This window comes from Columba livia, chromosome 15 (genome assembly GCF_036013475.1).
Source record: "Columba livia isolate bColLiv1 breed racing homer chromosome 15, bColLiv1.pat.W.v2, whole genome shotgun sequence".
Classification (NCBI taxonomy): Eukaryota; Metazoa; Chordata; class Aves; order Columbiformes; family Columbidae; genus Columba; species Columba livia.
In genome coordinates, this window is record NC_088616.1 from 15,802,543 (window position 1) to 15,928,393 (window position 125,851).

At 48.2% G+C, this 125,851-nt stretch overlaps 1 long non-coding RNA gene across 1 annotated transcript; it reads left to right on the plus strand.

Annotated features, from left to right (window-relative positions):
- Positions 1 to 228: 228 nt before the first annotated feature.
- Positions 229 to 65,859, plus strand: LOC110360212 (uncharacterized). Its single transcript, XR_010466406.1, has 10 exons — positions 229 to 1,907; positions 2,082 to 2,193; positions 9,233 to 9,392; positions 10,377 to 18,021; positions 19,261 to 19,549; positions 19,932 to 25,405; positions 27,075 to 27,297; positions 43,499 to 43,688; positions 45,700 to 45,756; positions 49,073 to 65,859. It is a non-coding gene; the product is annotated as an uncharacterized LOC110360212 (long non-coding RNA).
- Positions 65,860 to 125,851: the final 59,992 nt, after the last annotated feature.

A 125,851-nucleotide genomic window follows, 5' to 3' on the forward strand; every position in this document is an offset into this window, starting at 1 on the left:
GGACACAGTGAGACAGCCCGGGCATGGGACGGGGACACAGCGAGACAGCCCGGGCGCGGGATGGGGACACAGTGAGACAGCCCGGGTGCAGGATGGGGACACAGTGAGACAGCCCGGGTGCAGGATGGGGACACAGTGAGACAGCCCAGGTGCGGGACGGGGACACAGCGAGACAGCCTGTGTGCAGGATGGGGACACAGCGAGACAGCCTGGGCGTGGGACGGGGACACAGCGAGACAGCCCGGGCATGGGACGGGAACTCTCGTTCCTTTACCCAGAGGCACATCAAACTGAAGCCTTTTTGGAAGATGCCCATTTCTGCTCGCTTTGCTGTGCTGAAGTCGGCCGTGCAGGATTTACTGTGCAGGTACGTGAGTCCCAGGCACATTTTGCCAGTGCTGTCCGTCTGTCCACGGTTTCTGGACATCGACAGTTGCAGCAAGGTCACGCAACATCTGCATATCCCTGAAAAATCCCCTTTTTCCACCTAGAAAAATAAAATTCCAGGAAGGTGTGTCGGAAGAGACACGGCACGTGGCGGTGGTAGTTAATGATCCAGTATCCCGGTGGGACTGAGCTGTCACCATCACTGTTAATGCTGGAGGAGCAGCGCTGTGACCCTGCTCACACGCAATGCCCGGCATCAGATGGAAAAGCAAAGCGTCTGTGCTGCCAGCCCCATGATCGCTGCCGGCAGAAGTTAGAGAGGAGGCAGCAGCTTGGGTAAACCCATGGCCCACAAAGCGTTTTTCTGTTTCGCACCCAGTTTTTACCCATTTCCCAGGACTTTTGAGGGTTTTTCTCCATCACTGGGTGAGGAAGCCAACAGATGGCACTGTGCTGTTTCTGGAGGAGCCCAGCCTTGCTGGAGGCCAGACACAGGCTGCCCAAATGCTGGAAAAGCCTTTGCGCTTCAGGGAAGCTTCTCCCCGTGCAAAAGCACAGGCAAAGTCTCCCTGTAGCACGTCATCCACCGTGCTGCTGCTTTGGCCTGATGCGCAGTGGATGTGTTTGTACACAACCTCAGGACATCATCTGTTAACAGGAAAAAGGGTGCAAAACTATCCTGTAGATCAGATCGGTGTTAGGAAAGCTTGAATTCTCATCAAGAAGATTTTTTCCCCAGTATCCTCTGTGGTAGGCGCAAGCAAATCAGACCCCTTTGCACTATGCCAGTACATGGCTGAGGAGATCAATTGTGGGGAGCAGATTATTTGGTCAGGAGGTGCAGGGCTATCTAGGAGAGCAGCTTGGTCAGCCACTGATCCTCATCTGGAGTTTGACTTTAGCAGAGGTGCTCCTGCCCTTCTGGACCAGCAGAGGTGAGGGATGGGGTGACGCTGGGGGTGCTTCCTGGCGGTAAAATCCTGTCCTTTTTATTAAGCTTCTCCTGTGCATGAGTGCCCTTCATTTTATATGTCCTGCAGGTTTGTACTTGCTGCTCAAGGAGCAGAGACACGTTCATGGCTCCAACCATTGATCTGTGCCTCGCAGCAGGGTTGGGTGGGTGATTTGGAGTGAGTTATCCCCACAGCTCAAAATCATTTCCAAGCCGAATCTCTAACTTGTTTCCAGTCCAGTATTGCGAAGTCCTGTGGCACCATTCCCCCGTGTTCCCAGTCCTACTTGGTGGGTATCACCGTCATCATTGATGTGCTGGGCTCTCTTGTATCCAGCTCCATAATGAGCCTGCCTGCCCCGAGACCTCTTCTCCTTCCCGTAACAGTGTCGCATCCTCCATCCAACAGCAAATACCTGTGATGGGGATGGAGAAAACGCAGTGCTGGGAGCTGCTCTTCCCCAATAGCTTCCTCTGCACAGGCTCAGCTGTCAAGGTGGGGGGAACTCAGAAGCATGGCCCGATTTTCTGAAGCCGCAACACCTTCTCCAAGCGAGCGGGGCCAGCGGTGAGTGCGCACCACAGCCATGCGCCCCGCCGTGCCGTCTCTCCTCCTCGCCTTCCGACAATTTGCCATTGCTCTTTTTTCCTCCCTCCCTCTTCTAAAAACTCTCTCAAGGTCCGATCCAGCAGAGCCTCACAGCGCTTGCCGGCAGGTCCTGAGCATCCCCGTCTCCCGCAGGTTCCCCGTGCACCCTCTGAGGACGCGCTCAGCACCGCCGCTGCCCCGGCCGCCCCTGCGCACGCCGGCTTGACCCCACTGCCGCCTTTCAAAGTGCTGATGTCAAATTAGGGTAAGTAGCTATATTAGGCTGACCTATGGCTCGTCAATCTTTACATCATTCAAAGGCAATTTAGCCTATTCATTCATAACAAGAGGCTATTGATTGAATAATCTCTGTTATTAGTGTTCGGGTAGAGCTTGCTGTTTGTTTTATTTTATTATTGTTTTTGTTGGTTAGCTTAAACCTGCTTCTGTTTCGCCCTGCTAAAACTGCCACTGCAATTACAGTAAGGAGTCTGAGCAGATACTTGATTAAGCCTTGCAGAGATTATTACAAAGCAAGGCCTCTTTCTGAATGCACATATTTCAGAAGAAATAGCATAAAGAAGCATGCACGTGTGAATTCCTAGAATCTGCAAGCACAATTTATTCTTGCAGGTCAATAGCTCATATTGTCTGCTCTGCCAAATTGTTCAAACATATATAATGCTCTCAAAACATTGCTTAATTAGATTCTAGAGAACATTGACACACAAACAAAAGATATTAATATCAAGGATTTCAGCATCAAATGTAGTTTACACAGATCAAAGAACATTTTTGGTGCAAAGAGGTTATGAATGTGACAGGTTGTTACTCCACAAGTGCAGAATATGACAAGAGAGGGAAGCGGTGATCAGAGAGCGGAGCACAAAGAGGAACGAGCACAGACGCCCGGGAACACGGGGAAGATAAAGCTGCGGAAAAAGAGGAAAAGGAAGATTACTGGAGAGGCAGGGAAAACATTGTGCAGAAAACAGCGGCACACTCCGTGGTAATACCCCCTAAAATGGGCATGGAGGTTTTTGGGGGTATAGGATTGTGAATCACTTCTGTGCTGTAGGATGAGACTTGTCCTTTTTCACAGCAATGGTGCATTTGGAGCAAGATCCAAAACCTAAAAGTGTGTTTGTAGGCAAAATCTTCCTTGAAATTAATGGCTCGGGTGTGAATGGAGACTTGGTTCTCAGCTGGGAGCCATCTGTGGTTTTGATGTGGTCTGTGTGGCTTGAAACTGGGACGAGGCAGTGAAGAGGTGGAAGGAGGGGATGTGGAGATGAGCTGGACGAGTTGTGAAGTCACAGGTCTATGTTAGAGGTGGTTTGTCAGAAGATGTGCGGTCCCAGCCAGGCCTGGGATCCGGGGAGGCAACGAGATAGGAAAGGAGACAAATATTGCTGGGAATTGTTCTGACTTTCACAATAGCTGCTGAGAACGAGTGACACATCTGCATACGCTTGGTGTGGGGGAGATTGATGGTCTCCTTGGGATGTGCATGTCTGGTCTCCACCACCTTGGAATAGCTACAGGGTCTGGGAGCAGCTTTGTGGAGCCTCAGTGATCCTGGGACAAGCAGGACGGCCCCAAACCTGCAGCTCGAGATGGGAAAAATTGGTCAACAAGATCTTAAATCAGCTTATCCACAGCACCTGGAACAGGGAATTACTCTCTACCTGGAACAGAAGCAAGGAGCTGGAAAGAACACATGGGAAATGGATGTAAGGGAAGGCACAAAGTAACAGGCCGGGAAAACATGCGAACAGCTAAAAGAGCAAGCCAAGGGGAAGTCAATAGAATTTACTTAAAATACATATGAATGAACAAAAATTAATAAGCCAAAGCTGTATTTAATGTCAATATTGTTGTAGTAGTCTGAGAAATCATGAATAAATAAAAGCAGATGGTGGATTGATCATACACCACCAAGAAAGGCACTTGTGAAGAGTATTTTCTTCTCAAGGCGCACAGACTCATACGCGTGTTTCTCATTTGCTTTAATGGGAATCATGTTTGCAAACTCATGTGTATTGAGAAACAGGTAAACCTCAGTGGTTAAGGCTTGTTGTGACACAATTATTTCCTTATTCTCCTGAAAAGTATGAACTTCTGTTTCTAAAGTGCTCCACCTGCATATTATGCTATATATCACAGCAACCTGCCAAATCCCCTGTAAATTATTCAAAAATACGCAGAAAAATCAAGGACTAGTGTTTTAAAGTGTGGGTAATTTGCAGCATTATTGAAAAGCACTCTGTCCCTCCAACTTTTCCCAACGAGCACTAAAAGCAAACTGTGCCCGTCGCTTCTGACCAGGGAAGGATTTACCCTCATTGGAACGCTGGCCGAGCTGCACCTTGGTCCTGCTGAGTGCTCTCAGAGCCAAACGCATTGAAATAGCTCAGCTCCTTGCCCAACTTTGCATCTATTGGTTTTTCTGTGTGGATAGTGCATCATAATACCCCATTTTAAAAGACGGGAAAAGAGGAAACTACAGCATAATGAGCTATATATTCCTGGCACAGAGGGCTTGTTATTAGGCTCTATTCCAAAAGATAGATTAAGCATGCACTTTCTTAAAAATCTTATTTTTATCAGGTCTTTCATTGGGTACATCCTTAGTTATACTGCAGCTGCAGAGACCAAGCAATTTGTCTATCACTAGTTCTCATTGCTGTGGTATGTAGCCTTTAAAGAATGAAATAGCATCCTTAACACCCCTCTGAAAGTGCATTATTTGTCTTAAAATGTAACTCCTATTATTGAAGTCAAAGTGAGAGCAGTAAAGAAGTGGCCAGGTGCAAAATCGTATGTTCAGTGATGTGCCATTTTTATCCCAACTTCAGCTCTTCTCATCAACCGGAAAAACAACAACTTTTGTGCTTCTTCTCAGGGAGGTGAGGGTACAGTCGCGCCAAAGCCTGGTAAGGGTGACGTGTTGCACCATCGCTTCAGAAGGGTGATTGGAAAATAGTGTGAAGGCAGAGCCATGAGAGGAGCAGAAATGTGTCCCTGTTGCATGGAGTTGCTCAGTTTATAGTCACTTTGGGCCACCAAGCAGGAGTGGTGACAGCTGGAGGTGGCTGGTGCAGGGCTGCTTTGAGAGCACATTCTTGCTGTCTGCTCGTACCTTACAACCACATTTCTCTATACTGTAAGCAATTAACGTTCAGAAAACCTCTGTTGTAGCCTTCAAGATGGATTGCTTGGCGGTTTGATCTCTTTCTGAAGCCCTGGAGCTGCCAGAAAAATTTTGTTTACTTGAAATGAGTTGCTGTGGAGCACCCGTACATGGCATGGCCATCGTGTACTGCGAGAGATGCTGATGGTGGTCTGATTCTGTAGCTTTGCTCTTTGGTCCCCAAGCCAGTGCAGAGAAAGCCAAGTCCCTCTTAATTTATCACTGTCACTTTTTGCATCTTGTTTCAAACCCAGTTTTGCAGATCACAGCCCATGTGTTCTTCCATTTGCATAGTACCTGTTACAGTGAGATCTAGTTTATGGCTTGTGTTCTTCAAGTGTTTGACAGACCTGGTTTATCTGCCCCAGGAGTTTTGTTTTTCCCCTGGAAATGATTAGGTGGTTGTGAATTGACATGAGGAGCTATCAGGAGGAATAGGCAAGAAGAACATTAACACAGGAGACCTATACCAAGAGGTGTTTCAGAAAGGCATTTGGGGAGTTATTCTCAGGCCTTGCTAGAGGAAACAACTTGCAAAGTTATCAGCTCGATTGCCACTGGGCTTGAACCCAGCTTACAAAGTCACATATGATCCACGTATGTATGACTGTGACTTAAATCAACACGTAAGAAGATCCATTTTTCCAGTGAAAAAGAAGGACCAGTCCCTTGTGACAAGATGCAGACACATCAAATGGGTAGGGAATGGTGCTGCCTGCCAGGCAGGGGTGGAAAAGGCTGAGGACGTGGTGTCTGAGGTTTAGGAAATCCTGAAGGCAGTGGATAAGCTGGACACAGAACAGTCATTCACCAAATCCTGCAATAGAAGAACGAGGGGCACTTGATTGAAAACAGTGAGAGACTAAGTTTGAGATAGATAAAAGAAAGCACTTCTGGACACAGCAGGTAGGGAACTTTGGAAACCTGTTGCTACAGGAGGAAAAAGGGATTAGACAAACTCATCTTTATAAATAGCAGCTAAAATCCCTGGGCAGGGATGCACCCTCCAGCATCCCTGCCAAGACAGCTTGGGATGTTGGGGAGCATGAGGGGGATGGAAAGTGGCCAGGGTAGGATGCTCTCCTTAAACCCCATCTCCTGCTGTGCCAGGCTGGACATGCCGCTGGCTGGAGTCAGCCGGAGTGTCCCGTTGACCGAGCTTTTTGGCGTGGGCATTTCTGCTGCACTGCGCAAACGCCAACCGGCACGGGGGCTGGCATGATTCCCACGCCGGGCGTGCAAAGGCCGTCGCCCTGCAGCTTATTCTGCATCCCGGGGCAAGCGGCACAGCTGCTGGTGGTGGGGTTCACCCCCTCCTCTGCTGTCCCCGCTCCGTCACAGCCCTGCTCTCCATCCTCCCGTGCTGTTTTGAGCCGCGGCGATGGCAGCTGCCCGGAGAGTACCTCGCCGCTACACCATAAGACACATGGATCAATTAACTTAGTTGCTGGGTTTCGCTTTTGAATCAATTAACTGGAACTGAAATTAACTAAAAATACCCTTTGCTTATTAACAGACCGAACTAATTGCAATAAAAAGGTGGAAAAAAAGAGAGACGCGGAGATGCTATTTGTCACAGTGAATCTCTGCCCTCATCTTTATTGCAAATATCCCTCATTTACTAGGTGGACTAATGACTCCACAACCTGCAAATCAGTACTGTCATCCCATGATGAGGTGGCTGCGTTTCCCACCATCCCCAGCACATCCCGGCTCTGCGGGGCTGGTGGCCGGGACCCGCTCCCTGCTCCGCCGGGCCTGGCAGCAGCCAGCCCTCTTTGTCTCGCCTTCCTTCCCTTTGTTTCTGGCTCCAGTTCTTTGTCTGCCTGTTTTTTCCTTTTAGTTCTTTCTTGTTTGCATCCATCATTCCTCCATTGGCCTTTCACATGTTTACTTCTTCGTGTCTGCTCCCACCCCATCCCAGCGATTCCCACCCGTCCCCTCCAGCCCTTTCTTTCTTCCCATTTCCACCACCGTCTTCCCCTTCCCTCTGTTCACAGCGCTATCCTGCTCCTTTCCTCTGTCTCCCCAGCTGCAATTAGAGCTAATCAGATACCTGAGCAGCTCTGCAAAGCTGTTCGTGGCTTCCCGCTCATCCCCTGGGGAGGTGAGCAGAGCTGGGCAGTTGCAGCCCCCCAGTCTGATGAACACAATAACCAACACGGGGCAATGGGCACGTCTCTGCTGGTGGTGGGACCGCACTGGCCATGGCCCCATGAGCATCCCTGGTTGTCCCATGGTGGGAGCTGGCACAAGGGGTGTCCTGAGGAGCCCACCCACCCACCTTCCCTCTCCTCTCGCTCAGGATCACCCCGTTTTAGGAGCTTGGGGGATGCCTTTGGTGGGGGGCGCAGCCTCTCCTAGTGTCCAATGCACAGTGTTTGTTGCAGAGAATTTCCCCGCTCGCTCCACAGCCTGGCGCACCCCTCCTGCTGCTGGATCTATGAGCTGTGTGTGTGTTTTGTAATTAAGCAGTTAATTGCACTGGAGTTCTTGATTAGCTTTGGGGGATGGTAATGTTCTAGCAGGATGAGATGTTGTGTACAGTTCAGAATCATTTACAGAAATTGGAGCTAATTTTGCTGTCTGTGCTTATTACTGCATTAATTTAATTTGGGTTGCTTTTAGCTCATTAACACATCTAATTAATTCGTTGACATCACTATTAAGATGTCTCTTTGAAATTGGCGTCTCCAGATAATCAGGATGGAAGAGGCTGACAGATCAGGCGCGAAGCTGACTGGGAAAATGGGGAAGAGGAAAAAAAAAGGGACGACTAATGAATTTTCCATCAGAATCGCACGGTTTGTCAGAGTTGGTATCAGAGAGGCAGGGACGGAGCTAGCGAGACAGAGAAAGGGCATGAGAGAGACAGCAATGCGAAAGGGAGACTAGTCCCTTCAAAAATGTTATATTTATTAGGAGAGCAAGCAAGACGCAGGAGAGGACAATAAATATTCTTTAGCAAATTGACATCAAGGCTGAATATTTCTTAGTTAATTTTCCTCTCTCCCTGGTTTTCCATTGTGGCCTTTTGGCTGGTTTTTCCTGCACCACCAATGATTTTGTAACAGCAGCGCGGGGGCTTTGATGGGCCGATGGGACTGGGGGCCGCGCGATGCCCCTCCTGCCGCTGCGGGTCCTGCTCTGCCGGGGATGGGAGATCACCCGAGTTCAGAGGATGGATGGACAATTGCAGGCAATTAAATTACCCTCATTTAATGAGTTAGCACATATCAGCAGAGCCTCGGTGTCTGGCTGTATGCTGGCCTGGCTGCATTTGGGAAATAAAACAGCTTAGCTTAAGCCTGCCTTTATGGTGGTTTAGCCAGCAGAAGAGAAATGTCGTGCGTGTTTGGAGGGGCAGTTGTGGTTCGCTGGTCCAATTGGAAAGTCACAGCAAGAGTGTGGGACGATGCTGGAGATTGGAAAATGGTCTGTGTGGGAGCCAATGTGAGCAAACCCAGCAAAATGTGGCTGGCAGCAAGGAGGCAAATAAAGCCTTCCCCTAGGCGAGGGTGGGTGCCCATGCCGAGGGCACAGACTCGCAGCCCATTTTTGGGTGTAGTGTCCTGGGGCTGGGTGGTGGCAGGGCTTGGGGACTGTCCCTTGGCAGGGGTTGGAGTTAGGTGGGCTGCAGGGAGAGAAGAGGAGCTGACACTGACTTTGCTCCGTGACACAGGTTAATAAGGATACAGCACGTGCTTAAGATGACCCAGAAGAGCTTTTCTGACTCCAGGACCCAAATTTAGAGGGTTGATGTGCAAGGGAAGGGATTGGGGAGCACAGCTGGCTAAAGACAAACAAGGTAGGGGTGAAGGGGTGGTGGAAATCTTGCACAAAGGACAGAAATATCGCAGGTAGAGCAAAAGCAGAAAGGCACAGAGGAGTTCTTGTGTGAGAAGTGAGAACTGGGGGGTTCCTGGTATTAGAAATATCTACTAAAAGATGAGACAACACTCAAGGACACAGCCCCTTTCCTTTCTCTTTAGCCCTTCGATGTCCACCTCTGCAAAGCACTGAGCCCGCAAGCACGTCCCTCAGCACGCAGCTGAACTCTCCAGCCCTTTGGGTTTTCTCTGTTCTCATATTATTTCTCCTTTTCGCCCAGGTTTGCCCAGAAGTGCCTGGTCAGCGCGGTGCAGAGCTGGGGTGCTGGCAGCCTGTGTCCCACGCTGCCGCAGGGGGAAGCTCTCCTGTCCTCCAGCTCCGGATGCCTCTTCCCAAAACCATGGAGGTCCCAGACACGAGGGAGGGGGCACCACACACAGGTATGTTTTGAGGTTGATTATGGTTCTATCCTGTAGATCACCCCCATCCAACTGCAGAAGACACAACCTCTTGCCATTCCAAGTTCTGTGTTACGAGTGGGACAGAAACAGGAGAAACAGCCCCAAAATCCACTTTTCCCATGGTTTTAGCCTTTTTGGATTCACAGAACACCCAGGTTTTCAAGGTGCATGTGCAGACCCCCCCGTAGACTTAAAATTTATGCTGACTGACAACCAACCAGCTTTTCTCAGTTACCTCCCACAACCCCGACGGGTCCCTCTGGAGTCTGTAGGCAACACATTGAAACCACCAATCTAGTTAACTCAGCGCACTCCCAACTGCGTCCTGGATGCATCAACCAGAATGGTTTGTTTCTGGGAACATTTCTGTAGAGTTAATAACATTATCTGGGCTTCAAACATAACCTTCCCTTCCCACCATCCCTCTGCCCCTCTCAAAGGAGGTGCAGCTTGGATGGAGGCAACAGAAGGGGCATTTTCACTGGGAATAGCTATCTCACAGACAAGCTTCTGTAAAGTGATTTCAAATTAATTGATTTTAAAAGAGAAGAAAATCTCAAGTTGCAGTAGGAAGGCCCTTGTGGAGGGAGGGCATGATTTTAGAGAGTCTATGCATTCCACTTGGTTCCATAGGTGGACCTTGGAGATTGTGAGATCAGTGCCATGACCCACTCGCCAAACCCGGGCGCAGCCCAGCACCATGTCCCTCACGCCAGGGACATCCTTGTCCTCATCAGATTCATTGTCCATGTGCCCTCTCAGACTGGAAAAGCCAAACGGAGAAAGCAATTCCTTCCTCACAGCAATTACAAGCCTTGCTGAGAGTGAGAGGCTGCGGAAATGTTAGGCAGGAGGGCTGGACCTTGGGAGAGCAGCCCCCGAGGTCTCTCCAGGCAGGGTCTAGGTGGTAGTGAGGGGTTGCAGAGGTGAAATCTCCATCATTACTTTCTTTGCTTCACTCAGACCTCTCTTGGGAGGAGCTCGTGGTAGTGGATGGAGGTGAAGGAGAGCCAAGACCTTCCCATTACAGAGATAAAGGTAGTTGAGGTTTGTGTTGTACACTGTAGGATGGGTACGGGGAGGCTGTGCGTTCTTACCAGGATTGTCAGTCTTGGAAACACGTGTTGTATGTAGACATCTACCTGGTTTTCAAAGGTACCAAACCAGACCAGGGCCAAATTATAAATGGATAAGCCTGGTTTTAAGTGTTTCTTTTCTGGCTGTCTTGGTTTGTCCCACTGACATCAAACTGAAACACCCAGGCTGACAACACTATTGGATTGTTACCTGTTCTCCTTCCCAGGCTGACCCAAATCCTCCTTTCAGCCCACCCCAAAAGAGAGAAGCACAGTATCATACTGAATGCACAGTCAATCTGACAAGCCACAGATGTGAATTGCGTTGGCTTCCTGGGATTCCTTGTCCAACAGAGGTGCTAAAATGGAGCATTTTTGTAGGTGTCTTCTAATTTCTGTGATACTCAAGAGTACCCCCACATCTTCAATCTACCAACTAACCCCAAACAAATCTTTCTCCTCTGCACCACAAGGTTCTCCATGTGAGGAGCGCGGGACGATTTATTCCAACACTGAGCTGTGGTTTCTACCTGAGGAAGAGAACTTTGCTCAGATTTCTATTCAATTTCATTCAGGGGAAGAATATTAGAAACTCTACTCTTTAGCACTTCATTAAACACTTCAGTTTAATAGCATCCTCCAGGGAATCCCAGTCTGGACCACGTGAGCCAGGAGTAAACAGCTGCATCAATTAACCCCATAATCTCGAGGGTGCTATTAGAAGGTGAGATACCCTTAGAAAGTGCATATGCCTGCAATTAGACTTAAAATACTAACGTGTCAATAGCTTTAGTTATTTGTGCTCTCTGCTATTGATCTTGCTTATGTTTTCCACATTAAACAGTCTTTCTTACTTCATCAATAAATTAAGTGCTGGTTAGATTTATTTGCTTTTTCTATTAAATGGTGGAAACTCCTGAGCTCCTGACCCTGGCCTGGCTGTACCTGAGATGAGGGGCTCCAGCCTCTTTGCTGGCAGCTCCATCTCGCTCTTGTTTGAGGAAGGGGCAGGATCTATGGGACCATGCAGAAGATGAGGGCTTGTCCTGGCTTTTCTGCCCAGGAAAGGGCTTCGAGGAGAGCTTGACGTCTTCTGCAATGGTAACAGAGAGGGCAGGAAGCAGTGCTGCAGGCTCACTGGGAACAAGTGGGGTGGGATCAAGGGCTGGTCCTCTCTTTTTCCTCCTCCTGTCTTCCATCAGATTCATTACTGATTGCAACCTCTTCCTTCAGTTTATTTGGCCCAAAACCAGGTGTGTGCATAGACAGAAATGTGGCGGTGCTCGGTGCTTCTGTTTGGAAGCTGGGACAGCTTTGGGATATAAAGGTGTTCCAGGGCATTGGAAGGATGTGAAATGTTGGAGCCACGTTTGCCTGCAGAGCTGGTTGAGAAGGTACTTGACAAAGGTGGAAAGTTTTATGGTTGTTTCCTTTTAGTAGCCAGACTTTTAAGCTGTAATTCTTAATCATATGGGAGAGGACCAAGGCTGGGGTCCCGCTCCAGGATGAGTGTTGTGCTGAGGGTTGAGCACACTGAGCAAAATAGCATCTCATGTCAAGGGCCGGCGTTGTCTCACACTGAAAATATCTACTGTCCTTTTCATTTTTAAAGTTCTTCAAGAGTCTTTGCTTGTTTTCACCAGCTCCCCTTGAAGATCTGTTGGCTCTCTAGGGAAACTGCACAATTATTTCCAAGGAAAAGAATTCTGGAGGTAATTCTTACCTCTCTTTTTCTCTTGGTCATGCTGGCTTTTCTGTGCTGTGCTTAATGAATGTTGTGGTGTTTTATGAGGAGCACGGGTGAAAAAATAGCAAAACTTAGGGCATTTAAAAGAACAGACTTTGGGGTAGTTTGCATAGTTTAGTTTGCTGCTCCCCTGCCCATCTGCTGTGTATCAGTGCATGCAAAACTTTATTGTTAACCAGGCTCTCCTGCCCAAATGGAGCTCAGCAGGCCCTTGTTGTTACAATTAAACCATGTACTACTTTCCATAACTCATTAGCCCTTTAGTTTCTGGATTAATTCGATGTGCAAATAATGTCACAAATTGAATATTAGTAGACTTCTATTGAGGATTAAGCGGCAGTAAAAGCATATCGCTGTGTCTTCATTTTGCTTTGGACGACTGTGGTTTGTCCAGCGTAGCGAGTGGTTAGTTAACTATCCGATAGCTCACTTTCCCGTGCTGGTTCTTCACATAATAGCCCGCCTATTAGAAGAGAAAAACAACAACTGTGCATGTAAAGTGAGGGTAAGCAAAATGGATCTCCCTGTTAGCACTACACCGTGTCCAAACTCTTATTTAAAGAAGAGCTTTGCATGAGGATGGCCCCAGCTCTTCTACAATTCTCCTGCAAACACCCAGCCGTGCTCTATCCACAGCAGCCTGTGGTCAACTGATGGGCTGGACTTGCTCCAAGTTAAACACTTCACCGGTGTCATCTGCATGGAATTTGCAATGCATTTTGTCACCTCTGCTTCCCTGCAGATACAAAATTTGGGTGGAATTGCTTAGACCAGCCCAGGCATCCCTATTGTTGCTACAGGGATGAAACGGAAAGGCAAGCTTTGGAAAGGGTGCAATGTCCCGTCCCAGGCAAAGACCTCCTTGGGCGTCCCAGCACCTGCCCCTGAGGGTCTGGCTGGGGGTTTGGGACCCAGAGCGGGCACTGAAATGCCAACACGACCCCAAAGCTTTTAACTTGAGACGTGTTGGTGGTGTCGATGTGGGGAGAATGGCTCTGTGCCATGAGAACTTTCAGGGCTTCGCTGAGCAAAATGGGTGCAGCTTTCTTATAATGCACTGAAGTGGAGGCAAATTTCAATCTAATAATGTAAAGCAGCAATAACCATTATAATTAATTTATATAAAAGACGTTATAAAATTACACTTGATGCATTTAAATCCCATCTAGGAGTAGCGCTCGTTTTCCAGTTAAGCTATGGGCTGCACTAAGGCAGACGGGGAAAGAGGTATTTCAATATTTCTTATAATTTTATATTCTTTCTAATATCTCTCATGCTAATTTCATTATGCAACACAGTCAGCACAGTGATGTAATTATTGAAAAGTAATTTTGCAATAAATGGATTTAAATGTGTTCGAGTCCATTGTAAATTCAATCTCTTGGTAAAGGTGGATTGAACAGGCAGGAAAAAGGGAGCAGGGAGGTTGCTGGGTGAAAACTGAGAAGTCCTGGGCATCCCATGTCGAGCATCTGGTTACACCAACTAATAACATCCACTTCAGATGGAAACCGCTCATGGAGCCAGGCTCCCTCCCCTTGGGCTCCCAAAGTCATTGCTTGCAAAGGGAACTTCAGCCTTCATGGTGGGGAAAATTTTGGGTCACTCAAGTCTCCTTGCCATTGCTGCGTGTCTGTGCTGCTCTTCGCAAAGTGGGTCCTGTGTGGGCGTCTTAGTCTGGATTAAGGGCTCAGTTACTGGGCAGGGACATGAAGATATTCTTCTGCATAAGACATGGGAGATGTGATTTCTATTCCTGGCTCTGTCAGAGACTTCCCGTGTGATACTGGGCAAGCGGCATATCATCTCTGTGCTTCCATTTCCTCATCTGCACAATAGGGATAAAGAGTGCTTCCCCAGCTCATCGGTGAAATTAATGTAACATATGTAAAGTGCATGTATATCCCCAGATGAAAGGTGCCATTGTAATAATATTCAAATTATTATGGAAAATAGATAAAGCGACCAACCCCTGCTAAATGATCGTCTAGCTTTTCCCCAGATTCATGAGATCCACGCAAAATGTGATAAGAAAACCTCAGATGTCAAGTGGTTTAGAGTCAGGCTCTGCTCATGAAACGGAGCTGACTGTGCCTTTTAAGCGGAGGATGAGATAGCGAAGAATTTGGGGCTTGGAAAGTTGTTGCCGCGGTTAAGCTGCCCTGGTTTACTGGATGCCACCATTCATCTAGAGGGGAAGCCTGAGGGATGCAACACTTAATGCCCAAATCAGGACCCAGGACCCAGTAACACTGAAGTCGAAGGGGTAAAGCAGGGCTGTATTTTTTATTTCTGTTCCCCATGGCTGTATACAAGTTTGGGATAACCCAGAAGGGTCATGTGCAGATGGAGGTGGCAATGGGGAGATTGGATGCATTGGCTTGGTAGGAATACTCAACCCACAAGGCTTTACCTAGAGGTAAAGAGCTCTGGTGTCACTTGTAGAGCATTAGCAGATACTGCAATGGGAGGATGTTCAGGTCTGAGTATTGAGGTGGTGATATGTCTTCCCTGATGTCCTTTTGCATCTCCTCTTTTCACAGCATCACTACACGGTATGTTTGGACAGGGCAGAGACCTCTGCTATATAAGCAGTATGCGTGTTCTTGGCAAGGGGGTTGTATCTGAGCCAGGCTGGTAGCAGGCAGACATTGGAGGGTTTTCTCTGACATGGATGTAGGACTAGATGATCTTTTGAGGTCCCTTCCAATCCCAAACATACTGTGATACTGTGATATCTCCTGGAGCTTCCTACCATTGTGAAGAAGGTGCTGGCTTGGCCTCCGCAAAGGCCACGTTGAGAATCACTCGAAACCTGAAGTCACTGGAGATTTGACTCCGAAACTGCTGTGCCTGTCTCTTCTGGCATCATTGTAGAGTTGCCCAGCACCAAATGCTCAATTATAGACAAAATTGAATTTACAATTTGCTTTTGGGCAATGTGTAAATTGGCCCTTCATTGATTATTAATGAAGTGCTAATTGCTCTTTGCAACCAATTTTTATGCAAATGCTATTAGTGTTATTTGCACAATCCTGCAATTTACAGTTTTACATTTGCAATGGCCTGGTGAAAAGATGCGAAAAGATGACAGCTTGTCCTAAAAGAAAACAAGAAGGGAAGGGGGGAGGCGATCGCAAAACTTACAAAACTCGGAGTGGCAAAATAACACAATTACAAACACAAAACCATTTTTTTAAAAGGCATGAACAAACAAACCCTCTGTCTTTATTGATTGTTACAGATTCAGTGTTGACAGGGGTTGTTCTGAATGTAACAGGATCCCACGGCAGATGTAAACCAGACTCCAGGCATTTGCTTTGTGTTGCACCAAGGAGGTCAGCGTATGAATTTCCCTGTGAAAACATTGATGCCGAGGCTGCCAGCGTTACCCATTCACCAACCGGGTGCTTTTCTCGGTGACAAGCGACGTGGTGTTAGTTTGCGAGTCACGCGTGTGCAGCTGCTGAGCTGTTTGGGCGCAGAGCTGCTCCCCCGTGTGAATCCCCTCCCTGCGCGGGACCAGGGGCCGAGCGCTCACCATCACCTGCCCACGGCCGGTCAAACCCACCGCCCTCCTGCCCTCCTCTGCCGTCCCACCCGGCTTCAACAGACCTTATTTCGCTTCTGCACGGCAGTGACACCTTGCAGACAGCACAGGGAGTTACATTTCGGCTGTGTCCTGCAAACCAGGAGTGCTATGGGTCTCACTTTGCTAGTGGGGAATGAAGGATTCCAGCAAGGTCTTGTTTGCAGATCTAGTTTTCTTAGAGGCTCTGGGTGTTGCTGCCTGCTCAGAGGCTTCACAGGAAGCCTTTGGTGGAGTAGAACATCAAATTAAGCTCTAAGCTATTCCCTAATTGTGTCCTGTCTATCAGACAGACTTTTCAGTGAACTGCACTGAGGTGTTTGAGGCAGCAGCGTGGCCGCATCTGCTGCCAAGTGACAGACGTTGCTGGTGGAACAGGGCTTGCTGAGTCCTTAACAAGAATATGGTTTTGTTTTAATTTGAGTAGGGGCAAGCTATTGTCATTAGGACCCAAGGAAGCCACAGGTAGCCCCTGTGCAATGGGACGATAAGGAAACAGCTCATATGAGTGACTGCACGGGAAACACTTGCTAGGCAGCTTGAAAATAAATGTGACTTGGGGATCCTCAGGCAGGGTACAAGCAGATGTCAGTTGAACCCACTTGTATTGGTGACAATGAGATGACAGGAAGATTTGTTGCTGATCCACAACCACCCTTCTTTATTTTATTTTATTTTACTAATTTTATCACTTATATCTTTGAGCAGAAATATGCTGGTTTTACATACAGTTCCTCTGAGCCGCGTGTCCCCACGGAGCCGCGTGTCCCCACGGAGCCGCGTGTCCCCACGGAGCCGCGTGTCCCCACAGAGCTGCGTGTCCCCACAGAGCTGCGTGTCCCCACAGAGCTGCGTGCTGTAAGGCCCCACGCAGACGCAGCGTGGCACTCTTTTCCAAAGCACTGTGCCGGGTGTCCGTGTGAGCCTGTCCCCATGCCTGGCCCCGTCCCTGGCCTTACAGGCAGCTGCAGTCCTCCCGGTGCTCCCCCAGCCCCACTCGCCCCCCTGCACACCCCGCTCCAGCCACCCCGGCTGCCAACCCTCCAACCTAAAGCTGGTGCTTTGGCGAGCATCCTGATCCAGACCTGCAAGCGCCAGAGCCATCCCAGGCCTCAGCCTCACAAAAGTGTTCAGAGGATGCTTTACAGCTGCTCAGAGCATGTGTCAGGATGTGTGCGCCTGCACACCACCAATGTTTTGTGGATACACCAACCAGAAAATAGTTTCCAGGGAAGTAAAAATCCTTATTTTTAATCCTAGGAGAACTGTCTATATGTGACTTGAAGGTATGTCGCTTCACCTTGCTTTTAAGGGGATATAATCTGCTCTTTCTGGATGGATGTGGCCCTAAACTGGATGAGGACCCAAATGTGACAGCCGTGGGTCCAGGAGATGGGAATGCAACCAAACTACTGCAGGGGCACGAGCCACCCAGCCACCTTCCCAAGCAGAGCCCTGCCTGGTGCCCGGGGTAAAATCTGCCTTGTGCCCAGGATGAAGAGCTTTCTTAGCCTAGAAAAAAACAAAGGAGCTGAGCTTAGACCTGGCCCAAGGTGGCTGGTGATGTTGGATAAGTCTCCCAGGACTTTAAGGTGGGTGCAACAACACTCACAGCCCCCAAAGAGCAACACCCGGCTGCAAACAGCATTCAGGTAGCCCAGCCGGGACCCCCCCCAAACGCAGCAGACAGTGCTGCTCTCCCTGCTCCCAGAGCAAGAGGGATCCTCAAGCAGCTTCAGTTTAAATAATTGTTGCCAGGGTTTCATTGGTGATTCATTAGTCTCCAAGACAGGATCCCTCGTTAGCAGGGGGCTATCTGGGGAACACCCTCCTCTTGTTGCCAAGGCACCTCGACCGGAGGGACTTTCTGCACCTCCTTCTGCTCCTTCCTCTTGCCTTTTGTTTTCCAAAACACTCATCGTGGGTCGGCAGATCCCCCCTGTGCATCTCAGCTCTGTGGGTGCAGACGGGGTGCGTGTGCATGGGGGTGCGCTGTCTGCACCCCAAAAGGGCTCTGCTCTGCCACGGCATCCGGGCTCGCGTGTCTCTGCTTTGTTTTAACAGAGATGAGGGGAGCGGCTGTTTTGCTGGACCACCGAGCATCTTGTGGGTCAGCCTGTTCTGCTTTGTGACCGGGATGTCATCTGCATCCTGGGGTCCCAGCACAGCAGATCAGTGTGGGGCTCCCTCGGCCAGGTGGGTGCCTGGAGGGATGACAAACACGGGATGGTGAATCTGGAGGGGAATAAACTCACTCCAGCTATTTTAGCTTTTACATTCCCTGCAGTATTAAAGCATGCTTTAATTTTCAGCATTTTCTTCTGTTTTCTTTCCAACACCTGGTTTGCAAGGCTCTTTTACCAATGAAGTAGGAATAAAGTTGTGCTTTTCCCAACTCATTGGCAGTGGCACTTGGGGGTAGACCTGTCCAATTCATCCTTAGTCTCCAGACAGCACAGGGAGGCTCAGAAGATGGAGGAAGAAACCTTTTCTTCCATAAGAGAACACTTCCCTCCATTTGCTGCTGGGTTTTGGTGTCTATAACAAAGTCCCTTCTCCCCATGGCAAACAAAACCCAGGAAATTGTGTGCCTTATTTTTTGAGACCAGCATCCTAGCAGGACCTCATTTTATATGCCCCAAATTTGAGAAATATGTATTTTAAATATGATGTTATAAAAATGTAGTAAAAGTTTAATTTTATTTTTATTAAATACTAAATTGATGATGGCTGACACTTTATTAAAGTGTCAGAGTGAGTGTTCTTACATTCTAATTACTTATTCTAACAAGGAGGCAGCCTCGTCAGGAGCCGCGTGCGCAGGCGAGGGGTGCTCCCGTTAAGTAACACCTATTAAACTATCATTTGCACCTAGAGGCATCTCATTAATATCTCAACTGGTGAGACTGTGCTGCCAGTGCCTACCTGACCCGGGGCGTTGACAGGAGAAATGGCTCCAGGAGGCCTTTCCTCGCTCCAGGCTCTCCTGTACAAATAATTCCTATAAAATTAATAACGACTATTTCACTTAATTGAATTCCTGATAAATGAAGATTCTTCCAGGCTCCTGTTAAATGCATCCAAGAGATGCAGGAGTCCTGCACTGCAGTTAGCGGAAAGTTTTGTTCATCTCTTCTATCCTCTCCCTGCTTCCTCCATTTCTCCCAGCCTCTTCCCACCCTCGTCCATCCCTCCTGCTGTTCCCTCCTCATCTCTCTTTTCCTTTTCCTCCTGACCATATCTTCTCTTTTCTGCAGCAATTTCCCATTTGACTCCCTCCCACTCCTCTGCCTGGATCTACCTTCATGGCTATCTATTTTGACTATTTCTTTTCCTCCTGAAGCCTCCTCCTTCTTATTTCTCTTCCCACTCCATCTTTCTTTGCCTTTCTTCCATTTGGCTCTTCATCGCACCAATAACAGCCATTTTTCTCAGGTTTCCTTTCAGACCCTGAAATCATTGTCTTAGAGGGATCTCCTTGCTGGTGTGAGATCTCTGTTGGATGAGATTGTGACATTGCATCTTCAGAGCTGTCCGGTCACTGAGAAGATGTGTCCTGCACCAAAGCAGAGAGCGACATCCTCAGAAAAACATGTGGAACATGCAAGTCTCTTTTCATCACACCTTCGTCATGGATGGAGCGATACCTGTGTGAGAAGAGGAGCCTGTCCCTGAGACAGTGTCTATATGATCACCACTTGGATGCCAAATCATTTAAAGAGAGGTAATGGGCTTCTGCAAGGGACACTTTTGATTTTGGGGGATTTTGGTTGCACTGCAGGGCTGTGTTTAATGTAATTTGCTCTGCTCCTGGCAGTCAAGGGGCTGCCTTTTTGCCCTTAACCATTATATCTGCACTACTGGCATAGCGATTTGGTCATTGCTTTTGTCATTCCTTTAATAAATATAAAGATACCCACTGAAAAATTCCATTCTATTTTTATTTTGTTCCAATTAGAAAAACAAACTAGAAACTACACTTAATATTAAAAACACCAACTCGAGATTCAAAGCAAGCAACTTAAAAATAAATAAATACATAATGGAAAAAATATCATTAAATAACACATGAATAACAAGTAATGGGATTTTAATCTTCTTGCTAGGAGAGGCTACTTCTTCAGCACTAAAGGTGACTCACAAGCAGCATCACTCCAGGAAAGTTAAGAGTGATAATTCAATGAGACTCAAGGATTGTGTGGGACTGAAAGAGGGATAAAACAGCCTTGCAGGGAGCTCTCCTTCCTCCATCTCTTAGTGATGAAAGAAACCGGAAAATCTCATCAATTCAGAGCTGCTGAAAATTAAAACATGATCATGTCTTCATGAGCACCCAGGTAGGCTGGAAACTACTGCCCCACGGTGCCATGAAGGCTGAAAGCTCAACAGAGTTCGAAAGGATGTTCAGCACTTTTATGGATAACTACACTCAGAGTTGTTAGAATTATTATTATTATTATTAAAAATCAAACAAATGACACTCTTTGAAAGGGTCTGGAGCGCATCTCTGGGTGCCTGCACCAGGGCTCTGCTAACCCTCAACCACTGATGTTAGGAAGAGACTTCATGTGGTGGTAAGTTACACCCAAACCAGGGTTTCTTGCATCAGCTTCTGTTGCCTCCAGTGATGGAGCAGAGGTGGAGCCTGAGGCTGCTGGGGCACCTGGAAATGGGGCTATTATATCTGGAGTTGGCATCTGAGTGATGTATTCCCATTCATATACTTCTGTGGAGACATCCAGAATAGAGTGAAAAGATGGAAGTGAGAAAGGAAGAGAACAGGACAGGGGATGAAAATATTGTTCTTACAATGGCAGTGGGAAAGCCAGAGGGGAGGAAGGAGAAGATCTGAATGGGAGAAGAAATAGATGGAGAAGGAAGAAGGATTTATTTCTACAGGTAGTGGGGGGTCAATGCCAGTAGATGGGAAACTCTCACGGAAATCCAACAGCAGTTACTTGGGGGAAGTCTTTCACAACATATTGAACAAAGCAGAAAAATGGGTTCTTTTGGCTGGAAAAAAAAAATAGTGTTTGGTACTGGGATGGAAAACCAGAAACAGGCAAATATAAGTTGTGAAGCAGTCGTGCAGGAAATTAGTTGGAGAAGAATTTGATGTAAGCAAAGGAGAGCTGTACAGATCACATAGAGGGGCTGATCCGACTATCTGTGTAGGATGTTTTTTGCATTTTGGTATAAAAGTAGTTGCAACTGAAAGTTGTGAAAACTTGAACAGGACGTGCTTACTGGTGTGTTTCCTTCAAGTACAGTGAGGATGGGCAAGTGTGGCAGGAACAGCGACTTCACTGCTCAACAGCAGCCACCATGCTGCCTTACCCATCTCATGGCAAGTCATCGCCGGGGTATAATTTAAGGCAGAATTTGGACTTTCTTACATATTTCACTTTACTCCATTGATTGTAATTCATCCTGTTATGTGCATTTCAACCATTTTGTCTGCCTGTGGTGTCTGCTTTCGCAGGTCAGAGGGAGGTAAGTTCTGCTCCTCTGCTGGAGGGGAAGGGAATGTTGTCTGTCCGTGAGCTTTGGGATAGAGGGCGGGCTGTGAATTGACACTGAGCTTTGGTCCACCCTGTAATATTTCTGTTGCTGCTTTGCCTGCCTCAGTTTACCCTCCCTTTCCCTACACCATCCCTCCTTTTCTCTGCCAAGAGAATCTGTTTCCTTACACTCACGGCCTTTGCGGGAGCCCACCCCACCCTCAATTGGGGGTGGCTTTGCCACCATCACAGCCAGGAGGCCAACGGGGGCTTCGACGAGTCCCTTGCCTGGAGCTCAGGGTGTGCGGTGGCTCAGGATGCTGGGTGTCCCTGTCCCCATCATGGAGTCAGGATCCCCGTGGCTGGCACACACGGCACAGCGGGGCACGGCACGGGGTGCTGCCATCGCGGTGGGGACAGGGGTGCTGTGCCGCCCCTCCGGTGAGCAACGCGGTGCACGTCCCGCTCCTCGCACGGCGGCGGATGGGGCAGGCCAGGCGGAGGTACAGCTGCCCGCCTTCAGATTAGTGTTTATTTTCCAGGCTGAAAGGAAGCTTGTGATCCCAAAGCCCTTCTGTGTTTAGCCAGACCTCTCATTCACTTGCAGAGGAAACCCATGTCAGGCGCTCCCCTTTGTCTCCCCTGAGCTATTGCTTTGAATCTGAAAGGATTGGGTGCAGATTTCAAGGGATGTTCAGACAAAGGCTGTTTGAACAGCACTTGTGTAAATAATCCATGAAAAACTCTTTGAATAACCTCAATGAAATTTTCTCTGAATTTGCTATTCTTTTTCTCCAGCAGCAGAAAGAAGTGGAAGTCGGGAAAGGGAGGAGAGTCGGAGGGAGAGGTGGAGGAAAGGGGTGGGGGAAGGACTGACACTTTTTTCTCTCTGCCAACTTCTCTGAATGCCAAGAAGTAGCTTGGCTTAGAAAAAAATCTCTTTGTTATTTTCACAGCTTTAGGAATAATCTCATACGGGACCTCCGTGTCCTCAAACTTCCCCGTACATTAAATGTAAGGGGACACCCTTGTATTTAATACAGCAAGGGTAATGTCAAGCCGGTTAATTATTAGCCGTATGGTTTAATGTTCACTTGCTGTACATATGTACAAAACAATTCCCCTTCAGCATGTCGTTTAGTTTGCATTAAAATGGAGATAATTATTTTGATGCCAAATGGTCCCGTCCGTGCCCCCTCCCTCTGTTCCTCATCATACAATTCATACAAATTCCGTCCTTAAACAAGAGGGACAAGAAGATTTGGTTTCTTTCGAAGATATCCGAATTGCTAGAGCTGGGGACACCTCAGACCCCCCCGGGTGAAGCAGGTTTAGTCCTGGGCTGTGCAGGGATGGGGGGACCCCCGGTCTCTCCCCTGGAGCACCCCAGGATGGGGAAGGGGCTTTGGGGGCTCTCTGCTTTTTCGAGAGCTGGTTCAGCAGATGTCCAGGAGATGGAGCAGTGTTTCTGTGGCCTCTGCCGCCTGTGTCCCTAACGAGCCAGTCTGTCTGAACTCGGAATGAATTTTGCTCCCTTTTCATCACTCTCTGATGTCCAGCTGCTCCTGTCAACACCTTCTTATAGCATGTAATTCATCGCTCAGACTGACAGCTGGGGCTGTGGGCCTGGGACCAGCTCCTCCTGCCATCGCTGCACCCAGAGAGGGTCCCTGGCCAGAGCAGGGGCTTCCCTCGCCCCCTCCCCGCACCTGGGGCTCACCAACTCTCCAAAGGATTCCCCAGAAAACCCCGAGCAGCCCCGATCGCCCTGTCCTCCTCCTGCTCTCGGTGGGTAACCTGCAGTGGGAGCTTCGCAGGGGGTGTCTCCCATCCAGCCCCCTCCCCAGTGCGTGCTGTGGGGCTGGGAGAAGGGACCGAGGCAGGGCTGTGACGAGGGGAGGATGCGATGCCGTCTGGGACATGACCACCCAATCCTTTTATTCCTGGGTTTGGACTTATTTTAACTTGTAGGTCCAAGTGGGAACAACCTTGTCCACAGATTTATGGGCTTGCACCCCAGTAGCAAATGGTGGCTGTCACCCCACACCATCCCCTAGGGTGTATTGAACAGGGAGATGCTTCGCTAATGCAACTGTGCACAAAATCATGGAGCTTTCTTTGGTACCAATCCCCCTATCCAGATACTCTCTTCAATCTACCAGCCAGTTTCTAATAATTATGCTTTAACTCAGCACTTCTGCCTTCAATTCTCCTCCTGTACCCTCCTATCTTCCCATAATTCATGCTATATTTCACCCATTTCTCGTCCTCATTTATAATTCTTCTTTATTTTATCACTTTGCATAATTTCCTTTTAGGATTTGTCATAAAATAAATTCTGCCACCTCTGCCTTCTCATTTCTGCTCTCGAGCGGCAGCCTGCGCTCTCCTCCAGCGGTTCCCTGAGCCTTCCAAGCCCCTGTGCTGGAGCTGCCCCAGCCTTGGAGGAGCTGGAGAGCTGTTGGAAGTGACCTCTGTTTCAGAAGGGCCTTTCCAAATGACTCAGCACCCTGAGCGACATCTGGAGTATAAATTCAGGGTGAAGCTCCAGCCAGGGCTTTTTTGCTGTGGTGAAATGCTGACACAGGCAGAATCATCATCATGCGATTGCCCAAATCTGAGTTGAAAATGCAAATGCTGATGACTAAGTGAATAAGGAAGCTGAGGAGAAAAACTGCTGATGTACGGGTGTCCAATCTGTCTTGGAAGGTAGGAAAGCACACGGGGAAACTGAGGCACAGAGCTCTAATCCAGATCCTTCAAAGTGCTTGAAGCCAAGATCCTTCAAGGTGCTTGGCTCTCTCTGAAACAAATGGAAAGAAGGCATCTGACATTTTTTTGACAGTTTAGGTCTGATTCACTTGTTCAAGGTCACACAGGGCACTTGTAGGAAGGTGATACGGAAAACTGAATGCAAATTTTCTGTGATTCATCCCAAAACCTGAATCTTTTTGGTGAAATGTGGCCCAGCATGAGGGAGAGCAGAAGACTTTGATAATCTTCTTTGAGTTTCAGTACACCCCATCTCCAAGGAAAACAGGAACTATTGATGGGGAGCTGGAGTCCAAACGCTGTTATCTGCTGGTACATCTCCTGGAGGAGGAGGTAGACCCACCGTAACCATTGAGCAGCCCCACAAGCACAGATTTCTGGTTACCTCCATGGAATGCAAATTTGAAATTTGCTCAACAACTTCTATGCAGGGTGAAAGATTCGGGAAAACTGTAGGAATCTTGATTCACAAATGGTCCTTGCTGCCCAGACAAAGGGAGCTGCCAGAACATGAGCTTGTGATGGGGCTCCCTTACCCTTGGAAAGTCCTTTGCAAGAGAAGAGCATCCAGAAGGACCAGCTCTACAAAAACAGTAGAGCTTTCATACAGGAAGGAGATCTTGAAGAGGAGCAAATTGCATTCAAGAGAGGTGAAAAACAACCAAATCCCGACCCTGGTAATGTGGCCCTCTTCTTGAAAGCACCTTGTCCTCTGCAGACACAAAGAGGTTCCATTGCAGCACGTGCTTAGAGCAAAATTTGGGGCTGTTCCCGGAGGTGGGTGTGCAGGGAACCAGCAATCTGCAGTTCAGTTCATTTTTAAGTGTCAGAGTGCTGATAGGAGAATATAGAAATAAATGAAAGCACCCTCTCTGTGCCCAAAATCTGCAGTGATTTCTCCAGCTGCAGACATCTTACCTGCTTTGAAAATAGGACACAATACGCTACGGTTCCTGAACCCTTTTAAAGGCTCTTTTTGAATGAACCTGGGCCAAAAGATGGCTTTGTGTGTGGGACCCACATGGTCTCGTTTGCCATTCCCTTGATTTTCAAGAGTTGCTTGGATCTGAGGCTCAAACTAAAACCCGTGAGAACAAAACCTCAGGGGGATCAGCTGGAAGACGTCCCCCTGGTTCCCTGTGCTGGAAGAAAACCACCGGCTTCATCTTCCTAACGCGCTTTGTTTTCTTTTTTCCCTAGTACGGAGAAATCCCTGTGCGGTTCGGGTTTGTGAGGAGGATTTTCCCTTCATGCGCTGCCACAACCACTGAGATCAGCAGAGGCGCTCAAGTGGATGGCTCCTGGAGGTGACTGTCTGAGGGCCGGTGGCCAGGTTTACCCAGAACAGGGTCCGACTGGCCGCGTTTCAGTCCCACCTCCGCCTGTCTCCTTTAATCATTAGAGCTCAGTGCACGGCTCGTGCCTGGCACGAGTTGCAATTTCATTTGTGTTGGGGGAAGATTGCTGCTTTTGTTAGTTTAGATCTTTTGGTTCCAGTTGTGTAAACTGGGACAGGCCGGTCCCATTGGCTTCAAGGAGCTGACGGCCAGGAGAAGGCTGGTCTGCTCTTCAGTTTCGGGGTTTGGTTTTCCATCTTTAACGTGCCATCCTTGTGTCTATAGAAACATTCTGGTTTCTGTAATGAGGCACGTTTTACAGACTGAGAACAAAATGAACGTGCGTTTTTCCCAAACTCAAGGCAGTCAACGCAAATCCAGTGCCATAAACTGAGTTTCCTGAGAAAACAGAGTTTTGAATTTATTCAAATGGCAGTGAATGTTGCGTTATTATAGCTTTGCAAAACTCCAGTTAATTTATGGTGGTATAAAATCCATTTTTTAATGACTGTGACACTGCCAAAATCTTTGCAGATGCAGAAACAGCTTCGCAGGAGAATTTCAATCTAACATCAACAGGAGATTTGGAAGATGAATTGTACAAGGATCTCCTTCCTCCAAAGATGCTGCTTTGTTTTGCTTTTTAGCATTTGGTTTAGCTCTAATATTGTCTGGTTTATGATGTTTTAATTATTGTTGTTTATTTATTATAATCATATTTTAATTGTTTGTGTAGTGCCTTGAGTGCCTTGGCAGGGGGGCGCATTATAAATTAAATTATTATTAAAAAGTTATTATTATGTGTACCTACTCCAAACTGAGCTAGAGCAGGGAACACGCTCAACTGCCTGGAATTAATTCCCCCCCTTTCCTTCTCCTTTGTCTCCTCTCAACTCAGGAGCAGAGTTCAAAGGGTTGGAGGGAGAAAAGGATGTTTTGCTGTCTCCTCCTGGGACCTGGTTAGGGGAGATGATGTACTGTGGGCCCCTTCAGGGACCTGGCACTGCCTCCCGTGGATGCAGGTGGGGAAAGGAGCTTAGAATTATGTTTTAAAGCCTTTTCGTGTCGCCCCCTCCTTGCTCCTGGAGGGCAGGTTGATAGAAGAGGCCAGTTGAGATTTGCTGCAGTACAACAGAATTTGATAATTTTTAAATTAAAAGGTAGACCATCACCTGTGCTTGTGGTGTGCCTGGAGGGAAGGAAGGGGCTGTCACCTCTGGTGGCCAGGCAAGGATGGCAAGGACAATGCTCCTGGCCATGTCTGAATCCCACTTCACTTCTCCTGACCTCTCTGGTTTGCGCAGATGCCACTGTCCCGCCAGCAGGGCCCCCGCCAGCCTGGAGAAATCCCAGCTGGGGAGTCCATGGGTCATGAAATCATGGGCGAGGATTTGGCTCTCTGGTCCCATTGCTGGTGCACAGGGCAGATGCTACAGCTCCTCCACTTCTGCTCTGATCTCTTTGAGGTTTCCGTGTGCCACGAGACAGCAACCAGTGGTCGTCTCAAGGCTCGTGATGGGAAGGTCAAAGCAAAACACCCTCACCCCTGGCTCATGCCAGGGCCAAATAGGACCACTCTGAGTCAAAGCTGGTGGAGAGACATATTCACTCCATTTTCTTTTCATTTATCTCCTCACAGGTTTTCTCAGACCCCTCTGTTCCAACGTGGTCTGGCTGTTGGTGTTGCAGCAGAAGCACCGATAACCCTCTCCTGGGACAACCACTTTAGGTGGTGCTGAGATCCAGCTTGAAGGCCACCAAGCAGTCAGACCAGCTGAACTCATCGAGGCTGTTCCCCCCTGCATAGAGAAGAAGGATTTTCCCCTCCCTCAGACCTCCTCACCACTTGCTCAGGTGCTCAGGTATGGATTATATGGGTTCTCTGGGGATAATCACCTTGCTGGTCCTCACGGGCATGCTGCAGGGATGATAGAGACACTTGGGTGTTATGGTGATGGGAGCCACACAAGTACTATTGACAGATTAGTGATAATGTGAAGGTCCCTGTTACATTAGCCGTCAGTTTTCTAACGAATATTAAGAGACAGATGTCGTATGAGCATCTCTACACTTTGGAGCTGGTGGCAAACTTCACACCTTCAGCTCTCTTAATAAGACAGTATTTCACCCTGCTCAAAATGCTTATTATAGCTAGTCTGATAGGTACTGTAAGATCTCATTATTTATCTATATGCTTTATTTTGGATAGATAATAGAAAAATTATCTAGAAGGGCAGCAATTTATTCCTATCATTTAGGAATAAAACTGTGATTTTAAATTATTCTGGTTTGTGGGTCCCTGAATGAAGTTTTCCAGCTGAGGCACAGGTCTCTTTATGTGATGCTCTGGAGCATAAAGGATCTTGCTTCATTTCGTGGCCTGCTGCAGACCTCCCCTTGCAACCCACAGGAGTCTGGAGGCCACGAGGACAGGAGCGGGAAATGGGTTTGGTGTCTCTGGAGGACTCCTAATGCCTTAATAAACCCGCAGGGTTTCTCTCACCACCCTCCCATGGTGGCATCAGGCAGGGTCAGCAAAAATAGCTGTTCCTGAAGATATTTGGCATCAATCCGAAGAGAAGTCCTCTCTCCTGTCTCCTTTGTTCCTCCCGTTTAACCAGAGCCACCTTCTCCCTCCCTGACAGGCATCGATTTACCAGTCCCACTCTGGATGCTGCTGTTCAGCCTTTGCTTTTCCCACCCCGCTCCGACACATCCCCTGGGATCTCCAGCCAGGGCTCAGCTGCTGCCCTTCTCCATATGCTCTCCCTCTTCCTCAGGCCCTTTCTGCCTGGTCCTGATAGGTAGGGAGCTGTAAAGCGCTGGTAATCCCACACCCAGGGGCCGTTTAGCCCTGTCTGCCTGGTTTGCGGCTCCGCCACTGAAGGGTCCTAATTCGGTGTCATGTAGAGAGAGGACTGGGAGGCAGGGAAGGGCTCCAGGGACTTCGGATCTGCTCCTGATTTTGTACCCATGCAAAGGGTGAGCTCAGTGAAACCGGGTGCCCCACCAGTCTCGCTGTTACTCTACATCTGCTTTCCTGCTCCTGACATCCAGGCTTAAGGTTTTCATTTTATTGCATTTGTTGCTGGCCAGTACTAAACGGATGCTGTTTTGTTGTAAACACTTTGACTTTCTTGATCTGTAATAGGGCAAGCAACCTTGTACTCGGAAGAAATTAGCTTTAGACCCTCTGCACCATGTATTATCCTATGTGCTATGTATTTTTATCTCCTGTGGCTAGTAAAGCCTTGTTTTGTCTAAGGAGAACATTTAAGTGTGTTTAGTTCTTCAGCATGACATTTATTCTTTTCCTGCCCGTTGCACCCAGCCTTGCTATCGCTTGTGCTGGTGCAGAGTGCGGGCAAAGGGGAATCACGCCTCTCTGTCCGGTTTTATGTCTCTTTATGGTCCCAGTTATCACTGCCTCCGGACTGGGAGATGTGGAGGCTGCACAGCTCACTGCAGAGCCGCACGTGGGCTCCGTGGCCAGGAGAGCTGCTGGTGTCACTTGGGTGCTGGGTCTCATTTCTGCCTGAGCTTCTGATAATGGGGTATCATGCCCCGCATCTGGCTCTTCCAGAAGTGTCCTTCCTGACTAAACTCTTTGGTTATGTTACCAGAAGGGTGATTTTCTTTACATCTTTTTCTAAGGAGCTTACGCAAGAAACCTCAGGTTGGGGAGGTTTTTTATCCAGCCCTGACATGCTCCACCATCCTCTTCCTGGGGTAACAAAAAGGAAAAAGCCCTGTTTTCCAGGGGTTTTGTCTTGCGTCAGGAGAGCATAAGGAGGCAAACGCACACCCCTCCCTCACGTGCTGTTTATAGTGGATGTAGCCATGGGATATGTGTAATATAATACACTGCCCTGTGATAAAACGTACTTATCTTGGCTCCATTCTTCTCACTAATCCACCTCCGGAGGGACTTCTCCTAACGCTGCAGACCCCCGCGTGCTTCAGAAAGTGGTGGTTTTGAAAGCAAACCAATGACCTGCCACCTGTCTGGGGTTTGGGTTACTCCCCAGAAACAGGCACTTGCTGGCCCGGTTCATTCCTCTGCCCGCAGCCCAGCACACCCGCCATTCACTCTTGTGTCCCCCTGCCCAGTCCTGCCCCACCGGGGCGTCCAGCCCCCACGTGCCAGCAGGACTCGCACCTGGAGATTTACACCTCCAGCCCTTTCCCTGGAGTTGTCCTGGATTTATAAGAGGGCAGGATTTGACCTGCAGAGTTTAACAATGGTTGTTAACCTTGGCTGTGATCAAATTAGGCTGGAGCTCAAGCTGGCTGTTGGATCGGGAGTTAAGTTGCAACCTGCCTAGAAAATAACATGCGTTCTCTTCTCTTGCATTAATGTATATTTTTCCAGTGAGCCGGGATACATTCTGGCTGTGTCTGTGCTGGGGAGGGATCAGCAGGATAACCTGAGTTTCTGACCCAGATGGGTTCCATCCTTTTCTATTATCTACCTGGAGTCAGAGAAGCTTTTAACTGAGAACAAATGTTTTTAGGCCCTCTCCATGCTGCCACTCTTCAAATATATTTGAAAGTGTTTTCCCCAACGCCTGATGTGTTTGAAACATGTTTTAACTTAGATGTGACTAAATGCTTGGCTATTGCAGAGTCTGCAGCACAGCTTCTCATTTGCCTGGCTCAAAATCAAATCTATATGTTCATTTGTGTACCAGCGCTGGGCTGCGATCCCACCAGCTCATTCCCAGAGTAGACGGGTCCTTAGTGTATCTCTTTCCAGACAAGAAAACCTTTGTGGTTGAGATGCTAAAAATAACAAATGTGCCTTCATGCCTTGAGGAACACGGGCCAGGCGTGGGCACGGCCTGGCTTTTAAAGGGTTAAGGAGGCTGTGTCCTTGGTGACATGCAATTTATGATCTTGTGAATCCTTTTTTAATTATTTTGCTGTGACAGAGGTGGAAATATCCAACTTCAAACGACTGGCTTTATTGATATGCTGCTATTTGTGCCTCTGTGGAGGAACAATCCCATAAAAGCAATAAATTAGAAAAACCCCTTTTCTCATCAGAGAGAGAGATACTTTCTGGCTGGGAGCGAGCGACCTGGTGCAAAGGCGTTTGAGCTCCACGAAGGGGCTCCCTGTGATCTGTGGTGAAAAGGCCTTTCTTACCAACCGGGCACATTTGTGGTGCACCCACCTGCTTGGCTGCGCGTTCCCCAGGCTGCTTGCACGGGGCTGGAGTTTGGGAATAGAGGAGGAATTTTTGTCTGTGTTCACGGACATTGGCTTAACAGCTGTAAAATGTTTATGGCTTTGTGGCTGTTTGTATTGGTTAGTTATTTACCATATTTGCACTGAGAGGATGATCAGAAAGCACATTTTAGGACAGAAAAAAAGGATTTTGAAGTACAATTAACTAATGCTGTTGGAGATGAGCTGGTGGAGGCCAAAACGGCAGTGTTTATTTGCAGACACGAATGACCAGTTTTCACCACAGGGAACGTAAGAAAATCCATCTCATGAATCCAGATGAGAGCAAATATGACATTGTATATTTTTTTTTAAGTGTAAATAGTTACCCGTAACAAAGATGTACAGGCCTGGCCACAGGAGTACCCAGGCGCAGCCGTACAAACACCAGCAGTTATGAAATGATTTGTGCTTCCAGCTGCATTTGGCAGGTGCTGGAGCCGAGCTGGGCTCTGCCAGCGTGCGTGGAGCGAACGTCATGTAGGGTCTGACCTGCTTATGGCATGTGAGCAAGCCCGTTCCCCTCTCTTTAGACAGGCACAGTCAGACATGGAGCAAAAGATAGATGGAGGCTGACCCTGAGGCCCCAGGGACACCCACCGACCCAGTCACAGGAGACCCTGCCAGCACGAAAGCTGCTCAGCCTTGCAGGGAGACTGCAACGGGGTCTAAGTCCTGCCAGTGTTCCCATTAACAACCCACACACATGAATGAGAGACTGAGCTTGGCTGGTTCTTTTTGCCATACGTGTTACTCTGGCTGAGATGCTCTGAAGTGCTCAAGGGACTGGGATGCAGCACACCTGCATATCATGGAGGTGGGTGGTTAGGTCCAGTTCTGGTCCATACCAGGGTCTTTTGTGCTGGTGCAGGGGTGTGGGTGAGGCAGTGACAGCAAAGAAATTATGATAGCTGGAGTCGGTGTCCAACACAAAGCTATTGGAGTACTTGCACTAAGCTCATGGTTTAAAGTCATGTAGATTATCCAAAATCTTTAATGGATACTAGGCCTGAAGAGGGCGACAGGTCTGGAAGGTGAAGTCCTCTTGGGTTCAGCACAAGTTCTGGCTCCAGCCGATTTGTATGGCATAGCTCAGCCCCTCAAACCATCCCTCAGGGTGAAAGAGGTTGTGTCTTTGTGTTGATACCCCCTCGGCATCTCCCTTGTGGAGCAAGTGAGACTGTCAGTTCAGGCCAACAGCAAAGACATTGGAAGTCAATGCCGCAAAGGAACTGCAAGGTTTGGAAGAAAATGACTCCTTGTCCACCCTGGCCAAAGCCCCTGCCTGTGACTGCAGACACAGCCTCCGCAGTCCCCACCCTGGAAGGAAAGAGACTTCACCAGGGCTGAGCTCACATATTTCTAACAAAAGTCAAGCATCCATGCCAAGGCTCATCTTTACCAAAGGGGAGGCAGCAGTGTACCCTGAGCTGCAACCTGGCGTTTGTTTTTGTTAAGAGGATCTGTGAAATATCTGCTGTCCTTGTACCAGTGGAAATTGTTATCACACCCAAGACCACCACCACTCATTTCAGAGGCTGTTCTTTGGTAATGACTTTTGCTGGCAGCCAAACTGGCCTGCATCTGAATAGATGACCTCAAGATAAAATTGCTCAAAATGCCATCATTGTCCCCTGGAAGCACCCAAAAAGCAGAAGGTATGGCCTGATTCTCTTTTGCACCCTGGCACGAATCAGCAATGTCCTCACTGAAGTCCCAGGCACTTCACACTCTCTAGAGATGGTACAAGAGAAGGATGGATTAGTCTCTGAGTATTTACCTGCTGTTGATCTAATCCTGAGATGCTGCAGTAAATGGGATATTGCTTTTGACTTACATAGATGCTGGATCAAGCCTACAGTGATTAACATTCAACACCTATGCTTCAATCAAGCTACTTTTCTGTAGTAATATCATTTATGCTGAAACTTCTTCTCTTTCAGTTACTGATCTTCAGGCTTATCTGCCTTAGCCTGGTGTAAATCCAGGGTAACCCTGTTCTTATTGGAGTTATTCCTGATCAGCGCTGGTTTAAATGAAATCCGAATGTGACCCACACATGACATCATTTCGGGGCCCTGTAAAGATCAGAGCTATAACACAAGTTCACTGGTATTGATCACCTCAATGCCAATGGGAACAAACACAGCAATGTGGCTGAGACACGGTTATGTTTTAGTTCCTTGACATGGTAAAATCTGTTACACAGTGGAGTCTTCAGCCTTCCTTGTTTATAAGCATTGTTTTCGTGGGGGTGGGAACCACCTACCCCCATGCTGGCCCATCCTCAGGGTTTCTCCTCCAAATCCATAAAACTTCCAGGCTTGGCAAATGCTGCACTGGGAGAGATTGATTTGAGGCAGTTTGAGGGACAGAGAATATTTCCCATCCAGGGAGAGAGAGAATGAGCAGGAAAAACAATCCTGGCCTTGGGAAACCATATCTACTGACAGCTGGTCATCCATGTGGAGAGCCCATCTTCTGGATAGGGGGATTTTCCCATGACACCCAGAAAAAACAGTTCATGACCTGCAGCTCAACGTTACCCCGGGTTCACACCCCACCAGGGCCGGTGCCTCTGGCTTTTCAGAGCCCATTTCCACCAGCACTTTGCCATGGCAAAGACGAAGCACCACCAGTGATGAACAGCATGGGACCATACGCGGTGCACTGCTGCAGAGCTGGAGCAAACTGGACCCTTGTCCAAACTGTCTTTTGCTGCTGCTTGGTCACATCTTGAAGGTCACTGGTGAGGCCATGCCAGGAGAAACCAATGTCTGCCACCTCACTGTGCCTCCTGGGCATGTTCACACTTCCAACCCTGGGACCTCTCAGGAAATCATCCCACTAGAGGGCACTGGGAGTTGATTTTCTATCCCCTCCTCTTAGTTTCTGCTCTTTAGTTGAGTTTCTCCTTGCTTAGCGTTCTCCCCATCTCTCCCTCCTCTTTGCTGGCCAGCTCAGACTGTTTAAATTGGAAATTATTTGTATTACTGTCTGTAAATAATAGATGAGGGAGCGAAGTGGAGTTGGTGTCCCTTCCATAAACTCCTCCTCACTTTAATTAGTGCGAAACAGCCTGGCGAGAATGCTAGCTGCCTTGATGCTGGTAATTAAAATTGAAACCACTGAAAAGCTGCTCTATTTTTTATCGGAGCTGCTGTTGGGAGCCGGGAGCCTGTGGACGGCTCTGCAGTAAAGAGTGATAATGAAGGTGTGAATTCCCGGGGGGAGGAGGGGCAGCTGTAGCGATGGCTGAACTTACACCAGATGAAAATGCAGGAGCAATTAGAGGTGGCTGTGTACAAGCTGGGCATCGGAGATTAGTTGGCACCTTGGGAACATGGCAGGGAGGGACAGGGAAGGGGGAGGGATTTTTTATTTTCCTTTTTGAAAAATTTTAATAACAAAAAAAATAAAGGCAGAGGGAAACGGTTGGTAACTTAAAATAAAGACAAACATGAGCAGTGTCCCTGCCTGGCTCTGCTGGCCTACCCGAGCAACGGATGGGAGGGATGGTGGAAGATGTGGGAGAACAGGGCCCCTTGCCCAGGAGACAACAGCTTTGGCCACACTGGGTTTTTCGGCAGCTCCTTGCGGCAAAGGCATGGGCTTGTTGCAGGGTGTGCTCTTCCTGAACGTGGGCTCCAAGCACCTGCATTCCTCTGTGTGTCCGTGCTCCTACCAACAGGAGTGGTCCAAAGCCAAAAGGCTTCCTCTCGTCTTCAATCAGGCTTCAGAGCAGACCTCATCCCTGAAAAATAATAACTGTTAACTTGGGTATCTGAGAGCGATGGCAGCAGTGACGGGAGATGGATGAGTGCAGGCAGAGGCCTCTGTTATTTCTGGCCAAGGAGGAGTTTGGGAAGAGCTGCTCTAAGTAATCAGATGTTGTTATTAATTGCTTCCTGCCCTGGCGTGTTCATCCTAGTGTGGGCTCCACCGAACAGCTGATGGTCTCTGCTTGGTGGCAGAAAAGATGTCAGATAATGCAATGTACTCGGTCAAAGCTGTAAGCCTGCAAAATCTTCCAGCTACAGCCACCTTGCAAGGAAAACATTGCCTGTGAAAAAAGCACATGAGATAGTGGTGGTCTGGGGGGAGAGGAGCTCCTCCATCCCACTGGGAGCCAATGGGCACCTCCACCCAAAGCGCACCTCATTCCACCCTGGCTCGTTAGCCACCCAGACACTGGGGAACACCTGAAGGTGCCAAATTGTCTTTATTTAGATTGAAGAGAAGTTTTCTACAAAAGAAGTTAAAGAAGCTGTAAATAACCTGCGCTGAATTAATTGTGGTTTCAGAGGGTTGGTTGTTGGGTGCTCCTTGGATCATGAGGAGCTTCCAGAGGCTGGAGCTCCATTGGCAGCTTGTCATGTCATTCCCATTGTGGACTTGGGTTTTGAAATAGAAGTTCAGACTTGCTGTAGGAAGTTTTGATACTGAAACAAAAGGCTAAAATTTAAAAGCTTACTATGAAAGGAACAGATTTAATGTAACCTGTAGTATCATGATCTCGGAAGACATTTAAAAGAGCTTGTGCATTAGTGTTCTTATGCACTGAAAGAATTTAAAACAATTGCTTAATTTGAAACATGCATTTGGACCTTACTAGAATGAAGGATTCTGACTAGTTTTCACTTAAAAATTCAGCACATCGATGGATTCCTAGCAAACTGCGGGTCTTTGTGGAGTCTGCATTTTCTGGTGAAAAGCTGCTCAGCTCTGGTATCTTTTCGTTATCATTGACTCACAACGAAAAAGATGTTTTTACACTTGAAATTTATCACTTGATCTCCTGGTAGAAGAATCTGAGGCAGAGCTGAGGGCGAAGGAAGGAGAGCTGAGATACCCAGAGCACGTGCTTTGGTGGTTTTGTTTGCTTTTAGATACTATGATATTCTCAGGAACATGCTGATCCAGGTGTAATAGACTGTCCACAATGCCAAATGGTGTTTTAGCATATTAGTGAGATCTCAGTAATTCATATTTATTTCCTAGGTCTTCTCTAGATATGAATTTCTAAGGTTTCTCTGTGACTTCATTTGTGAAGTATCTGCATCCCTTGGGAGGTTTTTCTGAGCTCTCCTGAGTTTAGAAACCCTGACAATTTATAAACCCTGGAGATGGGCAAGTTTAGATTCACGTGGGACTTAGAGACTCTGAAGAATTGTGTTTTCACTTGTTTTCAGTTTATTTTAATGAGGCTGTTTTATTTGATTACGACCTGGGCAGGCCTTCTAGTTGCACTACAGGTTTGTTCATGGTTGTACACTTCATTCAACACTATTTTCTCAGTGAATAGGTTCTATTTTTCTCACCTGTTAGTCACGATACAAAAATGTGATTGAAAACAGATTTTAAAACCTCAGAGGGTGTTTTTACAAATCTACAGGATGTGTTTCTTCATCAACTTGTTTCATGTGTTGGTCATTGGCTATTGCTATTTAAGCCAGAAAGGACAGACATGTTTGTATCTGAGACACCTTATGTACAAATATTTAGAACTCTGAGTGTGTCTTGATGCTTTTCCAAAGAATTTTTTCAAGACAACTGAGCTCTCAATATGTTAGAAGGAAAAAAATAACTCTTTAGAAATGCTTATTTCCTTTACTGAAAGTGAGGAAATTCCCATGGAAAAAAAATCCTTATTAGGATAGAGCTAAGTTAGAAGATAAATTGAAATCCTTTGATTGAAAGTAACGTTATTAAAAAGTTTTAATTATTGAGAAGAAAATGTAGGAAAGGCACTCAAAGCTAACATAAAAATGATTGGAAACTGGTAATTAAAACAAAATGCTTGGAAATTAAACATCACAAAATCTGAAAATGCAAACTTGGCTCTGATTCATTATAACACTTAAAATCTGGGATCGCTGTTACATTGGAGATGGTTGCTTTGAGTTTTGCAGGTCTATGTTGATGCTGAAAGCTGGGCAAATGCTTCAGCACTTCACTGACCAAGGACAACAGACCCTGTCCTTAACCTCCTCTTTCCCATCTCTCACCATCTTCCATTGAAATTTCTACTCCAAAGCAAAACTTCTTGCTCCCTCACCTACATGCTACATTCCCTGGTTGTTTTTAAAGCTCACCAGTTCCACCCTTTGAACTGTTCAAGGCTTTATTTTTCAATCCCGATACAGTCACTCTAAGTGAAGAGCCGTGTCTCTCTGTAGGGCACCGATTCCTGCTCAACAGAGGTTGCTTTCCTCAAGAGGCAGCCTGTGGTTTTCTACAGGAGCATCTCCAGAACATCCCTGAGATCTTCCAGGACCGGGTCTGTGTTTCCTCAGGAACCCTTCATCAGACAGTCGGTTCCTGTGGTTGGTGAGCTGGTTTGGGAGGCTGCAGCGCCAAAATACAATAAGGAGCTCTGCAATAGGTGGGAAGTGCCTGAGCACTACTGTTGACATTTTTTGTACCAGGAAAGCTACCACCATTCTGATAGTCATAGCCAGGCAAGACCCACCCAGCCATCTTTCCCTATTAACATATTGGGGTTTTTTAATCATTACGTTCTCTACGTTATCAGAACAGTGAATGTCACCTTGTTGCCATCCTTTGATGGAAAGGCTGCCTCATCCCTGCCTTGGGGACATCTAGGAGAAGCATCTCCAGCTCTCCACAGGACGTCCATGGCTCCCCACAGCCCTCTTTGCCCGCGGGACTCTTTCCCAGGAGAAACCAAGAGCAATCTTAGACTTGAAAGAAGGTAATTTGAATTGGATGTGAAGTTGTTACTCATTTAATGTTTATCCAATAACAAGGACTTTGCAAAACCCCTTACCTTTTCATGAGCCTCAGGTAACACTGTCAATTCATAATTGCTATGATCCCTTTATCCTGTGGTTTAATAAATAATTTACCTAAATTATTAAAATGAAAATTTCAACATTATTAAAAATTAACCAGGTTAAATGAGCAAACAGTAAATAGTGCTGGGCTTGTCCTGCGTGACAGGAGTCCACAGCTTTTATTGTCTTTTTCCCGGGCGCAAAGGGTACATTTCCTCCTCCCCCTCTCCCTCCCTCCCTGTCTCCTCTTTCACGGCTCTACTCTTGTCTTTCACAAATCCTCTCCTTGATATTAGTTTTCTTCACAGCCTGTTCTTTCTTCTCTGTGTCTTCTTCTCGGCTGTTGGTTTACTCTCCCTTCCCATGAACCCTCTTCTTCCCTGCCGTAGCACCAGGCATCCGTCTCCTCCCTGCACATTATATTCTGCACACATATGTAGCACAAGATGCCTGGCGAGCCTTTTTCTGCTTTCTGCCTTTGATCCGTGACTGGCAATCCCATCTGATGCCAGGAAGACACAGATCCAGGAGGACACATGATGTCCAAAGAGCATAGACTTTGTCAGGTCTTTGGGATCCAGGCTGCTTCCAGTCATGAAAATTTTATTAAAATCTGACTGCTCTTAAAGGATTGCAGCTCTGTCATTTTTAATTGAAACATTCAGTTTGCCCAAAATGAAGTGCTCCATCTTTCAAGCAATATCTCTTGCCAGATTTTTTTTTCTTCTCTGTAACTCCTGCTGAACTGCTCCTTCTGCTGTTTTCTGGCAGAATTCCTCATTGACTTACAAGGGTCCTCCCCGCCCCAGGCTTCATCCCATCCATTTTCCCCTTTGGCACACGGGAGTCCTGGAAATGGCCTTTTCTCCTGCCTGCCGTTTTTCACCCAGAACAGTCGCACCAGCGCAGACCTCGAGGCGCACAGCTGGCATTTTCCTGAAGATCTGGGAGAACCAGGCACCCAGCTCCTGTTGAGTTTCAGTGAGTTTCAGCTTAGCTTAGGTTCTCTGTGGTGCTCATGATGCTATTACACATCCCCTGCAGGTATCAGGGCACCCACAGGCAGATGTGGGCTTCTTAATGGGCTATAGCAACACTCTTCTTTCTGCTGCTAAGAGACCACAAAGTGAGTAAGGCAGCATTTGCAACTGAGATTTAGCTTTGCAGATAGAGACGTCCCTTCCTATCCCTTTCTGAGGAGTTCTTGGGCAGCACGCAGCACTGTCCCGGCTCTGCTTAGGATGAAGAGCAAAGAAAAACCCCACAAAAGCAAAAGCAGAGGTGGTGTAGCCAGAAGGATGGCTCAGCTGGAATGTGGCCAGGAGACCATACCCTGAGTGCCTGCTGTTACAACACACCACACGAGGTGAAGCCCCAGGGTTCTCGTCAAAATTAAGGGAAATGGATGCACTAAAGTAGTGGTGAGACCCAGAGCCTATAAAACACGGGAGTTGCCTCTGTGGGGACCGTGGCAGTTATTGACTGCATTGTCACATGGCGTGGCCCTTTCCTTCCACAGTCAAGGCTGATATCTGAATTAGTTTGGATTTTAACCACAATTAAAGAGCTAATCAAGGTCAACAGCTCCTTTCAAATACAGTTTAGTACAAAATCCTAATGCAGGAATTACACAAATTGATATTGTCAATATAATGGATTCAAACCAATTGTGCTAAACAAGGTTGTATCAAGTCTGCGCTCTGTATTAGGTGAGGGCTAATTGTGTCTAGCAGCAGTGGAGGCGAACAGAAAAACAGATACATCAAGGCTTCACAGTTTGGATTTATTACTGAGGTGGTTTTTACCCCTCTCGAAGAATTCATTAGTCTAAGAAAACAGTGCAGTTCCAAGGATTTGGTTCCATTCAGAAGGCAGAAGGTGCAGGATTGAACGCATGCGATGTATTGGTCTAATAGACAGGAGTTAGAAGGAAGGACCTGCCAAGAGAAAATATGAGCCTGGAGAATAAATCTAAGCAGCAGCTCTTTGTGAAAAAACGTGGTGATAAAAGACTCTGCTCAGGTACCCAAATGTATTGCACTATTTGAGACATCTTAAAGTACCCGAGACACCAGGCATGGCTGGAAGAAGTGACAAGAGACCTGTAGAAAACCCATGCTCTTCCAGCATGGCAGATACTATCTCAAATGGATTCTAAGAGATCTAACCCTCTCTCATCAGGTGACATCTCAGCGGTGAAGATGATAGCCTCTTATTTGCTTTTCCTCTGAGGCGCTTCAGGGTTTTACCAACTCCAACCGCTTTGACAACCCAGGTGGTCCCTCTTCAAGTAGGTGTGAACATTACTGCTCCCCATTAGGCATGGCGGTCTAGAGACACATCCACTGTCACTCAGTGAATCAGTGATGCTATTTTTTTCTGTGATGTTTACCGCCCAGATTCCAGTATTTTTTAATTGAAATACTGGCATCTCCAAAGCAACAAGATGCAAGAAAAGAGGAGAGCTTTCTCCAGGGAATGGGGGACAACAAGGACTGCTCAGGAGTAGGAGCTGCAGATGGTGGAGCTCCAGAAGATGGGAAGCCCCCTGGGTCTGTCCATACAGCTGTCAGAAGAGCCCGTGGGGCCAACCTTTATGACACCCTTTCCTCTCGGAAGCGCAAAGGCAGCCCAGTCCTGCAAGCAAAGGGCACAGGCTGCACTGAATTTGTTGCTATACATGGGGAAAACACAACCCCTGTCCAAAGATCTACTGGTGTGAAGGGCAAGTTGTTAAGGGTTGGGAAAATGTCACCCAGTTAAGAATCAGCCTGGTTCAGGAGTTGAAGGTGATGCCTTTATCCCTGCAGGTAATGGGGCATTAGATTCCATCTGAATGTTTGTTCCCAGCTTTGTAGACATGAGCTAGCTCCTTCCCTTCATCTCAACATCTACTTTTTGACTCCTCTCCTCAGGGAAAACAAGTGGAGTGACCCCAGCCTTTGCTCCCGTCCTCCAGCCTGCTTTGGAAGGGTGGGAGATGGTCAACCTTTCCGGGGTCCGTGTGAAAGAAGCTAAATGGGAGCATGAAGGTGGTAATGGAGTGGAAGCAGAGCAAGGAAAGCCTCACTGATGTATTATTAGGCACTGTCAAAGTTTCAGCAGAGTGGAAAACTTGGAGGCTGGAGTGAGTAGTAACCCATGAAAAATCACCTCTTCCTTTTCCTGTTCATGGCAGGGCAGCGTGTCCAGATCAAAGCCACCCGTCACTGCTCGGCCTCAGTCACACGATTTACGAGGCACTGGGGCACCAGCCCATTAACAGCCCTGGTAATTCATTGCAAGGGTAACAGGAGGTGTAAACCCCTTCCCCTCCAAACTTACACATTTACCTAATTGTCCCCCAGTTGTTGGATGTGGGCATCAGAGGGACTGCTGTTATGAATGAGAAGGGCCATAAGAGGTGCAACGGGTAAAGAGACTGAGGAGAGCGCTTGGGGTAGCCAGCATGGGTGGGAGATGCATGACCCAAGAGGCAGACCCTCTTTCCTTTGCACCCATTAAGTAGCAGAAAATCTCACTGGTTTTAATTGCATTTTGACCTTCCGGAGCTCCTCTTGGCTGTTTCCCTTGGGATCGGTGCTGGAGAAGGACCGTGCTTTGTGCACGTGGACAGCTGGGAGGCCGCTGTGGTTTTTCATGGTTTGTGAGACATTGTGCTCTAAACGCATGGCAGTCCCTGCTGCCAGCAGCTGGTTCAGGGGCTCGGCAATGCCAAAACCATTGATGGCAGCAGGTAACACAAGCTAAACAGGAGATAAGAGATCCTGATGTGCTTTGGGACCTCAAGATCTAGCAGCCCCTATGTGGATAACACTCATCTACCACTCCGTCACTCTACTAGTGCTACTCAGGCATATTGCCTTTCCTTCTGCAACATGCCCAGACTCAAAAATATCTTTGCAGGGAGCAAACTCTTTGTTGTTCTCCACAGATAACAAAGATCAGACTTACTCTCTATTTTCTTGTTTCTGGCTACTCTATCCATTTGTTCTCTTAGTCTCCCCTCAGTCTGCCAGGTCCCTTTTTCAATTTCCCATTGCCACTTCTCACATTGTGCTTTATTTTCCCTGCACCAGTGTCCTTCTGCTCTTCTGTGCTTGGCTCCAGCTATTTCTGGCTTTCGAAGAGTCCCCCTCAGTTTACTCTTCCCTGACTTTGTTCATTCCTCTGATGTTCCCTGTGTAGATGCTCAATTCTGTAACGTGAGCTGATACCTGATATCTGAAAACGTCCTCTCAGCTGTACGAGTAGGTTTAAAACACCTATACATTTACAAGAAAATTTTGAACGTGAGTCTTCCACAATCTGTACACTAGAACGAAATCCTCATCAGAGGTGCTTGCCCGTAAGAGCAGCTGTGGAGATAAATAGGCTCTGAAGCAGAAATGAAAGGCTCACCAGTAGTATTCAGTAGTGAGACAGGATGGCCAGGTCAATGGAGTGTTTTCTTGAAAAAACTGTCAAATTTCCCTAAAAATTAGCCTTCTTTTAATGAATCTCACTGCAGGTTTGGTTTTGTTTTTCAGTTAGCACTCATCATTTATTTTTGAGGCAAAACCAGAAACAGATTTCCGTGAGAAATTTCCTTCAGAAACCTGTTTTCTTTTTCATACTCTGAAGTTCACAAGAAATACTCCTGATTTCCCATGGACTTGACCGTATGGTCACATGAGCAGGCAGATGTGCCTGCAGGACAGGAGAGCACTGGTTTGGCTCAGCTGGGCACTGGGCAGTGACGAGCTAAGTGGGGACAAGGACTAAGTGTTTCCTGTTCCTCTTCATGGAGCGAACACTGGCCCTTAAAGCATGACCAAGAATGAGAACTGGCCAACGATCTGTGGTTAAAAGATAACCAGAAAGGGGGTAAATGAGAGAAAGTGCAAATGAGGAGAGAGACTGGTCTAGCTGGGAGAAAAGGGTATTGTTAGGGCAAAAATTTGGAAGGAAAATCTATGAGATTTGGGTTCTTAAATGCTTGTGACTCTTGAAAATGTGATTTAAGCACTTAAGTGCTTTTTAGGTGCAAGAAATTAATTTCTGGTTAAGAACACAGAACACAGAAATGAAGCAATTCCATTAACTACTTGTTAGGACATTTTGCCAGTCACAACTTACTGGAAAGCAGATCTCAGCCTCATCTGCAACTTCTTCAGGGCCCATAACCAAGGGAGGACACGAGTAGGACATGAGAAAAGGTTTTGATGGCTCGTCTGAGTTATTTTTCCAGAAAGGAGCCTTGTAAATGTTCCTAGATGTTGCCATGGGAGTTACAGCCAATTCAGGACTCATGGTTATGGTTCATTCCCACCTCTAAAGGCAGATGGCTCATCTTCACAAATCAGAAGGGGAGTGATGAGATGAAGCGCTTCAGCAGAAGGTGAGGAATGAAACAGGGCCATGAGATGCCAAACCTTTGATATTGCATAGAAGTCCAGCATGTGAAAGGGCAGATCCACCACTAGGTCTTACAACACATGTGAAATCCATCAGGGCCACCATTCCCATGGTGTTCTGTTGTCCGAGTCATAACACGACACCCTACAGGGAGGGAAAGGCATCCTGTGGGTAGGGGAAAGAGCTATCTGTGCTTTTAAGAGGTTGGCTGGGAATTAAGGGAATGTTTTATGGTGGTTACACTCTGAATTTATAGTTTCCTCCTCTTGCTTTTTAATGTTCTCCTGCCAAATTACCTATGGTTTATCCCATAACTTCAAACTGCCCTGTGGTCTGACATGTCCCACCACCACCTGGGACACATGAAAGAACAAAAAACTATCAATCTGTCAAAGAAGACAAGGGTTGCACTGCAAAATGTAGATTCTTTTCTGGACCGAAACCCTAATTGTCCACACTCTTGGGTCGGGATTTAATAGATTTGCCCTCTCACGATAGGACAATAGTGACATATACATGCAGATCAGAACTTTGTTACTCCAAAAGTGTGACTTGAGCACCCTGTTTTCAAGAAGCTTTTGGCTGTGCAGTTCAGCAAACATCTACTGCCTATCAACTGCCTCTCTGTCTTCCCACGTAGAGGTCCAAGCTATTCTGCACACATCTGTTCTCAAGAGACAGAAGAAGCAAGTTCATCACCAGTATCTCCCAGAGCTTTGGAGCACAGTAGGACACCTGCTCAGAGCAGACCTCCTGGTGCTTCCCATTGCTTTCCTGAAGAAACTGCCAATAGAACTGCTGAGAACCCACTGGCCGTTCATTACCTGGAGGTGAGTAGTTGCCCCAGAGTCAAGGGTTTGGGAACCTATATAAAATGTTTTTGGAAACCTTCCCATAATCTGTGGATGTGTGGAAGCTTGGGTGACTTTTAAAGAGCTGTCTAGGGAAACGCAAAAAACAGCAGCGGACAGGCCACTTTCAGAAAGCAGGGAGAGATCTGGGAAACTTCTAGGGGAAGGAGGCAGGTGTGCAATACAAGAGGAGATCTAGTGTAAATGTGAGTGGCCACCCACAGTTGCATCGTTTCACTCCCAACTGACCTCTTTCAAGAATAAGCACAAACGTGATGTCTGCACATGCTGCAGCATGCATGGAGGAGTCCCAGAACATGATCAGTTCATTTTTTCCCCCTTTCTGAGAGCAAAAAGCCTTTCCTAGTCATAGATGCTCCTGTCCCCATCTCTCTGCCATTGTCTGGCCTTCAAAGCAGCCCCTCACAATTAAAGCCATTTACTGCCAACTGAGAAAGTCTTCTAGTAGCAGAGGAGAAGAGAAAATAAAGCCTTCTCCACAGGTGGCACTGTTAACATGACCTTTATTTCAGAGTTAGTCATGCTTTATAACTACTTGTCTGTGTGTCCTGGGGTCTGCCTAAGTTTTTATCTTCTTTAGGGCCTTTTCTCATCTCCCAAGCTGTGTTCCTCTCTGTCCCTCTGCAGCTGACCCATCTCTCCTTCCATTCCCATCTCTTCTCGGTGGGGAGCATGGGAGCTGAGGCTGCCACGTATGGGCTTCCAGCAGAGCAATTCTCTGCCACATGTGCCCTCACCAGGAGCAGAAATGCAAGCCCAGCGGTGGGAATGAGCTGCCTTCTCTCTCAACCACCCTTCCCGATGCTGTGTTCCAGCAGCCCACCTCAGTGGCTCTAAAACAATTAGGAGGTTTGAAGTTTCACACGCCCCAGTAGATACAGACAGGACAACTCATCTGTTATTGCAGCCCCACCGCACAACACTTTGAAATGATGTGGGGAATCCTGGACTGGCAACCCTTCTTTGACCTTTGCCTGAGTGTAGGGTCATCCTCAATATCCGGAATGGATGGTAGTTGAGCTCATGTACTAGTCTCATTCAGCTGCAGTGCAGGGAACCCAAGCATCCCAACACAGGGCATCACCTGCCAACTCAAGCATTAAACACTAATCCCAGTAGGACTCTCACTCCTCCACCTCTGAGGTGGAAGCAGAATAGGAATTTGATCTCCCAAGATTTCTGCAGGAAAGTTGCCTTTGAACAGGCTCCCTGTAGCTTATCCATCTCTTTGGGGTTTTGACTTTCATTAGATGCTGCTGCCATTTGGGCTTTTATTTTTTTGAGAAGTCCTGCCCACCATTTCATGCCCAACACTATCATGTTGTGTTAAGCAGCTAGTCATAAACCCTCCAGCCTGCCTCCAGCACCTTGGTTTGGTCCTGCCATACTGGAGGGAGTCAACCTGTACCAAAAAAGATCTTATGAAGCCGGGTCAGGTCCACCATGGAGTCTCCCCAGCTCCTCCTATTACTGTAGGTTGCTGTATGGGTGGAGGAACCCATGAGTCCCATTCCCGGCTGTGCCTGGTGGGGAGGTGGCTGTGACAAACGTGATCCTGTTTAATCCACGTTGCCTTTCTCCACCAACAGCACATCTCGCAGGGATTGCAGAGTAGCCAGCGTGCCGCGGTTGGATTGAGCAGACAGATTTAATTAAGTTGCGATTTAATTACCTATCAGCATCCCTATTTAATAAAGCTCAGGAGGATTTTAATTTAAAAAAAATAATAATAATAAATGATATGGCCTGTCACAGAGCGGTGGTAACGGCACCTGGTCCATTGAGGGCAGCAGGAGGTGGCAGGAGGTGGCCAGGCTTGGGTTGGGATGGGGCGGGGGTTGCAGGAGCCGGCACAGATTGCTGTGGGGGCACGACCCTTCTGGGCAGGCGGCATGAAGCTGTGTGCTCAGGGCTTGTCTCTGCGTTCTCCTGCTCCTGTCTGATTTGCTCATTTACCTCTTTTTTGCAGGGATTGCAAGGGACTCATGAGCCTGCAGCCGATGCCAACAGCCCCATATTTTCCTGGGTATGGTTTGTCATTTTTGCTGTCTGCTGAAGCTTTCTACCTGTGACGGGAGGTTGGCTCTTAATGTGGTTTGGGGTCTCTACAGTATCCTTGTTAGACTGCAAAACCAGGGTGTGGATGCTGGTTGGGTTTGCTGGTGGGGTTTTGAATACCCCCAGAGAGACCCAGTGGGTTATTTTAACCTGAAGTTTAGTTTTGACTCACTAAGCTGAAGTCAAAGTGCAGACGCCCACCTGTGTGTGATGCTCAGAACCATCAGGATTTGGGGATGTTTGGAGAAGACACTTTACTTTGGCTCCTCTCTGAGCAGTCAGTTGTCAGCTAGCGGGCATGCCCAGAGTCTGGGAGAATTTCCACCAAAGAAGATACTCATCCACTTCAGCACTTTAGCTGCAATCTCTTTCCAAGCTCCTCCCAGTCTCACTAACTTGCACACCATATTCACCGCACTGTTTTGCTGAGGATGTTTCCTACGGGTTCAATTGTGCTTGAGGTTTTATTTCTTTTGGGCCAGATCCAGCCCTGCAGCAAGCAGACGTGGTCGTCATCCCAGGGTGAGACTCACCAGCTTTATGTGAGCTCAGGCACTGGCTGGGGTCCTTCTGGTCTTTGTCACCAGTGGGGACAGCTTTCTCGTTCTGCCATCTGTGTTCATCTTTTTTTCTGTTTGAGAGTTTTTCTTTAATGGAGACTCACTGGGGATTTGCAGGGCCCCATTGCATCTCCCCACTGATGAGGATGTGTCAACACCAAGTTTAGCACTCCTTGAACTATGATAACTGTAAACACAACACAAAGGAAGCGGTGTTTTTAAACAAGAAAAATGAAGGAAAGCCCAAACCTTTCCCCAGGCACCAGCATCACATCAGGCAAGATCTAGCCTGAGCTCTAAAATACATCCAAGGGGATCATATATCCATATGTGCTTCCCACCTGTGCCTGGAACATCACATATGGCTTCCTCAGCTCTTGCTCTGGCCTCTAAAAGACACTTAGATGTGAGGCGCTCACTTTTAGACACTCCTCAGATAGCTGTAGTGGGTCCCTCTCTTCATCTCCCCCCTTTGCAACAGAAATAACAGCCAAGATGGAGAGAAACAGACCTTGATATTTCTAATGTTTCATGGTAACGGTGCCTGTCCTGAGACCCTAGGCCTGACAGATTGACATAACAGGTTAATAAGTGCTTTCCACTTCTCCTAAAGGCTAATTAAATATTAATCCGCTAGGTGAGGTCAGCAAAAATAACAAACAATTGGCAGAGTGAAATTCGTTTAATTAATTCTCCTGTGGAGGTTTTTCAAGCATCTTCCTCCCCTGACACACTGCTGCCTCGGCTGCGGTAACCTGCAGTGAAATCAGACCTTATTGGTTCTGGACCCGCTTTGCTCAGATATTTAATTTTGCTTCTTTTTGTTGTTGTTGTTTCTGAATGTTTCCGAATGCTTGTCAGCTCCTGCCCAGGGCCCCAAGCACACAGACAAGAGAAGAGAAAGAAGGGAATGCAGAAATGGGGTGCAAAGATGAGGAAGAAGAGGTGGACAATGTTGCCTTAGAATATTTTGACTTTCACATGCTAAAGGCATGAGATGCTCTTAGTATTTGCAAAATGAAACTTGGGCAGTTTTTTTATATTAATTCTATTTCTAGAAATACCAAGAAATGGGTATTTTTCTTATTTCTAGGTGAAAAAAACCTTGCAGAGATTAATAGGATCCAATAGCAATTTGGGCTGCCAACAGAAGCAGCTGTACTACCACGATCTCGGTTGCCTGGATGAATGGTATCTGTGACAAATAGGTGCAGTTTACAAGTAAAAGCACCAGCAAATCCAGAACACGCAGGGACTCAGTCCTGGTGCCCGTAGCGGCATCCCCAGCACCCTGTGCCCTCCAGTCCTTCTTCATCCCTTGCTTCCTTGTCACCAGCTCCAGGATGGTAGGGGAGAGCTGCTGTGCCTCTGGATGCTGTGAGCACCCGCAGCTACTGAACCTCTTCATGCAACCACACATGAGTGTGTCCCTTCTCACTATCAGTTCCCTTAAGGATAACTGCGACGGGATGCTTTCAACATCTGTTTTGGTGATTGGATTGGTCTTTCACCAGAACAAGTTCACTTCCAGTGTAACAATATCCATTTGACTAATGATCTCTGTTCTAACAGTCCTACAGCAAGACGCCATTTGCTTTGGTAATATCTCCATTAAAGCACATCCCTACATGGCTCTGGAGATGCTGCTCCTGCTGTCTTCTGTGCCCACCATCCTTATTGTGGGTGTGTAGCTGGCTTGCTCAGTGTTATTCTACTCCCTTCCAAAGAAACTCTCTAGAAGTGCTGCCTGTTGGTGTCCAGCTCTGTTTTGAACATTTCTGGTGCACTCCAGCGATGAACATGGCATTTGTGTCCATGCCTGCATCCCTCCGCACCACAACCGCGCTAGACGCAGCAGCTGGAAACAGGCAAGGAAGACTGGGAATTCCTCCTGTCTCTGCCAGAGGACAGACCCATTACAGGAATAATTTCTCGAGTGACCTCTGTGGTGTCTGTCACAGCCCTCGTGCTGCAGCGTGCCCTGCATGCTGAGCAGGAGCGCAGCACTTGGGGCAGCTGTGGCTGCGAAAACGCACAGTTGGTGCCCCTTAGACTTGGTGGGGATGACACGGAGTACAAAAGGGGCAAGTTTTCTCAGCCTTTAGGTGCCTTTCTCACATCTGTAATCTTGAGAACAGAAGGAAAGAGATGTTGCAGAAGACGGTGCAACTGGGGAGCAATGAACTACTCCAAGAAGGAAATTGGAGCCTACTTGCCTCCAAAAGACACTCTTAGAAACAAATAGCAGAAACTTCCCAAGGAAGGGGATTGAGCAAAAAAATTCTTCATACACAGTGGTTGCATTGGGTCTGTCTCCAGCTATTTCTCTAAGCCGCTGTGTGTCTGGAGGATGGATGTCCCTATGGACACTCCATGGCTGAGTTCCCTGCTCCCTGAACTGCAGCCCAAGCTCACCTTTCAATGACAGGGGAAGCATCTTTGGGCATTGAGCCTTCCAAGCATCAGCCCAGACTTGGAGAGAACTGGGGGAGGGCAGGGAAACTTCCTCCAGGTTACTGCTTTAATTCCACATTAATTTTTTATTTATCTGAAAGTGGCACTGGAAGGGTTTTCAAAGTGAGTCTAAAGTAATTAGGCGCTCCTGCTGATGGATTGCACTGGAGAGACATGTGGATTATTTATTACAAAGTCACTTGCTGGAAAGGTTAGAGGCTGAGAAGTAATTATTTTTTCCTTTTCTTCCCTTTTTCTGTTTTTTTTAAGTGGAGGAATCAGCAGGGGAGAGCAGCCAAAGTTCCTCTGGGAAATGTTCCCTCCTGGCTAACTCCTGCTTTTGTCCCTTCTCCCATGGTGACGATGGGACAGGGCCCCAGGGAGGATGTGAAACAGGAGCTCAGGAAGTCTCGACTGCTGGAAGCGTATTTTCAGTTGAAATCCCTGCCCAGCACCCACCTTCTACACCAGAGACTCGAGGGATTCCCCACCCTTTGCCTTCAATGTGACAGACCTGCAACCAGGTAAAGCCTTTGAGGTTGTCTGGCCTAACTAAACCCAGAAAGGTTGTGAGGACGGGTAGTTCTCATGGCATGTCTGACACACATCTTGTCAATGTTTTGAGCAATACCAGAAGGATTCAACGCTTCCAGCAACCTCAGCTGCCTCTTTCTCGCCTGCCTTGTAATCTACGTCTAGGATGGGAATTGAATCCAGAGAAATGCAATCCTTGACCTTGAGAAACAAAGCCAGGCTTGGCGCAGTCTATGGATGAATATGTAACAGCCCTAATCAGGATTCCTTTGTCGGAGAGCGGATAATTGTGGCTAACAACATGTTAGTGTAGTGCTGGATCTCCAGGCTTCTAGCAGCTTATAAAATCAGTATTTTTTTTGGCGGGAAAAGCTGAGCAAACAAAGACATTCCCAAGCAATTAGTCACTGGAGAATTCAGCTCCTGCCGGACAGCGTTAGGGTTGTGTGAACCACACAAAGTCTCGCGACATTCAGAGCGAGAGCCTGGGATGGAGTCAGGAATTAGAGGATGGTCTCAGGGGAGTGGTGTTGACACAGCGAAGTCGGGAGGATCAGGCTTTAACAGCTCTGCTCTGTTTGTGTTCCTTAAAGGGTGCCCATCACCGTGGTGTCTGGGCATGTATTATCTCAGCTTTACAGGGCACTGCTATTTGAGGTCCTTGCCAACAAAAACAACAACAACAACAAAACTGAATAACGCCCTGTCCTCTTGCAGGAGTTAGTCTGGTTTTCGTTGGAAAATTATATAAGCTGCTCAAGGCCAGGGAGGAGCTGGTATCAGTGCTGAGGCTGATGCTGAGGACCCGCACGCCCTGTGCTCCCATTGCCCGGCCACATCTCCAGCTGCTGCTGACCGAGCATCAGTACAGCCCTGGGAACACCCTGCCTGTGGTGTCACCACCTTGCACTGGTCACCTCTCCCCAGGCCAGCCTTCCCAGGGCCCGCTGTCTGCGGCTGGCCGCCTGGCCACCCAGGCAGAGCTGTCCTCCGACAGCAGCAACCTCCGCCTCGTGGTATTTATAGATCACATCCATGTCCTCGGCTAGGAAGGCATCCATAATCTCTTACAGATGTTGGCGAGAACAAAGCCCGCCAGTGACTCGAAAGGACCGCCCGGCAGAGTAATGGATGGAGACCTATTTCTGAGTCACCTCTGACATTCCTTCCCCTACACACTCTCCCTCTTCCCCAGGAGGCTCATTGGTTCTCACCCAGTGCTCCCCAGTGCCCAAAAACCTTCCCTTGGGCAGGGAGTCACCCCCATTCCTAGCAGGGGGAGTCTCAAGAAACTGTCCACCCTCCCCCAAAGGGATGGAATGTTCTCCTGGAAACCCCAAAAGCCACATGGGCGAGTGATGAAGAGCACAGGAGGAAGATTTCCCTGCATGCAGCTCCTGCAAGAGGTACAGCCACCCCAAGGTGCTCCATGCCAGCTCTCCTGGGCCTTCAAGTTCAGGTAGCACCAGAACAGTATATGCACATCTCCTGACTTTCCTGCACATCAGGGTGTTTCACCTTCCCCTAAATCCTTATATTACCATCTCAAGTTTTCTCCTCCAGTTTTCAATGTCTCCTGCACAGAAAAAAAAGCTTCTCTGATCTTTTCAGCATCCTTTCCCTTTTTTAACTCACCATCTCCAATTTCCTCTTCACCCCTGGGTCAAAGCCCACCCAAATTCTCCCTTCTTTCCCTTTTACTGCCCCTGGACTTTTTCTGTGCCTTTCTCCAATTCCCTTTTTACCCTGCCCCAAATCCCACCCACCTTCTGTGTGGGGAGGCTGGTACTTGGCAGTGCTGGCACAGGGCTACCTGCCTGACCCGGAGTCCGGTGGAGCACGTCCTGTCCTTGTTCTCAGGTCGACATCCCATCTGCCAGGAACCCAACTGTTCTCTGGGCAAAAAACAAGGTGTGGTATCTGGTTAGGAATTTGCTTGCCTGGATGCTGCCATCTCCCCCTCTGCCACTGCCTGGGACCTTGGTACCTTCTTCAGGTTGTCCCACAGGAGGTTTCTGGGGAGCTTCAGGAGCTGGTAAGGAGCAATAACTCATGAACTCACACCCCAAGCAGGTGAACTCAAAATAGCACTGGCAAGAGAGATGAGCCAGCTCAGTGGAAAATGGAGCACGCAGAGCTGCTGGGAACAGTCTTCTGGCAGCACCGAGGGGAAGGAGGAGTGCGTTGGCTGGAGAGGTTTCGCCGGGAAGGCAGCGCCAGCTCCCATCCCCACTGCACTTAATTGCACCAGGATCTGCAGCCAAGCAACCATTTAACGAGCGTCCGATTCATAACACGAGCATTTTCCTTGAATCACTGCTAGAAATAACTTTGAGGTTATATATCCTGGCCGACCTCCTGCTGAGCTGGGTGTAGTGTTTGGGGGCTCAGCTATTTAACGTGTTTTGGAGCCATATGGGAGATGTGGAGCAGCTCCATGGCCAGCAGTCCTGTTCAGCTACATCGTGCTACAACTCTGTTTCGCTTGCTTTTAATTGCATCTTCTGTGGTACCTTATGTTGTCCAAAAAATCCACCACAGGAACCAAGGCAGCAAGTAGAGGGAAGCCGGTTCCTCCTCTTGCTTTGCTCAAGTCTCAAGTCTTTTGCCCCCAAAGCCAGCCAGATCAATGCCGTCTTCCTTGCTGCAGTATGGCCTCTTGGATGGCTGTGCTGGAATTTGCATCTGGAATTTCCTATGAGGCTGAAGTTACTGTTAGACCCTGACTGAAGCTCAGCTGTGGGGAAGAGGAGCCCTTTGGAGACCACCTTCAAGGCTTGGGCTCCTTACTGGAGCGGGAGATCGGATGGACAGACGGATGGATGGGCAGGCAGTGGATTGGCAGCACTTGGCAGAATGGTGCCTTTGTACTGAGCCAGAGCAGGACCAACGGATGCCCTTTTAATGAGTTATTCTGGCCAGGGCAGCCTGCCGAGACAATATTCACATTGATGTTCAGACTAATGGTAAAACCGTCTTCCAAACCCTCGGTGGCCAACAGAGGCAGCAGGGCAGCCGCCTGTGTGCAGGGGAGACCAGCACTGCCAGTGAGGGGAAAAGGGAAGGCTGGAGCATGAGGATGGAGAGGAAAAGAGGTGTCTCCTCCCATCGCCAATATCCCCTGAAAAGAGGACAGACCTCCCACTTCCACCATCCTCTGCATTTGTTGTTTATTTCTTCCCCTCCATCAGCCCCCTCCCCAGCTGGAGCCATTTTCATGGGGCACGGGGTCTCCCAGTCTCTGTCCCCCACCCTGCAAGAGCCAACACAGCCGTTCGTGGGGCTTTGTCAGGAACCAAACACAGTAACTGTTTAACGATTTAACTGCGCTAATGAATATTGGGCCAGATATTTTCAAGGCCTGTTCAGACTGATTACTTGGAGAGCTGAGTATGTCTACCAATTACCCAGGCAATTAGGCAACTAATTAAACACTTACCCTCAGCTTCATAAACAGAAGAGAGAGAGAGGGAAAAAAAAGGAGGGAGGGAGAGAGCTGGCTCTGGTTTCTGTGAAATATTAGCTGTCAGGAATTGCTGCTTGCAAGGAAAGGTGCACAAAGGCAGACGGATCTGGGCGGACAGAAGGACTGACAGCTCGTGCTGGGGAGCGCAGCCCTCAGCCCCCTTGTTTCACCAGTGCCAGTGGTGGGGAAAGGTGTGGGTGGGCAGGTGATGGGCTTCAGGACACGTCCAAACCTTCACTCCCTGTCCCCATCCCGCTCGCCTGTGACCACCGGGTCTGCGGAGCTCATCAACACGCCATCATCCAGCACGGTGCTGGCAGGGAGGTGCTGGGGAGGGTGCTCAGCCCTGGGGTTCCCGGGTACCCAGCAGCTCCAGCCCTGTGCAAAAACACACGTAGTGAAAGGAGATAGCAGCGAGCTGCAGGTCAGACTGCTGGGAGAACTGCTTTGCAATGGAGAATAGGCAGAAATGGCCCCAGAGCCTGCATGCAGTGGGATTTATGTCAGTTTAGGACACCATGGGTTCATCCTTTCCAAGATTTTTAGGACCAGCGCTGGTGACCAGCTCGACGTCTTGCCAAGGATCAGAGGGTGAAGGCCACGCACAGATTGAATCCCACATATGGCATCTGCTCCGGCCACTGCTACAGAGGAGTTTTATGTTAAACCCAAAGCTCGTGTGACAAAGCCGAGCGGTGTGATTCCCTCCAGGTAGGGCCGAGCGAGGCATTTCGCATCGGGCTCCCCACTTCTCCCCTGTTCAGCACGGATGGTGGGAACCAGACAGGTCCTGCCATTCACCCAACCTCTACAGAGACAGGTGTTTTCCTAGAAATAACAGACTCCGTAAAGAATGTTGCTGGGGGGTGTTTAGGAACACTCCAGGCTTTGGGACAAATTTTTACAATAGTTCTTGCCTGTAAAAAAAAAATTAAAAGACAACATTAGGGAAAGGTGGAAATATTTTTATTATTTTAAAAATTATTTTGTGATACATTTTTCCCTTTGAAAATATACTTGCCCCTCTATTTTTGAAAATAGATTTTGAAGAATTTGGAGGCAGCATGGGAGTTGTGCTCCTGCCTGAGGAAGGGTCAGCCCCAAGAAGCCACCAGCTATTCTCCTTTTAGCAGGTTGTGAAAGACATCGATCAGTTTTCGGGTGCGCCGGGTCTTCATGACATTTGTTTACCCATCCAATGTGAAACCAGAATGGGATTAGAGAGAAGTTCAATTGTAGATTATTTCCACGCCACAGCCAGTGGGTTCTCTGCCCAGCTAGATGGGATATTGCAAGGGCCACATTTTATATTTTTGGGATACTCTCAGGGCTGAAAAGACAGGAGGAAAGTCCTGAAGTCCCTCTGCACTGAGACACTCTGACAGCATAGACCTCTATAGTCTCTTTTGATACTGTTCATCTTGAAGGGGTGTTGCCTTCTCAAGTCCGTGACAAGGTAGATCGGATTGCTTGGGTGTAATTCCAAATATTTCAGAGGATATTCCCATGAAGGTGGGATTATACAGGAGCTGCCTTGACAGGCTATATGTTTGTAGTATGGGCAGATGGACTTCATCTCACTCGTGAATATTCAGATATAGATGTACCTTTGCTGAGTGCAGTGATGGAGCTGGTAGGAATAACTGGATGTGACATGCGGTTGATAACGCACAGATGGCATTTAACAAGGTAAATGAGTGAGCTGATGGGCTTCACTGGAGCCTTCAGACAAGGCAGAGATGGAGTTTGTGTATCCCTGGAGTTTGAATGATCTAGACAGTATTCACGGAAGAGCCCTCACTGTACCTGCTCAAATGGCACATCTGGCTTCAGAGCAGCTATAGATGCATATTTCCTCTTTTCAGGCCCTCCAAGACCTTTTCGCTCTTTGCTGCTGTGGGTCAAGAGTAGCGCCTCTATTACCATGTGCCCCAGGAGGACTGGATGGTGACTCACCCAGATGTGTTTTGTGGCTGGGTTCCTGTCCTATGGTTGGGTTCCTGTCTTATGGTTGGGTTCCTGTCCTATGGTTCAGTTCCCTTCACAAGCTCCTTGCCCCCGGCTGCCTCCTCAGGCCAGACAGTGGCTCCTGGCTGAGCACCCTGACTCTCTTGGACCACCGCAGCCTTGTTCTCTGGTGCTTTTGCAGTTCACTTCTCCATCATTGAACTTCCCAGACATGCACCTCTACCCATGCTGGGAAAAACAGCTGAAATTTGTATAATGCTCATACCGAACGTAACAACTACTGGCAAGCTGGTTTTGTTCAGATCTCATTGACTAAATCAAATACATTTTTTTTTCTCTTAGTGTGCATTAATTTCCAAATTAAAGGTTTCCAGTCTCTTTCTAACTCCTCTCCACCTTTCTGAGCTGTAGCCCTGCAGAGCTGAGATTTCCGAGGCCCCAGGGACTGCAGTAGTGCTCTCTGGCTTCCAGATGTCCAAGTGACATGGACAAAAGGTCAATCAGCTGTAGGACACTGTGAAATTGTGGTGGCCTGCCATCACTGATCAGCCTATAGCAGCATCATTCAGTGATGCCAGCTTCTGTCTTGCATTTCATTGGAAAGCCATGATGTCTCCACCTTTGTGTAGGTGGAGCCGTAGCAGAAGTTTCTTGAACTGGTTTTGCTTCCATAAGGAAAGGCAAAAATGCCCTCCTATTAACACTGGTGTCTCTAATGTACCATGGGGCTTTCTTGGATTCAGGCCCACTGGGGGCAAGGAGAGTTTTCTCGGGGATGCAGGATGGGACCCTTAACTATTACTCCAAACAAAACAAGCTGTCTTGGTAATTAGGGTAGGTCTGCTCTCATGCCAGAGAGTTGAAATGTTTATTGTGTGAAACATCAGAAAAAGGAAAGGAATCTGCTGGGACCACTTGGATCATTCCCATACAACATGCCCTGAGTCTCTGTTTGAATGCCGGGTCTGTGGCACGGAGACGGGAGCTTGTTTTGATAGTTTCTCTGCATTCAGAGGCATGAACACTTTACAGTTTTCTGTTTAAATGACCCATTTCTGAGAGCGGAAAGCACCAGCCAATAAGCGCCCGGGCCCCTCCGTATGCATCCGGAGTTTACAAACCGTCCCCACCGATCCGTGGTAGTTAATGGACACTCCTGCTGCTTAGGGGGGCTGGAAAACTGTTCCAGGTGACTACCAGCCTCTGCTAGAGACAAGTCAGTCCCCAGAGGTCTGAGGAGACACATGAGAATGAACTCAGCATTTCTCTGGAAGCATGACGTTGATTAATGATGGTACACAGCTCCGTCCCGCTGGCAAGCGGCTTGGTGGACGCAATCTGCGGGCAATAGCTGTATATAAAGGAACTGAGCACCAGTGTTCACAATGAGTCAGTCGCCCACTGTCCGCAAGAGGCTTTCAGACATAAAATTGGCAAGCAGCTTGTAGCAGTTTCAAAGCTACACCTCGTCTCCGCCTGCTCTTGCCACCCGCTCGCCTGTTGTCACCTGGCATTTTGGCTTCAGCCTCTGGACGGACTACCCAGACGCCCTACTCCTTGGGGACCAACCTCTTTCCAAGCTGGCTCTGCTTTGGACCAAGCAAAGCACCATCTCTTAGGGAACTGGAGCACTGCTTCTGCCAGGAAAGCTGATTTTCCTTCTTCTCTTTGTTGTTTTAGCTCCTTCCTGGGCTTCCACAGGTGATGACTGAGGCTAGAAGAGACCATGAGTTGATCTAGTCCACCCTTCTGCATAACAGCAACTGCAGACACGTGGGCAAGGAGGTAGAGGGAAGGCTGCAGGACCCAATTCTTTTTGTGGTCTAACTCTTCACATCTGTCATCTTAAGGAAACCTGGACATGGCCTGGAGACTTGAGCTCAACCTTGAGTCCTTTTTCCTCCTCAGTGGACAATACAGGACACATATGACATGTAGCTCCAAGCAGCCCTTCTTGGGGGTCTCTGAGCTGCGCATGACAAATGCTCAGCACAGCAGCTTAGTTGGAGTTGAGGCTGCCTGGATGTGGTCCTTGAGGAGTCTGTTCTCCCACCCACCCACCAGTATGTGCATGGTGAAGGTCCATGCACCATGCTGTGCTGTCTCTATGGGAGGCTGCTGCTTTCTGCTTGCACTGGGACTGGGATTATCCTATGGTATATGTTCTCAGACATCAGTTTTGTAAGAAATAGTAGTTTGGTGTCTAGGGAGAGCTGGCAAACCCTTCTGTTCCCATAGGAAGAGACCACAGCTTTGAGAGCAGTTTCCTCCAGACGTCCTTCCCTGCTCATCCCAGCAGAGCTGTGCAGCCCCTCTCTGCTCCTTTGGGTGTGCAGAGGAGGAAGATCCTAATGTCTTTGCCACCTCAGCACAGTGCAAACACTGACTGAAGCATGAACGTCTTAGTATCTTTCCTTCCCCGTGCTCTGCATCTGAGGCTTCCTGGGCGCTCCTTGTGCAAAGCTGAAAACATCTGCAAAAGTGAAGGTTAAGAAAGCTGCTGGGGATTCATGTTACCTCTCTCCCTTGAGGACTCTGTGACTTCCATTCACACCACTTCCCGCATAGTCCAAAAAAAGCCTTGAATGCCCGAGAATGTAACTTTTCTCAGAGGTAGGACCCAGTGGTGGTAAACCCTTTTTGTAAAACAGCAGGTTTCCTGGTAAAACACAGCGGCTGTCTCCCAAGGGGGGTGACATTGTCTCTACAAACTCAAGCAAGATTCACAGCAGGCAGCTATGCAAACAGATGGCAGGACGGGAGTGGTTTGGGGTGAAGAGAGGTACAAAGCCGGCTCTGCTTTTGCCTGGGATGGTGGGTGAGGAGACGATCAGCCACACTTTCATCTCCTGCCATCCTCCAAGGATGGCAGGACAGCAATGACTTAGCAATGGCTTGACAACCCCCAACCAGAGCTGAGACTCACTTGAACTGCCTGCTGAGATCTGCTGTGCCCCTGACCAAGAGCATCCTTTGATACAGCCAGAAGCAAACTGGAAAGAAAAAGGGAAATCCAATGCACTTTGCAAGAGCAGACATAAGAAGATCCCAATCAGGGCATTAGGTCACCCAGGTGCCACCAGGATGGCCATGGTGTTGCTTTCACAAAGACTGTATTTGCTGGGGTCATCTGGATTAAGTTCCCAGTGCTGGGAATACACAGGAGGCAAAATATTAGGGCTTGGAGGATGCTCTTTTAAAAGCTGCGTACGCTTTTGGGTGTCTGCCATCATTTGGAGAGTTGGAAATGAAACAGAAGTCCATGTCTGTCTGTTTAACACAGGCCAAGCTGTGTCTGCATATTTATTCATATCCAATGCACATAACATACACTCTGGCTTCCATAACCTTCTCTCTGATGGTGCAGCTGAAGATGTGGCGTCCCATTTACCCTTAGTTGAGACAATACCAGGAGACGTCCGTGGCTTTCTGTGACATGCAGAAGGAAAATGTCTGTTTATTTCTGTGTGAGCAGTGGGTTTCCTCTGGGATGCCTTGATTGATATGCTGCTATTGATTCAAGTGGCAGCTGGGCTGGATGCAGGGTACCCAATTACAAAACTGAGGGGGAGCGTGTGTGCAGACCACGGCTGTCCTGCCTCCCCATCCTGCCTGCAGCCTCCTGACCCATCAACCACAGCCCTGGAGCAGAGTGCTGGCAGGGTGGTTGCCACCCCCAGGCTCTTTAGCAAACCTTTCTCCTGCCTTGGCCCCAGAGCCCGGCTGCAGCCCCGAGCCCACCCGGAGGAGAGCGCCCAGTGGGCTGGTGGAGCAGCTACGGGGCACCTCTGGAGCTGGGGGGTGCAGACATGGGGCCAGGCTGGTTTCTGGCTGTAACGCTCATCCTCCCTCTGCCATGGGCTGGCACAGCCGTGCGGCAGTGGCAGGTTGGTAGGACAGGGAGGAAACCACCAAAATTCAAACCAGATGGATGTAGGATTTTTAGTCACGGGAGATGAAGGAAACTTCGTTCTTTCCAACACCTCGCCTGTGTTTATTCCTGTGATGTTTTGGAAAAACAAACAAACAAACAAAACAAATAAATTGATTAAACACTGGTCAGAACAGAAGATAGAAGCAAGTACGAATGCTGCCTTCTGAAAAACAATTGGCGTAAAATAATAAATGAGAAAACAAGGCAACTGCAAAAGCACGTGGGAACAGAGTAAACGTGCAAAAACTTCTGGATAGGATTCTTTTCTTCCCTCTCTCCAAGAGAAGCCAACTGCAGGAGTTTGGGATCCAGCTCCCAAATTCTCCGAGTTTGCCAGAAGGTGAGGTCTCTGCTCCGTGTTTCTATCACAACCAGAAGCCAAAACATTTGTACCTGGATTGTACTTTTGTCCCTCCAGTCCCATACCTGCACTGGGGTGTTTCCATTCCTGTGTCCTCCTGGTGCCAAAGGAACACACCAGCACTTGGAGGTGAAGCATGGCAGAATTTCTGGAGAGCAGGAAAGAAATTCCCCCCCGAGTCTGGAAAGACCCAATCATTTAAATTAAATGTTAGCCTTTGAGAAGACAAAAAGAGCACTGTCTCCAACAGGGCTGCCTGGCGACATGGCTAATATTTATTACAGTGCAGGTAGTTTAAGAAAACAGAGACATTTCACTGGAGATTTGGATCTTCAGCCTAACTAGGAGCTTGGGCTGGAAAGGTTCAGTTGCTAATTAAATCTAAGTTGGACACTGTTCCATAGAGGGCAGATTGTAACTATAAGAGGATGTTAATGTGGATTTTAAATATTTATTATAACTGAGGTAGGTTATAAAAACAGACATTCTTCCTTTCAACACTCTATAATGTCAGATTTAGAGGTTTGTCTCGGGCCATGAGTGATTTCCCAGCAGCTGTCAGGGGCTGGAGGGCAATTTATCACCCTCCCAGTGAGAGATCTCGCCGGACGGTGAAAGATTAGTGCACTGATTTATGGCACGCAAGGAAAAAACAACGTTGTTCGAGCGGGTGCCTGGGTGCTGATTTTCACACACCTGTTCCTGGTCCAGCCTCACGAATCGGTGATTTCACTTCTCCAGTGGCGCCTCGTGGAATCAAGACTTTAAATCACCGTGTTGCTGCCCTCTGGGAACGGGCGCTTCAGGGCACGGGCTGAGCGGGCAGGTTGTTGAAGGCTTTGCAGAGCCCAGGCTTGGTTTGAAGCTTGCGGTTCCTGGTGGGGTTGGGATTTTTCTTCGCAAGGGCATCAATGCGATAAGCTCCATCCAAGTCAGGGTGATGGGGGAAGAGCTGGCGGCCATGCACAGAAACGGGAAAAGTTTCTGAAGGGGTAAACAAGGAATGTTTCACTCCAACAGCATCCCAGGCCCCAGAATTGCCACTCAGAGGTCATCATCAAATACCAGCCCTGGCAGACAGGCAAACATCGATCATCTCTGAAGAGCACAACCCCACAAGGGTTAAAGCCCATTGCTCAGCCCCTTGCTCGTGGTAAATCTCCCTATCAGGGTACATTCATACCCTGGTCCCTCACCCTTCTCCCCAAGCCAGCTCATGCACAGCCCCGAAAGCACGGTGATGGGCAACCCCCCACCAGTGGTCCCCCTCCCCAGCCCCACACAGCACAGCTCCCTCCCAGGATGCCAGGAACCAAGGACTAGACTGCCCCTGGATTTCGTGACCAGCAGCAATTGCTGCATAATTTAGACTCTGCCAGGGAAATTCATTTATGAGGATGCCTGCTCTGTTTAGCTTCTCCTCCTCCCTCCTCGTTATCTCTCCTCCCTACCCCCTCTTCTTTCTGAAGACGCTTATTAACAGGCATGTCTTCAACACGTTTGGGAGCTTGAAAGCCCATCTTCACAAGACAAAAGGGGCAAGAGGAAGCTGGGGCGTGGGGACAATGGGAGAGCCATGCAGGAGGTCGGGGTGCGAGGAACCGGGGCTTTTGTTTAACTAATAATGATGCTCTGTTCGAAGGCAGGACTGAGGGTCCTCAGTCTTCTCAATTTGGGCCCAAAACTTGGATGAAACTGCACAAAGACGGCTTGGCAAAGCTGGTGAAATGTCCCATCCCATACATCACCTGCCAACTGTGGGTGCTGCAGGTTTCACCTCCTGGTCCATGGGAGGGGGTAAGGATGGGAGAGAGATGACCATGCTGATGTCCATGTCACCTGCACAAGTAGTGTGGAGGGAAGAGGAGAAGGGCATCCCTTGGTGACTGCATCGCTGGAGCCCAGGATAGCCCTGGTGTGGAAATGTCTTGGGTTTGTCCACCTTGGAAATAACGTAATCCAAGAGCTGACACTGGGAGAAACAGATGAGCACCCAAAGGGGAACAGACAGGGTATGGAGGTGTTCTCAGTGAGTCCAGCAGAACTGAGCTGGAAATTCCATTCGGCAGAAAAATCATTAGAACTGTGGCTTTGTGGTGAAAATATATTGCAAGAACAGCTGAGTCCCAATGTTTGTAGTGAAAAAGATGCATCCAAAAGGCCAGCTGCCCTGTCCTGTGCATGGTCTTAAATCCACACGTACTGAGTCACGGTCTGGCAGATGATGCCTCCACAAGCCATGCATGATCTTGGCATGGAGGAAACATCCAACTTTCTCACGCCTGAACCTGGGTGCCCCCCACAAGCTGTACTCCCCCTGCAGAAGCCCCCAGCCTTGTGAGCGCTGGACCTTGATGCCCAGGTCCGGTCCTGCTTCTTCTCTCCCTCGACCTGGGATTTATTGATATCCTCAAGCGCTTTGTCTCCCTCAGCATAGCATGGCTGATGCCCACATCCTGAGACGTGGATACACTTATGCAGCTCAATTAGAGGAGAGCGTGCCATCATCTGATTTGGTTTGTTACTTAGAAAAGGTGACAGTGGAGACAGGATTGATTCAATAGTCTAAGACGAAGCTTGGGATGCTCGAACAAGGAGTTGTGTATAAGTGTTAGTGATTGCTTTTAAATCAGTCTTCCTTTGCTCTGGATTTCATGGGAGGGTGGGGCTGGGACTGAAAATCCTCTTCTCGGAGAAAAACGTGCTAAAAGGGCAATTTACTCACTCCCTGCATTGCCATCCATGCTCAGCAGGGCTCTAGAGCTGCAGGAGCTCTTCTAGTTAAACACTTAGAGTGGAAAAAAACAACTTTCAGGTGTGGTTTTTGACGTACCGAAAACAGATCTGCATGGTGCGCAGCCATTTCCAAGAGATAACGAAGGGTCCTGGGTGCCCAGAGCCTCACTGGGGCCGAGATGGAACCAGCTCTCGTTTGGATATCCTTCATGGGAAGGAAAAGCCTGGGCTTTAGTGGGAATGTGTGTGCAGGGGAGGAAGGGCACAAAAGGGGGTCACTTCTTGGAGTTTTCTTATAACAAGGGCGCGAGGAGCATTTGTGTGTGAGCCCCTCATGTGTCCCAACTCAGGGTGAGGGGTTTAGGAGGGGGGGATGTTGTTTCTTGCTGACATTTGTCTCCACTGAAGCCAAAAATGCCAGATTAAAGGCCTTCATGAAAACAGGCGTTTAAAAAAAGTGAATCTTGCTGAGCAAAATATGACTCAGAAATCTGGGAAACAATCTGATTCTCCTTCCAGAAGTGTCCTGGTCACTAAACCAAAATGGTTTTAAATCAAAGCTGCTGAAGGATTCCATTAAACGCGCTGAGCGGGAGAAAAGAGGCTGTGTGCGGCAAATAACTGCATTAGCCACACAACAAAACAAATATAACAAAATCCTCCAAACAAAATTACATTTCACAATTAGGGAATGAATAACTCCTTAGACAAAAGCAAGGCAATGGAAAAAATTTTAGCATAGACTGATGCTTCTAATTGTCTTTCTTTTAGCTCCTCTGTTCACTGATCCATTGAGCAATGATAAAGGCATTAAAATTGGTGATTATGTTCAGTGTTTCTAATGACAGTGAGCTGCCTGTGACTTGACTGGCTGTGCTCAGGTGTGGGCTGGAGGGAGCCGCGTGTCTCTGCACCGCACTGCGGTGTGCAACTGGCTCTTTGGAGGAGGTGAGTCGAGGTGAAGCATCTCACGCACCTCTGTCCTTAGCAACTCTGGCAAAAGTCTTGTCCCTGAGCTAGAGCAATGCCCTGGTGTGTCAGCACAGGGGGAAAATCCTGCTGGAGATGGCTATGGGTGCGTTTAGCTCTTGAGATGGCAGCGATGCCCTGGAGCTGGAAGCCCCTCGCTGCGGATGCTCAGGGCCAGGCTCTGTCCCTGGGATGCTGAGAGGGGCTGAGCGTATTTGTGCTGGGCTGTCTCATACACAGTGAGGGTGCTCTGGCCTGTGATTCCCTCTTTTATTTATTTTCTTAACTGTATGAGGTTGCTTTCCCAAAGCACATCCCCAGCTACCGCTAGCTTGGGCTTTCTTCCGATTCAGATCAAGTTCGTACTTATGGCTTTGATTGAAATAGGCATGTGATCTTATTATCCATATGTCCACCGGGGTGCGTGTCACAGCTTGCCTAGCACATGGTAGTGCTTATAATATCATTAACAATGTCGGAATAACAACTGTTAGTTAGAGTCAGCCTTTATCATCACATGGGGCTTCACTGGGTTTTCTTTTATTATTATTTTTCTTCCATCTTGTTGTGAATGTCTCCCGTTCTGCGCTAATTAGAGGCTGTTGCCTGCAGAAGGATGCAACAACACCTTTTGAAGATCTTTGCAGTGGCCTTAATGCGAGTGAGAAGTGGGATGTATTCTTAACAACTACTCTGGTCCCAGGTATGGCAGTGCTGCCTGAGTTACATGACCCAGCTCTTCAGCATCTCTGCTCCTTCCAGGTGAGATCAGTGCAGAACAAGGCCTGGTGACCAAAACCAGCCTTGACCTCCTTCCTGCTGGAGTTTAAATCTCCACCATCCTGCTATTTTGCCAGAGATGAACTTCTCTTTGCCTGTTTGCAAGGTGCTCAGGTCCTGGCCTGGGCTTTGTGCCCACAGTGGATGACTCGACTCCTCGGGAGGGTGATAGGGATGCTGCTGCCCATGTGGTGTGCTGGGACTGTGGCTGGTACTGGTTCTGCAGGAGGAGGATAAGAACAGCATCACATTGCCCATTCAGTCTGTCAGGGACTCAGTGGGGCAGGGACAGACACCTGCCAGCAGCTCTGAGGTCCAGTCGTGACCATGGGCTCTGGCAGAGGCTGGGGACCATCGCACTGTGTTCTGTAAACATGTGGCATGGAGCTGGTGGTGCCAGGGAGGCCTTGGGGCAAAGGCAACAGAGGGAAGGAGGTGAATTGCCCGATGTCACTCAGTGAAGCAGTGTCAGAGCCAACACTGGATCCCAGCTCCTCCTGAGTCCAATGGTCATAACCATTGCTCTGCATGGGGTTATTCAGCAGCTTTTCCTTCATCTCTCTCCATGCTTTAGCAAGTGTCTGAGTGCCCATCAGCATCTTCAGGCCAGGAAAGTTCCCAGCCCTGGGAATGTCCCAAGCATCAGGGAATAGGGAGCAGGGTTTGCTCTGCATCAATTACATGAATTTTGTGCCTCTTCCCTTTCAAGTGTGCGCCCTGTGATGTATTGACCCGCTGTGTTTTTTCAGTTGTGTTGTGATTTAGAGAAAAGAAGGTCTGCTCCTGCAAGCAAGGCAGCTCCGGGCTGGGGCAACCTGGGCAGCATGAGCTCATAGAACTCTGCTGTGAGCCGTGAGAGATGGAAAGGGAGGACAAAAGCCTCCATGGCACCGGAGGAGTGGGAAGCTGGGTTCCATTGCTGCCAGATTGAACAGGCACAAGTCACAAAGTAGCCGGTGACCTGGTTGCAAGCCACTTCTTCCTCTCTCCAATGCTCCCCAAGGGCTGGGTTTTCACCCAGCTGGGCTGGAGAGGCAGGACAGAGGATGACCTCAATATCCTCACTCTAACGCTGCTGCCTGCATTGTCCCTACACTGGGAAACTCATCCGCTTGCCACAAAGTGCCCTTTCATGGGGCTGCTGCACATGTGTGCTCCCTATTCCCATGTGTCCTCATGGGTGCCTCCTTCACTGTGGTGGCCCAACCTCTGTGGGACCATCGCTGGCTACAGTGAGACTCATCCCCAGGAAGGACACACAACTCTGAAAAGGTTTCAAGTACATTTTACCCACATTTGCTGCCCTTTGTGCTGTCGCCTGTAGGACAATCTTTCCAGACTTTCCTTGCAACTGTTGAATTTTGACATGAGCTTTTGGGAAAAAGGACAGTATTGAGAAGGAAGCTTGGAACATCTGGAGAGCTGGTTCTACAGGGCCAGGCACAACGAACGTGACCGTACATTGATTTGTATGTTGTGTGTCCTGACCACAGCCACCCATGCCTCTCCAGCGAGCAGAATGTGTTGTGTACTTAACTAATGAATTAAACAACTATAATTAATTCTATTTATAAAATGCCTCTAGGTGTATTTACAACAGGAACAATAAAAACAATAATGCATTACGTGATGCCAAGCAGCATTAGTTAATACAAACGAGAACACGCTGCAGCCGAGCCTGGCACTGGCTGCCCCGCACCACCAGCCTGGCTGAGCAGCGCTGCCTGGGCCACTTCTCAGTTTGGTTTTCCTCCCCTTTGCTCTGATTTCACGCACTTGTTCATCTATTAACAAAGTCCTTCCTATTCTTTCAGTTAGAGAGGTCTCTTAAGTCTAATAATGTTCAGTTTTAAGATGGATCTTCCCCTCTCATCATGCCCGGACTTCAAGAGATTAATGTGTCCATTTCTAATAGTAAAATTTTCCAGCCATTTGCACCCAACTGCTGCCCCAAAGCCCCAGGAGAACCTACCAAAGCAGGGCTGGTGTTGCCAGAGGGCAGCAGCGTTGAGCAGCCACTGGAACAAAGCCCAGCATGATGCAGGACTTGGCTCGCAGAGACGCTGCGTCACCACCAGCCCCACAGCAGCATCCCAGTGCAGGGACAGCTGGCAGCAGGTGACAGCCAGGGTTGGAGGTGCAGCAGGAGCGTCGCTGGAGGAAGGCAGAGACACCTATCACCTGGGATGAAGCTCATGAGCCACCAAGGTTTGCAGGGGGGTTTTCCCCACATTCAGTTTTCCCACCTTACCCTTTTCCCATTGGGATCACTGGGAGTTTGGCCTGTTGGCTGTTGTTGGTTTGACTTCAGTCATTTGATGGCAAGGCTAAGGTAAAACATTTCCCGCCCCTCCCCTGCTCGCAGACCCTCCAGGGCAGAGCACATGTCTAAACCTTTGGATGGCAGTTAGACTTGGTTAAACCAATGCTCTTTTTTTATTATTTTTCTGGCAATACGCATATGGGCTGTAACTCTTTTTGTCAGCACTCCAAGAAGGATTTAACACCTTCCCCATAGAGGACAGCCTACTGATTACCTGCTGCTCTGCTGGGATGGCTGCAGCCTGCTTTCCCTAACTCCAAACTCATTTACAAATCCAGCATGCCCGATTTCAGGGGGGGCTGCAGCACTTTCCATAGCTCAGGCATGCAGTGGTCTGTGCTCCAGGAGAAGGCACTCAGTCAGGGTCTGAGCTTGGAGGCTGCTCGCTCTGCATTTGCTGTAGCAGCTGGAGAAGGGACTTGGGTGTAGCAGAGGTTCTGCCCCTTCCCAGAGCTCCCTGCATGATCCTTGATGGGTCATGCAAAGGATGCTGAATGTGCTCGGGGAGAGTTTGACTGTCAAAATCCACCTTTGTGCAGTCTTGAGACGCCCCAGGCTCCTCACGCAGTGTTTTCCTCTCCTTCAGGGGCTGCCAATTATTGATATGTTGAATGATGGAGAAGGTGAGCAATTAATGATGAGAGAATCCAAAGATTTGTTGTTCCACTTGTGGCTATCGGGTGTGATATTTGTCTGCAGTGATGATCCTGAGAGCCAATTTGCCCTCCAAGAGATCAGCTCTGCACTGGCTCTCTCTTGCCCCCATGTTGCATGGTCTGAGCCAGTGACCCCCTCATTGCCCTCCCCTGCAACCAGTCTGCAAGGGGGGCTGTGCAACCCTCCATCACTCTTTCCTTGGCAGAATTTTCCCTGAGCCTTTTGGTTTCAATAGCTCCTCCTGGAATGCAGCCAGTCAGCTCCATGCTCCTCTTTGCTCATCAATCTTTTCACCAAAATGTGGTGATATACACTGTAATATACCCTGACCAGCATCCCCACAGGCTCCCGAGGCAGCGGACAAATTACCAGATTATTTGTGAATTTTAGCCACCCAATGGGAATTCAATGCTCCAACTGTAAACGTGAAATGAGCTACTTCCTACAACTTCAAAACAGGGAGCTGTTAACAAGTCAGGTAAATTAAACAGGATACTCGCTCCACTAACAGGCGGAGCTGTCAGGAGAAGACAGATGCGTGCAATCACCATGGAGCTCAGCCCGGCTCCGCAGCGTCCAACCTCCCTGTCCCCAGCTCCAGGAAGAAACCACCAGCTTGTTCCAGAACACCTTGTCTGGAAGCTCCTCCAGGAGCGGATCTACCCCACGTCTTTGCTCGCCCTTTGCTGGGATGCTCATGTACAAACCCAAATCTGGTCGTGGTACCTCATCCATACCCCAGAATCCCACTCTGTTTTGGTGTTGGCCCCTGCAGATCCTTCAGCAACCCTTAACACCAAGCACCCAAGAGCTGCAGGAGAAAAATCTCCAGAAATTATGCTGTGAGCACAAAATGGCTTTAAAACCTCATGTTGCCAGAGATCAGATAGAGGGGGGAGCAGCGTTCAGAGATCGAGTTGAGGGCATCTCTCAGCTGAACAAAGCCACTTTCCCTGCAAAAATCCATCAAAACCAGGGTTATAGGGGCTTGTTCTCTCTCACGTGCGCAGGGATCCATTAAGCCAGAGTGAAAAGAGTGCTCCCAGCTTCTGACAAGGGGAAAAAGCAGCTACACTTGAAATTGTTAGGTAAATTTATTATGGATAATTTAAATACGCTGCAGAAGTTAGCGTGCCGTATGCACCCTTTGATAGGGCTCCACAGTGCTGTAATCAACTAATGCTGACAATGGGAAACGCAGATTTATTAATTCTCATTTATGTATTGGTTTAAATAACATAAAGTTAAATAAGCAGATTTTTTTTTTAATTCCCCCTTCTTACTGCATGGCAGATCAGGTTAAAATTCTTAAGAAGAGTCACTGGCATGAACTAATTTATACAGCACTCTTTTGAAATGTGAAAAGTATTCACCAAAATTGATATTTTGGGGGGTGAAACCAGGAAAAGGAAGGGATTTCTTTTCTTCTTGTCCGGCTGCTTGGAATGAAGTTGCTTCAGAGAAGCACATGCCATTCCTGCACCTCTCTTGGAAAACTCTTCTGTGGCTTATTGAAAATATTGATGCTGGTACAGAAGGAATTACTCTCAGCTTTGTGTCTGCAAACAGTTCCCAGCAAAATCCTGCAGGAGGCTTTCGAGGTTTGGGCCTTTTTTTGAAGTAGTTAGGAGCCCTTTGCATAAATGTCATCTGGTTTTATTGTTTTGACACTTCCGCAATGATAAATATTGTTACTGGAAGTCAGCAAAACAGATGGATGGCTGCCTGGGCGGATTTTGTGAAATCTCATGCTAATTAAGGAACTGTCAGAAAAAAGGAAGGCAAAAAAAAAACCAGAGAGAATTGAGATACTGCGTTCGCTTCTCTGACTTGACACACAGGGAAAAACGCAGCAGCATGACAAGTTAAACCTCCTGCAATTCCAGGGGAGCTGTGCTGGTCACCAGCATCGGGTCGGCTTTGCAGCGCTGCCTGATGGCGCTTTCCCCAAAAGCACTGCTGGACTTTGCTCTGCACCCAGATGCGTCTCTGTTTCTCTGCCCAAACTGATTTGTCTGCTCTCTGTCCATCCCTGGGCTCTGCCACGTGTGGTTCTGTGGTGGTGGCTGAGCCATGAATGCTGAGAGAAAGGATGTCCCCATAGCTGTGACACTGCTGATGGGGCTCGAGGAGCAAATGCCTTGAGGACTTGCATCTCCTTGCCCTGTTGCTTGCTACTCGGAAACCCAGCAAGTTGCCTTTCTCTGAGATTTAAAGGGAGTGGACAGTCACTCAATAGAGAGCAAAAGGTGTCAGGAACTCAGTGCTGAAACAGGAGGATGGTAAAACTCTCAGCACGCACCTTCCTTGACCGTATCCGGCGGGGCACAGAGCTGTGATTGCAGGATGGCCGTGGACCCAGTGGTGAAAAAGCAGCCAGGGACCCCTCCGGGTCCGAGACCACGGGGGCAGGAGAGGTCCCAGCACTGGGCAGAGGGAAGGGATGCAGCACCTGGTTGTCTTTAACTGAAACAGCCACAACATCAGTAAAAAGTTACAGGCTGGCACGAAATCAATTGGTTCTAGAAGGTAAAGACTGAAAAACACCAGTGGAATCCAAGGGCCGGTGGGAATGAGGAGGACCTGCCCAGGGTTTTGTTTACACTTCCAGGTTCCCACCATTAAGCAGGGGAGCTGCCAGGGTTGTTTTCCTTCCAGCAGCTTGAACTCATCTGTTTGTCTTCATCTCTGTTTGCAAACAGCAGCCCAGGGCCAGCTTTGCTTTCACTTTATCCTCAGTGGTGGACAGAGCCGCAGAAACCAGAGCTGCAGCCCAACCAGCAGCATGAGGGATGGGAAACAGCTGAGTGGGGAAAGCCTTGATCCCCCAAGGAGCCCGGGTTAAACAAGCCGAGCGCGGGACCCACAGCCTCCCCTCCAGCTTGGAAAACGTGTTGAAATGTGGCCAAAACTGTGTCCTCACTGCCGACTCCATGCTTTGTGAATGGGCAAGAGGATCCTGATTATCCTTGGAAATCCTTGATCAGCATCCTTGATGCTCTCCTTTTTTTTTTCTGAGACACCTAAGCCATGTAATGTGGAGCAGCAAAACGCAATGGACCGGTTGCTGGTCTGGGATCCAGGAGCAGTTGTTTCAGCACTGGATCTGTCACTAACCCATTGGCTAAGTTAGAGGTAGTTCATCAAGGATATTAATAGTCTTTTCCATCATTGCAGCCTTCAGTTGGTTTCTCCCACAGCAACCTTATATACATCACCAGGGCAAACAGGGTTGACAATGGAAATCCATCCTTCCCCAAAGGGAAGGGACCATTCATCATCGGGTGCCTCTGCTGTTCTGGGGACACACGTAGGTGACTGGAAGCAGGCCATGGTTCATCTCTTTCATCTCTCCCAAAATATTCCTGAGGATGCTTTAAGGAGAATGATCCCAGGCCTGGCTTTGTCTCAGAACTGGTTACCTGGAGAGCTTTGGTGGGAGCTTCAACCCTCTAGGTGTTTTCTTCAGCCAGGGTAGTGAGTAAAGAGTTCAGGGAGCAATGTCTTCAACCCAGGAGGGAACTGCTCACTGGGATGTCTCTGCACAGGAACGACCCCACCACGCTCCCCTCGGTGGCAGGTTCCTTCCCCCCATCCCAGTCTCGTCTCCTGCAGCAGCACCTCGCCTTTCCACATCCAGAATAGCCCACTATTTCCCCACTTTCATGGGATTGCCCTAAACAGCCCCCTACTTCGCTTCTTCAAGACATCCAAAGACCTTCCCACTGACATCTGGCCTCCCTGCTCTTACACACTGTTAGAGTCCTACCACCATTGGTCAAAAACCCCCAAAATGGGCACCAAGAAAAGAAAGCCCAACCGTTGCCCCTTCATTTGACAGTAAGCACATGTCAACCCTCCAGACCTCCAGAGGACATGGTCTTTGTAAGCCTGGCCAGAGCTTCTTGGCCTTCATACTCATCTTGTTGTTGCGTTTAAGGCTTCCTTGTAATTTAAAAAATCTCATTGATATTTTGCATCTTTTTTTTATTATTTCCCAGGGTGCTAATATTCCTTTCAACAGACCTTGATTAATGGCTGAAACCTCAGGAATATTCCTGGTATTCACTTAGCCAGAGCAATTACACTGCAAAGAACAGCATGAGGACCCCGATTTGACATGCAAATAGCCATGTTACACAATTAGTTGATGCACAATTAATTGGAATAATGACAAATATAGTCAAATAAGGCTGGATTTAGGCTGTGTAAATCTGAGGCATACCTTAGGGTTACACAATTAAGAGAAGTAAGGAGCCACGAGCAGAATCCTTCAAGGACAAAAAGCCTATTCCTGAGAAAAATGCTTTTCTCTTTAGATCCAACCTGGGAAAAAACTGATAAAAAAAAACAGGCAAAGTGACCTGATGTGCCAAAGACTAGACAGATGTGTGTCCCTCACCTACATGGCCTTGCACTGAGAGTTACCTTTGCCAACCAGGGCACCTTGCCACAGAGACAGGTGACAGGGGATGGGAGGAGGGAGCCCACGAAGACATGATCTCCTAAACCTGTTGACACTCGAGGTGCAGAGAGGGAGGCACCCCAGCATGGGTGCTGCTGCCCCGCTCCTGTCCAGCAGCACCCAGGACTCTGCACAGAGTCACAGAACCCCAGAGTGTCAGGGGTTGAAGGGACCTGGCAAGCTCCTCCAGTGCAATCCCCCATGGAGCAGGAACACCCAGATGAGGTTACACAGGAAGGTGTCCAGGCGGGTTGGAATGTCTGCACAGAAGGAGACTCCACAACCCTCCTGGGCAGCCTGGGCCAGGCTCTGCCACCCTCACCCCCAACAAGTTGCTTCTCAAATTTAAGTGGAACCTCCTGTGTTCCAGTTTGTACCCATTACCCCTTGTCCTGTCACTGGTTGTCACCCAGAAGAGCCTGGCTCCATCCTCATGACACTCCCCCTTTATATATCTGTAAATATTAATAAGGTCACCCCTCATTCTCCTCCAAGGTAAAGAGCCCCAGCTCCCTCAGCCTTTCCTCATAAGGGAGATGCTCCACTCCCTTAGTCAGGGCTCCTTCACACCAGCCCCACAAGCTTGACAAGGGTAAACCACCCCCAAACCCACCCAAGCCGCACAGGACAGTTTTAGTTCTGTTTCTCTCTTTTTTTATATATATAACCAAAGAGTCACTGAACTTTCTTGGAAGAAGAAGGAAAAAAGAATCACAAGAACATCTTGCACAGCATTGCCACAATGGTCTCCACTACGACCCACTAAAAATGAGGATAAACTTTGAATGTTCATCTGTCAATTTTATTTCCCTCCCATCTGTTTCTCCCTGGTTTGCAAGGCCAGAAACAGGGAGAGAAAGCGGTATGCAAACACTTTTCCTCTGCAGCTGCTTCAGAGCTTGTGTTCCTGTCGTTCAGGCTGTCGGTACCGGGTCTGTGATCCACACAGTGACCAAACCTGCACAGCCCCACGGTCACAGAATAATTAACGGGCAGGCGGGGAGCACAAAGGGCTTCCTGCAGCCGAAAAAGCCCAGGACATGCTCATCACTGGGTTGTGCAGAGGACAAACATTCTTCGGAGTCCTTGCAGTGTTAATTTTATTTTATTACTACTTTATTTTCCTGTCCTTTTGAAAACTGCTACATTAACCCCCAGATCTTAGATATTGAGCTTAGCCGGTGTTAAAAGTGTAATTACTCTTACTGTTAATTACAATGCTTGCAGAGAGTGCTTGCCGTCAAGTCCTGGCAAGCTCTGATTCTCTCCACATTTTTAATGGTGAGATGTATTCTTGGGGGAGTTTTATGCCCTCTGATGATAGAAACCCCCGATGGATGCTGGGTCTTTCAAACGTGGCAATAGGGAAAGGTATCCTGGAGGTGTCCTGACCCCGTCGACACTTGTTTTGCTGTTTCTGGTACCTTGGTCTATGGGTTTGGATGAACACTTCAGTGTTTTTCCTGGTCTCCATTTAGCCTTCGTTCCTGCTGTTTCGTGACCATCCTTCCAAACACTTAATTTCTCCAAGTTCCCATGGAATGGACCCCAGCATAGCTGAAGCAAATTCATTTAAAAATTGAACAGATTTGCAGAAAACTTCTCTGCATGTTTCACCAGCTTGTGATACTTTAGATATTTTCACATGCTTTAGATATCCACTTGTGCTTCTACCTTGATCAGTAGTTACATGCTGTGGCCTTACTCCATTGGTAGAAGAGGGAATTAATCAAACCCTCTCAAACATTCTCCACGTTCAGTCTCTTACTGGGGTTCTATTGAGAAACACATTATTCTTTAGAACTTAAATCAATGTCCATTGAGCCAATACCCTGCTCGTGATTTCAGTGGGGTTTGGATCAGCTCTTTAACATGCACATTAGTACAGTGAGTGTTATTTATCTAGAGATGATATTTAGCCTTGAAAAACAATCAGGAAAATTTTAAGCAGCCAAAGACAAATTCTACTTGATCACACACACAATAATGATTGATGGTAATGGAAAAAAACAAATGCTGTAATGGTGATTTACTCGCCTGTCAAAAAAAATTAGTCATCCTAGAACTATGTCAAGCTTATGTGGATATGTACACAAACACACATGTATAGGTATATATATGTAATGTTGCATCCGTGACAGGAGTGTGTACAGATGCTCAGGGGCTGAGAAACACAGTGTCAAAGAGTATCTCGCACAGTAGAAAATATAATTCACCAGGGTGGTAGCCATACTGTGCAGAGGGATGATGAGAGGAAACATCTAATTATCAACATGTGTCATATGAACTCATGGCTGGTATACAGAAGAACATACAGAACACATACGCTGAGGCCTCATTTCACACCGTAAGTTAAACTGATCTGTTTTTAAGCAGGGACAATTTGACTGTATTTCATCCCAGGGATTTCTGGTGATACAGAATGAGGCTGATTTTGCGGGACTCCAGTGTCATCTATATACTGTCACATATTTGAAATAGATGTGTGATGTATTTGGTCCAATATCTATTTTTGCCAGCTGGGCTGGGTTGCTGCTATCAAACGTTTGGGTTCCTTCCTATTGACTGGGGACGGGGGCCTCTCGTGGGTTTTTATTTGCTGTGATTTCCTCCCCCGGCCCCAGCACAATTTCAGGTAGTTTCAGGTCATTAGTGCTGCTCCTGAACCTCCCGTCACATTTGAAACCAGCACGAGGGCGCAAGAGCGTATGAGACCATCCTGAGATTTCTGTTTCTCTACATAAATCAAATTCTTTTACAATCCTTCAACGTAACGCATTAAAATACGCCTGTCTGGCCCGCTCTCTCCTTGCAGCGTTCTCCCGGATTGCCTGCGAGAGGAGGGGAGACCCCTGGGAATTGTTTAGCAGCGATTCACTGGGTCAGTGTATTAGAACAGACTCAAGTCTATCAGCCAGATGGTGACTTCAGAAAAAAATTGACACACCATTTCAAACTGATTTCACGCAAACCCTCCTGAGGGGAGCCGGTGGGAATCCAGCAATCAGATCTGTTGTGAATAAATATTACAAAATTGTCAATTACTAAAGGGATGTTTAAAGTGTTTGACTGATTTAGAAGTCTATTCATTCCTTGCCTTATACTTTGATGACGGATCTTTCAGTATCGCTGACTGATTGCTTCCCTTGGCCAGAGAAATCTCAGCTTTTAATTTTTTCATTGGGAGAAGTTACTGTACTGCCTTTCCAGGCTTTTATGGTAAGTAGGCATCTGAGATAAAAGCTAAGCCAGGTACAATTTGGAGCACGACGTCTTCTACAGATAGTGGCTTAAAAATGAGCATTGGACTTAATAAGGTAATCAGGTCTGAACACTTTCAAAGCTACACAGGACCGAGATCTCCCATGGCTAAATTTAATGGATGGACATGCAAATATCTGCCTTTGCGGCGAGGAGAAGTTGGAATATTCTTCCAAGCCGCAGCTGTACATGACCATCAGGTTAGGTATTCAGCTGTAAAAGGTGTTTGCCTTGCATTGCAACTCACAGTGGGGGCGATTTCTGCTGTCCTGCTCCCCATACAACTGCTGTCAATCCATCACTTTCTCGGCCCTTGTTTCTTTGTCTTGATCTCCGTGTCCAGACAGGCCCTGCCCATCTCAGCAGGGCTTGCTGAGCCTCTCCCATCCTTGGCCATCCTCTCCCTCCATCGGACCAGGGCACCCCACAGTTGCCTTTGGGCCACCTGAGCCCATTCCTGAATCTTCGCAGCTTCCACATCATAGAAACTTCAGTTTCCAAGGGGTGTTTGATTTTATCAGCACTACTGGACCCCTCTCTGCCTCCCCATGATGGAGACCAGATCCCTGATGTGGTCACAATTCACTCCTCTTGTTTGTTGGTTTGGTTTTTGCTTTCCCATCTCTGAGGTGGCTTAATTTATTGTCCTAGGGTGATATCACCAGTTTTGTCTTTCTCTTTAGATCTTCATATAGTAAACAGTAAAGCTCACCTCTGGCTGAAACTGTTGTTCCCACATGGCTCTTAGCTGATCTGTGCGGGTCAGTCTTACCAGTCCTTCGCTCCCACCAGATGGAGATACAATCACTGGAAAGTAAAACGAGGTGTAAATCAAATCTGTTCCAGAAACAGGATTTCAGAGGGTTTTTAAGGATTAAAATTAGTTGTATAAAGCTTTATTAGCGCAATATTATGTAACTGCACCCAAATTGTAGTAAAGACTATGTGATTTATCGAAATTTATATACTATGTTTCCACTCCAGATTTATGTTCATTTCTGAGGGATTGTAGCACATTCTAGCAGTCCTAATATTTCTTCCATAAACAGATAAATCTCTCTTTTAAAATAATCCAGATCCCAGGCCTTGCTTCTCTAGACTATACATACAATTCAGCCACCAGCCTGAATCCAAGCCAGGCCTGGAAGAGCCTTTCTCAGCAAGTATTTGTCCACCTTTTTAGAGATGCTCTGGACGCAAGCGATGTGTGGTATTTATATTGCCTTTTGCTGCACCCTTGGTCCCTGTACAATGGCCGTAGGCAGCTCCAAAGAGGAAAGAGCCATAAAAGCTGAAGTTTCTGCCCAGGAGGGATTGAAGACAGCCTCACATCTGGGTGACATCTGTGGGCTCTGTCCCTTCTTGCTGTAAATATCTGCTGTTCATCAACACAGCTGCTCTGTTCCTGGCCGAAACACCTCGTGCTGTAGGGACAGCACAGGTCATGCCAGTTCATGAGAAACCCTCACTGCAGCCCCTCTTGCCTTGGGCACACACCACCCTCCCCGTGCAGTTGTATCCTGGTGCTCTTCCTCGCTCCTCCTCAGCCCAGGGATAGCATTGCTGACCCGCTGGTACCCCCAGTCCCGGCTTTATGTCTCCTTGAAATTGTATCTGGCTGCCCCTCCAGCCAGTCGTGGGAGAATCACATGCTTCGCAATGGCAATGTCATGGTGCAGCAGCCCCGGGCAGACCTGGAAAGCTGAGATGGGTCTCAAGTCCCTCTGGCACTGGGGGCATCTCCTGACCCCTCTCGCAGCTCTTTGTCCCTGTCCCTGTGATCCCACAAGTGTCCGGCCACTGCCAGTTCCTTGGAAGGAGCAATAAACCAAAGGCAAAAGTGCACATGATTCTTTTGGCTTCGACCAGCATTTCCCTGCTGACGTCTGAGGCTCCTCTCCAGCTCGTCCTGGCCACCAGGTCCCCCCTTTTCCTTAACGTCCTTCCCAGGCGCTGCAGGAATACTTTGGTGGCATCAGAGCTCTGCCATCAATCTTCTGCAGAGCTCCTCCTCGCCAGACCTCTTGGCGGTTTCCCAAACTAAAGATCCCCCGCGCACCCCTCGATCTCTGTTCCCAGCCACCCCACACCCTGCTGGGGTCCCGCATACGATGCCTCAGATGGCATCCAACCTATTCGCCTGGAAATCTGCCTGCCAAGGGGACCAGTGGAAATAGAGACCCAGGGACATCAGATTGAGTTGCACGGTCATTATTTCCAGGAGCCTCTTGACTGGTGGTATGAAAGGCAACAACAAAGGTCGTCCTGAACTTTAAACTCAACACCATGCCCCATCCCCCCAACAAAGCACTTTCCACCCCTGCAGTAAATCTTGCTGCAATGAGGGAGCGGGAACTCACCGTTCCCAAAGAGCAGGTCCTTCCCAGACATCGACTTCAGCATCTGAGCCCAGGGGACCTGGGTCTACCTGTGACCTCAAAGACAGGGAGACGTGGGATGCAGCGTTGTTTTTCTCCATCTCTGGGCTCCAGGGGGATTTTCCATGCCAGGGAGCATTGTAGGCTTGGTGGGGGGTCAGTGTTCCTAAATCACTGCCACGTTTAAAAGAAGCATCTCTCTCCATTGTGCAGGTGGGTCTTTAAAATATCTGGTCATCGCACATCAAGAGGCATCACTTGTAGCAAAAAGACACCCAAAGAACAAGAAAATAAGTGTCTGGCTCCAGAAACACTTCCACGCAAAACATTCAGATTTGGGTCAATATCCTGAGGTATTTTTAATAAAATGACTCTGAAATTTCCCTCTGAACAGCAACCTGAAACCATTTTTGTCAGCCTCTGAAATTGCCTCGCACCCTCCCAGGTCGTCTCTGAGGTTTCACACTCTCGCATGCTCTCTCTCTCTCTTTTTTTTCCCCCTTCCTTCCCTGTAATAAGATTTATTATTGGGTTATTCTTCATGGTATATTAGCCCTTAGCCAGAGCCGGTGCTGACAGAAATGTTAGTCATTTGGGCTCTGCTTAACCTGCTAAGAAGAACTGAATTTACAGAATGGGACGAGGCTTTTTATGATTTCATTCCAGAGCCAAATCAGATAAGAATAATTATCCTCTCCTGGGATATTAGGCAGCACCTCCCCAGGATCGGCAGCTGACAGCTGTTTTATTGGTTGAGTCACTTGGGTCTGGAGTCGAGGATTAATTGTTCATGTGTCCGGGTGGCTCCAGGAACAACAGTGAAAGGTTCTTTCTGGAGATGGGAGATAATTTATTTTCAATTGTTTTCATGCACATAATTTCAGTGGACAAGGCGAATTAAAAAAAAATCATATAAATAACCCTGCTCCCACAACCCTCTGCATCCATTGTTAAGCACCAGCTTGTGCATTTTGGATCTGGGAATCTTAAGCAGAAACAAATGTAGCGTTGGAGGAGAAATATGCTCCTTCCTATATGAGTCCAAGTCCACTTAGTCACCAAACACCCTCCATGACTGCCCCACGAAAGCAGTACCCAGCACCCACCCCTGCCCTTCCTTGGCACCCACCCCCAAACGCTTTTATTCAGAATTAATTTACTCCTGCCTATCACCTGCTTGAGATTATTCTAATGATAATGGCCACAATCCAAAGCAAATTAAAAACCAGTGGTGAGGCTCTCCCTGACTTCAGCAGCCCTGCAGCGGGCTGAGCGCAGCCTTGTACAAGCCATCCTCTTCCCCCGATGGCAGGATTCGTCCCCCCCTTGCTGGGGACACATGCTGTGCCTATCTGACGGGCAGAAGGGGCCCAGGATGCAGAAGGCAGTTGCCTGGAGCAGCGGGGGCTCGGGCAGCACAACACCCACTGCCCAGCTTGCCTGCGCAGCTCTGCCAGCACCGGGGAAGCCAGCACGGCTTCCTCACCTGCCCCCAGGACGCGAGCAGCAGCGGGAGTCAAAGTCCCCCATTCTCCAAGGGTTTGCTGCCAGCTTTCTGCCCAGCATCCTTTCTCCTCTGGCTCATGGCAGGTCCTCGGGTTGCATTTTGCCTGGGTGCTGTGAAGGGGGAGCATCTCTGAGGAGGTTTTGGGGCTGAATTTTGCTGCTGGGTACTGCAGTTTCTTTGAAGGGGATGGAGCGAGTCTCCTCTTGCAGAGCTCACCCCAGTGCTCTCAGTTGTGGCTCATCCTGCAATCACTGTGCCCCAAAACAGGGGAGATGTTCTAGGAGATACAGCCAGGCTGTGTCACGTCCAAACCTATTGTACAATCCCTTTGAATGGCTAGGGGAGTTTTAAGTGCATCCCAAAGAGAGGAAAGAGTCAGGGTAAACCATTCCTGGGGCTCACAGAGCAAGCGGGGGTCTCAGCTCCGGACCAGGTGGGTCCCTGCAGTGCTCAACCTTGAACCTGAGAGGAGCATCCCCTGAACCAGCAAGGACCAGACAGAGCCATGAGAACCACGAGCAGGTATAAAAGGCCCCGGTTCTGCCTTTTCACCCAGCATTAAGAGTATGAAACTGCATGGATACACAGCAGCTCCCAGATGAGCCTTGGGCCAAGGTCCAGGTGCTGCTCCAGCCTGGGGGTTGGTGGCCTTTGCTCTCCAAGGCAGACAACCCTCTTCTCCTTTACCACGGCCTTCATGCGCTGCTAAGGACCTTCTGGAGGTGGGTGCAGAGAGGGGAGCTCAGGCTTTCTGCACTTTATCAATAAGCTGGTGTGCACTGCACCAGCACCAACCCTGTCCTGCCCCAGGAGACCTTTCAGTGTTGTCTTAGCTCAAAATATGGAAGAAAAATATTAATATGCCTAGAGACAAGAATACCTTAAGACAGACTACGTCACAGTAAACGTGGAGAAGGAGCCATCTGCAAGTTTCTGCATGAGCCAGGGATTTCCCTGTATGCTATCATAGCCCACAACACTTTTCCTCTACAGCAGATAAGGGAGCTGAGGTTCTTTGTGTGCATGGAAGAGAGGCTGGACAATATTCAGGCTTGGCACAAAGCGAGCAAAACTCCCTCTGAAGCCAACAAGCGTCTGCCCACTTCTGCCAGGGCTAACTTTGTCCCTGAGGCTATTACCCAGGGGCTCTCAGGCGGTTCGGGTGCACAGTGCTGATCTGTCAGATGAGGAAGTTATGAGGAAGCAATGGAGTGTCACGAAGGGATTGAAGAGAATTGATACGTGAGCCCAGATAATTATAAGGTTGCCAGTCCGGTGTCATTTCACGGCTGGGCTGGCTCTTTGTGGTGTATGATACCCATCAACGCAAAAATGGAAATGAAGATAAATGGGGCAATGGCAGAAGCAGTTAGATCTATCTCGCAGGCTGATTGCTGGAGCTCTCTGTTGACTGAGGAACAGCACCCTCCGTCAGCAGCAAGGGGTGAATTTGTGAGTCAGAAAGTGTGACTTGCAACAATTTGCTATAGGATCCATGGCAGTCACCAGGCTGAGCAATTTTAAGAAAGTAGTTTGCCAAACTATACTTTTCCAAGGTAAAGTTGTTGCTCTGCTGTGTCTCCTTTGCATGTCAGGGTGAGCAACACAGGCAAGGCTGAAGTTGGGCAGTGATGCAGCTGGGCTGGGGGGACACAAGGGACTGACAAAGCCGCGGGGTGGAAATTTTAAGGTAGATAAGAAATAACGTGAACTTAGACAGAGAGTCTTAGAGGATTTCACATGCAATTAAAAATTTTAGGAGAAGGAAAGACAACTTCAAAGAAGGAAGAGAAGAAGAAATTGTTTGCAGGCAGGAGAGACCTTTCTCTGAGGTACCTGAGGTGCATCCCAGTAGACAGGACACTGAGGTTCAGCTGGGCAGCGTGACTTTCTCATGGTCACATCAGTTCTTCCTTCTCTGGGAGGGAAGTGTGGATCACAAAAAGATGGAAACTTGCAATTGGCACCATCCTGAGGCTGCCCTGCACTCACTAAATCTGTCCCTACAGCAGCTGCAGCCAGGAATCACTGAAAAGTCAGAGCAGCAGGATTTTAGAAGAGGCAAGATGTTTCCTACAGAAAGGGAGATGTAGTAATTACAAGAAGAGGATGAACAGCAGAAGATGCTGTGCATTAAATTAAAAACAGAAACAAAAACAAAAACAAGATAGTTATAAATGGATTTAGGTAAGGAAATTGCTGTTGCATGTATGCAGCTACCCATTGCATGACAAACTCACTCCAGGACTGAAAATGGAGATCCACTGTGGCAGCTCTGTCCACAGAGAGGTACTGGAAACCCCAAGGTAGCTGTGGTGGGCCAAGCAGTGGGAGGGGGGAAGCTCTAAGCATGGTTTCAAGGAAACAAGTATTTTTACTGTGATCCCAGCCCTCTGCAAAGGGGGGTGATGCCAAACGACGACGACATGATTTATTGGTGAAAGGTGGTGCCCTCACCATGCATGAGATGTCCAGGAAATAAAGGCTCTCAGACCTCAATTAGCAATGAGATTCCAGTGATAACGAAGCACTGATTGCTGCCTCGGCTGGAGGAGAGTGAGACCCATTAGAGAATTAGTGGAGGGTGTCTCTGTAAACATGGCCAAACCTTGGGCAACAGTTTTGGTCTGAAATTACCTGTCACCCTCCACATCTCCCCCCACTTCCATGAGCTGAGAACATGTGTAAGCATTAGCCCACATTTGCTGCATAGTCTTCGCAGAGAGGACATCTTTTTGGACTCAGGAGATGGAGATTTGGGGAATGGGCACTTGTAATGAGTATCCATGGTGTTTTACAGATCTCGATGGGAATACTGCTGTGCATCCACTTCAGCCAGAAAAGAGGAAGGCAAAGGAGTGCTACATAAAACAGAACTGCACTGAAATCACCACTTCACCCACATCCTGCTCAGGATAAGGAGAAGTTTGAACATCCTCCAAGTTTAGGACACTAAACTAAGTGAGGAGCACTTGAGGTCCCATCTTGCCCCTGAAAAGAGGAGCACTATTAAAACCAGAGGAGTGTCTGTATTATAAGCCTAGCACACCTTTAATACGAAGGCCAGCAGCTCCAGATGGTTCCTTCGTGAAGCATAACTAAGACGTTGACAAGGGATTTAAAAACTTTGCCACGTCAAGGCAAGAAATTGGAACTGGATGCAGTTTTATTGGAAATGTGGGGTGTTTTTTTCCATTTCCAGGTTCAATAGAAAACTTAAAGATTGAAAGGAAAGCTCTCTGGGGATGGAAAACCTCCTCCAGTTCACCCCACGGCTGACAATAGGCACGATAGCTTTTCAAAACAGGGTTGAGACCTCCCCTGGGAGGAAAAACTGCAGGAGCAAGGTCAAAAGGTTAAAGCTTAAATATAGGCGACTCATTACTTTTTAATTTCACACTTTAAGAGAAGAAAGAGTTTAATAGCACAAATTTGGGGAATAGTTCCATTTTCCCGTTAAGAGGTAGTTGCATGCAGCGGGTGCAAACGGCGCCCCAGGGTTTTACTCTGCTCCTGGCAGGGGTGGTGGGAAGGCACTGGCTTAAGGATGAAGAGACCTCATCTGCACTGACTCACCCCCTGACCTGGGACCAAGTTATTTACCCTTTTCTGGTTTTTCCCCCATGTGAGAAACAGCGTAAAACAAGTAACAGCACCTGAAAAGGGCTGGCAAGCACTTGGTGTGGTCCTCAGCAGCAAAACTCCGCACTGTGTTGTGACCCTGGTCTCCCAGGGATGTGACAGGACACTCGTGTCTGTGCCTCAGTTTCTTTGTCTGTGGCAGAGCTGTGCTGATCCCTGAAACAGGCTGGAGACATGCGAATAAATCAGTGAGCTAAGAGGACTTAGAGCCGCTGTAACAAGAGTAAACGGGAGAAAGTTGGTATTTCTTCTTTTCTCCTCCAAATCAGATGCAAACCTACTCTGCTCAAATCCTCCGCTCTTAATGTGGGACACTGCCAGTTTAAGAGGGGGGCAAAGCAGGGATTTCCGATGCAAAATTCAGGACAGTCGAGAGGCGATGTAATAATTGTCAGTCCAGAGAGCATCCTGGTGCACATGTTCGGAGGATAAGAGTGTCACCAGAGTCTATTGTCTGTCCCCTCTCTGTTAAAGTAGAGATAAGGCTGGGATAAATCTCACTGGGACATTCTGCCCTATGATGTTATTTCATGCCACATCACCTAATAGGTGTATTTTCACACTGCTTGCTACTGCTGTGAGGCTCTGCAGCTCCTAGCCAGGCTGACAATCTCACTATATGGAGAATGGAATAGTGACGGCTAATTGATTTTACAGCAGTACCGAAGGACAGACAATGAAAGTACCATCAATTTAATCCACTATTTAATGGTTCCAATTTAGCCTCTGTAAATGCTCACTAAACTAATTTCTCTGGGTTCAGCAATCTGAAAAGCTATCATATCTCTAATCTCCTTCAATATATTCATCTGGAAAAGGGAATTTAGCCAATTCTGATGTGCGGAGATGATCTGTTAGCACAGTGTAAATGTTTATAACACGGCAATCTAGTTCGTTTATAAGGATATGAAAAGTTTTATTGGGGAGGGCACTGAAGTGGAACCACGGGATAATAGGCAGTTACCCAGCAGTCTCCGGGAGCCAGGGAGCGGGCAGGCATGCAGAAAAATACTAGGATTTACTTTAATCCCAAATTGTAAGCTAAAGTTCTGCCCAGTACATGATGCACCTGGGACTGCTGGAACAAAGGATTGTCTCCCGTCCCCCCGTGACCCAGGCTTTCACGCTACACCATGATAGCAACAGTCATTTTGTTTCCTCCGAGAGGCTGAAAATTAGTTCAGTTTTCGCACATATATATCTCCTTGTCCAACCAAGTTGCTAGTGGGGAGCTAGTCCTGATGGCACTTTCTCTCCTTGTAAGGTTTGGGGGATTTGGGTTTTGGCTTTCAGGGTTTATTACAGAGGTTGGGTTGTACTTGGTTAATTCTGGTTTCCCCCAAGCCCTGGACCCCATCACTGATCCTTTCCAGCTGCCGGGGTCCCTCTGCTACTTGTTCAGCTCCTGAACTTCCCTCAGACCCTTCTGAAGTCAAAGCGGAGTTTTGTCCCCGATTGCATTAGGAATAAGACCTAACAACCTGTCTTTTAGAGAGGAAAATTCCCTTGAGCACAAATGTTCATGTCCAGCAACTCATCTCCACCTCCCCGCCCTTGGAGGAGGGTCTGTCTTACATCCAGGTCTGAAAACTAGAATCTGCCACTGGTCCCAGATGAAAGGGGTTTAGACACATTTGGGGTCTAGACCCCATGCAAGTATCATCCCTCCCTCTTTGTTGCCTCTATCATGAAGAGAGACTGGTATGTGCTGGTTCTGCTCCCAGAGAACAGTGGCTGTGAGCAAAGCTGCTGTGGACACTGGGAACATGAGACAGATGATTTCTTGCCTTTAGAGATTTTTAAACTCCCATCAAGATTGTGCTTGCAGGGGGGACACTCACTTTTGGGAGCAATTCACAGCCTCAGAGTTTTGGTGGTGAGAAGGAAGAGGTAAAGCCTTCCTCTCCTCCCTGTCACAGGAGAGTGGGATGACAGTAAAACAGTCTCCAAGTGTCGGGGGTTTTTTTATTTTATATAATGGTTATTACTATTTCTTCCTATAATAATTACCACATGCCAATATGACCACAGGAGAGGATCTACCCACACAGACACACACACAGACCTGACTCTGCGTGTGGACACACAGGAGCAGCTCACAGCATGTCAGAGGAGCTCTTTGTCCCCAGCCTGCCACCACCGTGCCTGCTTTGTCACTCCCTGGCATTGCAACAGGACCTGGCAAACCCGTGTGGGCATCCAGGAGTGGGGCTGGAATTAACTGGCCTGGGCTGCCGAATGTCTTTTATGGATAAACACTTCTGGACTGCAGTGGCGTTGTAGTTTGACCATCTTTTTTTCCCTTTTAAATTCAAAGACAATTCCACAAATGAGCTTCTGCTTGATTAGTGTTTTAATGAATATATCTGGATACACCACAAGTCCACCAGCCGTGACTCCAGAGCCACAGGCTATGCTATCCAGATGCCGCCTTTGTGCTGTCAGTTCGGGGTGTTAACGTCAGATTCGCCAGGGGAGAGAGAAGGGCAATAGTCAAGGAATAAGCATCCTGCGAGACCACAGTTTTCCCTGGACCGAACTCTCCAGCTTCAGCGCAGGCACCGCAAAGTCCAGATGGGTGATGAAAGGCGCTGGGCCGTGCTCCTGCCTGCCTGGGACCCCGTACTGGGGCAGCTGGGACCCCATAGTGGGGCAGCTGGGAGCCCACGGCAGCCCAACACCATGCCCCCACTCCAGGCAGCCCCTTCGCTGGAGCTGCAGTGCAGATTAATTATCTCCCATTTGTTGGCTGCATTGTTGATTGGGAAAGGGCTGCTCGCTCACGGAGTTTGGCCACGATTACTTTGGATAGGGAAATCCTGAGCGAGGTATCGCAGGGCATGTTTCCTTCTGCTCCTGGTCTGCTCCCTGGAAAGGGACACCGCGCGAGGCATTTTATGGCAGCAGGGCACATTTTTTCCCTTGTAAATTATATTTAACATTCCAGAGAACTTTATTGCATTTGGTGTTAGGGTTTATGAAAAAATCTGTATTTAACTTCAAGCCCTGGTAAACATCTTTGCTTATGTTGTTATGTGATTCCTTATTTGAGTATTTCGATTTAATTTCACAGTTCATATACCTTAAAGTTTTGATTTTTTTCTTCCATCCCCTCTCATTCAGGGAGAGCCAGGGCTGGCCAGGAGCTTGTTGGTCTCTGTCACTCTCTGCTCTCCCATAGGGTGGATGATCCTGGGCTGCCCCCTCCATCCTCACCCCAGAGAGACACCTGGTCATGGGGGGCAGCCAAGAGACCCTCAAAGGATGGGGAAACTCTGCATCCGAGCCCTCGGCAGCTTTCAGGAAGCCAGTCCTCTGAAATAAGTCATCCCTGGAGCTCCCAGGGCTTGCCCAGCTGGGAAATGCATACGGCTGCATGTGGGTCAGCACAGCGGGGGCTGTCCTGGGGACCGCGTCCAGGTCAGGCGCAGGACTCCATCCCAAAATCTGCTGAAGTCTAGAGGAGGTTTTCTGCTGGCACCAGTGGGCTCTGGATCAAGCCAACAAATGCATCTGTCACAGCTTCAGCCTCCACAGAGGGAGGAAGGGGAGGATGAAGAATCAAAAGGACGGCGACAATAAAAGCTGCAGGAAACCTAAAGTATAGAGCTCAGTGGAAAATCCCTCTAGTTAACCTCCAGGTGCCAAGGCCTGGAGCAAAATTATTACTTTGGTAGCATGACATAGCTTAGTACCTTGGATCTGTGCCGCTTCCACCTCTGGCTGTGTCCTCCCAATCCCATCAGAGTCATTGCATGTTCACCTGCCCAAATTCTCCTGCAGCGATACAGCAAAGGGAAGGAAAGCGCAAAGGTTTGTCCCACTCGGGTGATTCACTAAAAGCTGATGAGGCTGCTGCCCAGAAGACAAGAAATGGTGACTTTCGATAATCATGGGGATTCCTGTACTTCTGGTTCTATTTTAAAGGTCTATGTGTAAGACCTTGCTTCTCTATTTATCCACTCTTCCTGTAGGATTGTGTCCCTCCAGACCCAAATGCAGCAATGCTTTGGCAACTACTATGGCCACAGCTGTATGTCCACAATTTATAGAATTCCATCCTTAACTTGAGCCTGTGTTTAAATTGTCTGGTTGATGATATTACAAAACAAAAACAAACAAACAAAAAACATATTTACAGGCTTTTTTGGGCGATTGCCTTTTCACACTTCCATTTTTTCTCTGATTTTTGCATGGATAAAACCCAATTGCTGAATTAGCATCTCTTTTAAGAAGACCTTGCAGAGGAGAAGTGACCTTGCAGGCAACCCCATGAAAAGGCCACACCAACAGAACACAACACCTTGGCATTTTCTACCAGACAGATTCATTTCTTTCAGTCCCGTATGTGGATCCTGTGTATTGGAGACGTCCCATTCACTTCAGCCTGCCTGGCTTCCCCAATAATCGCTATTTGCAGTTCGAAAGACCTCCCCACAAACGCATATGTCATGCTGATACACAGCTTCATTCCTTTGGATGCTCTAGACTGTAAGTTCCAGTCTTGAATATGAAAATCCTGTCCTGGAATGCCAAGGGTCTCAATAAATCCAGCAAAAGGAAAACATTTTTTATCATTCTTAAGTAAAATCAAACCAGACGTAACTCTTGGTCGGGAAATGGATCTCTCCAAAGAGGAGGTTAAACTACATCCAGAAAAGGTAAAAGAAATTTTATCTTTACCTTTCTAAATGAAGAGTCAGAGTCTACTGCACATCTTTGTACAAAATTCCTATTGACACCAATTTCACTTATTTATTGATTATTTTTTTAATGTGCTCAACGCCATAGCAACAGGCAGCATTCCATAAATTAAAAGCAACACTGCATTAAGTTAAACTTCTCGCCATGGAGAACACACACAGCACCTAACCCTGTGCTGCTCCTCACCACTGATAAATAAAGCAGCAATTATCCAGAACTGAGCAAACGATGGCAGCGAACTGCAAAAGACAAAGAGTTTGCCCTTCTCTTGGTGATGTGTGTGGGTATCTCCATGGCACACGTGCACACAACATCACACGGGGGGCGACACGTCATGGAGCGAGACCCTGAGTCTGCAGTCAGCGGGAACGTTGCTCAGCTTGCTGCTGGTGTGATCCCGTTTAGCTCCAAGCTGCTCCTCACATGTGTAAAATTAAGCAAATGAGCAAAGAGAGAAGTCCTGGATCATCAGAATAACTACAGCTCGTCTGCATTTATGGGTGTCATTCATTTTAGTGACATCATTGCTCCATGGTAACGAGTATATTTCAGATTAGAGAAATAGATGGCATGAAAAATAGATTAGTTTTATTTAGATAGATTGTATCATTATATAAATAGATAGACCACTCTATTTCTACTCATCTTCCACCTCCTAGTTAATAAGACATAGTTTTATTTATAGATAGAGGAGCAGGAAATGTTTCTATGTAAATGTTTCATAACTCCATTGTATCTCTGTGTTTTATTTTAATGGGTCACCCTGACTGTACTGATCCAAGCTAGGTAATAAGTCTACGTGAAGAGGAGAGAATTCTGGGCTTGTCCAGTTAGACCCAAAGTTGGGGAGACTCAGATAACTGATCCGCCTCAAATGTCAAATGTGGGAGAGTAAGGAGTAAAACCAGGTCCTGGAGGGACACCCAGGGAACTTCAACCCAGAGAATTATTCACTTGGGCTACACTAAGAAACATCAGGGATTGGGAAGGGAGAGGATGAGGTCTTCAGTCTGTCCCAGCTGAGCGGGCACCGAGCAGCCAGGACAAGCCAGACTGTCCTCACTGCATGGTCAGAAATGCAAAGACACCCCAGGTACCACTGGAGGGGGGATCTTGCCCCACTGGCAGGTTCGCTCCTGGGACTGGGACCATGGGCTTTGCCCAGGGGGCTTGCCAGTGACACCCCAACAGACTCCTGGTTTCCAGATAACACTTTGGACACCCAAGCGGAAAGGGATCCTGCTAACACACCAGTCTCGCTTTACCCCCCGCCACTCTCAGTATGGCACAGGCAGCACCCTAAACCCCTTTTCCATGCACGCACCCACCCCAACCGCACCCTTGGATATAAACACACCCCGCTCGCCACCAACCGCACCCCATCCACAACAACCCCCAGAAAACAAAACCACCACCCGGATGGGATGGAGCATTAATTGCACTAAATAAAGCAGCAAACCCCCCAGCACCCAGCCAGCCCAAGCTCATCCTCCCTCCTCGCCCGGTGCCGGGAGCGGGGCCCGGGATGCGTGCGCGGCCGGTGGCGCCGGCGCCTTCCCCGCGTGGCTCAATTACAAGCAGACAAGGAGGTGTCACATGTGATTCACAATGTCGATTTCATGCTTGCGGTAACCATTTACGAAAGAGCTGCGGAGGTTTTACATTTGATAAGAAATCAACAGCGTTCGTGTTTGTAAAAGACCGATCACGGAGTGTGACAGCTCCGAGAGATTGCTGCGGAGCATTGACTGCACGTCTGTAGTCTGTCATGGACCCATAAGTATTTATTTCAAAATGCTGGTGGGTTGTGATGCGGTCTGGTTTGTTGTCGGTTGTTTTTTTTTTTAAAACCAGGATGTTTGAAAATAAACTGTCAGTCTCTATTTACAGCTGAACAAGTAGAAAATACGAGGGATTTTAGGTTAAATTGTCAGTTAACAGAATTCAAAATAGAAAAAAATATGTACAGCGCTTGCTGGTTTATTACCCGCTGGAAAGAGTAGCGTTTCTAAATTTAGAGATACAGATGTCTCTCTTTCAGGAAACACAGATTGTCTATATAGCATATTTGAGGTGCATTTCTCTTCCTGAACCCTCCATACCTTGCCTACCTCAGTGTATTTACATTCAGTTACAGAGCATTAGCTGGCTGGGACCTGGATGCAACTCTTGCTAACTGGTGTAAATCTCAGCATTTTGATAGAATTGTTCTGGATTTACCAGCAGAACTGACATGGGGGTCTGGGTCCTATATCCGAGATCTGACAATGTTTCGTAGCCAGGTATCTGAGGCCAAATACTCATTTTGGAGGCGTCTGGCTTTCTTGAGAGAGCCCGGATACAAAGGTGTTCCTCACATTTACCCCGAAGTAGAAGCAGCAATTTGCCTACTCATTAAATGTCTTGTCCCTACCTGAAATTCTGAACCTGTTCTCCAAATGCAGGAAGAGCCTATGTCAATTCTTCATGACTTTTCTCAGTAGCTTCGTGATGCAAACCCAAGTACACAAAGCAGACAGACAAGTTCAGGTGCAAAGTCTCACGCGTACTTTCCATGCCTGGGTACCCCCATTTCTAAACCCAATATAGATCTGCTGAACCTCACACAAATGAGTCCAAAAACTTCGCAGGCTCTGCAAGGTGCTGGGAGGCCATGCTGCGGTGCTGCTTGGTTGTGTTCCTGGTGTGGCAGCTCCTGGACTTTACCATGAGCACCGTAGTGACAGATACAGCTTTTCCCAAAGCTCAAGCTCTGGAAATCTTGTGAATAAGAGAACAATTTGGATTTCTTCCAAGCGAATTTCCACTTCATGGTTACGAAGAAAAACTTGAAGTTGTAAAGCCTGCAGGCTAAGCAAAAATAAATATACATATTTAAGAAAAAAAAAAAAGCATTTTAAAGCATTTCAAATCAATTTTTTAACATCTTGCACATCATGAAGCCATGTCATGAGTTCCTGACTCTAGCTATTGGATGTTCTCAGCCATGCAAACTTCTCTGTAAGATAAGGTGCCTCTGTATTTCTGCCAGATGTGTTGCTGAGCCACTGCTGAGAGCAGCTTCATGCGTTTCTTGCCAAGATTTGCCCCAGACATGCTCCCAGCATCCCTGCCTGGGCCCTGCTCCTCCTTTCCATTCCCCAGCACAACAGCACTGAAGCCAGTGGTGCTCGATGCGCCACGCCAAGAGCAGATGTTAACCTGAGTTAACACACTTGTCCTCACCACGGGACGCTCCCGAGACCCTCCGCCTCTTCGCCTGCATTCCCAGGTGCGCAGCTCCAGCCCGCAGCCCCCTCCGGCCCCCCGCGCTCCCCAAGGACCAGCCCCGCGCTGAACTCCCTGCGACCAGGAGACACAAGCACATTTACTGCGGCCGTCTTGTCAAAGGCCAGAATTGCAGTGTGCCTGTTTGCAAGCTGTGAATTTTCTCCATGTTTATCCCCTGGAGGGGTTGTTTTGTGGGTTTATTGACTAAATAAGGGTATTGATTGGTTAAGAGCTTTTCTTCCTCTTTTCAGTGGGAAATATTGCTGTCTCTTTCCTCTTCTCTGTACTCCAGGTGAGAAGTTCTTTTAGTGACAGCATAAATTTCCATCTCTGCTTTTCTCTGCTGTGTAAACAAGTGTTTGCCTGTCCACAGGGGTTAATTTGGTCATGTTAAACACTCTGCAGCTCCCTCTTGGGCTCCACGCTCAGAGACTCGTGTTCTGATGGAGATCCCCGCGCTTGCCGTGCAGGCACTCTCCACCACCCACTGCATTTCTCCCACCACCCACTGAGACTTCCATCCACACAAGCAACTTGGAGATCAGCCCACACCAAACCCCCACGCCCACACCAAAGCATTGCTACCAAAAACAACAGGCCAGACCTTCCACTGGGAGAAAGATAACCTTAAGACACCATTTTGGGGCTAACGCATGATAAACGCAGTTAACGGTGAATGAAGGTCATATTATCATTCCCTGACGTCTGTTTTATAGGGCGAGACGCTGGTTATTGCTTGCCATTGTCATGCAACACTTAGATGTGCTGGTGTCCATAAATGCAAAAGATTTTCCTTTCCAGACATTCATGGCCTCTGAAAGGCTCCCAGCCTTTCTGGAGGAGTTTGGCTTGAATGCAGGGCACTCTTCTTCCTAAGGAGAAAATGCAGGTCTGAGGGAAAATGCATGGAAAAGCCATCTGTTTCTGAGCTTTGCAGAGGCGTCTCGATTTTTACAGACTCCTTGTGCCCATGCATAGGGCTTGTTTCTTTGAAATCCATCCAAAGTCCCAGCTGCAGGGGGGTAAGAGGAATAAGTGGTTTGGTTCACAGTTTATTTTCAAGAGAGTAAGATCATCAGCGCCCTGGGTCAAATGAACTTTCTACATCACACTGTTAAGGATCCTTCACCATGATCCTCCTTAGGCTAATTCTCCCCTTCTCGAGATTATGCTCCAGCAGTGAAACAAACTATTTTAAGCTCTTGGGATGCTGGAAGAGATTACAACAAGTCCCATTAATCTTTTCCTTGGCTTAACAGTGAGCCATCGTGGGCTCTGGAGGACTGTGCCAGAGCCGGAGCAAGGCTGCTTGGCCAGCAGGCTGTACCAGCATCACGTGCTGCAACCCGTCCCACCGGGCTGGATCCATCCCATTTTCTCCTGGGCCGCATGATTCCAGCGTCATGCCATAAAGGAGTTAATTTTCAGAGTATTGCAGCACTGTGTGGGCCTGGGGAGTCAGCAGGGAGCAATACAACCCCGAGCCCATGCAATACTTTGGAAATTCACTCCTGTATGCTGTATCCCTCAAAAGCCTCCTGAGCTGTCAGTGTTATAGATCACAGGGAGGCCAACTGCGCCAAGGCAGCATCGGGAAGTTACTGAAGGTCTTATGAAACTGTAGAAAACATATCCCAGAAGGTGCTGTGTCAGCTACATTATTTATACAGTGGCAGAGCTCCGTAGGCAATGGAAACATAGCTAACACAACGCAGAGGCTGTGGTACCTCTTGGGCTCTTGCAGTATCTTGGCTGCGATCTTTGGTCCACTTGAATTAGGGAGGGGAGCGTGCCCTTGGTCTTGGCAATGCCAAGATATGATCTGATGACTCTGAGTAGACAACCCCTGGAATAACATCAGCACAGCGCATCATCATCATCATCATCATCATCACCAGGTGGTGGCCCCAGAACTGAATGAGACCCCCCAGAAGAAGAAGAGGGGCTGGACCAGGCACGAGGCAATGCTATAGAAAGCTCCAGGGCTATACTTTCATGACCAAGCAGAAAGAAATGCTAACACACTGCTGCAAAGTATTTATCCTCCCATGTTCTCTGTAGCAGGCACTCTACCAGGACAGATTTGGACACAGCCTGAATGCCTTTACACTAGAATTTGAACCAGTCACCCAAAGGTTTGAACTGTCCAGTTGAGTGGCATAAAACACTGATTACTTTGCGAGCAATTTCCACCCCGCTGCCCCAAGAGAAACCTTGATGTCTGATCCTGCAGGTCATGGTGGGAAACCGCAGGTAAAAGCCAGCTCAGGAACACTGCCTGCAAGAGCAACACAACATCTGCTGCATCAGACCTGCCTCTGGATGCTCGAGCCCGCCGCAGAGCTGACGTGCTCCTGCCTTACATCGGTGTGAGAGATGAATCAGGCCCTTGGTGTGCACAGCGAACATATGTCCCAGCAGCTGTGCTTGAACCCACTTGCGCAAGCAGCAGGTTCGGCTGGGTTTCGTCAAACCCAGAGTGTCACAGAAGGCACTAATAGCCTGTTAGGCGCGTGTTTGAACGCACCTAGAGGATAACCGAATCACAAGCAATAATAAACATTGGTTTATAAAGAACAAGTCATGCCAGACCAACTTGATAGCTTTTTTTTTGGATCAAATTACAAAATCAGCGGATGAAAGGCCTTACAGAAGCTGTAATGCATCTAGACTTCAGCAAAGCATTTGATATTGATCCTCGCAAAATGCTACTTGAGAAACTAATCCGGACTGCCTTAGATATGAGCATTAACAACAGCGTGGGTTGAGAGGCGTCCGATGGGCTGTAAACAGAGAGGAAACATTAAGGGCCAACACATTGACGTATGGGAGCTGCGTCACAGGGCTGGAGCTCAGCTCCATAGAAATATCTGCACATGGGGGTGATGGGGAGAGGGCAATTCAATCACAGATTGACCTCGTAAGGACTTGGAGACCTTCCTAAAAATGCAGCCATTGCCCATCAAAAGTGATGCCGTCATTACCAAAGTGCTGCTCTCCTCTCCAGCTTGGAAACAAACTGACCCTGCCCCAGTACTGATCTGGGTCTAAGACAGGAGATGGACATCACCAAGACCATTTTTGAAGCAAAGAGTTGTTCACCTTGGCCAAAATGGCCACAGAAACCCCCACAAACAACCTCCCTTGTCTTCGGAGCTGTTCTTTCAAATATATACGTATTTATTTTTAGTGCTGTTTCATTTTCATGATGAACTATGCTGCTGCTCTTAATGAGGACTGCAGGCAGAGGAAAACTTTGGGAAGTTTTGCTGTGAGCGTGAGAGGCAGCTGAGGCGGCAGGGCTGACAGGGGTTGCCGGTTGGCCCCGCGCGGTTCGGCAGCTGTCACATCTCCCTGCCAGATGAGGCTGACCTGGAGTCTGGGACCCTGCAGCAAAATGCACGTCTGGCACGTGAGATGTGGAAAAAGCCCCACTTTGGTTGTCACCGGCAGAAAAACTGACAGTTTCTGGCATCTGATGTCTGCCTGATATCCAGGCAGGTCTGCGGTCGGGAGCTCAGGTTTTGGCATCCCAGCAAAGGCACCGGTCTTTCCCATGAGGTCCAGATTTGCTACCCAGGCTTTTACTGAAGGAGCAAGTTGCAAAAATGTGTTTTACCTTCACAGTCCTTAGCAAAACTATCGTTGTTGCCCCATTGTCCCATCGAACAAGGACATAATCCTCCATAGAAAACCCCCACAGGTAAAGCCCACCTGAGAAGAGAGTGAACACCTCAGCCACAAGTTTCTTAGTTGCGTACCCTCCTGCTTAGCCCCAGATTAGACTTGGTACTACTGGTGCTTGCACTCTGCTCATCTTCTTTTGCCCTGGTCCTCCAGCCCATCTCCCACATGGGAACAGCCTGTCCCCACATGTAACTGTCCTGTCCCAGAACCAGTGCCCCAGCCACTGCTGGTTTCATCCAAGGCAATCCCAGGTGCCAGCAACTTTTGTCTGGTCATGCCATAAACCTGATTATTTACTGTGTCTGGTTTTAAATTCCTTGATTGCTTCCGCACGTACTGAGATGTTGGTAGGCATGTTGCTAAACAAGGAGGGGGAAAAAAATCAGTGACATCAAATCAAATAAATAAATTCTTCGGCAGCCTGTTGGAAAAGTGTTTGATCTAGGCATGCAAACACAGTTAGAAGGTCAAGCACTCAATCAGCACCTGTTCTTCACACTGGAAGCCAGTGGCCGGGGAGAGGTTTCACCAAGCCAGCAGAAGTGGGGTGGCACGTCCCCAGCTCTTGGAGCAGGGGTGGCCGAGGGGAGCAGTTGTGAGTTGGCATCTCCTGGATCCCACTAGCATCCCAACCAACCTCCACCTGGAGGAGCCATCCATGCAGGAATGGCCACTGAGGCTTTCCAGCTCCAAAAAGATGTCCTTTATTTAACCCGAACTGATAGAGAACCTCAATAAACCCCCAGTTCACAACATCCACCAGCCTCATGGTCCTGCCCAGGCACACGCCAGCTCCTCTCCTACCCAAACATCCACTTGGCACAGCTGTTTTGTATGGCTGCAGCATTGCAGCACCCATTGGACACAGGTCCATCCCATAACCAAGGGGTCAGAGGGGCTGTACCAGCCTTCCAGCAGAACCCCGTCCCTGGGGGGTTCCCATGGCACACTTTAATTCCTGCATCTGACAGATGTGCACCCCCTCTGCCCCCCACCTCCTTCCCGCTCCTGAGACCATGCTCCCCATCACCTGGCCAGAGAGACACCGTCTGATCACTGGACCAGAGGCAGGGGGCATCATGGTGGGGCTGGGGGAGTCCAAATTGGGCTTGCTTCCCCAATAGAACCCGGGAAGGATTATGGTCTCTTTAAGCCCGTCTCCGCAGCCGCATCGGCTCCCCGCGCGCTGACCCAGTCGTGTGCTGTATTAGAATTGTAGAGTAATAAATGAACAGTGGAGGGGTTTGTAATGATGATTAGGGACTGAAATTGGTTCAGATTTACAGTGTCACTCAGGAGCGGAGGCAGAGGGGGAAGGCATTCTGCGCGGCCTAATGGATCCATCAACTCGTTTTGGCTGCTCGGTGGGCCGCGCAGGGTCACCAGGCTTTCCGCTGGCAGCACAAAGCACTTCAATTTTGTTAGGAAATGTATCAATTTAACTGACTTGAGCAGCGCACGGTGGAAAAAAAAAATAAAAAATAAAAAGAGGGGAGGGGGGGAGAGGGGAAAAAAAAAAAACCTAATGAATCTGGACTCAATTTTCCGCCACACTGCCTCTGCGAACTGTCGGAAACAATGTCTGCGGTCGGGGTGAAGGCAGCGCGGATAGGCTGCCCGCGCGCCCGCCGAGCCGCGGAGACGGGCTGCCTCCCGCCAGCCACCGGCCAGGGCTGCCACTCTCCTAACAATGATGTCATTAAAGGTAAATTGGCCTCTATTTCAGCAGGATGATAGTGCTAATTGAGTGGGAAAATATAATATAGGGAGCTGTTGTCTGCAGTTAAAGGGAGGAGGGGGACAGATTAAATGGCCTACAATAGTGGGTGTCAGGCACGGCAGATGTTGCTTTCCGCTGATAACTGCGCTGACATATCTCGAGCTTGTCAAGGCTGAGGTTTTCAGAGAGACTTACAGCAAAAGGCAGCAGATGGCCCTCCTGAATGGGAATGAAGTGCTTAAACAGCCTGGCTGCTGAAGGCAGCTAGTTTGTAAATAGAGGAGTCGGAGGTGTCTTATTGATCCCGCTCACTGCCCGCCAGCACAGGGAACCGGTGGGCGATGGGGAACCGGAGGGATGGGGGTGATGGTGGTGGCGATGACGATGGTGATGGTGGCCGGGGCTGGCAGCTGCTGCTGGATGGCAGCCTGGCGTGGTGGGGCTGAGCGGGGCTCAGCGCTGGGTATGCGTTGCCTTAAAAGTCACAGATGTCAAACTGCAGGACAAACGGCGGGGTGGTGGCCAAGCGAGCAGGCAACACGGCTCAGGCATGGGGGTGCGATGTCTGTGTCCCCGGCAGCTGCACGATGGGGACCAAGCAGCACACCAGCAAAACCCACCCCAACGCCACTCCATGGCAGACACCACTTGCAACCCTGTTGGGCCAATACATGCAAAAAGCTGTGAGGTTAGTGCAGGAATTTCAAATATAGAAAGATATTTCTTGGAAATATGTGCCTGTGAGGTTCAGTGTGTGAAACCGCATGTGGCATCAAACAGCCAGTGTCTTTGCTTTCTGGAGCCACAGATGGGCCTCGGTGTACAGCAGACTTGCTGCGGATGACCTCCAGGTGAGACGGAGTTTTGCTCAAGTCTATGAAGTGGTGTCTCAGCTATACTGGGTTGTGCTGGGAAGAACCCTGCACCTGGGATGTGCTGCATGCAGCAGGAATGAGGGGAGCGGCATTAAAATCACATGCGTGTTGGATCTGTAGTACACACTCGCCTGTGCTTTCGTGCCCGCATCATCTGCGCTATACAGAATTTTGGAGGATACAAAGGGGTGCGTTTATGGGTCCATAAACATCGCTCTTTTCTATTTGCCCATTGGAAATCTTGCAAATCCATCCTCCCAAGGCATCCACCAAAATTAAACAGCACACATGCTTATCTCACATGCAGCGCAGAAACCACGCACAAATATAAATCGTCTCCCATCTTGTGCAGGAGCACCACCGACCATGCAAAACACCTGGGACGCGGGGACAGCGGTGCCCCACGCATGGACACGGCAGAACCAGCCTCATCGCTGCCCACACAAAAGGCAGACCAAGCTGCAAACCTCCAGAAAGCCTCCCCAGACAGGCCATCCTGACGCTGTTCCCTGCGTGCCAAGCCTTTCCCAGGAGCCTGGCTAAATATAAACACTCGCACATGCATGCTGTTATTAAATCTATCCAAACATGTAAGCACGCCTTTCACAAAATCACACAGAGTCTGGCACAAACACTTATCTGCTTACAAAATGACATAAATTGAGTCTGTATACACAAACACGTACACTGACGCAGCTGGGGAAACACATTGCTAATATCCAGATAGACAAGAGATTTACCACTGATAAGGTTACGGCTGTGCTCCCTCTCCCTCTCCCAAGCAAAATCCACTCTCTTGGGACTAATCCTGCCTTCCGTGAAGTCAGCAGGTGCTGCTGTGGTTGCAGTGGTTGAAATTGGTGCAGTTTAGACTGTGTTCTCATGCAAGCAGAAACCTGGTGCTACGTCTGCTGAGTCGCATGGAACTAAATCAAGGTTCAGTTGTCAGTTAGGGATGTGTCAAGCTCATATTCCCAGGCTGCTCAAAGATGAGCAAACCAGTACCAGCCTTGAAACTCCCTGCAGAGACCTGGCAAAGGATAAGGCCTGGAGACCATCTGGGGACATGTGATGGGCCACGTTTCAAACAATGCAAAGAGGGAGCAGGGGCTGCTGGCCAGGCTGCTGCTTGACCAGGGGAAGGTGACAGCGAGACTCAAAGGTCTTGCTCTGGGGCCAGGATGGTCATTTTGGTGTCCCCTCCATCCTCAGGCACCTCACAGCCATTCCCTTCCCTCCCTCTGGTGCACTCTCCAGCTTTTTGCAGACCACATCCCCACTTTGCTTAGTCTATTATCTCTTGACAGTCCATTTTCTCCCTTCTTTAATGTTTTTGCCCTCCCTTCTGCTGTTTCCAAGTTGTTACTGGCAGCCGTCAGCAGCCTCCAGCCCTGTCCTCTGCGTTTCTCCACCACCCGTTCTCATTCAATTGGCCCCTCAGCCCCCTTTTCTTTGCTGCTCAGCAGCTTGGGCATCTCTGGCCCTCCCACACCCTCACTCCGGGACACCCATCACCACGGGCAGTGCAGGCAGACAGCCCCAGCTCAATCCTGCCATGGTTTCGCTGGCAGTCAGGGATTTGGCTGCTGTTCCACCCATGAGAGAAGCTCCATAATTTTGCACAGTAGGCTTGGATGCACCATCAAAGCTTAAGTACAAAAAACAAACAATGGACAGACAGATCTTCAGCCAAGACCTTCTGCTTCTCACCAAGCACCCTGATTATTGTACGATGTCTACAACCCTCTGTAAACTGCCATTATCTGGTATCAGAAGCTCTCCTGCCTTCTATACAACGTGTTTTCAGCTCTCGCATCTCCACAGAGATTATGTTCTCCCCTCAGTGTCCTCCTGTCAAGTGGAAAATGGCTAGTGCATGTAGGGGTGTCCTGGCGTTTGATCCTCTCAGTGGCCATGCTGGTGCCAAGGAAAAGCCTCCAAAAGGAAAATGAGATATATGTGCCTGGTATGGGATGATGGTTGCCCTGACATAGCCCCAAATAGCTCATGAAGCCTTTGAAAGGACCTCCGGAGATGTGAGGAGACCACATTGGACCCCTCCTCCACTTCAAACTCATTAGTCCAAATTGGCCACCCCCATAGGTACCAAGTGACCCTCCACCTGGAGGATGGGGTGTCACTGCCCCAGTTACACACATGGTACATAAAGAAACTCCCTCTGCACTGAGGGAGAATCTCCTTAACGGGTGGCCCAGCATTTACAGTAATCAAGAATGATTCAATTGACAGGTTTGTGTGGTGTTTGTTAATTTACTTGAGATTCATTCCTGGGAACAGCTGGCTGTATCCCAGCAGGACTGTGACTCTCACTAGCCCACCTGCTGCTAGACAGACGGGCTTTGGGTACAGTTGTAGTTAAAGTTTAGCAGGCAGATATTTCTGGCTATTAAAAATGGAAAAGTTCTTCAAAGACTCATGTGCAGAGAAGGTTTTGGAAGCAGAGATGGTGGCTCTGGGCTTTGCTAAATAGCTTTACTTAGGTTTCCAGGGTGGTCAAGAAGCTGAGGGCTTGTTTTGTCATTTGAGCGTCATCAGTTGAATTTCCAGGATCACGGTACATAAAGAAGAACTCATGAAGAAGTCACTTTATGTTCAATTAAAGGGTCTGTTCCGGAAGCTTTTTACAGGAGTTTGACTCATAAGGGAATCAGACACCCTGAAATTCAGTGGGAATGGGCACGTACCTCCGCTTTGGAAACCTCTGACCAATCAATTTATATAACATTATTATTTGTCTTCCTTTAAATTGACTGTATTCTTTTGAGATATAATTAGATTTTCCTTCTAGTGCCCATGTGGGCATGAGTCTTTAAAGTGTACAACAAAAAGATGTATTAAAAAATCCAGAATTATTTCTCAGAAGAATCTTTTTGAAAGTCAAAATGAGGTTTCAACAAAATGTATTCCCCATGTACAGAATACAGATCCCTCCCAGAAATTCCAGTGGGTGATGAGATGCTCAGAAGGGACCACTGGTCCCCACAGACCCACAAGGTTCGCTGGACCCAAACCACGGCCAAGCCCTCATCTGCTGCCTCCCCATCGGGAGTTCAGGAGACAAGAAATGGGGTTTTCTCCCCCAGTAGCAATGTTGGTTCCTCAGAGCCCCTGTGGCCACAGGGTACCTACCACTGCTGATGGGAGAAGCGCTGCACCCCACTGCTGTCGATAGCACTGGTCCTCAGTCCCAGTCCAGAACAAGGGCCAAACGTCACCAAACCAGAGCAAAATGCCGCAGCCCTTGGGGCAATTCCCTCTGCTGGGATTTCCTGTCACTAAACTATTGATTAGCTATTGATTAAAACATCTGTTAATCTTTATAAACTATTTATAAATGGAACCTTAAAGTGTGACCTGTACGATATTGAAATATAAATTATACTTAACATAAGTTAAGTGCATAATGAACACCACATCATAACCCCTAAGCGTGTTCATTATATGTCAGGTCTGAAGCACTTCCATTGAGTTACATGCTTTTGGCTTCAAGTCCTTGCACATCTGATAAAAACATGTAACAGCTTTGATCACACATCTGCCCTTATCCCTGTTACACATCTGCATCTCCCCTGGCCCGGGGCATCCCAGGCTGCCCCCATCTGACCCTGCAGCTCAGCGGGGCTGCAGGCAGGAGCTGCCCGCCTGGCACTGACCTCCCCTCTCGGATGTCAACCAAAGGACAGGTTTGCGCCCATCCTCCAGGAGCACTTGGAAACCTCACATAAAGCCCAGGACCAGCAAGTCGGCTGCCAGAGGAGGTGGTGGCAGCACTGGGGCTGTATTTATAAGCTCAAACCAACAGCACTCCCTGGCTGAAAACCAAACAAGGAGCTCGCTACTGTGAGATCTCAGCTGACTCCATTTGTAACATGGCACATCCAGGAGGGGTAACCAGCTTGTAATATATTAAACAATTAATCATTTAGATTGCAATGTTCTTAATGCTGCAGGCATTTTCTGCTAAACGTGTGGCACAGGTGCGGGTGCCCTGCAGAGGAATCCTGCCTGCAAACTTTGGGAAACAAGGACACAAAGAGAAAGGCAGGCTGGAAGAAGCATGTCCTGCAATTTTACAAGGCTTTCCTGATGATCCCATTACTGTGTGCCCTGCGTGTTTGCACACACATCGACCAATAACCCCAAAAAGTACCACCATGACATGCTGGTTAACACAGGGATGCTCTGTGTAGCGGGTGCTGGGCTGCGCCTGGCCTGGCTCATTTGCACTAACAATGCTTTTCACCACCGGTCTCTTGTTTGGCAGCATTTGCAATGTGGACTTTAATGTCTCTCTCTTTGCACTGATTTCATCAACAGCTTTTGAAGCTCCTCACATCACTTCACGGCATTTTCATCCCTATTTCCAGCTGAGGGACCAGGTGACATGGCAGAGGAGGTATTGCCGTTGCATATAGTTGCGACTAAAGGGTTTACAACTTTTACATAGCTATTTTTCCTGTTCATTATGGATCACATGTGCCCTTTGAGAAATAGGTTCAGTGCAGGAGGAACATGGTCTGTTGGAATAGGCAAGGAGCTCTACAGCACATTCCTACCTGGGTAATGCCACAGCAGCTGGGGGAAAAGGTGCCAGGATATGACCCAGACTGGTTGCACAACTTCAGGCAAATAGCTGAACTACCTGTTTTTTTACCTCTGTTTTCTCTACCTAAGAAGGAGGATTTGGGGCAGTGCAGGGGAGGCCAAGTGTAGTTGTGAGGATTAAAAGGAGGTTTTAGGGGTGGAGAAACACTTAATACCAAGTCAGCCCTCCCCTGTAACCTTTTGCTTCAGAAACACCCTGAGCTGTTGGTTGTTTCAAACCCAAATATCAGAAGAGGCTCTTGTACCTCTGGCTCTGCCAGTGGATTGCAACAGATTTACTGGGTCACATTAATTTCTGAGCATTCTTGGAGGGGACTTTACAGTGATTAAACCTTCACCCAGGAGCTGGTTGAATAAGAGAATAATGAAACCCCAGGAGGAGCTGAGGCTCTTTAAAATGTTCACAGCACAGGGCTTTGCCCCACATACTGCTTTGCTATTAATAAATGCATCAGGAGCTCCTGCTCCACCAGCAAAGCGCCCTGCACCCCTCTGGGCTCCAGGACTCCTCACCTCTGTAGCGGCCAATGGGACTCTGCTCCTGCGAAACCATGAGGAATTCGGAGAAACCCTTCCCTGCAACAGAGATGCTCCAAATTTGCGCTCTGCAGACCCAGGAGCAGGATTCGGCCCTGCGACTTCAGCTGGTGTCTCGTGAGCCGTGGGCTGAATAGTAACTGTAATTTGTGCAATTCTACATCTTCAAGGCTATTAGATCATTGTAGCTCCCCATCATGCTGTGTTTGGAGTAAATAGAGAGTGTTTAGCCAAGCTGAGAGATCCTTTAATGGAACAGACAGTTCTTCCTCTCTTCATCTGCTCGTCCCCACAGCTTTGTTATTTAAAGTCAGGTTAAAAAAAAAATAAAATAAAAAATAAAAAAAATCAGTAGACAGGTTTGGTTTGGAAGCCGGAGGACACGAAAAGTTAGAGATATTTATTTGACAGGGTCAAGGTTGCTGCTTTTCTTTTCTCTTTCCCCAGGTCCCATAGGTGTTAGACTGAGAGACATTTAATCGAGGGAGTAGCGGTTTCATATCTATAACAAAAATCAAATAATGCAAGATGATTTACTCCCCCTAGCAACCAGGGAGCTTACCCTTAGCAACCAGCCTAGCCTCAGGCAGCGGTGTAATCAGCTTGAAAATATTTCAATTATTGTGTTGATTTTAGTGGATTTGAGAAGCGCTGTGCGGAGAGACCAGGCACATTCTGCCCACGACCTGGAGAGGAAGATATTGATTTAAACAGGTGTCAGAAAGGAAAAGTGGAGTAAATTTAAATGCAATAGGAGAACAGCGCATTGAGTGTGGTTCAGTGTGGGGGTGACATTTTGCTCATCGCCTTGAATGAAAGTGACTCAACTGAACTAGAAATTTCACCTTGAAAATCATCTCCCATCGACACAATCAAGAGAAAGCCGCTCGCCATCTCTTTTCCCTGGTCTGGGGAAAGAAGGGGGGGAGCTTGCACCTGGGTTTGCAAGACAGCTTTGGGGAAATGTAACTATCAGAGAAATACAGGATTAGTGTATCCTGCTCAAGAAATTATCCGAGCGGTGCTGGGGGAGAAGAGGGACGGATGAGGAGAACATCCACAGAGGGTTGGCTGCAGAAATCAGGCAAAGTTTGCTACACAAAGCAAGGATGGACAGAGACTCCGGGCTGCTACTCTTGGAGCAAGGAACTTGGTACCAGCACCAGACGGAGCTGTCGCTGGTGGGGTGAGCGGGAGCAATGGCCCAGCACGTCTCAGACCTGGAATTGCATCTCTCCTCCTCTTGTGGCACTGGCCAAACCCTATTCTAAGTAACAACAGCACAAGCCCACAGAGCAGCATATCAGGAAGTCTCTGGCCTCTTTCAGCCCCCACAAGTGCAGTTTGTCCAGGCTTAGCAGCCCTGATCTGGCACAAAGGAGGCAAACCAGACCCTGGTCTTCGGGCAGTTGTCCCATTCCCCACCACCCTTTGCTCCCTATTCACACACATAAGATGCATCCAGTAAAGCCCCAGGCTGCTCCTCCACCCTCTGCTCCTGCATTTTATACTAATCATGCAGCTCCCGCCGCAGCAGCAGCGTGCGCATAGTTCAACAGAAACCAGTGACATCTTTGTACACACCGCACTGACGAGCTGTTTTCCGATGCAGCAGAAGCCTGTAGACGGTGTACTGATAATAGGGTTTCATCTCTTCCCAGTGAAGTGACAACTGACATGCCATGTTCTGATGAGCCTCTTTCCAGTAGGGTGACACCGTGCGTAGAGTGTATTAAACCCCCGATTCTCCAGGCTGCGACAGCCCGTACTCAATACCAGCGACAACCAGAGTTGCAGCAGAGCTGAAACTTCTGTCCAGTTCATGAGGAAGCTGTTTTCTGCCTGTCCCTGACAGTTTGTGTACAGGGCACTTCTCACCTCCTCCCCTGCAGCAAGTGTGCGGTGCAGGGATGCCCAGCGCTGGGGGATCAATACTCTGCAGAGCCGAGCAAGTCACAGCTGCAAAGCTCCTGCTGGATCCATGGATGCTACCAAACCATCCTGAGCTCTGCTACCTGTTCAGAGCCATCCTCCCTGTCAGCGAGGGAAACAGCCAGGGCAGGAGCAAAGGTTATGCAGGGACTGGGGGGGCTCCTTCCCCACCTGAGCTTTTGGGGACCCCACCAGGTTTGCATTGCCTCTGTTTTCTTCCTGTCATCAGAAATTCCTTCTGCACTTGTCGAGTGACCAAGGTGAATCGCTTTTGTTTGAGATGGTTCACACTTCTCAGGGTTCAATTTCAAAGTGGCATTTTTAGAGCTTATCACATGCCATTTAGAAACGTATCAGGGCCTGCTCAAAGGCTCGGCGGAGCGAGGGAGGCTGCATCCCTCTTCTGCTTGACAAGAACACAAGCCCTGCACAATCTTCAGGCAGCAAAGGGCACTGCCTTATCTCTGGCCAGTAAAGGGTGTATATTGACACTTCTACGATCACTCTCACAGTGTAAGAGGAGGGGGGGGGGAAAAATCAGCCTTCCTTCTGGATTTTTACCCTTTTGGAGGTTTTCTCTGTACCATAAACCAAAGTAATTCTTAGATCATACCTGCTGGGACAAACACCTCCAACTAAAATTGCATTTGAACTGCAATCGTAGTAATCCCAGCCCATGCACCAAGTTTTGCCTTGCTGCAGGTATGAGGTGTCTCATCCAAGTGCTACAAGGGAAACCCTTGTGCATCTACCCCAGGGAAAGAGCCCTCCCGTGGGGGTCCCGCCAAGAAACAGCCCTGTTAGAAATCTCAGCTTTAGCTTTACACCGCAGTAAGTTTCCAGCAAAAAGGAAGGTTTCTAGAAAAGGAGAGGGGTTACCCAAAACATCTTCCTTTGACTTATTCTGCAATGAGCAGAACACTGTGAAGACAACATCCACAGCAACCAGAAGATACAGCGAGGCCAAGGAGCAGGCAAATTATTATGTGCCTGGGACAGATGCTGGGTGGATGCACAACCAAGCACCGCCAGAACCAGCTTAGTAGGAGCACGTACTTTAACCTGGCTGACTCGCCCCAGGCAGGCAGGATCCGTCCCTCGCTGCTCCCAGCAGCACCAGCAGAGCTGTTTGATGTGCTGACCTGCCCTCCACAAGCATCTTACACTCTCTATCTTTGTTGGACTGGGAGGAAAAAAAAAACTCAGATTATTTTTAAGCCCATTTGCTGGCTTGCTCTGAAATATGCAGCCTCTTCCCTGGAATGTACCTTCAGTGTAATCCGCTCTTTACCAGAGCCTGTACTCGCTCATTCACGCGTTCCTCTGCCTTCCTTCATTATAACCTGTTGCTCATCAGAAACCTCAGCAGCTTAAACTGGACTGCTTCTTTGCTCGATAACAGTAATCAGGGCTTTAGCAGGCGGCTTTGCAGAATCAGCCTGCTCCACACCCCTCCCACTCCTAATTTTCTGATGGATAGATGATCTCTCAGAAAATAAATATATATAGATATAGATATATACACCTGTTCACCTGGAGAGTAGAACTACTTGCATTTTGGGGGGCAGTTACTGCAAAACGAGGTATTTAGGCAGTGCCATGAAAGTTCCCCAGGGAATTCCTGATTTAAATTTGCAGAACTTCTGTCCTGGTATTTTGCCTCATTAACATCTGTAAAGTTATTAATTATTAATAACTGAATCAGAGTAGGTAAAAACATGGGGGCAACTCCTTCCGCGGATTTTTGGGCAGAATACGCCTCTGAAACCAACGGAGAGCTTTGCTTAAAAACACAGTAGCATGATCGATAAGGGCTACATTTCTTAAACAGAAAGAAGCACAAATCCAATACGAGTTAATCTACCAGCTCTGTCTCCCAAACCTGACGTTTCTGTCTTCTCAATCCCATTTTCCTGCAGTACAATCCAAGTAACTCCTATTAATTTCTCATCAAAAGTCAAGTCTTATTTTCTGTTGCTGCTCTTTAAAGAGAATTAGGCAGCTGCTGTTACTATGCGTTTGGAGACACTGATCTGGAGGTTCAGGTTATTCTGCCTTTTGGCTTGAGACCAATATGTTGGACAGTCAGTCTGCGTGAGTGACAGATCAATTAATTCACTTTTTGGAACTTTTTTCCCCCGAATTTTAAAGGGTTCTGCTTGGTAATGACTGTATTCAGCCAGTGTTTGTAATTGAAATAAGAAACTGAAATAAGAAACTGAAATAAGAAATGCATCATCTAGCTAAACTACATTTAACGCTCAATGCCAACAGTTTAAACTGCAAAGGCCATCCCAAATAACAAAGACCCCCTCAGCTTAAGAATCAGACACTGGTTTAACTCTGGATCCCATCCAAGGCCTCTGGAAGTCCATCAGTAGCTTTTCTTGACCTGGCAGAGTCATGCTAAGGCTCTTCCCTGGGTTACCTGGAACACACACATGTCCTTTCTCTGGCCGCTTTCCTTATGCTGCTGCAGACAATGGCAGCTTTCTGCCTGTCTGAATTACCGCTCATGGTTTTGGCTTGACAAACAGCAGCGTAATCCCTATTTATTTTTTTCAAACTTCCCAGCCAAGCATAAAGCTGGAGAGCCATTTCTCAGCCCAGCAGCATCTCTGCTACTGAGGCTGCCAGCTCCTGCCCCCACATTGCAAACAACGTGCTTAAAATCAGTTTTGAAACAGAAACGTTTAGGGTGGAAGCAGACCTTTGAGTACAACACCAAGATTTAGACTTACAAAGTTCAGGAGAGGTGACATCAATCCTTCTCATAGACACTTGTCGCCGAGTCTGCTGCAACACTGTGCGAGGCAGCTGGGCAAGGAAAAAACAGACAGGTCAGTGTAGCCATCAGCTTCAAAAATCTTTTGGCACAGGGAAGAAGTCTTTATCCGCTTAGCTGGGTTGCAGCTCTTTCAGATGCAAGGCTGAGCCCTATCTGAGATTCAGAGAGTTCATTCCCCACCTGAACTCTTGCTCATGAGCTGCACCTGGAGGGAAAACCCATGGGGGAGCTGAGATACCAACCTGGTGCCTCCATCCTGCTGAAGTCCTCCTGCAGCATCTTCCCAGCCTGTGTCTCTGCACCAGCTCGCTTGAATTAGACCTGTGTTTCTTTTCCTGGGAGTAAATTTTGTGGCAAATGCTGAGTGGGATCCGCTTAAGCCTGGTGCTAAAGGCAATCTGCCCCATCCACTTCTCTCCTGGAGAAGGTCCCTACACAGAGCAGTGAGGAACAGCAGGAATCATCTCAGATGTGCAGAAAGCACAAAAGCAGCATCCTTCCCTGTGCTCCCGCCTTTCTCCAAGTGGAGACGGTAGTCTTCAGGGAAAGAAAAATAAGGAAACCACAAGCTGGAGTCTCCGGCACAGCCAAAGCAAGCTGGTGGAAATGTTCCAACCAGGAAATAAATCCTGCCAAGCTATAAAATGCTTCACTCAGACACCTTCCCTGACACCACCATGGGCCCCCTGCACTATATCCCACACTGCCGGATTTGCCACATATAAAATTGAGACAAGTGACCACAAGCATAAAAAAGAGTTATGCTTTGCTGCGATGCATTTCCAGCACTCCAACGGGCCAGTACCACAAGGAGGAACAGGGTTTGTCCCTGTTTCCTTCAGGAAGAGGTTTCAACGAGCAAACTACCCACATTACACCCATGGCAGAAGTGGCTGCTACACATCAAAAGGAGCCCAGGGGACCATTCACAGGGGCAGATCTTCCGGGAGATCTCTTCATTCACCAGTTGCAGACCCTTGCCAAGGATGGGTCACCTTGCTCTCCAGTTGTGCGTACTCTGTGCCTCAAACTTCTGGAGGGTTTGGGTGTTGGGGAACCCCATCCATGCTTGCCCTGGACTTTCTAATTGCACTCCTATCCACCAAGACTAGGAGTGCTTCTCAGGATGTGAGAGGAAGCCTGGCCAAATCTAGCTAGACCTTCGTGCTTTATGGGTAGCAAAGGGGTCTCCTTGGCACTTCCAACTGGCCTAAACCATCCAAGGGAACCTTCACAGCAGCATCTGCCAGCCTCTGGAAAACCAGAAGAGTTCTGTGCAAATTCAACCAAACCCACAAAAACAAACAAACAAACAAAAACTCTGTTGGTTTCAGGTTATAAATGCACCCAACAAGGACTTTTCTCCAGTTCAGTGTTCACAATAAATGTCACCTCTTCACTCTGTAGCTGTAGCGAAGGATGAGAGCCAAGCTTGAACAGTGATGACCTTACAAAATCCAAACAGAGAACAGTTTCTCAGTTATGTTTCACCAGCAGACCTTTCCAAATAACTGATACATCTTAGACCGCTCATGTACACACCTGAAGCTGCTCGGAAATAAGCTCTTGCTGCTTTTTTGCTACAGACACATCATCACTTCAGAACAGAAAAATAAAGCACCCAAACCTCCAGAAACTCTTATTGCAAATAATCTCACTGCCAGAAGAAAGGTAGCGTGATGTTTATCAGAAAACTGGGTTCATACGTAGGACCTTTAGCATCTTCGGATGAAAGGAATTGCTCCACAAAGAACAGGCGGCCTTTGGTGGGAGACGGGATTTGCCTCCCCACAGCGCAGCCCCAGCTCGGTTTGCCCCAGTGATGCAAAACCAAAACCACCCTGTCCGCAAAGTTCCCAACGGGTTATTTTCTGCTGAGGTTTTCCTTGTTGCAGGGAGGAATTTGGGATCACTCAGTGAAAGAAAAATCCACACCTGCTCCTTTGGGTCCTGTAGAAACTCAGCAAGAAAGAGAGAAACTTTTTGTAACCTGAAGAATTTAGGAAATTAAAGCCATGCTGAGGGCACAGCTATTCCATGGGATCCAGGAAGCATCCTCCTCCTGTGCATTGGTATGAAGCTTAAAAAATAAGCAGCCCTCACAGGTGGATTAAACCCAGACATTCTCCCGCAGCCATCAGAAAAATAACACTTCGTCTGCTTAGGAACCAGATGTTCCCCACGCAGAAAATGCTGAAAATGTGTAACAGCTATGTCGTAATCTACAGACCTGTAATGGTTTTTGGTCAGAGGGAAAATGGAACAAATAGAAAATACATGGGAGGAAGAAGGAAAAATGCTTCACACCATATCCGGAGCTGTAGAAATGTATTGGGAGTCAGCTGGGAAGGCTGCGGCTTCTGGAGGAGACTGCACCGCCTCTCATTGAAAACAAGCCCGGTGTCGGTGAAATGATGTTCCACATCAGCTGTCAAGTAATGGTTTCGAAACCTTCAACAGAGAATACATTTGCAGCTATTAGCACGCTATGGTCATGGTTTGTGTTTGAAGGTGAAAACAGTTTGTAAGGAGGAAAACATTAATTCCATTCGTCTTGAAAGTTACTTTAACTTTTCAAAATGCTACGGTAAATTTTGAAACTTTAAAATTAGTTTCAAGATGAATAGAATTAATGAGCGAATTAGAACTGGTACAAAATTGCAATAAATAATATTCAAAACCTTTTAATAAGCTTTGCAATGATTAAAATGAATGGATTTTTTTTTCTTTTTGCTATAAAACTGGAGCTCTTTTAAGTATAAATTGTGATAACGACTCGAGAATTTCCAGCGTCAGGTTTTTCCATTACATCTCGGCTTCCACAGTTGATCTAAGGCTTAAAGAATAACATTCAAGCCTCACTTTCTAATGATGAGGTGTTTGACACAGAAAGCAATCCTAACCTAACCGCTTGCCCGGCGGTTGCTGGCAAGTAGAGCTGACACAGACAAAGGAACGATTTTCTACTGAGTCTCCTAATGAAACCTCCTCCTCGGGCCTGGGACTGTGAGCTATGAATGGGAATCCTGTTGTCAGAAGCGCTCGGCACATCAGACCCATGTTTGTGACACTGCCGGTGTCCGTTATAAGCCTTCCTTTTAACCAATAAATAAATAAATACATTAAAAGTACAAGATTTTTAGTAATTCTGATTGATGGAGCACTAATACAACGAATGCAGCTCTACCAGATTAGGGTACTGTGTGTCTGGTTCCGCACAGGAAAATTCTCCTTTGAAACCAGATTTGGGAAATTGAAACTTGCTCGCAGCTCCTGCCAAGCCTTTTCAGCTCATAGCCTGTTTGAGCTTTTCTAGGGTACGTTTCCATCTCTGCGGAGACGGCTGCTGCTGTCCTGTGAGCGGCTCTTCAAAACTCTTGCACTAAGTCTGCCCGGACAATTTCCTGCAACTTCTGAAGTTGAGGAAAAATCCATCTTGGCATCAAAAAGCACTGTAGTAGAGATGTCTTTTTCCTGTTTGTTGAGCCGTTCTCCTCTGCATGCCTTGGGAGAAGCTTTGCTTGCAGACAAGCCCACTGGGACAGCTGCCTGTCCGCAACACAGCCCCTGCCATGGCTAGCTTGAGAACACCCTCAAAGACTTTCTCCTCTTGTCCCTCTTGATATTTTTCATCGCTGCTTCTCCAGGTAGCCCTGTACCCCTGATTTCTTCAATATTGCACATCCCCAGTTGGATTTCTATCTGCTGTTGCCCCTCTGGTTTTATGCTCCAGCTGGGAAGCCCCAAGCTGCCCACAGGGTGAGCTGACCTGTCCTTTCTCCATGGGAGAAAGATCAGGCCATGAGCCCGGTCTCTCCAAACTGGTTCCCCAGTTTGCAGCAGGAGTGTTTGTTCTAATAGCCTCCACCAGCACCCTCCAAACCAATGCCTTTCCCCTGAGGGTGGTTTCTGCCCAGGGAACTCCACCTTCCTCCTCTCCCACCCCTGCTCCCTCCGTGCCAGCTTTTCTCCATGTGATGAAGCGGGTGCTGCTCTCTGGCAGTGGCCACATCTCCTGGGTGTCTATCACTCTCTAACGAGCTTCTCTGTGCAGCTGAGAACTGCTTCAAGATCTCATCTCCCACATCTCCCTGGCTTATTTCTCCTGCTCTCTCCAGCAAGACACCACATGCCTGTTTCCAAATCACCCACTTTCTGCCTCGTCAGCCATTCCTCCAACACAGCAAAATACAATCCCGCTCATTTGGCTTTCAGTTCCACTTTTCCCACCCAAGATGTGAGGATGCAGCCTGTGCTTTCTTTAATTCTTAGTTTTGCGTGAGAGAACCCATAATCCACTCAGCAGCAGTTTGTAATAATTCTGCATAGGAAATGTCACCCAAAATAAATTGTGTTGTGTTGACTGGCCGGGTGCGCACTGTGCTGAAAGGCGGGCCGAGGGAAGGACAGAGCCATCTTCCAGGTGTATTTATTTCCCCAGCCTGGACAGCTCGTAATCACAGACAAACTGTTTGTCCTTGACTCCTGTCTTGCCAAAGGAAGACTGAACTTCCCACAACACGATCCATATCACATCAAATTTGATATATTTCATAACAGCCTTTTATTCTCCTGTCTTTGTTCATTTATTTATCAATCTGACACTTTGCTAGATATGTCGCTGTCTTTCTTTTTATTCACCTGTCATTATCTCCTGCTCACATGTTATAATACTCACCTTTTTTATGTATATTAAAAATAAAAAGCCTCTTGCCCTGTACCTTTACACTGTGGATTTTCTCTGTTGCACTTAAAAAGCAATAGAATGGATGGTTTGCAAACCCTTTCTGACTTTCAGTGATATAAATCATCGTTATTCAGAGCTTGCAGCTCATCTGAAGCACAGAGAGGCCTCGCTGCCACGCACGTCTGCGCAGCCCAAGTCACTCCTGTGACGCTGCCCGGGCTTTCGGGACCATGTCTACAGAGAGGGAACGCAGGAACGGAGCAGAATAGCATCATAAACACCCAGTCACCATAAATAAACATGTACCAGCTTTCCATGATCTAATCCACTGTGTTAACCTGTGATAAACCCCGCGGGAGCGAGTCCGAGCAGTCTGCCCCACTATCGCAGGGCTCGAAGAGGCGAAGGCGATGTGGTGTAAGGCACAGCTCGTGGAGTCACAGATGCAGAGCTCAGCCTACCCCTTTGAAATCAAACTTGGCTCAAAGCTTATAGCCAAATAAAATCTTCCTCTGCTTTTTCTTGAGCATTTTGCAAAAGCAGTTAGATTATTCCATCCTGAATTTTTACTACCGTCACGGAAACAACTAAAAATATTTAACTTGTTTGTGAAAATATTTAATGCGATTTTGACAGTTCACCAGCTGTTTAAAAGTAGCTAAAAAGAATGGCAAAGGCTGTTGCTGAGTTTAATAAATATGTGTATGTGTAATGTTTGTTATCTGAGAAGTACATTTAGATGTCTGCTTAGGTTACTATCACATATGCTAGAACACATGTTCCTATTCTAGTACACATCTATAATTGTGCCCATTTATCTTATTGTAGTTTAAAGTACCAACAGGATAAATAAAGGCACTGTCTTTTACTTTGAGAAAGAGAGAGACCAGGCTATTTAAGTCACTAAGGAAATATAAAACGCTGCAGATAAAAACTTTCAGGGGTGGGGAAAATTACTTTTTAAAATAACACAATCAAGGACATCTTTGCTGTGCAAAGATTTCATTAGAATGAAGCAATTCAAAAGCTTTTACCAAATGGATGGGAGGAAGAGAGGGGTGACAGAAGCAGGGAGGCATTCTGCCTATGTCCTCTTTTACAGTCATTTCTAGGCATTAATTTGCTATGTCTATTAAAACTAAACGCTCTGGCAGATTTACCGTCCCATGGCATAGGATCCATGCGCAGGGAAGGGATGCCAGTGCTGCAGACACAGGCAGGTGAGGATGAGGAAGGTGTGGAGGAAGCACAGGCAGCACATGTGCCATGTGCCGGCTTGGGGTGCCTTGGGATGCCTCATGTTCATCCCAGGTCAGGGCTGGGAACGTTGTCTACATGCAGCCCTGCTCAGGATCAGAGAAAGGCTGCCAGGGCTTGGCCTTTCCCCACATTTGTCTGGTTTTCGTTGAACACGAGGTGTGAAGATTTGCTGAGATAGCATTAAAATGCTCGCCTGCCCCCGAGCATCCTGAAGACAAACCAAACCAGGGTGCAGGTTTAGGCCTTTCAAAGCAAATATCCTCCAAGGTCTACCTCCTCCAGACTGCCTGCTCACACCTGGTTCCTCTGATCATTACCGTGTTAATCCAGATGTGGAAGGAAACAACTAGCCCACACTAACGCCAGAAACAACTGTCCCAACCCCTGACACCAGCCACAACGCACAGAGCAAGGAAATAAAACAGATCAGGAATCCAGCACTTTGCGGCTTGGATTTGCGAAAGCAATGATAAATTAAAAAGGATTTAGGAAAACTCTAATTGCAGGAATCAGTCTTGAGAGACAGAGCGAGACTCACAGACTTCTTTGATGTTCAGTCCATAGAAGTCCTCAAATTACAGAGGGAGAATCACTTTGCAGCTTGGAATAAATTGACAGTCCAGAAATACACCGAAAACCAGTCGCTGGGCCTCAGTGAGAAGGAAAGACAAACTGCCAGGAGCAAAAAGAACATTAAAACCAGGATCACTGGACACAAACAAAAAGTATTTTGCAGGACAAGCCAAAGAGTTTGAACATAGTTGTGATTAGACGCAACTGCCCACAAACCAGCCTGGTGGCACTGGATTGTCCAGGGGTGACTTTCCTTGCTCTTGCAGATAAGGTTGATGAAGGGAGCCCCGGCAGGACAACTGAGGCTATTGAGGTCCCCCAGTTCTGGTGTAAACTCTTTGAAATGAAGTAGAAATGGCAATGAAGGGGGTTAGGGTGCTGATTTGTCAGCCTGAGATGAACTGTGCCAGTTGTATTGAAACATCTCCCCTAGACACTTCTTAGGAGAATGTATAAGCAACAGTGATGAAGTGGACAGTGGGCATTTGCTTAAGAGTTGTAAGGGCCCCTTAATCTTTTCTTACCTAAACTGGTCAAAAATGTATCCAGCAGAGCATTAAGGTTATTTTCACCAGACACATCAGTCAAGGCAAGAGCCATCCTGGAGCACACCGAGTGCTCTAAGATCATCAAAGTTATTTTGCGTGGAATAAAACATGATCTTGTGGGAGCTTCTTGCAGCCTGAGTTATGCACCAACCCCAGCTGACAATTCAAATAACACTGGGAAAATAATCTCAAACGGGGTTTTGAAAGTCCTGGGTGTAGCAAGAACTGGAAGCCTGAGCAATGCTTCTAAATCACCCATGTGTTCTGGATCATCACAAATGTACCAGCATTGCTGGAAGTCTTGCAAATGGCAGAGGCTAAAACGAGGGCTCTGTCCTGCAGAATAAAGAGCGGTGCCAAGACCACAGCTATTCCAGAACAAACCACCTTGTGAGTGCAAGCCCTTGGCTGCCAAGAGACGAGCAGCTCCTGGAGATACAGGGATGGAGAAGAGGCAGCCGCACCGAAAGAGCTGCTGGAGGCCCCGCTCCTTCCAAAAGGAAAGGGCGATGTCAAAAAGAGAGATAGACACACCAAACCTTGTATTTTTAGGAGGAAGAGAAAAGCTTCCAGTGCCTCCAGCTGTCTCCAAGGTTTTGGGGTGTTGCAGACAAGACGGGGTTCCCATGGTGGGTCCTGCTGGGGATGGGACCTGCGAGGAGCAGAGGGGAAGGAGGAGGAAGCAGGGAGGCGGGAAGGAGCAGGAGAAGGAAATTGTGCTGTGTCCTCTTCTTATGCCAAAAAAATGAAAGGAAACTATAAACCCCCTGTTTTCAGAATATAAAAAGGTTGTGGAAATAGGACTCCAAGGGCTCTGTAAATGATTGTGCTAATTAGATCCAGGGCTATTCAGTAGCACTGAAGTGATGCTCAGGAATTTTGAACTACAGTTTTTAGTGTGATTACAGATCATATTAAAATTCTATTAGTCTTCACTTAAGTGGTGAATAAGTAGGGTAGAGTAACGGATCCATACGTTCATGAACCCAAATACTTTTAGTGTAGCAGACATTTTAGACTGAAAACACCCCACTTTTTAAAATTAAAATAAGCTTTATTTAAGTAACTACATAAACTGCAAGCAGTGAAATATTCAAAGATACAGATTTTCCCACACGGGCCCAAGTTTTGAGGGTTGTTGTAAAACAACGTTTATCATTGTTTCAGCCTTGCTACATAGTATAATTGAGACACTCAGAAGAGAAAACTTTGTAGCAAAATCTCTTTTTGTTTCTGCCTTGCAAATGATAAATTGTTAATGAGCACCTGTTACAATGTTAATGAAAGTGAGATCTGTATGTAAATAAAGAAAATTTAATAACTTAACAAGGTGGATTAAAATTCCCAACCTGCTCCTTGCTAATCTAATGCCAAACACCAAATAGTTGCTATCTAAGCAGGAAACTAGTTAATGTATTCACCTCCGTGTACTTTTCAAACTATAATTAATATTTTAAAAATTTATAAAACCGAAATCATAGGTTTGATTGTAACAAACAAAATATCTGCCTTTAATCTACTACAAAAGGTTGGCGCAAATCCCCTTAAATGATACTAAAACGTAAACCACAAGGCAGCACTGAGGAATTGATTATGTTTAACTTCTTTTGCATTTGTCCTAATCACATCCTTTATAATTGTATTTAAAATTACTCCAAAACAGTTGATTGGTAATTCTGTAGCACAGAAGAAATATGGAATGAGAACGTTGTTTCCTTGGAAGAAAAAAAAAGGTTCTGTTATAAATAACTTTCAAGGTATGTCCTCTGGACATTGGGTGAATATTAACACTTGACTAATGGACATTTGTTGGTTTAAGCTAAAGCAAAAGTTATTGAGAGGGAAGAAGCAAGGCTCTTGTTTCTTAAGGAAGAAACGTACTCTCATGTGGTTTCTCTCTTGTCCAAAACCCAGCCAGGGTTTTGCAGCACTACCCTTCCCCACCACCCGTCCCCATTCCCACCACACCATGTCCTGCGGCTGCCCCAGGCAGACCCGCTGGTTCCTGCACTGATTTGGTGCAGCCCTGGAGGGCTGGGGCTGCTGGTGGAGCCCCACAGCCCATGTTAACCCCAGCCCTACAAGTGTGGCTTCACTGAGACACCTGCACTGGCAGGGTCTTCTGGAGGTCCTTGATCCAACCTCTTGCCCCAGGCAAGGTTGACTTCAAACCTAGACCAGCTTTCTCAAAATCCCAAGAATGGAGAGTCCACAGCCCCTCTGGGATGCTGCCTCAGGGCTGCACCACTCACATGGGAAAGGGCTGGTAGGGGGTTTATGTTTTCCTTAAAACCAGTGAGAATTTCCCACTGCAATTCATCTGCCCTCCTTTTGGCCACCTCTGCAGCAGCCTGCAGCTACAGCAAGGAGATGGAGTGAGGAAAGGTGCATTGTCCCCCCTTCCAACCTCCCCATGGGCCACCATGGCCGTACACCCATCTTACTCATACAAAAAACCTGGTATCCAAGTCCTTCCTACCAGTAATACACTCATCTCCTCAGCTCCAGTGCCTTTCTCCCTGTTTCAGAAAGGTGGCCTGAAACAGAGAGAACAAGGGGGTTTGATAAGACCCCAATGTAAGCCCACAACCCAGCTCTGGTAAAAAAGCTGTGTGGACATGTAGGAGTGACACTTGGATGTGGTTGGGCTCTGACCCAATGGACCTTCCTCTTCAGTTACTCTGAATGTGGAGACCTAGATACAAACGCTGGTGCTGGTGGTCCATGACCACTTGTGATGGGTCTGGTCAGCATCGTCTCATGTCACAGCAGACAATGCCACTGTCCATGAGGAGGGGTTGAGCCACCGCAAGGAGATACCACAAATGACTATATTTTCAAAAAATTTTGGATAAAATACATGCATACTCTGTCCTTTAATTGGGAAGCACTTCACGGGTCTGCACTTAATCGAGATGGATACCTCATTAGGACATCTCCCAGGGAACCAGTTTAGCCTAACAACAGCAAATCGCAATGCTGCTGTTAATTGGGACAATTTTTGCAAAGTCTCCACTTAATGGAGACATATTGGGCCAGTGCCAGGAGTTAAGTGGTGTTAAATGAAATAGGTGCAAAACTCCAACTTCCTGTCTTTTTCATATAAAGACTGCCAGCTAAAAATGTAAATAAATAAAGGGTAAGTATTTAGGAGTAGAAACTTCTTTTCTAGTTGCATACAGTACCTCAAAGGAACGTGGGCTTCTCAGGTCTGTACTTGTTCCCATCTCCTATCTACAGCCTTGATGAGCAAAGGTTTTCTCTTGCTGTGCTTGGACAGCACATAGGACCTCTGGGTCCAGATCTGTGGTGGAAGATTCTGGGTTTGCCTATCATAATCAAGATAAATTGACACCCTGTCCTTAACCTTCCTGTAAAGGTATCTGTGTAACCATATGGGAGTCAGTGCCTTAACCCTGGAGCCCTGTCAGTGGAAGTCAAGGTCCCCAGTGGAGCATCCCAGACACATAGTCACACACATGGTCCTGCCATCCAAGGACCTGTTTTAGGGGTCAGAAATATGTCTTCCACCTAAATTGCACAGAAGACATACTAAATGATACAGCCATGCCCATGGTGGAAAACCTTTCCCCCTTTCCATGAAGGCAGGTCTGTCCTGCTAAAATGATGATGCACAGTTTGCCTTGAACAGTGCAGCACCGAGCACATCACATCACTGTGGTGGGAAGGCTGGTCTGGTGGATGAGATTCTTGCTGGAGACTCTGGGCATCCCGGGTTTTGGCAAGAGCCATGACAGAAGGTCCAACAACCCACTCACTTGCCCATGTCTCATTCCTGGGACCTGCTATCAAAAGGGTCAGCATCCTCCTTCTCTCAGGCTCCTTCCCTGTACACCAGGGGCTGAAATCTTGCTCTCTTTCCCATTTTTCTTTGGAAATTCAGCTGCTGGGACAACATTGTGCTGGATTAGCAGTGTTACCTTCCAGGCAAGGACTGCTGACAAATATAGTAATCATGCTAACAACAGGCACATCCCAAAATCATGCAGGGCGGTAGCAGCGACCACGTGCTGGGAACAGACACCCAGAGCATCTTCCAGAACATAAAACCAGGCTCCCTTCAAAATGTCTTTTCCATGATGTCTCAGATCCCCTTAGATATTCCTGAGTGTTAACATGAATGGATGAACAAGCCAGAGAGGCAGCAAAGCTGGGTTTTTCCTCCCCCCATCATTAAGAGAAGCTGTTTTACAAGTAGCTGAGCAATTTAAGGAAATAAAAGGTGTGTAAAAATTGTCTGTTCGAGGCATTGACTCAGTAACCTGTAAAAGATTTTGGTTAAATACATTTCCTCGGGACTCCTACAGTCTTTGACTGAAAGTGTTTTGTACATAAACAAACAACAACGCTCCTTCCATCCATTAAAACCCACCAGTCACTTTAATACATCACAGCGTAACCATTTAGCTCAGTTATTTTTCATTGTTTGACCTCACTTTTAATTAGAGACTAAATTATTAATGCCATTTGATAGGAGACAAACTACTTGGGAGTGCTGCTGTTCTCTAGGCCAGCTCCCAGGAACTACACACTCAGGTTTTGTACGTTTCAAATAAAACACAAGTGGCCAGAGGAAAAACAATTTACATTTACAGCTCCTACAAACCCCGCATCCATCAAGTTTCATGCTTTAAAAAAAATATATACAAATAAATAAAATAATCTCTCACAGTGTTAACAGTAGACTTTTAAAAATCAGCAAGAAAATATAAAGATCCCCCAGAGGGAAACTCCCTGGAGATTTTTCAAGAAGTTCACAAGCTCTGGAAAAGTAGTTGCCAGATCCTGTAATCACAACACCTAGGATCGTTTAAAGAAGCTAGCGGTATATTTTCCCCAGCACGGCTTTGATGTAGAGGTTCCTACGGCGGGAAGATGAGCCCGCAGAAATAGGAAAGCTGAAAGTGATTTAAAGCCAGGGAGCGAGAGGGCACGGCTGCGCTGGAGACCCGGCGTCTGAGCCGGCTTAGCTGACACCAACAAGACCCAAATCATTCCCAAGGTCAGCGTGTAACGTGCCCATCACCGGAATGTTTGATCCCTTGTAAGCACTGACCTGGTTTCTCCACTGCTGGTGTTTTCTCTCTGAGGGCAAGGAGCGCTGCCAAACAGCAATTTCTGGGGCAGAAACAATGTCCTGCTTGTAGGGGGAAAAGCCTGGCTTGAGGTCCTCCACCACCAAAACAAAGAGCAGGCTCATGGTCATCTTCATGAAGGACAGGGCAAATCTGGGATACTTGGGACAACTGCAGGGTCTGGGCTTGGTCTCCCTTCCTAACAAAGAGCCCCAACCCAGGCCCCTTCACTCCCATTAAAGCCAAACCTGGGGGAACGCCTATAAAAACTCTGAACTGCTGCGTTGGATAAAGAGGATCAGTCCCCACCTGTGGGTACCTGATGAATCAGGCCCCAGGGCTGCATTCAAACATCATCTCCTTTATTTGGGGGTTTTAGCATTTCCCAGGACTGAACCATCACCATCAGTGGCTGCCCATGTACCAGGGCTGGGGATGGTGCAGAGCAGCCCCCAGCCCCACGGGCAGGGGGAGCCCCAGGGGTATCTGCCCTTTTGAGGGCACTCATGACCTGATAGTGCGGGGCTGCCAGGAGCTGGTGGGGGGGTCACACTGCAATAAGGTCTTAGAAAAACCATACCAAAACCTTGTAAAACTGCAACTCTGGAAGCAAGATAAGGACCTGGGGACACATTGAGGGAATGATTTCTCCTGCAACATTCGTCGCCAGAGAGATCCCTTGCTGTGCTAGACAACTGCTTAGCTGTTTGCTGTGTGACTGTAGCTTTATCGAACAAGAATGTAAGTTTTCTGCACTGCTATTAACAAGTGGAGCCGTCAGCCCTTCCCACACCCAGCTCCCTTTGGCACCTTCGGGTGCTCTGACATAGAGCCAAGTCTGTTCTGGTTCTCTGTTGCAGTGAGTAGGGGTAACCCCTTCACCCCCTCATACAATGAAGGAGAGAGATACTCCTCAGCTATCACACAGCATTCACTGTCTATAGCAAGGGCACAATGCAAATGTTTCTGCTTATTTGGTGAAGCTGAAAACATGATCACCATCATGTTGTTTGAAAACAGAACAAGAAATCAGTCTTTCAGCCCTTTCTGCAAAGGATGGTGCCTGCCAAGGCCATTTATCTGGACACATAGCATTTCCCTGGCACACATTCAAAGATTTTTGTGTCCCGTCCTTCCACTTAAGACATAAGGCTTCAAGTCCTTCGCCATCTAAATCCAGCCTACAAAAATTCACTGAGTTAGAATATAACCTGCAATGCTATTGCTGTCAAGTCAGAATGTGGTTTTATTTCTCAGACATGTGTCGCTTTCTGTTTTAGTAGGTTTTGAGCAGTTATTTTCACTTACTCCTAAGAATCAGAAAAATTGCTCCTTCTTCTCCCCACATCCTAAAAATGATATAATCTCCCCTGTATGTTTTCAGTGTAAAATAACCAAGTGTATATAAGGACTAACGGCCATAAAGAAGCTGGCTAGATCTACTCACTCAATAATCCATGCTTTCAAAAGGGCTGATTTCACAGTTGCAGAGACACCCCTGAGCAGTTTCACTGCGAGAGCAAGTGCTCGTAGCATCTCCTCTCGATATGCTTCAGCAGCTCCCATTAATGTCAGTGGGGTCCCCCGTGTACAGCTCCAAGAAAATTAGACAGCATCAGACCACATCCTGCCCCTCAGACACACATCCACAGCTTCCAATGAAGATCATGAGACCCTCACACCATCACAAGGGATGGAGGCTGGTCAGGGGGATGGAGATGCTCCCAGGACCCAGCACGTCCAGCTCACCCTGAGCTCCACCTGTGCACAGGGTGATGCACCCACAGGAGATACTGCCACATGGGAAGGACCCTGGGGATGGGAGCCCCTTCCTCCTCACTGATGCTGATCCTGGTGCCAGGAGGGAGAACTGAGGACAGAGGCTTGTAGAAAAAAAGCACCTGGAGTCCTTGAATAAACCCCCCTTCACACTCATTTCTAATCTGCCAATGCCCTACGTCCAGTAGTCAGTATTTTAAATTGTTATTAAAAGTCTAGGGGGGGATTATAATTTGTATGCCTGATTAGACAATGGATATACCTATCTATCTCATGGTATCACAAATAGCCATACCATAATGATGATTGAAATATATAATCCCCCTAAAGATGGTCAGAACAGTTTAAACTGCCTCTACTTAATTAAAGGAGTTGGGGGATTAGGTACGTGATTTAAACGGAGGGGGAGGTTTGGTTTATGTTTATAAAACCTGAGGGAGGCACAGGGAACCGGTGAGGGAGAAGTTAGGCTGCCTCGTCCATCCTGCCAGTGGCTCTTCTCACACAGACCTGCCTGCCCAGTAGTGGCAGCTTCTGCTCCTTTGGTGTGGATAGGAGAGCTCTTTTCATCCCTATCTCCATCTTCCAACAGCTCCAGCAACTTCCCAATGTCTCCTGGGGAAACCATCTCAGCACCCAGACCGATGCCACCACGAAGGTGCCGTGGCTGCTGTGGCCACATCCTTGTGACCACAGACCACTCCTGGTTTGCATTGCTGAGATACCCAGGGCTCTGCACAGCCTTGCTGACCTGTGATGTCCTTCCTTCCTAGCATGGAGCGACAACTGCTTTATCACCTGTGGGTGACCATGGGGGATGAGGTTTCTTTGGGTGAGCCCTGTACACAGAGGAGAAACGTTTCAGAAGAGGGTTAAAAAAGCAAGCCAAACTCTCCCAAGTTTCCCTTCCTTCAGCAGATCTTGGACCTGCCAATACCGTGCTGAGCAGAAGTGATCAGTTTGTCTTCTTCACACTGACAATAAATCCAATCACACCTTGGATGAGTAAATAGAATTGACTGAGTCCCTGCAGCACCGTCCTCCCCTCGGCTCGGCGCCAGCCCCCCCTCGCTCATCAGCCATGCTAACAGGGAAAACCAGGTGGATTTCAGTCCCTGCATTTACCTGCTGATTGCAGAGCCATCTTTGTCATTAGGGGTAAATTAATTTTCAACAAGCTGCACTGTTTACTTCAGAAAAAAAAACAGAAACAAAATTAGTGCAATACAGGGAGAGCCAGACACTTGCTGGGCAGAGTGAAGACAAATCCTTCAGAAAGCAAAATCACTTACATGTTATTGCTGACTCTGAGTAGAACTTGGGAAGAGGGATCCCTGAGCAGCCAGGAGCGCCGTGGGGTGCTGGGCCTGTCCTGGGCAGGACTCCCCATGGTACCAGCTGCCAGGATCCCCTGCCTGAGAAAGCCAGGGCTCTTATGCGTCACACACACAAGCACTGCGGTTGCTTTGACACCTTGATGCTCACCCCCTCCTCTGACCACAGACGCCAGGCTGGGATGTCCCTGGTCTCTTCGTGTACTGCAGGCACCCCTGGGAAAAGCCCTTCACTCCAGACCTGGCCCAACGCTTTGGCCTGGGAAAAAGGAGCAGGGAAGTTTGTAGCCACCCATAATTCTCTCATGGGGTCTGACCAGATGCAGCTGAACCATCGTGTCGTTAAGAGGAAAAGATCAACCCGGATTTAAGAGGCAGCAAGGCCTCCATAACTCTTCCTTAGAGCACAGCCCGGCTCAATTTATGCCTCGCAGCGTGGCGGCAGGAAACAGATATAACTCGTAGTGATGGCGCTGCCCCTTCTGGGATGGAGGCTCTTGCCCTAGCCCTTTACGGGAAACTTTCGGGGCCACATCTGAACTCGGGGGTGGGGAGTCCTGAGATGTTGCGTGTGGCTCCTGGTTCAGATCTGCAGTGCCCGTAGCAGGGAAGATGTTTTTTTTTTTCTCCTTTCTTCCTCTTTTTGTCTTTGAAATCTTGTCAGTATATCAACACACTTGATAAGGGCAGTGTTGTAGTTACACTTCTTTAATTAAGTGAATAATTAAAAAGAAGTTGATCATCAATTAGTTAATTAAATAATTAATCCATTTTACTTTCATACCCTTTTTTGTTAATCACTGTGGCTTCGGTAATGAGCCTCCTATGGGTTGCTAAGCAACTGCCTCCTCGTTTAAACAATCAGCAGCTGCCGCCCGTCAGCGCCCGTGTGAAGGGATGTGCGGGGCTGCCAGGGGGGCACGGGGCGTCTGCGGTTCGATCCCCGCCTTCGGGACTTTCCCCACCACCCCACTCCCCCCCGATGCTGCCTTGGGCACCAGCAGGGAAAGCACCAATTCCTCCCAAAAGCCGCTGGAAAACCAAGGTCCGTGCGCGCTGCGGTGAGGAAGACTGCGGCCCGGAGGGAGGGAGGCAGGCCGGGGATGTGTGGCCGCTCCTCCCTGTACCAGCCACCCTCTCCCTCGACGGACGCCCGCAGCGCTGGCACGGCTTCCCCCCGCCGACACCCTGCGCCTTCCCCAGAGGCACATCCACCCCTTATCCCCCACGCGCCAGGTACCCTGTGCCTCAGTTTCCCCGAGAGAGCGCTGCCTCGACGGTCCCCGCTCCAGCGTCAGCCTCGATGGATGGTACCGGGGAGAGCCGGGTTGGCTTCCCCACCGCAGGCGGCAGCTCCGCTCCTCGCTCCCTCTTTATTCTCCTGAGCTTTTTTTGTGTTTTGTTTTGTTTCTTCCCCACCTCCTCTGTTGCCAATTGTTTCTTAGCCCCGGGGCCAACCTGTAAATGAGATGTTACATCTGCACCAAGCTAAGTAAACACTTATAAATGAATAAATAAGTGAATAAATAACGAAATAGTAATATTTGTGCCGAGCGGAGCCAGGCGCGGCGGCTCGGCCGGGAGAAACGGGGCGGTGGGGAACTGGGCCAGGGGGACGAGGCGAGACCCCCCTCTCGGAGTCCCCGTACCCACATCTTCACCGAGCCGCTTCTCGGGGAAATCTGTGCCGTTTCTCCTGGAGTCACCCCCCTGGCACAGCAATGCCACTGCCATGTCCTTCCCTCACCCACCCCACTCCGGATCGTGCCCCCAGGAGGTGCTGGGGGTCCACGTCTCCCCCTGGGGTCCCTGACCGCACCACCCGGCCCGGGTCGACCCCCTCCCGGCCGCCCGGGCTGAACTTTGTAGTTATAATGGATAACGAGAACAAATGCAAGAAGCACTCATTGAGTAACTGATATCAATTATGGAAGCAGGCTTTTGAGCCTGGAATAAATGATAGGGGAATTGGCCTGAGAGGGAGTGGGAACAGACATGTTATTATTTACGCCAGATTAAGAAAAGTATCCAATTTGCTGGCCATCTCCTTCCGCTGGGAATCGGCATCAATTTTATTATTGTTCCTCAGATTTTAATATTCTCTAAATGAATTACGATTGAGCTAGGTAGTTAGTCAATAGTTTAATGCAATTAATTAACTTCCCATCACTTGGTTATCTTTGCCCGGGCCCCTTTTCCCCGGCCGGCCCCTCTGCAGGGCAGCAGTTTGTTTGCAGCAAATAAGGGTGCAGGCTCGGCTCGGAGCCGGGCTCCGTGTGTCTGTGTGTGTGTGTTGACTCTTTGGTGTCTAGATTTTTTCCACTGTTCCGTGCATTGTACGACATAACTAGAACTGAAGCAGTACATTTCTTCAAACAATGCCTCCCCGATTCCATTTGTAATGGAATTGGAGGGAGAAAATGTAATTGTGTGTTAAACATGAGGCAGCCATACATGAAGATAAGCAGGGCTGAGTGACTGGATATGGAAATCCAGCGCGGGGACTAGATACTGGAGGTCTATTTTGGAGTTAAATGGCTCATAAAAATAGGAGGCTGGCGCTTATTTATTTATTTGCCTGAGCATCTATAGGGCTGCCCTGGGTTTTGGGAGAGAGAAATACTATGGGAAAGAGTGCAGTCGCTCGTTTGTGGGGGGCTGGTGGGGTGGTCCTTGCTGAGGGTGGAAGGGGAAGGGAAGAGCAGCCACCCATGGGCCAGGTGTCCCTGTTAGAGGACCCCCTGCCTGACCAGCCCCCTCCAGGGCGGGTATCCCTTGAAGCCGACCCCTCTGGAGCAACTTCTGTGACTCAGCTCAGGACCACACTGACCGGGGTTCCCCTCCCAGTTTGAGGGATCACGTCGGAGAGGGGCTGGAGAGCGGAGCGCTCCGGGGACCCGGGAGTGCGCAAAGGGGGTGCACAGAAGATCCGGGGGTGCACGCAGGGAACCTGGGGATGCATAGAGGGAGCAGGATCCCGTCACCCGCGGGGTCCTGCAAGCTGCGGAGCCCCGTCCCGCCTCCGGCCGCGCTGGCGGGGCCGTTCCCGGGGGAGGCCGGTGGCCGGGCCGCCTCTTCCCCGCCGCACATCTGGGAACGTCGTTAGGGCCGCCCCGCTCAGGAAGTTTTTCACACTTCACGTCTCATTAACCGCAGGTCTCGGATTCCTTGGGAAAGGGGGACAGGCGGGAGGGCGGCCCCGGCCGCGGGGGGGACCGCAGCTGCTGGCAGAGACCCGGGACTCCCGGGGGACCCGCACCCTCCCACCCGCTCCAGATCGAGCACCTCCGTGTGTGGAAGCCCGGGGTGTCGGGCCTGCCCCAGCCGTCGAGGGGACCCCGGGGGGGATGTGGGTCGGGGAGGGAGCGCAGACACGGCAGAGGGGATCCCTGTTCCCCCCTACACCTCCCCAACGGGGCTCAGACCCTGGTGCAGAAGGACCTGAGCTGCCCCGTTCTCCCCTTCTTCTCCTCCAGACCCCGCAGGACAGCTCGAGGGTCCGCAGGAGCCAGGGGCTGCCAGCTGAAATCACAGCCCCTTCTCCTCCCTTCCCGTGGGCTCGACTGCACATCCTCTATGGGATAAGACCTCCTGGGGAGGGCGGAGGACCACCCCACCCCCGCCCCCAGCATCTTAAATGTTTAAAAAGGGTTTATTCTGTACTTACAGTGAGTGAAATTAAAAAGAAACAGTAAAATATTTGAAAATGAAGTGCATTATGTTTAATAAATTTAAAATGAACAAAGGCTGCTATATTGCCAGCAATATCATTTCTTGCCCAGGGGCATTAATAAAGACTGAAAGGTTTGGAAAAAACAATATTTTCTATTAAAATTCTACGGTGCGTTTCAATATTAAAAGGATAGGTGATGAATTTTCAGTGTTACTCAGACGGGGTCAGCGACTAATTTCATTTCTTTCTGGTCAGCATTCTGTCGATAATTAATCAAAAGCAGAGTTTCTTAATGAAACACTTTTCATAAGGTGATAATTAGCAGGAAAGACGCGGAGTGCAGACAGTCACTGGTAGCTGTCTAATAACCAGAATGAAATCAGGGCTGGGTCCAGGGAGTTAAGGAAGAGCTTAAAAAAAAAGCAGCAAATAAAAAGGAAGAAGAGGAGGAAAAGGGCTGGAGGAGCCTCCTTGTGCGAAGTCCCGGGAGAGGGTTGTGTTTTTCAGCCCACTTCCCATGGCTTTTAACACCCGAGTTGGTGTTTTACCTCCCGGCCCCGGGTTGGGGGGCTCGGAGCGAAGGTATTTTCCTCCCCCCCCCCAAAGTCTCCTTGCCTCTCATGCACTGAGCTTCGAGGGAGAAATCAGTACAGAGGACGCGGTCCCCACCCAGGCCTTTCCCCCTCTCACCTCGCAAAAACGCGCAGAAAGACTAAATGGAGTTAATTAAGAAAATTAGCAACGATTAGTGATAGCACCGGGGTCTGGGAGAGCTGGTGCTCCGGCCAGGAAAGTGGCTGATAATAATTACACAGATACCCCGCGCATAAACAAAAGAAATTAGCCCCTGGAATGATATTAAACAGTATAAAATTAACTGAAAGTTGTAATAAGTGAGGGATTAAAAAGGACCTGGCATTAATTCGTGGGTCTGAATAGAACCCAGCAGAAGCGGGGGAGAGGTGTGTTGAGCCTTTAA